At 38.6% G+C, this 134,806-nt stretch overlaps 6 protein-coding genes across 6 annotated transcripts; 2 read left to right on the forward strand and 4 right to left on the reverse strand.

Annotated features, from left to right (window-relative positions):
- Nucleotides 1-7,611: 7,611 nt before the first annotated feature.
- On the reverse strand, nucleotides 7,612-31,291 carry plcb4a (phospholipase C, beta 4a). The gene is made up of 38 exons (XM_030765740.1): nucleotides 31,238-31,291; nucleotides 29,769-29,857; nucleotides 28,652-28,732; nucleotides 28,387-28,446; nucleotides 27,169-27,312; nucleotides 26,152-26,231; nucleotides 25,859-25,912; nucleotides 25,545-25,626; nucleotides 25,079-25,179; nucleotides 24,614-24,671; nucleotides 23,756-23,864; nucleotides 23,160-23,370; nucleotides 22,412-22,505; nucleotides 22,029-22,108; nucleotides 21,549-21,633; nucleotides 21,356-21,446; nucleotides 19,999-20,085; nucleotides 19,483-19,574; nucleotides 19,244-19,330; nucleotides 18,865-19,009; nucleotides 18,387-18,471; nucleotides 17,915-18,039; nucleotides 16,702-16,753; nucleotides 15,682-15,784; nucleotides 15,423-15,587; nucleotides 14,672-14,876; nucleotides 14,309-14,397; nucleotides 13,484-13,608; nucleotides 12,913-12,976; nucleotides 12,361-12,426; nucleotides 12,085-12,200; nucleotides 11,843-11,918; nucleotides 11,509-11,684; nucleotides 10,485-10,586; nucleotides 10,198-10,255; nucleotides 9,964-10,050; nucleotides 9,783-9,819; nucleotides 7,612-8,375 (listed from the first exon to the last, which is right to left on the reverse strand). The coding sequence occupies exons 2-38, from the start codon at nucleotides 29,850-29,852 to the stop codon at nucleotides 8,293-8,295; spliced, it is 3,639 nt and encodes a 1,212-aa protein (XP_030621600.1). The 5' UTR covers nucleotides 29,853-29,857; nucleotides 31,238-31,291; the 3' UTR covers nucleotides 7,612-8,292.
- Nucleotides 31,292-34,611: 3,320 nt separating this feature from the next.
- Nucleotides 34,612-71,540, reverse strand: plcb1 (phospholipase C beta 1). Its single transcript, XM_030766912.1, has 32 exons — nucleotides 71,442-71,540; nucleotides 68,805-68,882; nucleotides 60,187-60,255; nucleotides 53,968-54,108; nucleotides 53,673-53,752; nucleotides 53,234-53,287; nucleotides 53,015-53,090; nucleotides 51,836-51,936; nucleotides 51,331-51,497; nucleotides 49,629-49,775; nucleotides 48,063-48,220; nucleotides 47,240-47,322; nucleotides 46,711-46,795; nucleotides 46,397-46,583; nucleotides 44,631-44,704; nucleotides 44,339-44,435; nucleotides 44,162-44,246; nucleotides 43,376-43,500; nucleotides 43,051-43,205; nucleotides 42,745-42,909; nucleotides 42,541-42,640; nucleotides 42,344-42,448; nucleotides 41,687-41,799; nucleotides 41,170-41,305; nucleotides 40,875-40,928; nucleotides 40,548-40,767; nucleotides 39,760-39,940; nucleotides 39,445-39,521; nucleotides 39,253-39,342; nucleotides 38,497-38,554; nucleotides 37,241-37,327; nucleotides 34,612-34,815 (listed from the first exon to the last, which is right to left on the reverse strand). The coding sequence occupies exons 1-32, from the start codon at nucleotides 71,538-71,540 to the stop codon at nucleotides 34,612-34,614; spliced, it is 3,651 nt and encodes a 1,216-aa protein (XP_030622772.1).
- Nucleotides 71,541-73,888: 2,348 nt separating this feature from the next.
- On the forward strand, nucleotides 73,889-81,194 carry tmx4 (thioredoxin-related transmembrane protein 4). Its single transcript, XM_030775997.1, has 8 exons — nucleotides 73,889-74,085; nucleotides 74,546-74,661; nucleotides 76,138-76,183; nucleotides 76,449-76,577; nucleotides 76,820-76,865; nucleotides 77,236-77,337; nucleotides 77,788-77,851; nucleotides 79,680-81,194. The coding sequence occupies exons 1-8, from the start codon at nucleotides 73,889-73,891 to the stop codon at nucleotides 79,916-79,918; spliced, it is 939 nt and encodes a 312-aa protein (XP_030631857.1). The 3' UTR covers nucleotides 79,919-81,194.
- Nucleotides 81,195-82,574: 1,380 nt separating this feature from the next.
- On the forward strand, nucleotides 82,575-91,405 carry hao1 (hydroxyacid oxidase (glycolate oxidase) 1). The gene is made up of 8 exons (XM_030768295.1): nucleotides 82,575-82,754; nucleotides 84,428-84,579; nucleotides 85,706-85,961; nucleotides 87,143-87,318; nucleotides 88,178-88,269; nucleotides 88,737-88,895; nucleotides 89,216-89,285; nucleotides 89,704-91,405. The coding sequence occupies exons 1-8, from the start codon at nucleotides 82,618-82,620 to the stop codon at nucleotides 89,769-89,771; spliced, it is 1,110 nt and encodes a 369-aa protein (XP_030624155.1). The 5' UTR covers nucleotides 82,575-82,617; the 3' UTR covers nucleotides 89,772-91,405.
- A 33,987-nt stretch (nucleotides 91,406-125,392) lies between these two features.
- On the reverse strand, nucleotides 125,393-128,333 carry bmp2a (bone morphogenetic protein 2a). Its single transcript, XM_030773375.1, has 2 exons — nucleotides 127,745-128,333; nucleotides 125,393-126,271 (listed from the first exon to the last, which is right to left on the reverse strand). The coding sequence occupies exons 1-2, from the start codon at nucleotides 128,100-128,102 to the stop codon at nucleotides 125,418-125,420; spliced, it is 1,212 nt and encodes a 403-aa protein (XP_030629235.1). The 5' UTR covers nucleotides 128,103-128,333; the 3' UTR covers nucleotides 125,393-125,417.
- Nucleotides 128,334-129,870: 1,537 nt separating this feature from the next.
- On the reverse strand, nucleotides 129,871-131,769 carry gdf3 (growth differentiation factor 3). The gene is given in 4 exon segments (XM_030771553.1): nucleotides 129,871-130,718; nucleotides 130,829-130,927; nucleotides 130,930-131,040; nucleotides 131,634-131,769. Coding segments are annotated over 4 exon segments (1,194 nt in total).
- Between the last annotated feature and the right edge of the window lie 3,037 nt (nucleotides 131,770-134,806).

Raw genomic sequence — 134,806 nt, forward strand, 5'->3', positions numbered from 1 at the left:
TCTGGCTGTCAGCGAAGCTAAAAGAATTCAGCAAGGCACAATGAGTCACCACCTGTTTGGACATCCCGTCCCCTCACACGTTTGCTGCAAAGGCTTTTGTGATAAAGGCTGGCACAGTTGTTTTGCCTTTGAGGCTGCATTTCAATATAAAGCAATATGCTGCTTCACAGCCCCGTAGATTTTCACCTGTTTACACTCCAAACCTAAAAATATTACATACACAAGAGGTCTGCCCACTGATACACACGGATCCATTACAGAAATGTAGCAATGCCAAAACAATTAACGGTACTATTCAGACACCTGTTATTTCAAGCTGCTTATTACCCCAGCCATGAATACCAAAATAATTCTCAAGATACTCATCAGCGGATTTAATTGCCACTGAGAGCCAGACTGAAAGGACTGCCAAGAACTTATAAAGCGTCTTTGAAAATAAGACATACTTGTTTCCAACTTAATCTTTTGGCAGATTAAAGAGACCTTTGTGATTTCAGTCAGGTCCATATTTGGAGACAGAGGGATGTTTGCACTTGGTTGGTCTTTTGACCTCAAGGGCAGTACCATACTCCAGACCTATCTGTAGTGTTTATTTAATCTACCACTGCAACCGCTCTATGTAATAGGCTGCTAGTGGACTGCCTTGGACCAAGATAATGTCCTTGGGAAAAGATTGAAGAAGGAAATGGATGTCACAGTAACGCCTGGGACCCGAGGCATACATATATATCTCAAGGCACCAGGCTCAGGGCTGACAAAATGGCTCTTTTCTTCTATGAGATTGCCTTGACATTCTCCTGAGGAATACAGCAGATTGGTTCTTTTAATAAAACACCTTGTAAAAGAAAAAAAAAAAAAAAGGATATGGTGTTATGGAGCTCCCTAGAGGATGCTTGTCTACCAAAATCTTAAGTATGATCTTCAAGTATGTATCATTGGGCTAATCTCAAAAATGCTCAACTTCGAAAAACATCTGCTGATTTCAAAGCTGAAAGTTAATTCATACTTCATATAGGGACATATTCATAGAAACGCCGTGATAAGTATTTATTGTACACATATTCCCATAAAACAGACTTAGGCTCCTTAATGATAACTTCTATGTATAAAGTTTATGAATGTAGGTCTACAGTTCTCTACTACGTTTTCCAGAACATTCCAAGGTATTTTGCTTGTGTGTTCCACGTGGAGATAGAGGCGGCATGTCCCTACTGACATGCTCCAGTCTTGACATCCTCTAAATGATGATTTATGTCATACAGTCATGTTTGCCCTCAGAATACAAACACAAACTAGCTAAAACAAGCACAATACCACTGACTGATCTTTAAAGAAGAGACACACCGGTGGCTTTCTCAGTGACCTATTTGGAAATTACTGATGTTATTTACAATTGTTCTTTGCAAAATCATTCTTGGGGTACTGACTCACGGGAGAACCGGGACACCACGCATTTATGGCAGCCTGATATTTTGTCAACTGCTTATGCATAGGATGCTATGATTTCTAATCATCAAAAATGTATACATTATGAAACTAAAATGATTTCTACTTCTTTGCAGAACACAAACAACCCCAGACACTCCATTATTATGGTTCACTAGACAGGGTAAATAGTATCAGAGGTTTGGAAGAACTATCTGTGTAAAATTGTGGATGTGTCCTCTGCTTATGATTGAACATATCATAGGTGAGTGACTTTGACAGTGCATAAATGTAGGCATGAGGCAGTTTATAAGAGTGTCCAAAGATGTCAACATCAAGAGAAGCCAGACATGCATCTGCGCTTCCTCATTGAAGATGGATCTGAGAAAGCCAGAAAAAAAGCTTCCACGTGAAATTTTAATTATTAAGTAGACACTGTCTTGTGGAATAATGTGCTTTAAAGTGTGAATACATTAAAATAACTGTCAAAAAAGCATTTTGTAGCACAACTAGGTGACATAGAGTTCACTACTTTCCACTTCAAATACTTTGCAAACATGGGGCATGAAAGTTGTTTTTTTTTTTTTTTTTGTAATGACCATCTTTTGTTCCTCAACGTAACTCAAAAGCAGTGATCTACATCTCATTCAGAAAATAAGTGGGTATGCTTTTATGCACAGATTTGATGCAGGTGCAGGGACATGTTCAGCAGAGCGTTTCACCCAAAGGAAATAACGCAAGTGGTGGGCAAAATGATCTGACAAAGCATGGCTTTTTTGAAATTCAAATATGACGTACACAGTAATGAAGGAACATGGCTGGACAAAATCTGGCTTCATATTTGAATATATTTTCTTAAAACTCTAAGTCTACCTGAAGAGGCTGAAATCTCTGATTGTATCTGTATTTTGATTAAGTAAATGACGTGCAAGGACAATCGATTTGGAAAGTAAGGCAGTCACTCTTATCTTCCCAATGAAGTGGAATTTAATGCTTTGTGAAATCTAAAGTGAGGCCTGATCCTTTAACCCTCTACCCATGTGTACATAGGATCTTTAATTCTCAGACTAATCTTCAGTGCCTCCTTCATGGCTGGGGAACACACTACATGTATTAACAGGCTCACAAGGGTTTAGCTTTGATGAGCATATATTTGTTGTTTAAATGATTTTTAGTACATTTTCAATTATCTCTACTGACAAAAAAACATGTGCTTGAGCACATACAGTATGCTTACATGCAGCGTCTTTAATGCAATAACATAAAAGACTTTTTCTCTTTTTCGCTCACAAGGCTGACAATAAAAATCACCTGACTCACTACTCCGACAAGCAAAAGATTTGTCATCATTTGTCATTGTCATTGTTAAGAATGAATATCTATTAGGATGAAATCAGATTAGTCACTGGTGCAAAGTCATAAATGCCTAAAAGAATTAAATACAAAAATATATTTGACACACCACAGGTAATGCACAGCTCCTATCAGATCCTGTGATCCATCATAGAATTAATTAACAGCGGTTTGACTTTTAAAACCTGAAACTGTGAGAAAAATTAAACATTAAAACAGAGCATTATTAGGTTTGTGGAAATCAATGGCCTATCTACAGTGTACTGCATACACAGAAACATAAACCATAAAGCATATGAAGCATATGAATTATTATGTGCACTCCTCTATGACAAGATGCAAACATTTCACTATGGGCACAAGGTCCTGCCATAGTCTTTAATGACTGTTTCATCCTCCATGTAGGTTAACGATGTGTAGAGTGCAGGGTAAATAGGGAAACATTGTGTATTGCTGCTTTGGATAAATGTACATGAATAACCAAGGCAGATTGCATCAAAAAGGAGCAACCCCCTTCTTATTGTCTCTGTTGTCCTGCCAAACTAAATTTCATGCAGATATTTCCCGACCAACACACAGGACAAGGACAGATCTCCATTCAGTTAAAGTCTGAAATGTATTCAAATAAAATATCTAACTCATATTACATATTACATTACATACACATGATACATGAACTTCTTAACTGAAAATAGCATGTAGGGTAATTTGTATTAAATGTTTTGTTCTATTCAGCAATGCCATGGACTGCATATTTTATGCTTTGAAAGGTCCGACTATGATCTTATATTCTTTCTGAGTTGTTTGCTATAGAGAATCTGAGGCATGAGAGGAATTCTGCCATCTAGTTTCAGCTCATTAATTCCTTTTCATTCCTATCAGAAAATAAGGAATAGCAGAGAAACTACTGTTCTCAATGCTGTCTTGAACTTATCATGTGTCTTTGAATTTGCTTAGTAACAGTATTATTCACTGAATTAACGCCAGCTGAGGAGATAAATACCCACTGCAAATTATACAGTTAAGTCAATTTTTTTGCTGTTGCTATCTATGTGCTTTGTGATTCCCCTTTCACAGAATAAACTGACTCTCCACTACCCTTTGACATCTTGACTCTGTGTTTCACCAAATACATAATGTGCATTTTTGCCTGCATACCACTTTCATCCAACCAACAATATGTTAATTTCATCTCTCATTATGCAAAGAATGTTATGGCAACATTACCTTTTTATGAAGTGCATTTTAAATGCTGAATGCTGACCTAGTGTGGGGTATGGAAAGACACTTTCTTTTCCCAGCGACTGTGCAGTGTAAACTGGAATACATATGGCCCTAAGAAGCGGTACTCTAATTTTCCCGTGAGAATGGTGATGAAGAACAAAATGTCAGATTACCATAAAATGTAATTGTTGCATACAGGAACAAACATTCATCTGTTCTCCTGAAGCATCTGGATCATAACATACCTGTCCACATCACGCAATCAGATTATGGGGCACAGTCACAGAATATGAATTTGAGTAGGAATTTCTACATTGCTGGATGTTAGCAGATTAGCCTAAGCTTTCTGTGCCATAGATTCAGCGTTATAGCAAGTCATGCCATTTAGTAGTTCATGTTATCATGCAATATCCCAATCTACACCCTCACTCCACATCCCATCATCAACCTATCAATTTAATAGCATAGTAGCGGCTTGTCCAAAACAAGAGCATGAATTAAGCTGTCCTTAAAATGGCCATTAAATCAGCCACCTTTTATTCTTTCAAAATTCACTTGAGTACCTTTGGAGACCTTTTTTTATCAGCCAGTAAGTCATTTACATTCTTCTTTTGTCAGATTTATTTTTCCTCCTCCCACCCCCCCATTCACAAACTGTTGTTTCATTTTCCAGTAGATTATTCCTGAAGCCGCTTATTACTGCTATGTCAAATATTTGTCATTCTCAAAAAGGAGACATTAATTTTTTACACATGCCATGGCTGAAATGATAATTGTATGCTTGTCTTCCTTCTCTTGCGTCAAAAGCCAGAATATACATATCAACTTGTTTGCATATGTTAAAATGTCAAATCATGATCATCAGTCAACCAGAATAATGACAAAAGTGCTTGTGTTTCTAATTGAAATTTCACCTCATGAGTGGCATGCATCCGTCGCATTTTCGGTTACACTTTGCTTGGTCTCTGCCCTCCCCCTCTTCCCACCACACACACACACACACACACACACACACACTGCCCTGACAAATGAACGCCACACATTCCTCTCCAGAAGGCACATTTTCAAGTCTTCTTCATGCAGTACCATGCTCAGAGAGAAGGGAGGGAGGGGGAGGGGGGTTGAGCAGAGAGGAATGGAGGGGGCATATAACAGGGTTCCACTCTTTAGCCACTGGAGTAATTCCCTAATCCCAGTTCATCCCCAGTGAGAAACTGCAAACTCAAACTTTTTCTACCCTTAGTTGACACAAAACGTCTCTGATATTTTGCACTGCTCCATGCAGACACCCATCTCTGCTATTCTTTTATTATCCACTTCGCTTTTATTACTTGCATGTGTATGTATAAAAATCACTCCAGAGCATGCTCACCAGAGGGTTACTTTACCCCAGGCGTTGCCTATAGTTGTGGATCCTTTGCCTTTTTTATTCTGACCTCATTAGTGCATATTCCATCAGATTTTGTTCTAAAAATCATATTTTATTAGCCATTTTATGTCAGAATCATGAATGCTGATGTTGCTCTGATTATGGTTATCTAAACCAGTGCTGTGGTTCATGCAACATTTGCTGCCATTTCAATTATTAATCATGCTCGCATAGCCTGACCTGGAGTGAAAGCTTGTGACTCAGTAACGAAACATCCCAATAGGCAGAAACTAGACAAGAGCACTAGCTATGCCCACAGAATAGAAAGGACAAATATGCTTCTTTGTTCAGACCTCAGCAAACAATCTAAGAGACTTAAGGATCTCAAATCATGGCAAGTATGACATAGTTTATAATCCATAACAAAGACTGTTTGATAGAGTAAACAGGATTTCCTGTGAACCACGGTCAACACTTTCAAGTGGGCTTTCTGCCAAATGAGCTGGTGACCAATAGCCATACAAGACAGTCTATTCTGATGGCAAAAAAAGCTCTTCTGAGAAATTTCTAGATGCACTTCTAATTGTTCTACCAATTCAAACAACTAGATGAGCACTTTTCCATTAATTTAAAAAAAAGAAATATTGTATGTTGGGAGTAGCATTATCTTTTCTTTTTTTGCATTACTAATGCACATGAAGCCAATTTGTCTTGTCTTTCAGAGTGAAACATTCCTATCTGAAGCCTTGAATACAAACCAGGAAACAAAAAGAATGAATTTGCTTGATGCTCTCAGAGCCAGGTACTCCATATTAAAGAGCTCACATTTAAGATACATATGTAGAGTTCCTTCATTCTCCTAGACATTCTTTCTTACATAATCTTTACTTCATTAGTGGGAAAAAAATATAATATGTCATTTTTCTTTGTGCGTTGATGGCTTTTATTGTTCATGTATATAGATATAGACTCGTTATACTCCTCACAGCTGATAATACCAAATCAGTGTGTATCTGAGCAACTGGAAAGTGACAATATGAGTGAGAAAATGCACAGCCTACTGGGAACTATTCACAAAGGATGTAGTCAACAAAAGTCAGTACAATGTGTTATAGCCTCTGTAGGCACTGCTTAATCTCCCTGTCAGCATACACAATTAAGAGTTGTCAGACGCCTACCTGAGACATCAAATGTCATACATCGGAACAGTGAGACAACACAGGATATTGTATAAGCTCCAATAATCTCTAGAAGAAAACATCATTGACCTTTTCTACTCTTGTTCATTGTGCTAAGTGCTGTGTCCTGTCAGATATTCACATATTCAGTTGTGATCTCCAGTTCCATTTATAGTTATATGAACATAGTCTCATTAACTCATAAAAAAAAAACAACAACAACTCTGTAACTAAAAAGGTGTAAAAAAAAAAAAAGAAAGCTGTTTCAGAATATAATAACTAAGTGTTAAACTGTGCTTTCCAATGGCAAGCAAATTAAATATTTTAAAAGTAATATTGATTGGAAAAAGTAATTGGCAGAAATCAACATGGTTCCCTCCTGAATACCAGTAAAAATTAATGGACTATTTGCATGTGTTTCTCCTTTTCGTAATGAGATTGGAAGGGGAATAAATCCATTACAGGAAAGACATTTAAAGTGAATTTCCATTTCATTGGCTTATGTTATTTTCTAAATTTGGTATTCCACTAACAGATTCTCAGGTTTGTTAAATCTGAGTATCATCAAGGTGTATGCCTTGAATAATATATATATATATATATATATATATATATATATATATATCAGTGAAACCACAGACCTCTTCAAGCAAATTTACATGAAAAAAGTAAATACATACGTATATTTTAAAAATCCGTGCTATCTAGTAACAGCCTCTCACAGCGATGATGTTTACAGCTAATGAGAGTAATTTAGCCAAATAAACACTGAATTGACCTCATGTGGCCCATATTAAATATCAAGCAGAGCTTAAGCAGAGAGTGTCCAAAAAAAAACCCTCAATAACGCTGAGAAAGTAACTTACTGCCTTTGAACTGAAGTAGGAGATGAAGCAGATGTGCAGGGATCAAAATTTCCTCTTTTTAATAACTGCAGCATATGGTGTCAATAGTCTCCATTTATCAAGTGTGGCAAAGCTCTCTTGTATATTGTGTAAGATCAGCTTTGAAAAGCATCTTGTTGTGGCTGGGGTGCATTATTCAGACATGGGCAAATGTGACAAATAAGTGTTCTGATACATGGGACACAGACAATCAAACAAGACTGACAAGGGGCTTCCTCCTCAAAGGTTAGACTCTATTAGGCTAGACTTTATGAGAATGAAACAGTCCTAGCCGGAAACAATGGGAAATAACTGTGCTTACCATTTCTATTAACAATGAGTGTTTTCAAAAGGTAAGCTGTAATATTTTCATAGTTAGGTGATACAGTGTTTACCCATTAATGCTATGTTACTGCTTCCTTTTGAACCATTGCGAATATCACAGATTTAATGCAGCTGCTCAAGTTATAGAGGTGCTTCTTAATTTGGCTTCTTAAACCCAGCCCTTAGCATCACATCGAAAACCAGTCACCTGTGAGTACTTGACTTAATGTATAATTCACAATATATACCCTGAGTTGACCTGATAGATTCTGCCCTCTAACAAAACAAAAACAAATAAAACAGTACTATCTTACATGTAACGTAAAAATAGTGCATTGTGATATTGTAGCAATGCCACCTGTCAAGTGAAGAAATACAGTATGTGTAAAAAGAGTTCAACTGTGCTCGAGAAAAGTTTCTATAAATTGGCATACCCTCAGGTTTTCCTACCATGTGCCATTAGAGTTTTAAATAAGCTTTTTAACCCCATATCTAGCTGGAAAAATACATTTATATGTATAGCAGTGCTTCTGGTTCACTTTGTAAAAAGGTTTGCCGCTTCACTGTGACTGGCCGTTAGTCCATCTTCCTCTGCAACACTTCCACACGCTGCATCACCTATAAAATGTTATATTTAATTAATTGATCTTATGACTCTCATAAATAAATGTATTTTTTATCCAGATTTTAGTAAAATAACTTTTTACATTATATTTGTACTGACAAACATACATTTTACATGTCTAAGGGTCTACATGTCTAAAATTGTTTTAGAAAAACTGAATTTTGATGAACAAAGAAGACTGAAGTCAATAACATGGGACAACTTTTGGCTTTAAAGTCAGCCTCAGTCAAACGTGTTTTATTCAGATCAGGCTGACAGAATTTGACTGAACCATTCGTTAGTGGGGAGTCAGCAACATATTGGTAGGCCCGTGTGCACACAGAAGAACTGACAATACATACAGGCATGTGCCAGTTCCTCAGGCTATATCTCCATTCTCGTTTTGATTAGTGAGGAGGAGCTGATGGTAAGCTTAATGAAGTAGAGGGCAATAAACTCATTTTCTCTGTCCTTTATTCATGAGACAGTGTCTCTGGATCCAGCCTTACTTGTTTTACATACACAGCTTTGCATATATGCCTATGCAGATTTTGATTAAAAAGAAAAAGAAAACTTTTGAAATGTCTAACTTTCTTGCCTTTTCCTTTGCTGCATCTCCTATCTATCTATCTATCTATCTATCTATCTATCTATCTATCTATCTATCTATCTATCTATCTATCTATCTATCTATCTATCTATCTATCTGTCTATCTATCTATCTATCTATCTATCTATCTATCTATCTATCTATCCATGCATCTATCCATCTATCTGTGTGTGTGTGTGTGTGTGTGTGTGTGTGTGTGTGTGTGTGTGTGTGTGTGTGTGTGTGCGTGTGTGCGTGTGGGTGTGTAAAACTCAGGATAAAAAGACTGAGAGAATGGTTAACTGGGTGAAAACATATGTTAATCCAATAGCATAACAGCAATAGTATACTATAAACATTTTTTACAGGCATTAGGTAGAGCATATGGATCTCATTTCTTAGTCACTTCACCAGGCCTACCACAGAATGCTTTCTGCTTGGCTGAGGTTGGCTATTTTAACTTTTCCAATAAAAAAAAGACTATGTTCACAGGTGCCAATAGCCTCAAAATATCCTCAGTCAGTACGATTACATTACAGGTGGAGGTACGAATTTTGGCCCACTCTTTCTGTTCTCATTTTAACAAGTCTGTATATTCATGTCTCTTGACAACAGCCCTTACATTCCTAACAGGTAAGTAAACAGTGCCTCCTTTGGGAATCGGTGCATGCTCTCTGATATCTCTGAGCTGTTCATTGGTTGAGGAGAGTGTACAATGTATAGAAGCATGACATTACATGTATGATGCACTGTATTTTCCAAGAACATTCTTGATTCTTTCATTTAGCTATGAGATAGATTGTGCTATTGATTGGTGGTTACAAAGCCTTACCTTGGAATTGAGATTTTAAATGGTATGATTTCAAAAGCTGTACACAAAAGAAAAAAAAAAGTCAGAACACATTGAGATCGCCTGAAAGGTGCTGACATTAAAGCTATGAGTCATACATTAATCTAGCAGTTGAAAGAAAAAAAAAAACAAAAAATGAGGAAAAAAAAAAACACATTAGTACCTCTTCATTATATTTCTCCAGTTTTTCCAGCTGCTCATGCTGAGCTTTTTGCAGCTGTTCAATCTCCTCTGTCCGTTTCATGACAAGCTGTCAATCAATGCCAGTGTAAGTCATAATTTACATAATTAAAGCATTCATCTGAGAAACAGAGCTGTGTGTGTGTGTGTGTGTGTGTGTGTGTGTGTGTATGTTTCGCCTCTTAAAAGACATTCAGAAAGACGAAGCCAAGCTTACCCTTTTTCTCTCAAGAAGAAACTTTCTTATGTTGCTGCTATTTAACTCCCGGACTCTCCTGTGCGCAAACCAAATAACAGGAAGACGGTGAATAGAATCACAATAAGCTCTGTCTGAGAAGCACTGGATAGAGCCTGAGTAGTACTGTGTGGCATTTTACAACACCTAGAGCTCATGAAACTGTTGCCAAAAATAGCTGACATATACACAATATAACATAACTACGTGACACCCTGATAAGGCTGTGGGTGACCTTTTTGGCATATTCTCAGATAAGGAGTGAATACCTCTCTCTTTCAGCCTTGTTTTTGATGCTCTTGTCTTGACTGATAGCTTTACTGTTTTCCATGGACAGCTTAGCCTGCCTAGTCCGCATCTCCTCATTCTCTCTGAATAAAGAAAGAACATAAAGTGATAATATTGTTCTGACAATTCAGTGATAAAGGAACCTGGAATTATGTGCTTACATTTTATGCTGAAATGAGACAACAGGTTTATGTGTTGGGTGAGCTTCTGTTTTAGGTGTAAATTTGTTTACAAGACACAGATGAGATGTGATTACACTGCATGTATTTTCTGTCAGATAAATGGATCAGTTGACAAATAGTATAAAACAGGAGTTTTTCAAGCTTTCACAAAAAGTGAGAAGAATACAGAATGTGAGCATGACTCAAACACAACGTTGCCTCAGGAAATTCAGCTACTAATTTATTATATATTCCAGTCATTAATATTCCACACTCAATTTACATAAAACAATTTTAGTTTGTCATGTTTGTGGCAAATTTCTATGCATAAAGTACATTGCACAAAAAGACTGATACAACACAAAAAGTATTTCAGACATTTCATTTATGTGAAAAGAGCTACCACACTATAAAATAATTATTCCTTCACTGACTATTTCATGCTTTCATGTATTCTTTTGTTTATTCATTTTATTCCTTCATTTATTCTTCTACTTATTCCTTCTTGTACTCTTTTCTTTAATGTGCCAGACCAGACTGATCAGTCAGTCAAACAGTAACCATCACTGGAAACAGATCTCCAAACAAGAAGTTAGTGCCTATGCCTGGTGTCTAATGTTTTGATCAATTACTCATTTCATAAACAAAGCAATATGTTCATTTTATAAGTTAAAGAGTGCGCGCAACTCTAGTCCAAGCAGCAGGCAACAAAAAGCTAGTTCTGGCAAACACTGAGTCAGTTAGCACAGTGGTATTTTAACAAGGAAAAGTATATACATGACTACGGGAGAAATGGAAGTTTAAAGGCTCGTTCTAGTATGGGACCCTGAAGTCAAACACTCACCGGTCATGGATGAGCGTGAGCTGTCGTGTCTGTTGTTCTTGTATCATGAGGAGTAGCTTTTTGAGGTGATCACACAGTTGAATCACATGTTTCTCCTTCAGTTCTTCAGTCTCAGTCGTCTGGCCCTTCATCATGTCAGACCACTCCACCGCATGAGCAGCAATCATATTCCTCACCTTCTCGTAAACACGGAAGAAATGTACCCCGTTACTTGGCTGTGACCCTAGATGCACTGCCCTTGTGTTAAACAAAAGTTATAGCCACTGCAAATAAAATAAAATAAAATAGAATAAAGTAAAATAAAAAAAATAAATAAAATAAAATAAAGCAATACCTTTGTTTTATTGTCTGCAGTCATAGTCTTGATTTTCATTTCAGCCTCCCTCTGCATTTCACAGCAGTTAGCTTCACTGTGATTGAAGACAGAAGCCTTACTGCACTTTAAACTCATGAAAATATGATCAGTTAGTCAGGATCGTTAACTGATAACTGATGACAAGGAGTAATTATTATCAAGTGGCACAATCCACTTGCAATTGGTACATAATATAATTTAGTTAAACATTTTCACCATACCCTCTTTTCTTGATTGCTTTCTTCAGCTGTTTCTCTAAAGTACGTTTTTCTTTCTCATACTCTTTAACAATCTTGTCCACTTGGCTGCAGTGAGTCTTCTGCATTGCTGTGAGTTCCTATGGTGCAAAACAACATTTTATTCCCAGCAGCCGACTGGGTACTCATTATTATTGCCCTTAAGACACGCTTTTCCAGACTGCATCAGTCAGACCTTCAGAATTAATGTCACTGTTTAGATTAAAATCAAATGGCTCAGTGAACAGAGGTCTTACCTACCTTAGCATGGTTTTTCCTCAATGCATTTAGCTCTTTATGTTGCTTCTTCACAAGTTTCAAATAGGTCTAGAGGGCATTATTAAAAAAGATTTAGACTTTCATACATTAGTACTATCACATTTAAAAAGAACTTCAAATTGAATTCAATTATTTTTAATTAATATTTCATCTAACTTATCATTTAACATAAAATGCCAGCCCTTCTCTCTCTTCAATATGAACTAATTCTTTAAATGGTTAAATACATTTTTTTTTATTATTCTGCTGTTATTTTCACATTATTTGCAACTGGCATAATACAGACTTCATAATTTATTGAATTAAATTCATCTTGTGTTTTACCTGCCTTATGCAAGAGTTTTGGAAATGCATGCGCATACAATGCAGTGCTACACGGTTCAGCCTTGATAATGTTATGGGGCTTTTTTACTACTAGCTCGTTCATATACTCATTCATATACTCACTGATTCATGTGTTCATTCACAAATTGACTATTTCATATCAATCAGGGCAAATCAACCCATAGTCGACTCTTCTGTGTGAAGTATTACCTTCATTTCCATTAAGTCTTCAACACTGACTTGAGGCACAAGGGCAGACACATCTACAGCTTCAGAGAACAGAAAAGTTCTTAACATAGTAGAAATGTGAAAAATAAACAGCATTTATTAATTATGATAATATTTGACATAAATGAACAAAACTAGATAAAACAAATCTCTGAAAAATAAACAGCAGTATTATATAATGTCATGCAATGCTTGCTTGAAAGGTCATTAACTGTTATTTGCCTTACTGGATTAAACATGAAAGCATAATATTCTGTGTAAGGTGTTCTTTCTGGGGCGACAGATAGGAATCTGTGCACACAGTACAAACACTGGTGGCTGATAGAAGAGCAGCTAACAGCCTTAATGAAAATAATGTAATAGTTACGGAAACAATTCTCAGCATCCTTTCTTTGTGCACTGTTGTAGTGGTAGTAGCATGTACACCCTAACACCAGTACAGTGAAAAAGTTGCTTTTCCTCAACACTCCACTTCCACTCAACCAGTCTTGCATCATGACGCCTGCTTTCTATGTTTTCTATTGTCAAAACTGTCCAAAGTCCTTATAAATAAATACCTGCATGTGAAGAGCCGCTGGTACTGTGCCTTGATGTTGAGTTCTCTGCAGTTCTCACGTGATTCAATTTTCCTTTCTTGCTCCTTTTTGGACTGTCAGTTGGCACATCAGCAATCTCCCACTGAACAAACACACACAAAAAAAAATACAAAAAAAAAAGATTCTAGCCTTTCAAAAGCGTTTCTTCTCCTGGGCAGGGGCTTACACTACTACACCCTGTTGCGAATGGTTTAGGATTAAGATAAGTTGAATCTATTTAGTGACAGAGAAATATGTTACACTCTCCTCCTACCCTTCAACTAAAACAGATGTCTTTGAGAGCGGGGCAGGCAGAGTAAAATGTATCTGTCTGATTTTTTTTATACTTAATGCACATGTACTGAAAGTTTCTACACTAAATAAGATCTAAGATAAGTAAATAAGATAAGAGCATGCAAGACAAGGTGGACAAGGTAACATTTTTTTTTTTTAAGCCTCATTACATCTTTGTCCAATTACAGAACAGCATCTGAAGGGAAAACAGTAATGGTCAATGAACACAACTGTTTGTGACTGGAACCAAATGTCAGCCTAGATACTGTGCACCCATCCAGGTATCCTAGGTCACTACTTTTGAACATTGGATTAACTTAAAAACAGTTTGTAGTCAATTCACACAATGTTCAGTGTTCGATGTTTTTTTGTGCATGGCTCTTTTGTGTATGATTTGTTCTGTAAGACGACATCACGTAATGTCACATGTTTGCAGAGAGGTAATAACGATGGAAACAAGCATTAAAAGGTTGTGGCAAGGCCAGAGTGAGCAGTCACACACCGCTTACCGTCTCGATGCCCAGGGCGCGCATTTGGTCAGCTCTCTTGTCAGAGATGGATAAAAACTTTTTGGGATCAGACAGTGCATCCACAATAGCTGAAAGACATGTTGTAACATCCACAGAGTGAGAGCTTTGACCTTCAGAAAGAAATCGTTGTTAATACAGCTACCTTCACCAAAAATTTAAAAGCTACAAGCACATGGCTTAAGAAAGTGGCACTGCATTCTAAAATGAGCTCAGGTTAGGAACAGGATTAATACACTGTTCTTTTTTTTTGTTTGTTTGTTTTCCTACAAACAAAAACCTTCCTGATGGCTTAAATCAAAATAGACATGACTGTTGTGTGCATGAAGACAACAACTGTCTTACCTCCAAATCCATCAGGCACATATGTTTTGAGGATGATGTTGCAAAAGACAGTGGCCAGGGAGAGGGGTTTGTTGCCCTCATTTCGCAGGGAGATGTGTCTGTACCCAGTCTGCAGACCGTCCAGTGGGAGAATTCTCTGACCAATCAGCTTATTGCTGTCATCATACACCGCAATTCTCAGTACCGCCAGGTCCGGCAGGATTACCTAGAAATGGACAGGATGTGTGTGTGTGTGTGTGTGTGCATAAGTGTTTGAGAGACAGAGGGAAAGAAAGAGAACGAAAGAGAGAGAGATAGAGAGAGTCAGAGGGTATGCAAGGACATCAGTAGTAAGCAGGATGTAGAAATGTTGGGGGGGGGGTGGGGGGGGGGCTGGGGTAACAAACCTGGTAATACTATATAAGGGCAAAACTTAGAATATCATTATAGATTATCTGAACCTCTTCCACTCAGCTGGAACTTCTTGATCGTATCTAGTCACTTTTGAACATTTTTAAATAATTGCGCACAGCAGACATTTTTGTTCTCTTGCACTTTTTGGAAATGTATTCATTTCATTGACTATGAAAACCCATTGCTTTACCAGTTAAAACTCAAAACTTATAGGTTGTCTTCTCACTTTTCACTCCACCAAACAGTTTTGTTCTATACATTTAAAGTAAACATTTTTCAAATGCAGTAAAAGCTATTTTACACAATGTCATATAGAAAATGTTTGGTTGCTAAGTTTGCATTCTAGGAGGATATTTACCTTTCTAAACACAAAGGGCTCGGGATTATACACAGGGTTGAGTCCATTGTTCATCACCATTTTTGTTCGGAACTCTTTGCGAATTGTGTCTGTGGGTAGTCCATACATATCCACTTCCACGTACGTGCCAATCTTCTTATCTGACAAAAACTGACCTGAGAACACCTTTGACACAAAGTTCATGGAGCTGAATAGCTGTGAAGACTTTTTTACAGTTCATGCTATCTCTCAAATATCTGTAATTTTGAAAAAGTCTTACCTGAACGCTACAAGTAGCTGCAATTACCCCATCCACGGGAGTTTCAGAGAAAGGATCAAACGTGCGATCAGGCCTACGCATGAAATCTGGCTTTAGCAGATACCTGAAAAGCAGCAAAATAAACCAGATGTCAGAACGGATCCGCCGAGGTTTGACTGTGCTATAAATCATTAAAGCCATAATCTCCATTCACCTCAAAGCAATGACCCATTTAATTAAGTTCCCACTTGTCCCATATTCAATTTACACTAAGCAACATAACGCTAATGGCTGTTGCACTGTGCTGCCTTGATTAATGTGTTGATTAATATGTTTTGAGTTTTCACACTATCGTGGCTCCTTGCTGTGTGAATCTCACATCATTATTTGATGAGTGTAAATTGTCATTGCCAACTGTTGCAGTACTTATGCAAAGAATATTGTACAACTCACAATGCAGAGAGTAATAGCATATAGATTTGAATTGAATAAAAGATATGAAAAGAAAAAATGTGTGCTTCTACACATACGATTCTTTAGTCAGCTGTATTTTCACTTGGCAGTTTTGATAATATACAAGCAGGATCAGTGTGAATTATCTTATAGTGGGTATAGAATCAAGTCCAGAAAGAATACTGTCAGTACAATAAATTTAATGCATTTTATTTTCTCTTTCCATGGAGGTGATTATTTCATTCTGACAGAACAGACAAGGATGATACACAACTGATGTAAGCCTGACCTTCAGTAAATCAACCTATCGCTGAAAGCAAGATTTTCCCCATGGAAAATCAATTATTAGCTCGACTGTGTAAGTGTTACATAAGTGACAAAAAATTTCTTAACTCAAGCTGAACTTGCTATTAACTGACACAATTAAACAAACAAATAAATAAATAAATAAAACTGAGCCGCTGACTGAAATGTCTGCTACGTCTATCAACTGTGTGTCAATCTTGATGTGATTTGACAAGACAAGCTATGAATGAATGAATATGTGTTAGACAGTTGGATTAATTATAAAACCTGGGATTTACTTACCCACAAGCTCCATTGTATTCAAACTTCCCCTGGTTGAGCTGCATAGCCAGATCTTTGCAATGGGAAAGTGCAGATGGTAAACATTCTTATTTAATTGAGCACTCACAGCTAAACAATACGAAACAATATTCTGCAAAAATGACAGACAGACCATGGTCCAAACTTCCATTAGCAAAATAAAAGTTTAGGCTTAGCTACAAATGACAACACCGACAGCAGAGATGCTAAACACTAAACAATAGGCATCTTTTCAAAAGCTTCATTCAAGCCATTGAGCTGCTATTACAAATATGACATTATTGGGACAAAACATTCGACCGAAACACAATGAGGCCTGTGTTTATCTACCAATCACTGCTTAGCCAATGTCATTATGGTTGTCAAAAGTCACTTGCACTCCAATGCTTTCACAGTTGGTATTGAGTTGCAATGTTAGCCAACTGAATAACTTTCATCCGTTAGTACAGACTGTATATGTACTGAAATGGAAATTTCTTCCATGGTATCCATAATTTGTGACTTTTTTGATTTTTCAGAACCATCTGGATCAATGTGTGACTCATCCTGATATCTGAGATTTCCCCCCGTACACGACCAAGAGGCGAATACTGCTCTACAGACACGCTCAGCCATTCTCAGACATGCATAAACATCAGAAAATGTTCCAAAAAAGAAAAGAAAAACTCAAAATGCAATGGGATATTGCAGTTTTTCAAACTTGGATCAGGAATCAGTATTCAAATAATGTGCAAAAATATTCAGAATCAAAGCCTCCGTTGTATAATGAAGGCCGTTCAGTTCAGAGGGAACACTTCCCTTCTCTCCCTCTGCTACCATTTAGCTACCAGCAGAACAACACGAGCTCCATTATGTTTCAATTGAATGTTTTTTCTCATTAGCTTCATATTTTCAATTGTAATTCATTGTTGGAGGTCATTCTTGGTCATACATTTAGCCATAATGCTCTTATTATGTTAGTGTAAAAATTATAATCCACGATTTCTTTGGCAGTTCAACTTCCCTCGCTTTGCACACCCAGACACACAGACACACAAAGACACACACATGCACAATATGTTCTCTGAGCAGACTGAAGTCACAGGTGGTGCAACTGGCCCGTGTGTGTGGAGGTATGTGTGATTATATGTGTGCGTGAGTGCATGTGTGCAGAGGGGGTTGTAATAGCAGGAGGAAGCAGTGGCGTTTGCATTACCTGGGGTCTGAAAGTTCAGAGCTACCATCTGGCAGCCAGCGTTCCAGAAGATCTGAGGCATATAATTACTGGAGTCCACACGGCCTCCTCTGGGGTAGATCCGACTCATCTGCCGCTTGTTGTAGCTTTGCATCTCGTTGAAGGAATAAAAACAAAACAAAACCTGGACCTTTGTGAAATTTCGGTGTTGTTTTAAGATCGAGTTACAAATTTAGATCTTGGAAAGACACACAACAGGGACTTCCTGTTGATTTCTTAGAATTTGTTCCAAAACGCATGACAAAATCTCTTGGAAAATAAAAATGAACTTCCTTTTGACACAACCAAGATGCCATTATAAAGGGACAGTCTAGGAATCTATTGCACCAGACACTGTCTCTTCCACTCGCAAAATACACACATCCACTTTTTTTTTGTTAAATATTCATCAATGCAAATACAGTCAACAGCCACTGAAAAAGTAAAAGGATACTTTACGAATTCAATAGCATTGGTCCTTAAGTAACCCAGCCCCAGTGATTCATTGAATGATGACATGTTGTGGTGAATGTTCTTCTCTAAGAAAATAAACAAAGAAACAAAAAAAAAAGGGGGACACTTTCACGATTTTATTTGGCCTTGTAAAGAAATTGGCATGTTAACTTTTGAACTTTTCTCTCTTGAAAAGTGTTCTGTATGGAGCATGTTTTCACTTGATTCTGTGAATATAATCCCTAAGAATACTGAGTCATCGTTAGCTTTCTCATAAGCAACTATGACACCATAAAATATCTTACCAACGCATGATGCATTTTGAATAATTTTCATCAGTTTTGCATTAGAGTACTTTATATGAATACTTTATATAAAAACATCATCATATTATGTGCTGTTGTTAAAGCATAAGAATAAGTAATAGTGGACTATAACTATAGTGTTTCACTGACAAAATGTAACACACATATTCTTGCCTTCAGCTTCTTCAAATCCCATGAACTTGACAGCCTGAGCATAGTTGACCATGTTAGAGAGGTATGGGTGGATGTTTGTTGTGGCAGCGACATATTGGTAAGACTTAATCAAAGCTTCCTCAGTAGTCAAACTTGCCTCGGCTGCCTATAGAAAAACATATGGTTTAAATTACTGTGTGCAGCCTCTGACAGAACTCTTCAAGTCCTGCATACAACAGTTCTTTTTTTTTTTTTATTATTAAACTCAATGCAAAATTCCAAATATTAAATCTTAATTCACCTTATACTAATAAAGAGAATACAGTGACGATAATAACTTTTAAAAAAAGTTTTCCATAGTGATACAAGAAAAAAAGGATGAAGAAAAGAAAAGAGGCACCTTTTTTCCATTATCCTGATAAGGGGCCTCAGACACCTGTCTTAGGTCTGTTGTGCCTGCCACCTCAGCGATGTCATCTTCAGTTCCCTATGAAAGAGGAGGGGGGAAGAAGCTAATAGCTGCTAATGTCAGTCCTATCAAGGTTTCTGGTTCTTAAATCATACGTAATCTCATGGAGAATGAGGGAGGAATTTTATCGCAGAAGAATGTATAATGTCTCGACCGTCTGTCAAAACTACCTTTCTGGCTTTGATCGGATCTCTGTCACCGCTGTACAGTTGATCAATAACACATCCATGGATTCGTTCTGGGTGAGCCTCATCCACAACATCTGCGTTTCAACAACACACAAAGACATTATGTAGCTAAACTACCCTTAATAAAGTCATGATTTGATATATTCCATACATATTCTGTGTTAAACTACAGCTTTTGATCTTAATTTCTTAAAGCTAAAGGAACCACCACGACTTGCAAACCTTTTAATTTGGTTCAGCATCAGTGAACTAAAATTCACATTGCAGTATACATCGACAAGGGCATTACTAAGCGGGATGACAAAGCCAATTTAACAATCTCAATTTATTTTACCATCTGCTAAATGTATTTGCACAGTAAATATATCACCTCAATGCTTCCAAACCAGAAACAATGACTAAAACTATTGTCTTGAGTGTAATGTCTGTTAGAGCTTTTGGCTACTGACTTGCTGCATGTTATTAAAACTCTCCTAGAGACCATTAAAATTGACTCACCAGCTCCCATTTCCTCGTCAATTTCATCCTCTAATATAGCTGTGGTAGTGCCAGCCTCCATGTGCTTTTTAAAGTGCTCAAGCTGTTCTGAAATAAGAAAAACAAGAAACAATAATAATAATGAGTTAAACTTCGTCACTTTAAACTCCTTTTCAAAATGAACATTTTTACTAACAGAAATACTGTTTACCACTCCCATGGGTACTTTGTGAGGATAAAAGCAAAAAGACATTCTAAATGGTCAGTGGTTTTCACTTTACAAAGAGACATGACACCTTCATCTATTTTTTATTTATTTTTATTTTTTGGCATGGATTTTCAGAACATTTCTAGGTAGATTAGAATCCTATTTATCAACACTCTTGGAAATTTCATTGCAATGATTTGAACTACTGCCAAGTGTAATGTCACATTAGGATACATAGTCCACAAAGGTATGTGTTATTCCACGTCTTAGAAAATATCAGGTGCGTTATGCTTTTGTTTTATGTGCTATTTATTTGCGATGTTGCACTGTGGTCCATGTGTAACACAATCTCGTTCCCCTGTATGTATGAGTCATGCATATGTGGAAATGACAACAAAAGCAGTCTAAGTCTAAGTCTACATATTTTCCATGAAATCGGGCTGTGCAATATCTCTACCTATTCGGGTATACAATGGGTTATGTCACATGTGACATAATAACACATTAAACGTTTCATAAAGTGTTTTTGTCAGACTTACAAAGGTGTTACTAAGTGATAAAATAATATGTGAATGTTCGAGCAACCTAAGAAGCTAAGAGGTCCAGATCACAAAATTTTATTTGAACTTCTCTTCTTTTTCTTGGCTTTTGCCTCCTTTAGATTCTCAGTTGAAGCAACACAGTCCTATAGCTACAGTATGTAATGAGAACCCTTAGTGTAAAGTGAGACAAACTAGGGAGCAACACGTTAAAACATTTCTTTTCCCACCATTTTGTCCCATTATGGAATATTCAATTATCCACAAGATCGTAATCTCCCCCACACAAAAGAGCCTCTTAACTACATGAGTGAGCTTAACACATGCTTCCCCTGCCTTCTAGGTAGCCGGCCACTGCATCTTTCTGTGCTGTACCATGAAATGGTGTCACATTTGGAAGGGAATGCTAATCAGTTAATTCTGCCCTCAACTCCACAGGCGCCAGACTAACAATGCCTGTTGCCTAATGGTAAAAGGGAGAGTAACCCCAGCCGACATATGCCCAGTGGAATGCAGCCAACCATGTTCCCACAGCTCACACCTCACAGCGACACTTCTAATAAGACTACACTAAATGTCCTCGGTGAGATGTTGTTTAAATTAACCTTTTCAAAATGATCAGTCCACTTACTCTTTTCAACTTCGGGCTTTAATCTTCTGTTTTTGATAAGAATTTTTCCCTTAAGGACCTTGGGGGAAGGCAATGGCCGTCCAGGCTCCATCTACAATGAAAAACAACATCTGGCTTCACTTGTATGAGAAGTTCAGCGTAGTCAGAAAGGTCATGAGAGTTAATTTTGACTCTCAAATAAATGAAGACCTACCGGATAGTCCTCTAATGGCTGTTTAAGGAGCATATCTCCAAAAATGTCCTCACAGTATCGAGCGAGTTTATATTGCTGGTGCCTCCTGGAAAGGACAAGCAGGAACAGGACAATAACAGACCATTCCATTTACTTAAACACCAAAATTATTCAATTATTTCATTATTACCATTTAAATAATGGAATATAATGTGCTGTGTATGCAATTTCATCAAACTCCCATGTAAGCTGTTACTGTCATTCACTTTTTACTAACTAAAAGTTACAATGAAGAATACAGCTTATTAAAGAGGCCTCCCTATAAAGTTGCTAGTTTCAGCCTGAACAGCAATAGTTTAGACATGGAATATGACAGTTCATATAGCGAAAATGTGTGATCCATATCTAGACATCTCAGGCTACCATACACTCTCAAAGCAAAGGCCTCCTCTGCGAAATATTTCAGTCATACTAGTGGGGGAAAAAAGGAAAGTAACATACGTGCAATGGTTCTCAAATGACAGAATTACAGGATATTCCGATGACACAAATGCTGTTTCTTTGATGGCCTGAATGACATCCTAAAAAAAAAAAATGATTATTTTCTACAATGATTTTCAATGACAGTCGTAATTTGTTTACTCAGCACTGTCAACAGATTCTGATGAATTACAATAACATGAAACCATGAGAAATGGTCTGATAAGTATTGAAGAACAAGGACTAAAATAAAAAATGCAAAAAAAGAGTAGCACTGATTCTGTTAACCTACTTCAGCTTAGCATCCCTGTTGAATACAGTGCCACTGGTGTTGAATTGTGCATGTCAGCGCATATGTGAGTGTTTGTCTGTGTGTGAGTGTGTTCATATATGTGTCTTTTCACCTTGAACAGAATGTCTGTGCACATGGCTTTACCATGTGTTACAATCGGTTCTTGGTCCTCTCCTTTCCCATCCCAGCAGTCTAATTCCACACACCTACAGCAAAGAAAAAGCAAAAGAAAAACCCAAAAAAACAAAACAGAGCTGTCAAAACGACAGCATGAGAAAATCACACTGATGTACAAATTTATGTTCTACTCCTTTCCGGCAACATACATGTTTATGTCTTGCATTTGTGGGGAAAGAAACCTTATGTCAGAAATCAAAGTGTATAAGCTACCATGAAGCCCTCCTACGGTGATCCAGGATTAAGTGTCTAACTCGAAGGCAGATCAGCACTAAGCTGTGACCCATGTCTTTATTAAAATAATCTTAACCTATACCACTACAACAACAATAACAAGAAAAAAGGCTGTTCACATAAATATCTCTGAGTATTTCTATTAAATGAACTTTTCCTGTATGCGTAAAACGGAGATCCAACACATGATTTCTTAGATGATATTTGACTACTGAACCTGTCTTTTTCCTTCATAGAAAAAAATGGGCTCCATACGCCATATACCTCAGAGCAAGACTTAAAATTTGGCCAAGAAATCTAGCTAACTATTCTTTCTAAGTGCATTTTTATGATGCTGACAGGCTAAAGAGACAGCACTTTCTCAGGTTAAAAATCAGGGAGAACCAGGCAAAAAGCAGCAGGATTTGTAGATCTGTCTGGCTGTGTTGCTCAAGCTCTGTTCAAAGTACCTGCAGCCTGACAAGAGCACCTGGCGATACATCTCCACAGATGACTTCCCTCCAAACTGCCTCCCAGTCAAATACGTGTTGTGAGAGGAGCTGATGAAATAGTGGGCCAGAGGTTGATCCATGTCCTGGTACACCTCTAGGCGGTCCAGAAACACGGGGGCATTCTCATCAGACATCAGATACCGACAAAAACCATCACAGGACATCAGGCCTGTGGGATGAGAGTAGGCAAGTCAGAGACCATTCATTATGCAGGAGTTGCAGTAGATGAAGATAATGAAATAGCAGGTCGGCTTGCTGAGGCAAGATTCTCTATGCTTCAGTGCCCAAGGCCCCCTAACAGAATAAACACGACTACACTTCAACTGTCCATTTGTTTACTTCGTTTCACCACTAGATGGAACTCAACTATCAGAATAATATTGCTCCTCATCAATGTTCAGCCCCCGAACATTATCCCGATTGAAGCTGTTAAAAGATCACATGAGTTCAAGCACATGTGAATGGACGTCTGGCATGCAGATAGAACCATAAAGAGATAAATCTGTGATGAGAAAGCAAGAAGACATCTCAGCGGCGTTTATGATATGATTTACCTTTCTTCCTCAGCCTCTCATCAGGTTCATACGTCTCTATAATCTGCATGGCCCGCTTGGCGTCATAGAACGGAAACAAGATCTCATTCAGACGGGAGTCCCGCTGATTCTAGTGCAACACAATAAGAGAATTTTACCATAGTTACATATACCAGATCATATTCACAACAAAGACAGCTCATCGTAATAACTGTTTAATCACAGACACTGCATTTGATAAGATTTCTGACAGAACACAGACTGCACCGTTCAAAATTTCAGACAGAGAAAGCAAAGATCGGGCAAAAATTTAGAATGCCTTTCACTGTTTATGTGTGTTATTTAAGCTAAATCAATGGCCAGAACAATATATATATGAATTCATGGTCGTGCAGAAATAACGTCTCTGTGACCTTATCCGAACTTTAAAATTCAGATAATGTCAGAGACATTGATTCGTTGCACGAAGAGTACAAAGCATTTATAAATGATTCATAAGCACAGAGGAAAAATACGCAGAGGAAAATTCAGAAATCAAGCAGTCTGCACCAAACATCATGCCTTCTCATAAAGGTTCTTTCAGCATCATTAAAGTACTTCACACAAAAGTTTTCCACAGACAAAACAGAGTACTGCTGCATGCTTTATAAGTATCTAATAAGGCTGGACTTAATTATCAGTTAGATCAGTTAGTGGAAAAGTGTGAAAATCAGCAAGAGAGAGGCTGTTGACATGAGACAGACACTGTGGATATAATGATAAAGCAGTTTTTTTCAGAGAGGAAAGACTGATATTTGTGGATTGAGTCAGGGCTCAAACAGCATGAATGAGCAGCAGGAGGTCAAGCTGGAGCAAGTTAATAGATGAAAAACAGCTTACTTCATTCAAAAAGCTGATAAACTGGTCTACATTTAAATTATCATTTTTCTCTCCAACGCTGAAAAGAGAAGTATTACATCAACATTATGTCCAACAGTGTGCAACGCGAAACCCCCCCCCCCCCCCACATTTAAATATTCATGAAAGTAAATCTCATAAGGTGTTACAACAACCACACATGATTATCACTTAGTTAGTTAGTGATGTTAATATTTAAACTTTCAAAGCATGTCAATTTAGAAAAAGTAAGTGTAGTAAATGAAGATTTTTAGCAACAAGATATACTCCACAGTTGCATAAAAATTCTTTTAAACTGTCAAGATCCTAATCCTAATCTATGAAACTGCTTTAGTAACAGAGAATATAGGGAAAGTACAAAGAATTGAAGTTTCTTTTTCATTAAATAGTTCAAACTTGTCTCACAGTTGCAGGTCTGTATTGACTATGGCAGCACAAACTACTCACAGTTTTTTGAAGAGCTCCTCAATGTCAGTTCTAGGGCAAATCTTCTGGGTAAGTGCGTAGAACTTATCAAAGGTAAATACCGCATGCTCGATATCATCATTCTGCAACACGCGCACACACACACACACACACACACACACACACACACACACACACACACACACACACACATACACAAAAACAATGTACATGTCTGACAACAAAATGAGTGGATATTGAAGATGGGCAAAAATGTCTAAGGTAAAAACTTACAACAACACAAAGCAAGAAAGTAAAACTTTTGCAATGAATGACAGCTGACATCAGGTGGCACCGAGGAGCGGTCTGGTTTCTGACCAAATCAGTATTACAGTATTTGGAGAAGATGGGATGTAACATTTACATCATGATTAAACCCACATTCCTGTGGTTTCAGAAAGGATATGGTGTCTCAGAGAGTCAGACTCAATATGAATCTTTAAATTACCTTCCCGCTGGGCAAACCGAGATCCTTCAAAGCCTGGAATATACCCTTTTCTGTCTTGCCTGAGGCAAAAGTTCTTGTAATGCTACAGATATATAAAAAGTGGCATTAGGACATATGATAGCAAAGCCAAGGACTACACAGCACTAATTATTGCTTCTGGGCACTGCACTTCAGGCCATAAATGAAGGAACACATTAACTTTGGCAGGGGTCCTGGAGAGGCATTAAGAGGGGAAACCCACTGGCCATAAACCAATTAAACAGGAGCTTAAAAAAAACCCTGAAGTCTTCCTTGAGGGAAATCTTTCATAGTACCTTCTCACAGGTATTTTTCCATTCACATTGGTCAGAAATGACAGTCTCATCCAGCTAGCAGTGAAAAATGGGAAAACAACAAAGACAAAAAAGAAAACATTTGGAATGAGCAACACAAGTAACTTTGAATAAACAGCCGACTGACTGCAACAAGTAGCAACAGTATTCTGACCCATGATCTGGAATACCTAAAGAGCATTACAAATTAGTCCACCTGCAGTACATTACTTTCCCAAAATGACTCTGGTGACTTATTGCTTTGTTATGTTTTCTAGCAGCACTCTGGCACTCACTGTTTCCTTAAACAGGTCATTGGGCACACGCTGTTTGCTCTGGAGTTGTGAATCAGTGACCGCAAGGCTTCAGTCCACCGCTGCAAGTGAAAAATAGAGAAACAAGTCTTTGGGTCATGCATGAAATCAGAGATTTGCATATTTTTGTGCAGCGGACAAAAGTTTGAACTTTGAGAATGGAGATAAAGGTTTTCTTTTCTTCTTTCTTTTTTTTAATTCAGGTAAATTCAGCATATAAACTTGAACCGGTGAAATATGATCTACAGTTACCAAGTCCACCATTTTTAATCGGCAATTTAAGGAAAGCAAAGCACAATCTTAAATAAAATAATTATGATTGCTTTTTAATGCATTTTCCTGGTATAATGTAATCTAAGTAATAACAAGCTTATCTTATACAGAACCATCAATTCTAATCTTTGATTCTAATGCAGTCCACATCAGGGCTTTATGAGTAAACCAAAAAGGAAAAAAAAAAAAAAAAGTTTTGCTTCAATTGGATGAATGATTGGCTGATCTGAGATTAATCAATGACAGATGATGCAATGAACAGAAATCCTTTGACAGAAATGTTTTACTCTACTATTGTGGGTTTTTTTTTGTTTGTTTTTTTCCCAGCTTCAGCTGCAGTGGCTACATTTTATGAGGAACTATTTTTATTTTTTCTCAAAATTCCAGGAGATGGAAGATCATAACTTAAGTGCATGGCCTCTTGATGCACTTGAGGCAAACGCTCTTTCTTCATTGGAAATATAATCATAACCAGAGCACATGTTCCAGATAAAACAAGGGGACAGAAGAGCAGCTAAATTTGTCCAAGTATAAGCAGCTGTTTAGTGGTTCAGCTGAGGTATAGACTTTGAAGAGGAAACTCAAATACAGTAGCCATTACAAAAAAATTGAAAGATATCACTTGACAATCAGTAAGAACAACTGATAAGGACTACATAGTAAAGGAGAGAACTAACAGAGTGACAAGAGTGCTTTGATCAGGCTCCTTGGGAGAGGTCAGGTTACCTTGGCAGCGGTAATGTTTTGCGCGACCATATACATGAAGCTGAGGTTGACCAGGTCGGTGCCGCTGCATATGCAGACGATTCTGCCCTCCAAGTCACTTTCACTTTTTCCTGTGGCCTCGAGCAAGGACAGAACCTTTGGATCCTGAGAAGGCAGAAAACCACCAGGGTCACACATGGCATTGATTAATGTAATTTCCTAAGCACTGCATAACACAGAATGACATGTTCCGTTCTCAGTTGATTTCTATAGTAACAAGTATTTCACTAACTGTCATTCCCTTAAAATAGCACCAACACTTCAACAACAATGCTACATTGATGAGGAAATACAACATGTTTGAATTCATTTTTTAGCAGACGCTGTGTTAATATGGCTGCAGAAATCAACTGCAGAGTATAAACATACAATTAGTCTGTAGAAAATTGAAACTCACTGTAAAATTACATATTCCTTATTTACAGTTTTGGTACTGCATTATAAAATTACAGTACTTTAATGCAGCTATGTCTAAAAATTGCTAATTACCATATTTTTAAAGTTGTTTTACTAGGACAAGGCTGTATTTTCACCGTATGATTGCAGTATTCTAGTCCCTCAAAGTAAGTACATGCACCCCACCCCTTAACTATGCTTTCTCCCCCCTAAAAACTCCAAATTAGACATGGCCCTTCTATTACTATTTCCCATCATTTGCAAAACCTGCATAATGATCAGGGAGGTTACAGACTACCACATGTCTCCTCCAGTATGAAGGTGTGACCAACCGCTTCTTTTCACCTATCCTCACTGGACTTTCCCGGGGAGTTGTAACAAGTTCAGGGCTTCACACTATGCTCCCCAGGAGTGTCCACCACTAATTTAGCAGACGCACCCCCCGCTGGAATACAAATCCAGGGCTCTACACTGATGGGCTAGCATTTTTTCCCATAGCACCACTGTATTTCTCGTGTGTGTGTGTGTGTGTGTGTGTGTGTGGTTAGTATATTACTCTTAGAGTTTCCAATACACTCTGAAAACAGCTAATTACTGTAAGAACAGACATCTGAACTGACAGCAAACTTGATCTTGATCTCCCAGAGTACACCGTTTTTTCCAGCCATCTACTGATTTTAAGGAAGATTAGAGTGAGAATTTTGTTGTAAATTTACTGTAGTTTTTACAGCTAAACGGAATATAGAACCAGCCCCTAATACAATTTAAGGATACTTTTATTACCTTAGGCACGGGTGTATTACGAATACTGTTGATCAAGGAACATTCCAAAACCTGGCCCTCCTACAAATAGGGACAGTGATTATATAAAAAGTACCAAATCAAATACCAAGTACCAAGTTCACCACTGATCAAAAACACAAACAGCATAGAAACTGAGAAGAAGTACTGCAAAACAATGCCAAACCTTATGGAGTTAACTGCAGTGCCATGAATAAACATAAATCCATTTATACATTACAATCTCAGTCTAGGGCTTGTCCCATACTTTTCCTTCACTCTTCCATGTGAGGAAGAATCCAAAGGCATCAACTTTGAAGAAGCAGTTGGGTTCAAATACAAATGGATCCTGAGAAACAAACAACACAAACAAAAGGCATACAATCATTACATTTGTTTATACATAAAAACTGGACTTTCAGGCATATGTCAGTGTCAGATTTGAATAATGGTTTAATCTAGATGTAACAATCTTAAGAAATAAACATATAACTCATTGTCTTCTATCCTTTCCCAAACGAGCCTCCAAGACATTCTGTACTTAGAGAAACTGTGCCAACCAGTCACCCAAATCTGACTAAAGAGCATGAAAGCACAACTCAGTTAATGTTTAATGTGAGGTATTTAGACAGACTCCAGCAATAGGCAACTCCAGACAGGGATTTACAAGGTACATCCATTCACACAGAAGCACTGTGGGAAATTCCCTCTTTTTTCTGTATCTGCAGGGTAGGATGAATGGAGTCTCTATTTATCTACCAGAGGAGCCGATGCTTGGATCAGCCTGTCATGTCTCCGGAAAAAATAAACATAAGGAAATAAACCATATCCTTAACAATAACAAATTTAAATGTCATCTCCATTAGCGTCTTTTGAGTGGTTTTTTTATGGGGTTTTTTGTGATTAGGAAAAACATTGCTCATTTTCACAGCATTCCCACTGACCAAACAAATAATGTCTAATTATATTTTCTATCGATAGAAAATGAAGGCCCCCATTGCCAAGATTTACATCTGTCTCAGGGGAAATCTGGACGTCAGTTCAACAGCTAGCATTCCGTCCATGACACATCGTCCGTGAGAACGCAGCCTTTCAAAAAATATGTCCTTTCCAAGATAAACTTTGTGGACTTGCCTGAGAATTCTCCAGGGACATTTGAGAGCACAGCTGTTCATAACATCTCCATCGATTGAAGATGCATCTTTGATATACTCTGTATCATATACTTCACAAGTTATTAATGTTTAAGATTTAATATTTTGATATAATATCTTAACTAGGTTTTGATGAAGCAAGAATTTTGCTGTGGGCACAGGTCAGCAGTGAAACTAGACAAACAAGTTTTACTGACATCAAAAGAAGAGAAGAAAATATGATGATCTTACCTCATCAAATCTGTCAAAATATGCTCCATCTTGCATAAAGTCTGGAATAGGCTTTTGCCAGTTGAAATCGTAGAGTTTTGACATGCTACCTAAAAGTGCAGAAAAGTAAGTATAAGCATATCATACATTGATGTGAAATATTATGTGATATCCTAGAATTTAAAATGTTGTACATTGACAACTCAATATCACATGTGCATGGAGGGATAATACAAAGCTCTAGCTGATCTTGCACAGGTCATTTGTAACCTCTAAGCCTGGGAGCATGAGTGTAAGCATATTGAGAAATTTAAGTTTAAATCTCCATGATCATACACACACTGTGAGCGGTGAATTTGACCCCTGCATTTAACCCATCCACATACACCAGTAGTCAGCACACACAACCACTAGGTGCAGGAGCAGTGGGCAGCACACCTGTGTCCAGGGGGCAATTGGGAGTTAAATGCCCAAGGGCATGTTAGCTGTGGATGTTTTCCTGCTGGTCCTGGGAATTGAACTGGCAACCCTTCAGTCACAAGCCCACTTCTCTAACCATTATGCAACAGACTACAGTATAGCATGGTATTACCAGGCACTTTAACTACACACATGCACACGCAAACGTGCGCGTACACGCGCAGACTCACACACACGCGCACACACACACACACACACACACACACACACACACACACACACACACACACACACAACTCGCTGACATGCTCTGTCTCCACTGATAATACTGCAGGAAACATTTGCATATCTCATATTGGTCTATTTGGTAACAGCAGTTACTGTACTTCAAAACCACTGATCTGACATAGAAATGTTTTGTATGGTATAGCACAGTACATCTATATCCGGGCTGTATTGTTTAGATAATTAGAAAACACTTGGTGTTTCAAAAGTCAGTGTTCATTCTGGTGTATCTAACGGTATTCTCATATTCTCACACCCTGTGCCGTACCCCTCAGCACAAACGCCCCAAAATCATAAAAACGCATAGCAGAGCACATACATGTATATGTTACATTAAATGTTATTAAACAACATCACATCTTTTTACACATACGACTTAGATGTTCCTGAAGACCATTATCTAACTTCAGACACTTTCCTACGTGTTAATGTAACAGGAAACATTTGGTCTGTGCAAAATTCTTTGCAGATTTTGAATCAGTTTTTGACATCTGGATACAGCACAAAACTAGCCAGCAGTTCTCTCAACTAGCTCGACAACACAGCAGAAAAGTGCAACCCGCTAATAATTAGCTCACAACTAAATGTACTACAAATACTGAAACACGGCTGTTTTCTTGGTTTCAAAAGTGGGTAAAATGTTTCAAGTAAAAGCGAGACCTCATGCTTTGTTGACTGACTGCATATTATTATACTGGACACGAAAGCGCGACACGACTTTGCCAGCTGTATCATCAAGCCAATCACAAACGAAGTACCAGAGAATCACTTTCTACACGTCCTACCTGTGTCTGATGTTTTCTGAGTGACAGTGGGACATACAACACTCCGTTACCATCTGGAAAGCCTTCCACTTCTCGCAGTGTCGAACACTAATGGTATTGCCGTGTAGTCTTTCAGACGGTTTGAATATATTCCGTCATGGTCATTTGGCTGGTACTCTTTCAAAGGGACAGCCCATGAGTGTGTGAGCTGCCTCTTGGGAAGTAACCCCTGTGCTCACCGGGTGTGGTCACGTTATGGATGTGCACAGTGCCGCTGACAGGCTGGTGAAAATGCGACAGCCTATAGTTGGCAAGTGGTGTTTATACAATAATTCTCCGAGGTAACATTCGATTTTAGATCTATTAATTAGGTTCATAGAAGCAATTCACTGTTTAAATTAATGTTATAGTGCATAATGACAGGTAATAATTTTTTAAAGTTCTGGCAGTGGTACCGACAGTTACAAGGGTAATTAAAGGGTCATTTTAACTCACATTGTATAAGGTAACCCTCCCACTTTCATAAAGTGAAACTGATACTTAAACATGTCAGTCAAATTCAAAGAGCCCTCATCCTTAAGAGAAGAAACACACAGCAGTATTCTCAAGCTATTTCCCTTTTGAACATGACCAACATTTTTAGATTTGGAGAAAACTGGGATACATTTTCAGACAGACAGCAATACTAGAAAGAAGTGCAGGTACAGGTGGTGTGACCACAGAATAACAGGCAAACAAACTAGGCAGATAGAAAAAAACTAGAAACTAAATAGAAAGATAAATAAAAGACAAAACTCAAATTTCAAAAAACAACTTCCACAAGAACATTTTATTTCAAACAATTACACAGCACAATTGATCACTTTACGGTCAACAATATTCATCTTAGAAAAAAAGTATATGACACCAGTAATACAGTTTCTTAAGTCAACTGTTTAGATAATGGAATCAGGAACAAATTTAAAAAAAAAAAAAAAACCCAGGGCATTCAAGGGCATATATAAGTTTTACATTAAAGTAGTTTCCACCTAACCTGGTAGTATAAAGATCGTAAAAGTGGACATACAGTATTCAAAAGGAGAACTCTGTTGATTAACACTTTTCATTTTTACATTCCACATCTAACATAGCTAACATTAAAAGGCACAGAACCTCACTTCAAAACAATCGAAAAATAATTCCAGTCTTAAAAGTAATTCAAGTAAATCTTACATTGCAGAAAAAAGCTTAGACAAGAAAGGAAATTATGATGGCACAGAATGCTTTGTTTGTAATAAGTGATTTCAGAAAACAATGCAAAGTTAAGCCTAATGTTTCTCTCTTAAAATGCTTAAGAAAAAATACTTTATATATGAAATTAAATTAAACTTCCTTGCCACTGCTATGCACTAGTACCGCCATTTTGCCCAGGTTTATCCTGTATTGCATCCGTTTCTGGCCTAACTATGACACAATAACTCTGTCAGCTTCTTTGAATGAGAATATAATGATCATCATTTCACAAGTTAACATAATAGCCTCCTTAAAGATAGCAGAAATGACCGAACTAGATATTTTAAGAACACTTGATTCCATCATGAAGGGGAAATGATTTCCACCCAGTCCTGGTACCTCTTAAAATTGCTCATATGAACAAAATTATGTCAGTAATTCAAAATACGGAGATAAAGCATGAAGAGAAAAAATAAAACATACTTACAAATTATAATGATTTGTAATTAAAATATATATATCAGTTGGCATGTTCAATGCATGGAAAATGTGAGACAAATGTGAGATGGGAAAGTGCCTTTTGTGTGTGCTCTTACCATTAATGAGTTACTATGCAAGAAATCAAATACAACTGACATGTCTACACAGCACTTCACTTAGCACTCCTAAGCTCTGAAATAAACTTCCTAAAGGGTAAAATTTAACAGAGGGGGTTCATGTCTCAAGTAGAAATAGTTTGCATAATCATCATGATACCACATAACATCCAAAGTGCATATCCACATTTTTGACAATATTTCTATACCTCAAACCTCCTTTAGGTGAAAATACTAGAGCAATGAAGTTAATTTATGATCATACGACTGCTAGTTAGCTTTTTTTTTTTTTTTTTTGGCTGTCGAGTTTGCAAGGTTTTTTTTTTTTAAGATCTTCCTTATTTAACTGCAACTAATGTCACAGAATCAAACTGCTTAACAAAAATGAAGAACTTCATCCAATTGGCCCCTTAACAAAGATATTTAAGAGAATTCTAAATGCATGACTGTTAAAGATAACTAAAAATTATCTGAATAAAAAAAGATAAGCAGGATAAGCGCAATCAAGTCGACCAGTTTGCATTTGTCAAGAAATCCAGTAGGGGAAAGAACACCTTCACAAATATATCACAGTCATCACCACTTTACAACACAAGCTATATTGCTGACATTTACAAATGTAGGAGAATCACAGACTCTTCAATATAACTTTCTTATGTTTGCTCAATATACTGTTCTCATGCATCCCTGAAAACTGTAAACAGCTATTACAGTTCAGTGTCAAACAACTCACTGGTACTTCTATACCAATATTTCTATACAATATACATTGGTGCACTGCTGAGTGAGGGTGTGTGTCTGTGTGCACGCGTGTGTGCGCGTGTGTCTGTGTGCACGCATGTGTGCGCGCACATGTGTGTATGCGTGTGTGTGTGTGTTAAAAATTTGAAAACATGCGTTAAGTAAGCACTCAGACCCAATGAGACTAATGAGACTAATACTATAAGCAGCAACAAATTGGCAAGATAATGGAGCTTCCCCAGCAAGCCACCTGTGCTCGCAGATTAAAACAAATAGTTTTCAACTCAGTGCAAATATACAACATGTATCTTCATAAGTGCTGATACCTAAACTTACATAAAGTAAATAGTAGCTACAGTATCTCTCTATAGTGCCTGCCCTCAGTGAGAGACATGGGAAATTCACTGTTTGACAAATACAGGTGCTCCTGTGGTATACCTTCATTTAACAGTAAAACATAGCAATCAGCCCTCGTCAAAGATTAAAACCACTATTGATTAGTGAAGAAGACATCTCAAATATGCGGGCATAATAAATAATATTTAAAACAGAGACAAAATAAACAGAATTAATACTTACTTTAAATTATTGTTTAAAAAATGGTATGGTCATTATACAGGCATAACTCACTGATTTATAATACTGATAAAAAAAAAAATACTTTGACTCATGAACATGTCGCTCCATTACATGGCTGAAGTGCTGAAACCCGCATCAGCTCTGCTCGTCATCCAAAAAAAAACAAAAAACAATCAGTTTATTAAGATCGCCAACACAGAATAAATATAACCAAGACAAAACTGAATAAGTCATAGTCTGAAGCTCCAAGTGAAGAGAATCAGACAATTAATCTTTCTTCTCTTCTTCCATGTCATCCTCTGATTGCGCTCCTTTCTGGTTTAGCTTCTCCAAAGTGCTGGATGAGGGGAGAGTATCCTGGTCACTGTCCTCAGTCAGCTTTCGTTTGGTGGTCTCTTGCACAAACTCCTGAATCTCCACTGGCAACCGGCGAAATTTGTCCTGGTACTCCTGGTCCAGCTCATTCTGAAGCTGAAACAAGATTCCAACACAGCCATTAATAATGAATTTTTAGGTTGTGTCAACTAATTTCGAAGAGAAGATATCTTATGACTTTGATTGTTTGATTTGGAAACCCACATTTCCATTTTTCTTGCGCTTAATAGTCTTTTAAAGACATCCTTCTTACAAGTAATTATGAAGCTAAACCGTCTGAATGCAGCAATCAGAAGCTATTCTTTTCAGCTTAGATTTTTGTGAGGGATAAGTTCCATCACAATAAGCTTATTTATGTGCTCAAAATGATCTTCAATGATTACATGGAGTACTATCACTCTGACATTTACATCAAATGCTAATTCTTTTACCAAGTGATAAATCTGTGTACATTACTGGCATAATGACATAATACTGACAGAACAATGTACATTTCTATGCTGTCCTGGCCTGTCTGAATCAAAACACAGCTGTTGAGGCCCCAGGAAGTTCAATGAACCACAAGTGATGGCATTGGAAAGCCAGCGCTGTGTGTCCTGCATAGTGATGTTCCAGGCCAGAATATCGATGTTCTCCCAATCAATATCCACTAGCACCGTTGTAGAATTGTTCTCTCTAGCTATAGTGAACTCAAGAGTAGTCTTTCCCAATGTTGCTCATCATTAATTCAATCTGCTTCAAAGATCCAATCCAGTGCTTTTGACAGTGTTATTATTTTAGAGAAGAAAGGACATTGCACTCATATCTGATGTGACAATCATTTCTGAGAAGTCACCGAAACATTGCAGAATGTTAGTGGCCCATTAGAGATACTATTGGCCTTTTCTTCTCTTATTGATTATGGTGAGAAACTACGAATAGTGTTTGCCACCCGGAACAGAAATGAGATAAAGTATTGAGAAAGAGTTGAGGAGTGCAGTGCCTTCTGTGAGAATGTAGCTCCACACACACACACACACACACACACACACACACACACACAGATTCATGCATATATATATATATATATATATATATATATATATATATATATATATATATAACTATATGAGAGAGCTGAATTAATGCTTTATGTACTTTATGTACCAATTTTTGTGTGTTGTGTCTAATGCTCAGCTTATATTCTGTTGGCCACAGCTCCGAACTAGGGGTGTGAGATATGTAGCATCAACGATAATATCTTAATTGTTGTTTTATCACATCATACACTATGTCACTCATTTTGCAAAAACCAATCAAAAACACGCCTTGAGAGTTCACGCATTCACTGTGTCATGCAGCCTTGTAGGATAGACTAATGTGTGTGCCCACTGAGAGTGCATGCCTTGTGCTAGTATAGGCTGCCTAAAAGTGCATGACCAAAGTTAAGATTGAATGAACAAACAGCGCCAGGAGACAATATACAGAAACCACTTGCCTCACAATCCACGTTGTTAGATTTAATTGCCAGATGTGGGTCAGTGGTTTACTCATACTTGCAGTGTTTGATCTCAATAATACTTGTGCTGGTGATTTCAATGTTTTTGTATTGTTTTTACTTGAATGCTTCAGTTTTAAAATAAACAGGACCCGTTTTCCTTAAATATGTTGTTTCCATTATCCTATACCAATATCATTAGTAAGCAACAATTTATATCCTTTTAACAAGAGCAAGCTAGTACAATATAAGACTTTTACAAACACATTTTGAAGGACGCATAATATCGTCTACTTATCGTTATGGACAAAATCCCAGATAATATTGAGATATGCTTTTTTTTAGTCAATATCACACACCCCTACTCCGAAAAATATTTTTTTTTTTATATCTGATATGAGTCATTCTGTTCAGTAATTTGAGCACAGAGCCCATGTGCGTGATAAAGTTGAGATTCACCAGAGTAAGAGGTGTTTCAATGTCAAACACAGGGGAACAAGAAAAAATGGCATTTCATGTTATTGATCAGTTATATGTTGGCCAACCAATGACACAAGTTATAACGCAAAAACTCAAAACACTCAGTTCATTTCAAACCTAATTTTCAAGGAAAAACCCATAGCCTTTAAGTACTGGAGCAGTAGTAGAACCACAGTTTGATTCTGGCACAGGCTGCAGGCTGTAGGTGATCTAACTGACAACAACTAGCTCAGTTCAGAGTTTGAATGCATAGCATGGCAGGCACACATGCTCCAAAACCTCTAAAAAGGTCCATTTTTTTCTAAAAGAAAAAAACTAAATGAATTAGCTCATTTGTGTCCATCACTGTAATTTTATCTTATTTTATCTTTTAATCTAGACCAAAACTGCAGTATGACTGAAGGCTTGGAAGTCCAATAGGACACTCTTCATGCTAGTAATTTTGAATGGAGTTTGAATAATTAAATATACCATGCAATAGCTCTGAGTCGTGGTCAGTTTACGTGCATGACATGTGAAACGTTATTCCATTCATGTACAGTACTCCATATTTAATGCACTCACTTTGGGTTTCTCATCCATGATCTGCTGCAGAATGTTCTTGTGGGTTTCAACAAGTCTTTCATGTCTTTTGGCTTGAGCATCTTCTAACTAAATTAGAAAAGACAGAAAAATAATTAAATAGGGGACAGATTAGCAGATTTCATACATTTAACTCTGTATAGCCCGACGCATGAAGAAAAAAAACAATAGAAAGCCTTTTACTGGATCTTTGACATGGAACAGCATATTGGCATTGCAGGACATTGAGCCATAAAAATTTACAGTTATCTTTTTATAGAAAATTATTTTGTTTTTGTGATTTAACCAAAGATTTCATTTTTAGAATATATTTCTACAACATAATAAAAGATTAAGATTCTCTGATTTAGCGTATCAATATGTTTTATGACATGATGCTGGTGTGAGTAGGACAAAAACACAAGTCATTTGTCACACTGTCATTTCCTGTAGTTCCACAGAAGATGTAGATGTATTCATGTATTCACGTTCACATATCTAAAGACACATCCTCTAAACCCCTGTAAACAGATGTCCAGTTTAAAAAAAAAAAACATTTCTTGACTTTTAAATAAATATACTTGAAAACCTCCAGAACAAATGTCTTTACTGACAGTGTTTAAACTACTGTTTCAGTTACTGCGTCATGTTTTTATGTCAAAGAACTCATTTCACTCATATCACTTTATTCAATTTTCTTATGACTATCAGATAGCTTGCTTGTTAAATATCACAATGGCTCTAAGCAGACATAACTTGCGTTTCTGGGGTGATGGAGGTATTTGTTGACTTCAGAGCATGAGAAATAGGAAGCAAACGACAACTTGACTGGTGTGGTCTAGGCCCTTTATGATTGCTGGGAGATCATGTGACACCTGTCATATCCATTTGCGCTTGAAATGAATTCACACATGTCTGAGAATATCCATTTGATTCCTTCATATGTATGATCTCAGCATTCGGAGAAGCATTTGTAGTTAATTAAATCGATTATCTGTGACACTGTCAGAGCCGATCCGGCATACAAGGTGGTACCATTGCAACAATACAAAAGCTAGAGAAAAAAAGCAACATACTACATCATAAAAACAAAACATTTCATGCTGTCAAAATGATATACTATGTTGAAATAACAGGATAATTTATTACTACATAATATTTTGTTTTTACAATGTATCATATTGTGGGTTTTTTTAGCTTTCACACTCATCAGATATTTTTTTGTCTCTAGGATTTGCCAGTTTTGCTAAAACACGTACCCTTTTGATGTGCTGTACAACTTCATTGACATATGACCTATTGATCTCTAGTTTTTCCCTGCAAAAACAAACATATTTATATTTAGGCATACAAGACCATTTGACTTCCAGGCATATTATGAGAGAAGGGAGAAAAAAAGTGCAATTTTTGTAACTACCTGAATCACAGACTACAGAATACACCACAGTAAAATGATGTCTATTCAAAAAAAAAAAAAAAACAGTGCTAGACTGTTAAATTGCTAGATATGATCTCCCATTTTTTCACATTTCACAAACAGTTAAAGTGTTACAATTACAGGACCTTCTCAGGGTGTGGTGGAGTCCTGTTTTCCAGTGGTTTCAAAACAGCATATGGATATTAAGATGTTAATCTAACTTTGGCTTGACTAATTTGTTTTTGAAACTTAACACTGGAAAATCTGTTTTGATACAAAGCAACAATCAAACATTCTGTAGTCTGACTAAAATGCCAGGGCTCTATTTGTATTACAAATGCTTACATTGCCATCTAGAGGTTCTTTTTTATACCATTTTTTGTTGCTTCTCTGATGCTCATGGGGCAAACAGTGGTTACATTTTGGGGAAAATGTCTGCATTTTCTAAAATGACAGAAAGAGCTAAGTACAATGTAAAGAAGACCAAGATTCATTTAAAACTCCTGGATATCCTGTAACTAGATAATAACAAAATTAGGGAGTAGTCTCATATAAATTCCTCTTAAACCACATTTCCCCAGTCCAGGTATCTACTTACTCTTCCGTTAAGTGCTTCTCCTTCGATTTGGCTTCATTGATTTTCTCTTGTCGTTTCTTGTCCATTTTCTTCTTCAGCTCTTTCTTCTCTCTGTGTAAAAGAGACAGACTTTAACCGTGGAAATTGGACCATGAGTGCCTGGTTTGGTAAAGCGAGGTCAGTGAGGACCTCTTACCGCAAATGTTTACTCACTTTTCACACAGTTCTTTGAGTTTCTTTATCTGGTTGCTTTGACTTTCCTCAGCCACCAAGGTGAGTTTCTCCATTAGCTGTAACAAACAGGATAAAAGCTAAAATCATTTTCTATATACATTCACTTTAAACATTTCTCAAACTTTGTGTTGGAATATTTCTAAGAGCTCACTGCCAAAGGCTGACCACAACAGCAGAGATTTGTATTAATTATTTAGAGAAACTTTTAACATCTTTTTCAAAACTGCCTTTAAGTCAGCGTTGGACATACAAGGTGTCTGGTTTGACAAATGTGTTACAGAGAATACCCGGTACCTGTTTGATATGTTCTTTCTTTAGATATTTCTCACTGTAATACTGCTCTTGTCGAAGGTTCAGCAGCTGCTGCTGCTGCTGTTCTTTCAGCTCAGCCAGTTTCTGCCCGCTCTCCTGGTCTAAATGAGCTAATTCCTGCTCAAAAAATGAAGGCCCATGCTCTGGACTGGAGGACAGACATCTGCAAAAAAAAGGAAATTCAGCTCAGTTAAGCCTTCCTGTTACTAAACTGGAAACCAACCACAAGGAGAGGCCATCTGTACCTGTCAGTGCAGACTCAATTTTGTTTGAACTTGAATTTTATCCAGATGTATCCAAATTTTTTCAAGGTACAACCCACCAGAACTGGCATTTATTTTACAAAATCTACCAAATATTCTGTGTGTCAACAGCATCAAACTCAAACGCAAGCATGATTATACAGTGTTTCTCACTAAATGATGCTCTGTGTCAATATCACATGCTGACGACTTTCAATACATTTTGGATAAAAAGCTCAAAAGCATCTTGAAGTGAACATAGCCCATGCAAGCTCAAGCTCTTTGTAGTTTTTCTAAGCAGAGCAAGAATTCTGACAACTGATCCGCACAGAACTAAGCTAAAATTTGTCCAGAGATTCTCTGCTCAGCACTGAATCATCATTTCAACACCAGAATCTTAATATGTGCTTTTTACTGATCAGGCCATGTCAAGCTGACACATTAAACAGATGAACTTAATAGCTGAACAGGTGAGGAATATTCTTTTTTAATTTTATTCAGATGGGACAACAAAGCCAAGGGACCTACCTCTTCTTACCCTCTCTTTTAGCAGACTTTTGTAGGACAGCCCTTCTGCGGAGGTAGTCGTTCTGAAATTCATTGTATTTGGCCGTATGCTCCTTGATCATGTCTGTGGTTTTCTTGTGGTGCTTCTTCACAAGATCCTTCATCTCTTTATAGTGCCTCCTTTGCTCTCTGACAAATGCCTTTTGCTGCTTCAACTCCTCTAAAGTCTGGGCCTCCATCTCTGAGATGATACATAGAATAGAATTTAAAGGCTCAATATGTTGTGCCCTCACATCCTAGCCAAGCCCCCCGCCCCAAACTACTGGTGAAATAAGATTTGCCACTCACCGATAAGGACACTCTGAATGATGTCTTCGGTCTTGGCCACTGGTTTTGTTGATCCTGCAAAAAAAAACATCTTTAGAATATACCTACCTCATAACAAATTCTTTCAGAATAGACCCATATTTACTCCAAGAGATTCATTTTGCTTTTATGTAGTTTCCACATTAGTTGCCCCAAGCAACTCAATTTCCAATGCAGAGTAGACTGTGGAGCGTAGAGTTGGAGCGTGTGTTTGTGGAGCGTACGTGTTTTAGCTGGGTTTGGGGACAGTAGTGTATGTTTGGGGGGGTTTGCTTACCTGCTGGCTGAGGCTGGGGGGTGACCTGAGATGCTGGTTTGGGAGTGGAGCTGGGAGCATGGGTCAGGCCATTCTCAACAGGAGCAGGTTTCGGTTCGTTTTTCGGCTCTGACGGCTGTTCCACCCCTGACTCTGCCTGGAAAGCCCCCCGAAAAAATACTTTCAGTGCGATCATGGTCCATGCAAAGACTGCTCTTTTGAAACACGTGTAATACTTTATGAACAGGACACAATGTAAATCTATATACTCAAAATACAGACATACAAATGACTGATACTGATGGAGATAATAATAATTTATGGGGATATTCTGATGCCATTATTATTCTTAATGTTCCTTTATGATAGCTACATAACACATTATTCATGCCTGTTTACAGCTGTTTTAAGCAAAGAAATAAAATTGCTGAATTTCTGAACCATATCCATAACCACAGCCTTGAATCATATCAAACCATCAGACAACAACGGCTGAATGTTCCACAGAGAGAACAGTCAACCCCAGAGGAAACCCCACCTCTTTAGAGGCATCCTCCTCCCCCTCCTCTAGTGTGAGTGCAGCCAGCTGTTTGGATCTCTGCTCCATTAAGTTCACATATCTAATTGGGTTTGACAGTGCCTCAATGACATCTGTCCACATGAGAAACACACAGCGGGTCAACACAGACATGTTAGCATACAGTTAGATGGATTGAAGCTCAAACCGTCAAGTGTCAGATATAATATCAAAAGGCAAGAGGCACAAGCAAACAATTTGTTTTCTAAAAGAACCTGGGTCATAAGGGCCATTCCATTTCTTGTTTTCTTTGTTTAAAGAACATCTAATCTTTTGTGTAAGGTGAATCAGCATGTAGGTTCAGGTGGGAATTTAGTGTGAGTCAAACTAAATGTGTGAAATGTTGATGAGAGGGTCAGAGTTGTTTACTCCTGTAAGAGTCCCTGAGGTCTGACACACTTTAACTACAGCCTAGCCTGCTGAGCTGTGCTTTGGGCCCTGGAGACACCTGGTTGTCCCACAGGCCTCTGTCTCACAACTTTAGGATGCAAATGAGCCCCTCACAGCAGTACTTACTGCCTGACTGATTAATATGGAAATACAAATTTACACTGTGAATAGAGTGTGGAGGGACAGGCTAGTTACCACAATACTGTTATACAGAGGCAATTTTCTCACCTGCAAAGGTATCTGGGACATAGTCTTTTACTTCGATATATACAAAGAGTGCAGGAAGAATGAGCGACTGGTTCTTCTCATTTCTGAGGCCAATGTAGCGATAACCTTAAGAAATAAAAGAGTATTATGTAGAATCATAAAGCTAGTGGCTGATTAGTTTGAATACACATGGGAGTTTGTGAAAGAAAGGAGCATACCTGGCCTAATAGCTGACACAGGAATTATTCGATGGCCAATAAACTTGCCACCTTCCTCAAACACGGCTATTCTCATAGAGGCAAGAGTGGGCAGGACAACCTGTCAAGTTAACATCAACAGAATGTTGAACATTTAAAATGCAATGCAGGTCTTCCTCTCTTTTGTGAATTATATCTGTTGGTGAGACAGGCTAGTGAGTTTACCTTTTTGAAAACAATTGGTTCTTCATCCCAGACAGGGTTGATAGCATTACTCTGAGATGTCTTTGTTTTGAAAGCTTTTCTCCTCGTGTCGACTGGAAGTCCAAACATATCGATTTCGACGTACACGCCAACTTTCTTATCTGTCAAAAACTGACCTGATATGATCTGAGAAATAAAAAAAAACAATGTTATTAGTTAAAAGACCAGAGAAAATCTTCTGAAACAAAACAACTATTCTCATGAGTTGTGGGTGAATGTCTCCTGTTTTTGGCAAACATCTTTCCAGCTCACATAATAAGTTCTGACCTTTACTGATAGGGTATTGGCTACAATCCCATCCACGGTGCTCTCTGTGAAGGGGTCAAAATGCTTGTCTGGCCGCCTCATGAATTCTGGTTTGAGTCTATAACCACTCTTCCCATTGTACTCATACATGCCCAGGTTCAGCTGCATGGACAAGTCTAAATAATAAAGACAGAATACACATTGAAGAATTCAGAAGTTTAACTATGTCTCCACATATACAGCTACTATTATAGTCATTACGCAATTATGTTCAAATCATTTTAATGAGGTTTAAAAATGTAGTTTGAAATGAAATGCAGTGATGCTCTTAACTATATTTCCTTACCTATAGTTTGAAAGTTTAGAGCCACTAACTGGCATCCTGCGTTCCAGAAGACCTGAGGCATGTAGTTGGAAGAGTCAACTCGAGTTCCTTTGGGGTAGATTCTGCTCAGCTGAAGCTTATTGTATCTGAGTGTATTTGGTTAAGGCCAGAAATGTTGCGCAATTCAGTTCAGTTAAGTTAAATAAAGAAATGTGGATTTGGACAGACAGAGTATAAGAAGTTCAGTGCACCATAATGTTCATAACTGATTAAAAGCTGATTTAATAGCATATGGACAACGCAGCAGCATTGGTTTTTAAGTGGAGCACTTGGTTACGACAATTCATCTGAGTGTATACTTTGAAAACTTGCTGACCATGGCTCAGGGTTCAGAGGCTCTGGTTGCAGGTGTCACCACATAAATCACCCTTTCTTTGCGTTGCTAAACTGTATTTTGTGGCAACGCACGTGCCTGCCACACTCTATCTGACTGAAGCTGCTCCTGTGTGCAGCAGACTTCTACAGGGTCTAAATCCATAACTTGTTAACATTGGTTCTGTGTCTTGGGACTGTCAAATATTTCTAAAATATTTCATATATAGAAGCAGCATAAAATATATAGGTTGTATTATACAGACAAAACATTTTGTGGTGCATTAAAATGTAATGATTAGACTTCTGCTTTTTTAATTGTTTATTTACTCTTACGTGATTTATTGCAGGTTTTGCCTTATGGCAATAACAAGCAGCAGAGCACTTTTTGGCACTCAAATCCATCAGCTCATAAATCTGAAATGGAAAGGATACTCAACAAACTCCACAGGGGTCTTAGTGAGATGCTCGAGAGCCTTGGTCTCCACAAATGAGGACATTTGGTAACTACGATTGCTTCCTGGACAAACACATAAAAATATATATATGTAAAAAAAATATATTACATGAATGCTTTTGAACAGACAAAAGTAGCTTTGCAAATGTGTTTACTTTTGGAAGCTTCAAAGGAGTTGAATTTTGTTGGCTGTATGTAATTGACAAGAGTGGACATTTCCTCTGTGGCAAAGGCTTCAGAACCCGCTGTCCCCTGGAGATAACGAAAGAGACAGAATTAAGTTAATAATGCCAAAAGCACTGCTGTCACACAGTAAAAAAAAAACGATGACCATGACAACATGACAGAACACAGGAATAAATGAATACTGCTAAAGGAAAAATGTTTCTAACGGCTGACTAACATTGCCCAAACAGAAAGACAATTAAATAAAATATGACTTTTTACCTCATCTGTGGACTTCTTACAGTCGTCATCATCGTCATCTTCCTCCTCACTCTCTGCTTCTACTTCTGCTGGGACTGGGCGGTATAAAGACAGTTAACTATTTATTTAAAGTCTGTACAGAGAATACACCAGGCTCAGAAAAACTATCAGAGATTTATTTAGCTCGTGTGTAAGCTACAAACTAAACAGACATTGTTTTATCACTGAAGCTTTTGCTTGTTTGAGAGACCAATAAATAAAGAATTAAGCGCATTTGTCATTTACATCTCCATGTTGCATCCACCATCCAGATAGAGCAGTCAATAAAATGGGTGACTGTGTGAAGATAAGCATAGAGCACACAGATTGTGTGGTTCGATACCACCCTAGCCCAAACCAGAGATGCAGAACGTAAACCTTAGCCCAAAACAGTCAGAACAGATGTCTGTCGCTCAAGATGATAAGCCAAAATCCAATGACACATGCTGCCTAGAGGGCAAATTTAAAAAACAATCCTTTTATAGAACTTAAAAATTGAAACAAAACAAAAACAGGGACTGCAGATGGAGATAAAATAAACGGACGACAACTAGAATGGAATAAATAATGCAAACGTTAGCCAGTCAATGTCATTCTGTTGATCGGACATGTTCTTAATTCCAGGATTTGAATATTAATATAGTAAAAGCTGAAGCATTAGTGCTTATTCTTGTAAAACGTCACTCTCAATCATGTATTAGTGTTGGAATTCAAAAAGAGATATCTGTGTTCAAACATCAGAGGAGTGTTTCTCTACGATTGTTTAATTTAAACTCTGACCATTACATAACTCAACTTAAGCTGCAACCTTAGACTTAATCATTGTATGTAAATTAAAAATGGCTAGAACATTCCAGATCTGGAGAGAGACATATACTAAATAAGTACAGTCCTTTGTGACATTTGAACCATGTGAACCATGCCGATTTACATAGACATGTTAACATTTACCTTTGTCAAACTTTTTGCTGTTGTTTGTTTGTTAAAAGAATGGTCCTGTTCTCAAATTATCTTGAGTCTATGAAGTCACTGACTTGAGATCACCGTGCGTAAGACTTGAGGCAGTTTTCTCACACTGAGATCTCTGCTGTGTAGCATCTGGTCTCTGGCTGTCAAACTCCGTGTGAACTCCCTGTGTGTCAGTCAACCTTTGGAAATTTCTTTCTCTCTCATCAGCAATTCACAATAGACATGTAGCACACTCAAGATATTCTAACAAACAATATTATTAGAGAACTCAGTAATCTGCTGAGAAGGGCAAAGCTTTGTTTTAATGCTAGTATCAGACTAAAGAAATAGATTGTGTTGTACTATATGTTAGCCACTAGAGGACACTGAGAAATAAAGAACTGGTGTGCATGCTTCACAACACCAAGGCAATAGCTTTTGTGTCTTATCGTGTCTTTCAATCTTTAAGATGTGCAAGGGTTAAAAAAAAAGCAAAATCCCATCTACAAAAAATGGCAATACAATTCTCCATTGAAATAGGAGCTTCAATTACAACACAATTGTAATCACATATATTAGTCTTCTCCTACCCAGTAACTGCCGAGTGCGATGTATGATGTCTTACAAGGTTGATGTAAAACACTTTAAACGTGTAATTTGATGATTCACGGGTTGGTAGTGAGTAGGTGATGAGAGCACCGTGTGTGAACACAATAAGTCAATGTTAAGTGTTACTTAATGGAATATCTGCATATTCAAAGTGACACCACATGGCTTCTAGTAAATGGTGACCGCTATACCTGCTGGTCCAGCACTAGGAGATGAGGGCTCAAACACACTTGAGGAGTCACTGTTAGTGTTAGAGGCCTGCTCAGACAGTTTCTTCTTTGTGCTTCCATCTGAGGGTTTGTGGTGGGACTTCTTATTTTTAATAAGGATCTTTCCAATCAGTTCCTGTGGACTGGGGAGGGGAACCCCTTGCTCCAGCTATGACGTCAAAGGAGCAAAATCAAGGTATTAAGCACATAAAATGCTCACGTATTACTTTCCTGCTAGACATTTTATGTGACTTTGACAAAAGAAGTAAAATGTAAATGGTATTCTTTGTACTTACAGGGTACTTCTCAAGTGGTTCAGTTAACAGGGCGTCTCCAAATATTGATCGACAGTATTCTGCCATCTTGGCTTGTTGCTTTGGACTGTGATTTCACATAAACAGAACTGTATTTCTTAGTACAATAACAGGTCATTAGTAGACAAAATAAGCATAACAATGTCTTTAAAACCATTGTGTAGGGAAGATTATATTGAGTATAAGCATAATGACTTGCACTTCTGGTCATATCTACGAATCAAGTCCATACCCAACAGTCTAATACATGTCTAAATAAGATATGCTTTTGTGTATTGCTTCAAATTCCCACACAGACAGAGAGATACTTCTCCAGTGACAATTGCGCATGTCCACCTCACAAGAGAGCAATGACGACTGAAAACAAATTTCACTTCACATGATGTGCTAGAAATCGCTCTTCAGCTTGTTGCCATAGTTGCAATCGGGTCTCAGTCTGGAGAACAGTGGCGCCACAAGGTAAGAGTCAAAAGTGAATGTAGGAGACAAATAGTGCCAAGTTTTCACTCACGAGTCCACATGATTCTCAAAGGACAGGATGACAGGAAATGGGGAGGTTTTGAATGCACAGTCTGCAATGGCCTCAATTACTTCCTGAAAAAGCAGTTATTGAATAAACATGCATTTTTATGACAGAATCAACTATTGTGCTATTCACACATGTATGTTCAATTATAGCTTTGACAAACTCAAATATCCTCATTCCAGAACTGGGGATCCATAATTGTACCATGCGTTTGTATCCTTGTCCAGAAGTAATATAAAAACACAATCCGGTTCATCAGAAGCTATCTGATGTAGAACTAGATCATCTGATCCAGATCTAGATATACAGTGTGAAAGCAATGTAATTGTCAGCCACCAGAACTAGAGTTAGTGAGCTAGTGTCAGTGGTTATGTGTGTGTGTGTGTGTGTGTGTGTGATGTGTGTACTTGTTTTTTCTGACTTCCATGGATATTTTACTGAAAGCACACTCTTCTATTGAAGACACCTTGTCAAACAAGGGTCAAAAGTCAAAATCATAGGCCCCACTGGTAAAAATAAATGACATAGGTGCTTTTTAATAAAAGTCGTTCTTAAGTTTTACTGATGTTGTTATCTGTAAAACTAGAGTGTGGAGGTGTTTTTGGTTGGGGCTAGTGTTAGATTTTAGCTCTTTGCTTTGGCTAAAATGGACGCGGAGGGTCCCCAGAGTCTAGCATACATGGTATGTATGTGTATGTGTATGTGTATGTGTATGTGTGTGTGCGTGTGTGTGCGTGTGTGTGTGTGTCTATGTGTGTGTGTGTGTGAGTGTGTTAGGAGGTGGGGTTGGGATCAGAGGTATGGGTACCTTAAAAGAAATTTCGGACGTCATTGTGAAGCCATGCGTGATGACGGGCTCCTCCTCAGCTGTCCGGCCCTTCCAGCAGTCCAGCTCCACACAGCGACAGCCCGACAGCAGCACCTGTCTGTACATCTCCACTGAGGAGTTCCCTGCCAGCTGGCCAGCTGAAACACACACACAGACAAAGACAGAGAGAAAGAGAAAGACAGAGAGAGAGAGAGAGAGAGAGAGAGAGAGAGAGAGAGAGAGAGAGAGACAGAGAGACAGAGAGACAGACAGAGAGACAGAGAGACAGAGAGACAGATTCAAAGTTGTTCTATTGCTATTTAACTGCCTGAAAAAAAATCATCCCAGGAATGATTTATGAGTATATGAAATATGCATTGCCTGTAACGGGTATTAGCTTTATACTAAAAATTACATTTTAAAGTCACTAGAAGTTGAAGTTGGGTCAAAGCTGTTTAGTCTCTGTATTTTTTTAAAATGTGTTGTTTGAATTAAGACCTAGGGCTTAATGGGCGGTTTGATGGAATTCCAAGATTGGTGTGTGAACTACTAACAAAATGAGACATGATGAATGACATGTGTCTGATTTAGATAGAAGAGAGATGGAAGTTTGACAAGACAAACACTGAAGTGACGGGTTGGATTCTGTGGGAGGGTTTCAAATATTGACATTACTGCTCTAGGCTCCAAAACACGCTTGACAAGAGTCAGAGTTTGTGAAAAGTTTGTGTGAAGAAATCTAATGGTTACCGTTATCTATATGCAAATTTTCACTTGTTTACCGGGGAGTCTTGTCTCCCATTAATGGAATTTGGTCACAGTCACTATCCTGTCGTGGCAGAACTCTGACTATACCTCTGGCTAAAGGAAATGCTCAACGACACAATCTGGGAAGTCCTTCTTTCCGCTGCTGCAGTTGGAGCAGATTATGCTATTATAATGTTAAAGTGGCTTTTTAAAAAAGACACTTTAAATATTGTATTCTATCTCTGCTGTTATTCTATTGCCCTCTCCACCATGGCTGTTACTGACCAAATATTTATATTTCTGCTCCATTTACTTCAGGGAAAACCACAGTGTTACATAGTGATGTTTTGCATTTTAATAAAAAGAAAAACAAAATGTCAATTGTTTTTTTGTAAAGAATAACACTTCCAAGTTTTTCCCCCTTTTTGTGTAATCCACATCTTTTTTCAGTGCTGAACAACCTCTTCCCTAAATATTCAGCCATTTCAGTACCATCATTGTCTCCACATATTGCAAGGTTTTATACATTTTTCAAACTGACATCTCTACCTGCTTTGATTGATCTCAAATGTCGGTTTTTGCCCCTTGGAGACTGATAGCCATTGGAACATTTGTGTCACTAATGTGTTACACATTAAATGCTGAATTACAGTGAATTCACAATTATGCTGAATTAAAGTAAAAAGTTCAGCTGCAGAAGTCTCAGTAAGAGATCCACTTAAAGCCTGTGTCATTTGACTGCTCAGAGGGGCAGCAGTAAAAGACGGTGTTTGATGATTGGCAGGTGCTATTTCCATTTATAACAGCAAGGTGACCTACCTGTGAGGTAAGTGTTGTGCGAGGAGTTAATGAAGTAGTGGGAGAGAGGGAAAGTCATGTCTTCACTTTGATCCAGTTTCTCTGGTGGAATTACTCCATTCTCCTCACTGATGAGATACCTTGCAAACCCCTCCACGGAAATTTGTCCTGTAATAAAATGTTGTTTACGTCAACCATACAATTAAACTACATCATAATTAAACCCATCTTTTAATACCTAAAAAAAAAAAAAAAAAACGAAACAAAAAAAAACAAAAAACAAAAACAAAAGGAACATGCTTTGTGTAGCTAAGCCATGCACATTTCTTGATAAATGGGGAAAATACTCAGTTCTTATCAGCGCTGCCATGTTTTAGCACCCAGAGCAGCAACCTGTCTCATCTAGAAAATTAGCACTGTAGTTGCAAACAACTATCAAATTAAACTCAAGCTGTAAAATCAGTGTGCTCTAAACAGTGACTGTTCTCACCAGGAATACACACTCCAAAGATGGATGTCCCTAGTGACAAATTCTCACCAGCAGTTTACATTAATTAAAGCTGTTCTATACGGTGCTCCAGAGGTAATTAACCATGGCCCTTTTTTGATAACAGGGAAGCAACGCGTGGCAAGATGACATGAAATGTTTCAGAGTAATCTCTGTGGAACTGAGGCTGCCGCCGTCTTTATGAAACAAATGGGCTTTGGTTTAGACGTTACAAAAACAAACCACCTTTTCTCTCACTGGCAAATGGGAGTCAAACGGATTTCAAAGACTGCAATTACAGTACCCTGGTGAAAGTTAGCAATTGTCTTGTCGGAATTGTGGATAAAAGGAAAGACAGAAAAAGAAAGGCAAAGTAAAAGAAAGAAAGAGAGTCAGATTCCAATCCGTTGTTGCAACCGATATCAAAAGAAACAATTTTGGAATGAACTGAATTGCAGTTTGTCACCGTTTGAAATGAAGCTAGATACAAAATAACTGATTGAAAAGTTAGCCCTAAACACATGTCACTGTGCAAACAGAAAGACTATGCCTAAGATATATGTTACTGTGAAAATCATTCTTCATAGTCCATGCCTATGTAAGATATCTGTTATGAGAACAACCCACATGCTTTGTCACTCATTTTCCTCCTCTACCTTTCAAGTGCCATTTAGGAACATAGATGGTTTTCAAGATGTCAGACGAAAGGTTGAGAGCAATAGAGCTCCATTATCATCCTCATTTATTCACATCTCTTTCCCTTGCACACTAAACAGATATAATCCATCAACTGTCAAAAACTAAACTAATTTCCTAACACTTTCCTAATATCATCATCTACTGTCCAGCTCTCACACTCTATCCCAGCATACCTCTGCACACGCAGTGATATAAATAAATTGCCTGAACTGTTGCCTTGGAAGGCTTCTCGGGAGTAGTGGTTGCTATGGTAATGAAACAAAAGAGAAAAGGTAAAAAACCGGATTAAAATGTCCCCTTGTGCCGTTCTCCACAAAGTTTTATCATGTAATAAAATGTGATAAAAAAAAAAAAATAGAAATCGTTGGATGGACAAGCCTGATGTGATATGTAGCAATCAAATCAATGGCCAGCTGAAATGAGTGAGTGTATTGACTGAGGTGGGTGTGTGTGTGTGTGTGTGTGTGTGTGTGTGTCTGTGTGTGGTTATGTGTGTGTGTGTGTGTATGTTTGTGTACATGCATGTGAAGTGTTGACCTTTTTGAATGAGCTCCTTGTTGATCTCATGTTTCTCCATGAGTAGTTGCACTTGGTCAGTCTTCAGTGGAGGGTAAAGGATCTCGTTGAGTCGAGGATCTCGCTGTTTGTTGTTGATAAAGTCAGTCATCTGTTCCATACTGAGATAACTTCTATTTTTTGCCCCACTAAAGAGAGAGAGAGAGAGAGAGAGAGAGAGGAAGACAAAGGGCAGACAGCATGACAGAGTGACACAAAGAAAGAGAGAGAGAGAAGGGGTGCAGAAAGACTTTACATTACCTCACACCACTTCCTACATTTCTGCCAACCCCGAGTATTTGATAATGTGTGTCAAAGCATTTGTTACACACATAAACAGATTAATGGACTGCGGTTGAATAATACAAAAAAAAATAAAAAATTAAATGTTCTCAGAACCACAGCTATTCTCTACTCCAGTTAATAAACCATAATTGGCTGATTACAAAAATATATCCCCAAAACTCATTATGGACCAACAGCTTACATATCAGCAAAGATTTGGTTGATCTCAGGTCGTGGGCAGATGTTGTTGAGGAACGATTTGTAAACATCAGGAGTAAAGTCCTCCAGAGGAATGGAATCATTCTGCCAAGAATAAAAGGAACAGAAAAAAAAACAATTAACTACTGTAATCAATATCTATGCTTTTATAATAGAACATGATGTAAGAGCACTTCAGACGTATCATATGCCTAGAGCAGCTAGTCAAAGCCTGAGCTAACACATCCATCAAACCGTCTAATCAATTAATCATACACATGAATCAAAATATCTTTGAGGTTGGGCTAAAAATAGAACACAAGGTCGGTGCTTTTAACGACATGCGGTCAGACATTAATAACACCTAAAAGCTTTGAGCAGGTTTCCAAATTAATTAGTAGTTTCTCTGCCAGTCCTGGAAGCACCAAGGTAATTTGACATTGAATCAATTGGATCATTTGGACAAATCCAATAATGACTAAAGTTGTCACCACACAATCATTTGTCAATGTCATCTTGCAACACTGTCTTACATCTGTCTCAATACCGTCTTCCCAAGTAAACATTCATAACATTCTAGTGAAACAGTCATTCTGAAAGACTGCACCAAGGCTCAGGGTGATTAATGTTTTTGTTGATCAAAAGATAAAAAAGAAGGACCCAACAAAAGCCAAAGAATATCAGACAGTGTATGTTACTACCGAGGCGCAGAGAGTAACTCTACTAATAATACAGTTCTTTCTTCTGAATTCCTTCAAGGCCTTTTAAAATGGCATTATTATCTTTCCTCATCCAACCATTTCAGGTTATGATTCTTCAATATTACAAGCCAGTTAGGCAAACTTTTAAAATCTTTCGTGCAGGTACAAATATAGAAACATTAAATGCCATTCATTAAACCTTAAAAGGTGAGTTGTTGTCTGCAAATGATTCAGGAACGTGGAAGTGTGACAAGTAGGAGAAGAGGTGAATAAAATAGCGATAGCAATTGTGAACGCTGGCGAACGTTCAATGCACTATGGAAAGCTGAAACTATAATTACTCCCAGTTTAAGTTAGAGTGTGGTGATCCAATGAGAATGTCCCCCTTTGGTATCTAGTCTATGCAGACACTTCCTGTCAGAACAAAAGCTTCTGCCATCTCTCAGTAAGAACCTGGAACCATTAAGCAAACATATGCTCACCCTGCCTGATGGAAGACTGCAGCTCTCCAGAGCCGTCTCCACACGTTTACGGTCGGCAGAAAACAGTCTGAATATACTAAACATAAATGAGAGAGACATTTGGAGGGTTAATCACTCACTCAGTCATTGCTCATTCACTAGCACTGATTGAGGTTAGGACCTGATTTTCAGCACTGCCATTTTAATGGGGAGGTAAGACCACGTAAATCGGTCACTTACTTTTTCACGGGGATTCGTCCCTCTTGGTTGGGCTGCAGTTTGAGCCTTGTGAAACTAGTTACATGGGCAATAGATTTATAAAAAAAAAAAAGAGAGAGAGAAATAAGGTGTCATACAATATGCATATAATACGTTGTATAGGGCAAATAAATCTGCATTTACAATGTAGATGAACTAAAAAAAATCTGATATCTAAAAGTGATCCTGAGACGAGTGATGATTAATGGCTGAAAGTGGTCTTTGTGGAGAGCCAAAAAATTGATTTCTGACAAAAGATGTGAATCGCCTGCTGTGCTGACAGTGGGGATATGCACATCTGCCTGTCTGTTACGCCACCCGGCAGCAAAAAGTCAGGTGTGAAAAGCTCACTGCTGTCTGTCATATTTCATTCCTAACGGAACAGGTGAATGTCTGTGACAGTTCAGCCACAGGTGCTTACGCTTTCTCCAAACTGGATTCTCTGTTCATGTTCTGAGCCAGCAGGTTGGATGCCAGACTAAACAGCTCCTCTGCCCACTCCTTTGTGGATGACACAAAACACACACACACACACAAAAAGCTAATTTTTATCCAATTAGTTCAAGTACCCAGCAGTATAAAAACATTTCAGTGAAAGTGCATGCGACTAGTAAAATATTTTTCCCATTGATAATGGTATTGAAAGGTTGGTCTATTCAAGGTCTTTTTAATTGCGGTTCTCTGACAAAAGCAAAAGGGAACTTCGCTGGAAATACCTTTGCAACGTCCTCCTGGAAGGCCATGAAGTTAAGGTATGTGATGTTGACCATGTCTGGCCCGGTCACTACAGTCAACATTTTATTTTCTATTCTCCCCACCAGATTCCCAACATCCAATAACTCTCGCAGTTTGGCTTCCTAAAAAAATAGAGAGAGAGAGTGTTTGAAGACTGTGCCTCCCACCGGCAAAATTAATAATTTTTATAGCAAGAATCAGAACAAAACTAGGAAACCATGCAGCCCACAGAATTGGTCTCAACATGGATCACCTAAAGGAGTGTCTCACTGAACTTAAGAACATCTCTCTGGTGATGATCTGAGTTTAAAAAAAAAAAAAAAGTTTGATGAAAAATCAATGGTTCGAACAAAAACAAAATCCATCATTCAAAGAGCAGTTATTGTACTACATCCTTATACCTAGATGCAAAGGTCTTCCTAGGGCACACAATGCATAACTTTTACATTAATATGATAATTATGAGTGTAAATGAATAAAAATACCAATGCAAGAACAGTACAAAACCTATCAGACATACAAATACAGTTCATGTCCTTACCTTTGAGCACTGAAGTGAAAATGCTCAGAAAAAAACCCTGTTACAGTCACTATAAAACCAAAGAGAACACAGCACCACAGCCATGAATCTTTCAAGGCCTTTGATATATGGATGAGTGAAGAGCTTCAGGATCTCTCTGGTGAAGCAGTTCCTCTTGAACTCAAACCAGGTGAGACACCAGAGGTAAGACTTCATTAAGGACACAGCTGCCTTTATTAGGGGGTATCATTAGATAAGATAGAAGGTCTCATTGCTAGTGGTCATACTGGTGGAGAGCAAGAGCAGATGGGAACTGTAATTTTCTTTTTTATTGGTGAGAAATGAGCAGAAGAGTTGGCTGAGTGATTGCCGTTAATCTCAGAGCTGGTCTTGTTCTCACATACACACACACCCAGACACACACACACCCACACACACACCTTTGCCCTCCACATGTGAAGGTGTGTAACAGGTGCGGTAAAGCCTGCTGTTTCCCCAGCAGCTCCCAGAAGATAATTAAGAAATGAAATCTAACTAAAACAGAGTGACTTTCCAATCATCGAGGTGAGCGATCCCCCGCACACTGTGTACACTGTGAACAAGTGAATATTAATTCATGTCATTCAGTTATAAGTGATATCTGACTAGTATCATGGAGCAAATGCAAGACCCTGCATGACTAAGGAATGTACACATGGCAAACCAATATACTAACATCACCATTCAAAATTTTTCTCCACGTGTTGCAAAACCTCATCTAGTCAAACAGACTATTCTGAAACCAAACCCATTTAGATTTAATATGAGCTCAAATCTACGAATGAACTTAAAACATTAAAAGCTGCAATTTGTGTGATACATGCACTCTCCAGTCTACGCGCAGCCGAGCAGTATACACCCTGAGGAAAGCAGCTTTATGTAGAGAAGAACCTCTGAAACCTTTGTCACTTTTGTTACCAATTTAGCAGAGACAACCGCCACTGAGTTTGAGCGATTAGCAGCAGAAGCAGCTCCTGTTCAGGGGTGGCTCATGCCCGTACACCAGCCCATGTAGCAATCTAATAAATGTGGTAAGATTCCCTGACCAACATTACGTTACACTTTAATTCAAAGCAGTTACTTTTTTGACATCATGACAAACGACACAGGTTCATTAAGACGCCACGCATTCAGCAGCGTGTCAAAATTTTAATACAATGTGAATAATTCATTATGGCATGAATATTTCAACAGCTCTTCAGCAGGATAGGCCCCTTCATATTTAGAGGAAGCAGGGTGGGTTACATTGAGGTTATAGGCACACGGTGGAAATGCCACCGTGGTGTGCATGTGCGCATGTAGAGCACTGACATGTTCACATGCATGTATTAAACATATAGAGGCAGAATCCCTAAGAAATCTGAGGGAATGTCTAGTTGGCATTTCAGGGAGAGGATGGTGAATCATAATCCACCACTCTGTGGGTGGAGTGTGAAAATAGCCAGTTATGTTCCTAAGCGGTTTTTTTTTTTTTTTTACAAACTCCTCACCGTACTGATTGGCTCTCACTGCATGTTCTGTTTCTTTCTTTTTTTTTTTTTTTTTCCCTTTTCACAGCAGAGTCTCTGTACTGTAGAATACTGCTTTTTCTCAAAAATGTTACTTAAATGTTATTCATTTTGTCCTCTGATGTATTCTTATACATTTATGCCAGAGGGCATACACAGAGTGAACTAAATACTGCTCCCACATATCTTGCGTTTTGTAACGTATCTCTTCTTGTTTTTTGGTTTTTTTTGGGGGGGGGGGGGTTTCTCTCTAGGTTTCTCCATCATTATCAAATGGAGGGTATGGGTGAGGGGAAAATGGAGTGGATTTGGAATTATTATTGCACATGCAGGTATTACAGTATCACTCATGAGCTGTCAGCTATGCTGTGAGCCGTACTCATTATGCAAATATATAACAGATGTAGACTAAAACAGAGAGATTCCTCTGGCTTCCTGCATTTACTAAATGACATCCTATCTGGAGTCGGTACCTTCTAAGGTACTGCACACGCTGCCCAGAGCAGTAGATGGTATAGTCACCACTCTTCACCAAAAGAAGAACGTTCACAAAAAGGAGCCAAAACTGTTATTATCAATCTTGGATAAGAGCTGTCAGTATATTTTTAGGGCCTGTGAGTGCCTAAAAAAAAAGAAGATAGACAAAGACACATAATGACATGCCCTCCAAAGACAGACAGGAACTGACCGGTTTGTCCATCCATTTACCTACCCATCCCCCACCGCCCCACACTTACACCACAAGCATTGATCCTGTCCCCTATTATTTTATTGTGAAAACTGACTATACATGAATATAATTATGATAACAGGGTGGGAATGGAAATGGCATCCAAAGCGGATGAGTCAATTGTGAGCAAACGGCATGAAGGTTGTCCTGTGTGCTATTTCCGCTCTCCTGTCGAATGCTGGCGTTTCTGTTGTCACCTCGTCCTTGCTAAGACTCTTCTCCACGTTGGATGCCCTTTTCTTCCCACCTCATTAGCTCCAATGCCTATGGCTTTGGTCACAGACGCGCACACACACGCACACACAACCACACACACTCACAAACACACACACACACGCACACACACACACACACACACACACACACACACAGACACACACACAACCACACACACTCACAAACACACACGCACACACACACACACACACACACACACACAGACTGCATTTTCTTGAGAGTTTCTATGGCAACAATCCATCAAGGCTCCACAGCCGTTGGAGGCAGGGACTCACCAAACGTTTTCCCTGTGTACTATCAAAGTGCAGGCAACACACCACTCCTGCTCAAACCTTGATCATAGGGGCTTTGTACTCAATGGCTAGGTCTTTCTTTACATCACCAAAGCAAACTGACTGCCCTGAAACCTCACCTCCACCCCTCCTGACGGCATGACACACCACACCAGAATACAATTAAAAATCTCACCAGTTAAATCATTTTACGCTAGTCAGCTAATATTACCACGTAAGAAATACTAGCTGGACAAATATGTCAAATACGACAACAGGACAAGCGATGCTATTTTTTAAATCATTAATATATTTTGGAAACAAACAATAAATGAGATTCAGTCAAAAAAAAAAAGGGCACAGAGGACATCTTAAACAGGGAAAAAAAATAGCGGTAAGGTGTGTGGAGGACCAGGCCTTAAAAACCTCTGTTCAGCTCTGTCCTCCCGAACAGATGCATTGGCTCTCCACTGCTCCAGAACCGTGTTAACAGATGGGGCGGCCGGATTTCACGGCAGTGATGTCGAGCAGCTAATCCTCCTAGAGGCGCTTTTTGGTTTCAGAAGAAGTGGGCTTTCGAATCAAGGAAGCTTGTCATCTTATACATCGCTCTGGCAGAGGTGCAAACAGACATTCAGTACATCTCTCACATGGAAAGAAAGCCGTGGTTGTGGAAAGCCTGGAGCGACACCGCAGCATACTGAAGTTAAACTCGTGAATTCAAAAAGATGTAAACAGTATGTTAATAAGCAAGCGAGGAGGGAGTGTACTTTTCTCGCACTCAAGCCACTGCAAACAGTCTGCAGAAAACCATATGCTCATTACTGATAGCACCATTAGCAAAGCACCAGTAGCTTTACAACAGATGGGTATGCATAAACAACCCACTGCTTAATCCCAAGATGATTTTTTTTTGTTTTGTTTTAAACAGCTTTCATTTGACTCATATACGTTTGTCGCTCAAAACGTCTCGTTATCTGATCTCAAATTTCCTTTTTTTCATTTAAAATCATTATTTAGGCCACCAATGGTGTTTCTCTTCAAAGCTCTGTTGAAGTTATTAACTTCATACTGGGTGACTCCGCTGAATGACTGATTGTTGAGAGCAGCAGAGATGGAAGCAACAGAATCAGCAGAAAAGCAGAACTTGGAGAGAAAAAAAAATCTGATTACTTTTGTTCTTTAATGCTTTCAATTCCTGCTGAATTAACTGGCGGTTCGCTAACTAACTGTATCTCAGCTCTCAAAAAATAGGCCCTTTTATCTCTAACATCTAATCTATTGAGGAGCTGCATTGTGTCTTTTACTTTTGGTCTGCTCCACTGTTCATGTTTTGCTTTGTTTTTTTTTTTTGGATTGACTAATAGTGTTATTGTCTGATTAAATGCTTCCGAATGTTGCAAAAAGGTCATTTTCATTCCTTACCAATAATAATAAAAATCTCAAAGGTATGATAGGATCTCTAACTCGGAACTTTAAATTAACAACTTTAACAGCAGTGGCTGACAGTCACAAAATTACGGCGGCTTTGGGACCAATAATCAAAACAGATGCTTTCAAAGTGCTATGCATTCCAAGACTAGGCGTGATACTTGTCTGATGAACCAGGGCTGAGTGAATCTGCTTTTTAATTGTCTCCATTTGCAGAGATCTAAAACTCTGCAGTGACACATCATTGATTGTTCTTATCTCAACCAGTCTTTTTTTCTTCTCCAAATTCACTTGGACACACATCATAGTTAAATCCATAGGCATCTGGTGCTTATGAGCAACAGAGCGTTTGGTCAGCAAACGAACAAAACAACTTTATTAGGTGAGAATCAGAGCCATCTCACTAAAGTTAATCTTTTTTTAGTATTAGAACAACTCTGTTCCACAGTATGAGCACAATTTGTCTCTTTGCTGTAACTTTCTAAAAGACGTCAGATGTTCAGTATGTTACAATATGAAACTTTTCTCTCTTCCCAGATTTTGAAAAATAACTGTGACCACCCTGTCTAATAATAGATGCACTCCTTGTTGTGAATTGCAGGTGTCTGGACACGGATGTTAGGCACAGCGGTTTATTTGTGGAGCTCTGACATGAGCAGATTGAGTTTCTTCACATCACTTTTAACCACGGTCTCTCTACCGTCTAACAGAACACAGAAGTCTCCCCAGTAAGCCGTCCGTGTCCAATCAAAACAAAAAGGAAAAAAGGACAAAAACAGCAGTAGTAAAACATGGCAAGTTCCTCCTGCCGTGCTTACAGATAGGTCAGTGAAACTGAGTCATTAATGGAATTTCCTGGAAACGTACTGAAATGTCAGTTCAAAGACAACTGATGAAGTTGAGCATAGTCAAAGTCATACATTCGAAGTTTGCTCCCACTCTCTAAATTATTTAAAAATGTCATGGATTTAAAAGAAGAATCTACACTTTGTGCTTTTGAAAATGGTGCCAACATAACTAACCTGGATGCCAGCCTTCAATTTTCCCTCGCTCACTAAAGTAAGATGAACGGAGAATGGGGCAGGGAAAATGAGTGACCTGGATAACACACAGACTTCTGTATTTTCAGTGGTTCTGTTCCAGAGATATCCTGGGTACAGATGCCCTGCCTGTGGCGATGTCCACTCCAGACTGCACAGTCCATTACCTCCATAGAGAGATGGCTATCATCACCCATAACAGCTATTAACCTATATCTGGCATGGTAAGTAGGCCATGCAATAGGTCTAATACACAGGTCTCCTGTATAACCCCAAGGTACTGGAGAATTTAGTACAAGTTGACATTCACTAAGTGCTCGAAAATAGGCTCAGACGATACGACTGCCATGTCATTTAAAACAAACAAAACATTATCAGAATGACAGAGAGTCCTAAGGGTTCTATGTACAAAGGGGGACCTACCTTTGGTGTTTTGGTGCACTTGCCAGTTCTTGCATCTTTGATATGAGTGATGTCCAACAGGTCAGTATCCTGTGTGAAGAAAGGAGTGTTAGAGTCCATACCCAGTGGGGTGGTACACTGACACAGAATCAAACAGACTTTTTTTTTTTTAATCACAGGTTTTTCACTGGAGGAGAAATTCACAAATTGAAGTTCACCCCAATTACAACCTTTGCCTAGGCATTTGTCATTACCTCAGAATACGTCATTAATGTTCATGGTGGCAGTGTGTTCTAAATAACATTTTCAAACAAATTTTGACCATCAAAGGTATACAGAAATCAAATACATATTCTGATAGACCCCTGTCTGTTACTTGTGAGCGCGTGATTCTCTGCATCATCTGGAATGGTATTGATACTGTCCAAATGCATCATAAGAGGAGATGGAACAAGGCAGTGCATTCAACTGTTGGTTTTAAGATAGGATGTGAGTTATACAGTATTTCCCCATGGTCAGTCATGCATTGATGTACTTACTGACAAATCAAAATGCACACAACAAAATACAGAGGTAAAGTATGGTCTAGAACAGGTGTGTCAAATCCAGTTGTGGAGAGCCAAGGCCCTGTTCCTTTCCTTATCAATCAACTACCTGTGGGCTGAGACTGGCTGAAGAGTGTACACATCTGTTTCCCAGGTAAAAAAAATCAGCATGTAATTAAGAGGACAAAACAAAAAGCAGCAGGACCTTCGCCCTCCAGAGCTGGATTTGACACCCTTGGTGTAATGAAAGAACATCCCGGAAAAATCATGCTAACAGTTTAATTACATGTAGGCGCCCGAGTCAATATGTCAATAAGGATGAACTCTCTTAACAGGACCTGTGCGATGGAACTTTCTGTGTGACCTGGGAAAGTAAGACATGGAGTCACACTGAGCATGCTCCATGCACTCTGTATGGTGCTTAAAAATTTGAACTGTGGTTTAATTGTATGCTAAGTACTTAGAGTGATTTCAAGTGCTGACAGTAGCTGTCATCTACACAGGATTATAATATTTAAATGTTTCATGTCATTTCCATAAACTATTCACATTACTGCAATGTACGTTTTGATCCACCATAAATGTGAGCATCCATCTCTACCTCAGAATATCCTGATTAAGTAGAACCATATTAGAACAACGAAAGAACAGGAAATTTCATTAAATATGAATTTCTTCTCTTCTTTGAAAATACTCAGAACTCCCTCTGACTGAATGTATTAGAGTGAAAGACATTCAGTGAATGACATAAAACCCTTCTGACAAAAAGGCCTCAAGGTTCATTCATGTGTGCAATACAAAAAAAAAAATCAATTTGACAGAAAAATCTAGGAGAAGAAAAAATGTTAGAAGAAAAGCTGATTCACTCAACGGCCACATCCAGTTCAAAGACATGCTGACAACTTCCAAAAAAAGAGAGGAAAATATGCAAGCAATGAGCACAGCAAAATTTCCCGCTGAACTGGACACAGTGATAGTCATGCTCTCTGACAACTGCAGCAGAGGTGTAAAATCAACAGCTCTGATGACACATTGCCATCTTAATGGTGTGACCCTGACATAATGAAGGGAAAAGTGACAATGGTATTCTGATGTCTGTAGTCCTTTAGGTAAAATTAGACTAGGTTATGAATTGAACATGCTAGTTTCAAACCATTATTTGTTGTTTGCGCAGTGTCTGCAGCTTGGCGTCTGCATGAGGGGAATGCAGAGTACACCAGGGGACATAAGAAAAAGGCTTAAGGTTGTTTAAACCTTAATGTTTCCGACAATCTCTTGACTTGTTCTGTCAGTATAACACTTGATGCTATAAAACCATTTTAAATAAAACATAAGGCAAAGATATCAGGTATTTGGATTCATCTACCTCTGACCATATTTAAGCAACACAAATCTATTGACAAATTTTCTTTTTTTTTTTTAAATTTTCTTGTTTGTGATGGGAGAAACATGACCTATATATCTGACATACTTAAGCAAAATCTGGAAATGGGGTAGTAGGAGGGAGAGACTCCAGCCTCAAATGTATGACATAAATATTTATTTCTCTTAAAGGAGTATTTCACTCTTACTAAATTACCCTAAATTCTGTTAATGCAGAGTTTTACTCTGTTTGATCCAACAAACAGATCAGAAGGAATAATTCATTAAAAAAACTATGGTATATGATTTTATAATTACATTGAGTATGGTTGACAGGTACAGAAACATCATTTTAATGTTATAATCACTGTAATATGGCATTATCAGACAAATGACAAACACATTAATCCACATGATTCATCACATAATCTGTAATGATGATCCTGTGTCCTATGGGGGCCTTAAAGTAAGAACAAGCTTCAGTAACATTAGCAACATAATCTGTAAGCAACACAGTGACCAACAGAACAAAGCAAACAAGTTACATAAAATGTATATTATATATGTAAAAACTAGTATTAGAGCTCATCTAATATTAGAAATTCTTGTCACAACTAAATATAACAACTAAAAAAAAATGGTACTTTTGTCTTCTGTCTCAAAAATGTGACCATGTGGTGCATCCTGTTTTCAGTCTCTCTCTCTCTCTCTCTCTCTCTCTCTCTCTCTCTCTCTCTCACACACACACACAGACACGCGCACACACACACACACACACACACACAGCCCTCTTCTTAGCTCAGTCACCTTGCTTAACAGGACAACGATTAAAATTCAGACACTGCTGTTGGAAGTGCTTCACCAGCTCCATGGCAACCGGGGAGGGGGGGGGGTGGCGTCAGTGAAGGGGAGTTGGGTTAAAGCAATTTCAAGGCAGCCATCAGACACACTTGAAATCAACGCTTGAGGAAGGCACAGTCACTGACAACTGATCTCACTGAACTCAATGTATAGACTCCTCAAGCTCCCCCTGCTTGCAGAAAATGCATTGAGACTGCGTGACCAAAGAGGGTTTAAACAGTGTTCACAGCACTCGACCGTAAACGTAAGGGCAAAATGTAGAACTGTCTTATTGTGCAATATGAAAACATAAGGAAGTACACATGTAGATCTACCTTAATGAGGTAGACACTACACAAGATCAGTATTTTCAGCTCCATTCACTGGTGACATACTGGCCTGCCATGTTCCAAAAATAGAAACGCACGTATTGATCTGAAGACCCTCAGTTTGCATAATGGCACTGATGCTTTCTGTTCGTGTTTTCCTCCACATATAATGTCACTACAAATATTCTGCTTATGGCTTTTTCACAAATTAGGAAGCTTCAGTTTGTGGGTGACTGAATTGAACTTTTTGGAGCATTTTATGAGAAAACAGAGCCTTTTGAGCCTTTGGGACATATTAAAAGATATTGCAGTCTGAAACTACAGATGCTGGGAACCGTTTATATCTAATTAGTGTGTACAGAGAATTCCCCCAGGGGCACATCAGGCTGTCCTTCAATCAGCTGTAATTTGCCTTTTGCCTTAATGACATGCGAGGACCCAAAAAAAGGAAGAAATTACTAAGGAGATATTAAACTCCAAATGAATAAATAAATAAACAAATAAATAAATAAATAAATAAGTAACAATCATGAGAGATACGTTTTAATCTCAACAAGCCTCCAATCAAAAGCTTGTAGACACAATATGTTGCTATCAGTCTGCATGAGTCATAATTGATTTCTCTTTCATAACATTCACTCTAGAGAGCGAGAAGAGAGGGAATGTGAGTAACATGCCCTCAGCTTCCTGCTCTACCTCATATGACCTCACTTCCTGTTGAGTGTGTTCTTTATGCAGCATGCTCAGTCACAGTTGCTATGCCAATGGGGGGGGGGGGGGGGCAAAACAAAAAACAACAACCAACAAAAAATGAAAAAACATTCAAGGTCAACCTGCAACCACTACTAGCATAGACAGCTTTGTGTCTGACATAGAAAAACACAAATGCTGCCAGTTTAAACCACAGTGGCCGCTGTACCATCAGTTATATAGACAAGGTGCTTTATCCTTTGGCTGGTGAAAACTCTCTCATCGTTACTATGAAGTAAAATACAGATTAAATTGTTCCTCTTTGTTACCTCTTTGGCATTATCTGTTAGCAGGAAGTGTTTAAGTTTGTACATGTGTAACTGTGTTATAGATAAGGTCAAATTCAACTGACAATAGTTTTGTTTTGCATTTTTGTGTGTGAGAACATTTTTGAGTAAAATGACAAAAATGGATGAAAAAATGCTACTATAGCTCTGGAAAAAAATGTAGATGGACAGATTTAGATAAGTTCTGGTATGCACATACTGAAATCCACTGGGATCTGGAAATGGAAGCTTAAATTAATCTAATTTTCACAGCAGGGAAACTCGCTTGGGTAGAGTTGTTTTGTGTGCGACAAGAATTCCAGTTTTTAAAAAATGGTGTGGGAATCTATACCAAATTTAATCTCATGTTGGACATAGAGACTGTCACCTCTTCAATAACCTTCCATTAACCTTTTCTTTAAAAAAGGATTTTTTTATAGTAGATTACAAGTCATATCAGCACTGGCAGCCTAATAATCTGTTCATAATCCAACTAATAGCTTGATCAGGATTAAAAATAACCCTCAATATTAACAAATAAATCAGAATAGAGCAATCCAGCTGAGCTCGATCTGAATGAAATTTCTATTTGAACAAAAAAGGTGGTGTACATTTCTGTTAATCCATTACATATGATGATGTAAACCACTAACAGGCATATTAACAATTGAATCTGACTACTTTCACAATTGGCCACTTAACATACTTTCTGAGCATGTTCTTTTGCATCATGCAGGACACTGAGCAAAAATGGCGGTCACAAAGAACTGGTCTTTAGCGCGACAAATTTTCTGTTTTAATTTTTTCCTCAAAAAAGTTCAAAGGACTTGAAAATAGTTGAATGGTTGGATGGGACAAATGTTGGTGGTTGGGGTACAAATTCTTGTTATCTTCTAATATTCAACTGCACATCAAGTATATTTTGCTGTGTCCCGTGTATTTTAAGAAATATTATAAACCCATGAAATATAACTGTGAATACAGAAAATATAATAACCTCACACCACTTCTCATCAACACTGGCCTTTTGTTTTTATTGTAACATGGAGCTTTTTTTGGATTATACATATTGTATATGTACAGTTTAAATAGATTACCATCTTTCGGGTACATAGAAACAAGTCACTCAGAAACTTCTATCAAAAACAAATTCATTCTGATTGATGAAAATCTCTGCATGTACTCATAGCCACTACGAGTCGAAGTCACTATGAGTTTTCCTGTCTTTGATTGATGATCAAAGGTGACAAATTTGACTGACATTTTGAAATGGACAAATTTGACAAAGAAGTCAAAAGCCATAATAATTCAGTTCACTGGACTAGACATGGTGTGTCCCCCATTAATCAACCTACTTGCAGTATCCACAACTGTCAACACCCTTCTGTCCCACAAGTGGAGCAGGAACCTGATCAAACACTGACAATCATCCGTAGCATGTTGGCAGGAATGGCATGTCAGTTTCAATACACTGTGCAAAAGGCAGGCACTGAGACTTGGCTCAAAGCCTGTGTTGGTTACATGCACAATTCCATGGCTGGATGAGCACACCTGGACATGGAGCAAGCACGCGAGAAAGCAGAGGGGGAGACTGAGTGTGTGCGTGTGTTTGTGTGTGAGAGAGAGAAAGAGAGAGAAAGAGAGAGAAAGAGAGAGCGAGAGAGAGAGAGAGAGAGAGAGAGAGAAAGAGATGACACACTGCAGAGCTGACCCTGTCACAGTAATCTGTGCAAGAGCACAGCGGCTAAATATCAGCATGGGGAAAGTAGCACTTGCACTCTGCCAGGGCAGCAACCTACCTTCATCATTCATAATTACAACCAAACTCAGTTCATTTACACTAGGCCATGGTAGGCCAGACTCAAACTTCAGACAGAGAAACTGAATAAACTAAGGTCACATTAGGATGACTCATGTGATATGGGTCAGGAGAGACATTGTCAAGCTGAGTGAGGATGAGTTTACAGTTCATTTCTAATGCGTTTCCATTCAAATGGAACATAGCGATAAAATGGGCTGAAATTCCTCCTATATGGAGTAGTCAGTACTGAGTACTGAGAGTCACATACACTGAATTAATAAACATTTTATAGTGAATAAGTAGATATGTTCAGTGGTAAAGTCTGGTTAGCTGCTAAGCTGTTGCCAGCTGCTCTATGTAAGCCTGTTTCTTTATGACAGTGAATCTGATATTGCTTCCCATGAAATATGATTTATCTCAATAGAGCCTTCTCTTTTACAGAGAGAATGCCCTGTCATATGAAATCAGATTTACTGCACATATAAATCCATTTGTAAATTCTGAAAGCAAAATATACTCAGAGAATATGGAGACTGAATCACAGGGTAATTTCTTTCTGATTTTTAAGAGATACGTTAAAAATGTAAGATTAATTTAACAGAGTCTCAAATGTACAAACACAAACAAAACAAACAAAACACTGTTACATCTGTTTTAGGTAAGATGTCTGATTCCACTTCATTTAAATGGAGGATGTTCATTTAAATGAGTGGCATTAAACTTAAGTTCCCTGGAAACTAGTAGCATCCTCTGATATAGCCTTAAAGAAGGGCATTTAAATCACTGCTGTAAAGTTATATTTATGATGAGGTTGAACTAAAATGGTTCATAGTACATTATGCAGTATGCACGACTGAAACACAAATGTACTTCCTCTTGTTAATCTAAAACATGTGGGCTTCCTTCATTTGTGAAATACAATGACTTTCATTTCTGGTTCAAGGAACCCTAACAAAGAAAAGTGATGCACTATCCAGTCAGAGCCTCCGTGTTTTACAAGAAATACAAAACCTCTTCTTGGACACAATTCTATTTCACAAAGCAATCTTAGAAATCCTTGGAGAACAAGTAACTGCAACATAGAAAAGGCAATCTCTGTACTACTCTGCCACTCCTGCACTGTAAGCTGTTGGATGAAAGTGGAGCATCCCTCTTAGCCACAGTACCAGACCCTCTGGGCAGTTGGTCCATCTGGACAACAGACGCGTTTTCAACACAAATGTCCCTCAGGCTTAAATTCAGCTTAAACTGTGGAAGTCACACCACAATACAACTCTGATTAGATTATCATGTCCTTCCTATGAATGCAGTACCTACAGCAAGGTTTGTCTGAACCTTGATTTCTGAAAAGAAAAAAAATCACTCAACAGATGATGTAAAACAGTTGCATTCCCTCATAGTATCAGGGAGCAGTTATCAAAATGGCAATGAGACTCTCATTCTGAGGTAATGGCTTTGTCCTTTTTGGACCTCATAGCAATAATTCAAGTGTGATTGCAACAAATATCTGAAATTATTGTAATGTGTAGGTCTATACATTCAAATACACTATAACAGGTCTAGTCAGTTGGCAGCATGCTAGCCAAGTCTGGCCCAAGAATGACCGACAGTGGCCCAGAGGCTATCGCAGTCAAACCCAAATAGTACAACAATTAGTTCAGTTCGAGTAATTTGATTGGACAAGTGGTGCTCCATGAGTGCGGATATATACAGTATAACAGCACTAGGACACACTACCATACATATCACTCCTCTTTACAGCATCACAAACATCGTGCTTTCCACACAAATTAACCACCTGCCCATCCGCAGGGCACGATTTGTAGTTAAGGTATGAAAATACATATTTGTGAATACTGAAAGAAAAAACTAATGATGAAAAACAAAAAAAAAAATTCTGGCCTGGTTCTGAAATCTGGCCCATCTGAATTTGTAATTGAATAGCCCTGTGCTACAGTATCATCGTGTATCTGTTTGTAGAATATTAGCTAAATGGTAGCGCCACCAGAACATGTCCCCTTTAAAACAACAACTGTTTCTTTCCGAGGAGTCTTACATAAGCTTCAGGGCAGATGTAGGTCCATCAAATAAAATGCAAGAAATAACTCTTCTGACAGAGACCACTATAGTGAATTCTGCTATATTAGGAGGACACTGCAGGTTTTAGTGACACAAGTAAATTCTTAACAAGGAATCTGTTCAAATATTGGCGTGTTCAAAATTCCAAAAGACTTAACACTACCTAATAGAATGCAAAGAGAAAACAGGTAAGATCATATCATAGTGTCCGTCAGATCTTTTTCTCAGTTGAGCACAAAGGATTATTCCCTCGATATGTCTTTTTATTTTCGTTTTCCCACTCTTTCTCCCCAGTTTGATATGACTAATTACCAGTAATCTAGTCTAATCATGAGACTCCTTCTTGCATGGCAGTCACATTATGTAAGGTGAATAAGGCTAACACAGACTTCATCAGACACACTTGAAATCAGCCACCGTATTTTCTGACAATGTAAGTTGTTTCATATCATCAAACGCAGTTTGCATGGAGGAGAGTGCTATTTGCTTAACTGCATCCACAGCAACGTAAGTGCTTGAGTGTGGGTGATTACCACTTAGAGGCAAGTGACCCTGGTCAAATCATCCACCCAAGGAACAAATCCAGTTGGACTCCCTTGGACTCCCAGCCATGGTCAGCACATGTGACACAGCTGGGATCCTTGAAACGCTTTTACGCACATCCTACCTTATTCTGATCCGTCCAGTAGAGAAAATATCCTTGTGGATCCACTCGTAAGGTTACTGGTGTCACTGTTGATGAATCCTTGAAACAACAAACAGAAAGTGCTCTTGTTAGCCAAAGAAAAACAAATAAATGACCTCACTGAGCTATTATTGCGGTGTACCAAAATCAAAATCTTCTAAATCCCAAATGTAAGTAACAAACAGCCCTCCTCTAACTCAGACATGCTCATTTTTGTACCATGTGACAGCTGTTCTAAATGTTGCAATTTGTACCTTTTTAAGAGACATAATTTGGAGTCAGTTCAAACACAAGTAAATGAGAAATGCAGCCTTTACTGTAGTTCATTTCTTTTTATGAAAGGTTTAATCTTGCATACAGTAGAAAACCACACATGGGATAGCAGCAATCCTCTTTCAAATTTGCTCTTTTCAGTTTTGTTCGGCCTCTTGGGTTGAATGAAAATTTGGAATTTGACTCAGACATTGCATAAGTGTTCTACATAAGCATGATTCATGTTGCTATTTAATAATTTCCCCCAGTGACAATCACAGAAATTTAACAGCACGGATTGAGCACACACCCTCTCTCTGCGTGGATCTGAGATCCGCAATCTTATTTTAACCTTAACAAGGACCTGCCCACTTAAGCAGGACATTTTAATGGTGTGGCAACAGAGCAAACGTCTTATCTGGAGATAGAAAGGGACGATTTTCCCCTCAAGCAGATCCAGAGTCTTCTGTCAGCCAGTGCACGACGTACCCTTTTGAAAGGGATCTGTAATTGATTGTGTTATTTTAGATCTTGCACTGCTCTGCCCACATACACACAGCATATTTAAGTTGGGTGGGGGAAAACATCTCAGCTAATGTCAGGGAAAGAAGGAAGAAGAAGAAAAAGAAGAAGGAGGAGGAGGAGGAGGAGGAGGAAGAAGAAGAAGAAGAAGAAGAAGAAGAAGAAGAAGAAGAAGAAGATTTTAAAGCGTGGATGTCACCATAGCAACAAGCGAATAATTTTCATGTTTATTTCTGGGCCTAAGAATTTAATTGTAAACATTTTAAGGCGCTCCACCCCCCCACCCCCACCCCTCCACTCAGTAAACATCATTTCTGTGTGAAACTGAAACTGAATTTCTCTGAACAGCTAAGGGTATCTGCAAACTATCTACTGCTTTCAGACAGGATCACAGAAAAGTTGCCCTGGAAATTGAAAGACATGCACCACCATTCCATAAGACTTCATTGGTAAAATCATTGTGTGGAGAATGTGACGGTCATTTTGAATGAAACTCATAAGCAGCAGATACATTTCAATAGATGAAAGATCAGTCCAAGCTTTTTATCTTAATATGCTCAATGGAAAATTATCATCGACACAATTAACAAAATTAACATGCTTGCTACATGATTTCTGTATTTCTGTTTGGATTGAAATGCAGTGCTTGAAGTAGTTGACTCTGAAAATATTTAATACACCTTATTATGTCTATGTTTGGTAAAGAATGAATTGGTTTGTACTTGTGGAAAAAAACAGATGTCTCACATAAGTATCGTAAGCCAAGACCACTTTGACAGGGCTGCCTGAATGCAAGCTTCTATTATATAAAATGCTATCTTAAATCAGGAGAAAACACACTAATAGCAAAAAAGCACAGAATCCACAGTGGTTTAAAAAAAAGAAAGAGAAAGAAAGAAAAAAACCCCTCAAAGATGAGGAATAAACAAAACCAGATATTTTATGTATATTATAACTATTTTTTTCTTTACAAATAAAAGGGTGGCCTGTATCAAAACAGCATTGCCTCGTGGAAATGACAATTCGGACTATTTATCGTTGTCATTTTCATAGAACTAGTGTGTATTTCAGCTCCTAGTCTTGTTCAACAACTGAAAAACCAACAGGTGATAGTGGCTTACAAGAAACGCAGAGCTGTAGTTCACCAAGGAAACTCTAGCGACAGTACATTATCCTAGACTTTACGAAAGCGAATATACATACATAAGGAGAGATAGAGAAAAAAACTGTACAATAACTGTTCAGAACTACTACATACCAGTCGTTATAGATGCTGTCCCCGACAGCTCCCTATAGCTAAGCAAAGCTTATTGTTATTCAGAGGATTCCTCTATGTCATGGGTCAACAGTTTCTCTCACAGACATTATTCTGGTGGAAAGACAAGCTTGCAATAATGGACCGTAAAAGTAAGCGGCAAAGACGTTCTGTCTTAATGTGCGTTTTGAAGCGGTCGCATCATGTTACTATGGAGGCAATGCTTTGAGTCTTGCGAAAGAGGTTTAAGATGAATGAATCAACAAAACGTGTGAACACTCAGATGTCAATAAAACAAGTCTTAAACGATCCGTGTTGCGATGCACCACAGATAACCTGTAGTTTGAATCAATTTATGGGTCGTGCTGCGACAATCCTTCATAAAGCGACGGCATCCTGTTTCCACATAAATAGTGGTAATTTGATAGGCACCTGCTACTATAACGGTCCACCACGTTTTACGTGAAGAACTAAACAATGGTGAAATATTGTTTACCACACATTCCTCAGTTTATCTAAGCTATCACTCTGCAAAATGACAAAGACCCGCAGTGACTGACAGATACATCGGTGAGGGATACTATACTTACCTCATCCCATTTCATAAATCTGCTGCCTTTCTTCAGACTCTCCGGAACGGAAACCGGCTTGAGCTGCAGCGCATGAACCCCGGGCTGTGCTCCTGCCATTTACACATTTACCTTCAAGTAGTCCAAAAAACTCCACGATGCTTTTTATCCACTCCTACTGCCCAAACGGTGGAGGTCTGAGTGGGAGGCAAATGATTTTGTTCTAGGGGGGTAATCTATCTGCATGCATATATTCATTAGCTCGTGTAAAATGGATTTAACATGCTGCCTAATTTGAGATTTTACTCAGGGTCGGCAGTGGTCCCTCAAATTCCGTGAGAGAAAACGGAGATGCATGCGGGGGGGTTAAGAGCAGCAAGGAAAATACGATAGTGTGGCTGGAAAGCAAGGAAGGCTGCTGCCAGTGCGAGTGGCCTCCGCACATTGACTCATTTGCAGCACTCAACGCATGAACGACTTGCTCGCTGGGATTCAGCGCCTCCTAGTGCGTTTGCAAAATCCGCCGCAAGGGAGCCCCAGTGCCTTTAACTGGGAGTAAATTAATAAGTAAACCTTATTCATTTCCCTATATCACCACTGTAATATCTGATATAAGACATGTATGTCAAAGAAAAAACCTTTCTTTCACATGACAGCTGTCCATTTTGACAATACATTGCATCAAATTATATTTTTCCCCGATTCTGACAGTTACCTCGCATCACTGATGTAATTACGCCAGCAATGACTAATGAAAGTTAATGAAATCACAGTATCCATTTTTCAGCTTCAGTGTACTTATATCTTACACGACGGCAATTTGAACCTCAGCCAAATAATCATTGCCAAAAGCTGCTCCTAAAGAATTGCTAATACGTTTTAAAAATGTTTTCTTATCCACAAGACCAAGAGATTAATACATTTGAAAACTGTGACAGAAACGTTTTAAATAAACTAGGCTACCGTGTAAGTGCACAAATATGGATATATGAATAAAATTATAGAAACACTGGTACAAATGCAGACAGACTGAAGTCTGAAAAGCAAAAAAGAAAATTGATGATAGTCTTTACCATCGTATCTTTATCTGTATTTTTCCATCATTATTTATATCTTTTTATATGGATGTAAAACCAGTGGTTATACAGAGCCTGGACTCTCTGAGTAGTAACACTGTAGACATACACTGGAGTGTAGATACACAATGGAGGAAGATGTATTACTGGCATTACATTTTTACCACTGCCAAGCCACAGCATTTCAAAACATTTTCTAAGCTCTCCTAAACCTGAATCCCAAATGGTACCTACCTCTGTCAGAACTGCCAGTGTCAATTCTTCATCTTTTGTGTAGTGAAAGGATTTCACTGTGGCAACCTGCACACTTCATTAAAGAACTCACCCAAGGCAAAGACTGCTTTCCTTTACACAACCTGACAAACTGATTATTATGCTTTGAATTCAGATGCAGATCAGCAGAAAATCTTGTTGGGTGAGGACACTTATCGGCCTTAGATAATCCTGTTTCTTAGCCAAGCTACTGAAGCCTAGAAGAACTGAAGGTGCATGTTGGCCTGTTTTAGACAGCAAACGTGATCTGAGGACCTGACAGATTAGAGTTGTAAAAGGAAGGTCCTTAAAGACCATGGGTTTCCCTTGATCAATAAAACTCTCTCTCTCTCTCTCTCTCTCCCTCCCGCCTCTAACTGTCTGACTCACGTACGCACACACACACACACATACACACACAGTCTAATACACGGTGGTATATTGTGGTAGAAACCTACCAATTTGTCTATTAAATGTAGCTCAACTAAAAGGTAAATACATGTGATGGCTGAAATATTGCCATCAAAAATAGTTTAGAAGAAGAAGAAGCACTTTGTGTCACACACACATACTGAGCTGTGAGCAGTGACATGCAGCCTCTGCATTTAACCCATCCTACCACCAGTGAGCACACACACTATGAGCTAGGAGCAGTGGGCAGCCACCAGCACCGGCGCCCAACTCCAGGTCTTTTTGCAAGTGGCCTGGTCAAGGTCACTGAGAGGCACTGATCCTAGCATGCATGTCTTTGTGGCAGAAGGAAACCGGAGCACCCAGAGGAAACCCACACAAACCCGGGGAAAACATGCAAACTCCACACAGCAAGGACCTGGGATGGCCGGGATTCGAAACCAGAGCCCTCTTGCTGTGAGGCAACAGTGCTAGCCACTGAGTCACCATGAATATCTCTCTCTCTCTCTCTCTCTCTCTCTCACTCACACACACACACACACACACACACACACACACACACACACACACACACACACACACACACACATACACACGACCGTTTTTAGGGGTTGCTACAGTGGTGCAGCTGTTAATGAGGGCAGTTTCAAATATGCTCTTGCAGACACATATCGGTCTACCTTAAAAAATAAGGAAGCAAAAGCATTTCCTGGTTGTTGGCAGGCAATCATGTGCACAGGCAATATGGCGGGACAGCAGTGCTATAGGAAGCTGGAAATTCAGGGAATAAACATTTTGCTTTATTTGGTTCATCTCCTCTTAATAATAAACTCGATCAGTCCCTACGCGAAAGCCGAAAGCGATGTAATAACGATCGCTGACTCAAACTGGACTCTAATTCTGGAGGGGGAGTGGATGTTAAAATTGTGAGTAGGCTGCACTGTTTCGAATGATGTGGATTTAAAGATGTATGTGTAATTTAAAATCATAAGTCTTTACTTTTGAAACAATAGTTTAATAGTTAATAGTTTAAGATGAAAAGCCACATTCTTATGAAAACGTTGCATTCCGAACGTCTCATTAAGAAAGATGTAATCCATAGCAAGTTGTCTTGTTGGTTAGGCGTCAAATGAAATACCATTTTGCCAAGTCCGCGATTATGCAAACAGCTGCAGTATGTATCACCTGGACATGAACAGTCTACATTTGCAGCAAATGCGATACATTCGAGTGTGTCAGCACAAACTCATTTTCATACTTTGCCTGATGATTATACAAATAAACTATAAGGGATGTGGGTGGCCTTTGTAGTAACTGTTGCGCGGCAAATGTATTTTAAGAAAGGGGTAGCAGTGAATTCTCTCACTGTTCTTTTTACACGCATAGCTATGCTCCATGGTGTCCTGCATGCCAGCAAATCCAGGCAGACTGGGAGATATTTGGTAAAAGGAGTGAAAGCCTTGGCATCTCCGTGGGCAAGGTGGATGTTACACAACAACCAGGTAGCCTACATATACCTACTGGGGTGTCATTCTTCTTAAATTTAAAGCACAGTGAATGATTTCTGTAAATTATGAAAAGGGGCTATAAGAATAGACTCTTTCTGCCACATTTCTGTGCTTAACATGGAAGATAAAAACAATTACGTTAAGTGTGTTCATTAAATGTGCGTAAAAATCTGAGTGTTCTGGCTCTTCTTTTTGGTGCCTAATCAAGTCTCTTGAATAAGGATTTGTGTGTGTGCGTGCGTGCGTGTATATTTGAGTGCATGTTTGCGTGTGAGCGTGTGTGTGTGCGTGCTTGCTTTTAAGTTGTCTATGGACTAATCAACACGTGAGTCAGCTCGGCAAACTTTTGCAAAGCATGTGTTATGTGCATCATGTTTTTTTCTCTTTTCTCTCTTTGAGTCACTTAATTCACAAAAGACCTTTTATCCTGGAAGGGGTCTGCCCTTTATGCTTGTCATGAGGTACTGGCTCAGCCTGTTGCTGAGGGTAAACAGACTAACAGAATTTCTGAAATTAAGTCTAAAAATAAAGGCAACATAGGACAAATTTTTGGTAGTGAGTTTGAAGCAGAGTTCACCACTGGCTCCACTCAAGGTACTCTGCAGGATGTGGTAGGGTAGACTGAAGTTGCTTTGTCTTTGTGACTTAAAAATGGCACAGTCATGCAAATTAAGTTCACTTAAAAATTTTAGCTAAAGCCAGGCTGTATTTTCTGCTTACTTCCTTTCAGTTGCAGGATAATATTTGGCTCCTTTGAGCTGCCTCATAGCTGTAGATTAACCCAGACAGTGTAATCTCATGGTATTTTCTCAAATTTTCCTCTGAGCCTATGGACAGCATTCCTATCATTCCTTCTCCATAAAAATGCCTTTTGCATTGAAATGCGCCTGACAACCTTTTGGATGCACCTCTGTTGCATCTGGGCTTCAGTGTATGTTTTCACATATTGCTCCTTTGTTACTGTTGAGTCAGTGACAGAGACCATATGCACCCTTAACTAACGGTCCAGACAGAAGCGTTCTGTGGATGTGTTTGACTAAAATGAATTAATTGTTGTATTTCTGGGCCCTGGCAAATCTGAGTAAGCATCCTGTCAGCATTTGGCATGGCTGAGACTGTGAAAGCACACACCATGTAAATCAAGTGAAGCTGTTCACAATTAAATTCACAATTTGGACGGGACACACCACTGTGTGTCCTAAAATAGCTTTCCATACCAGCAGCAGCACCGCTTAATAGCTGCCTTAGTGAGGAGAAGGAGACCCTCTGTGGAGATAGGAGTCCTCCACTGTGCTATAATGCCACACCGAAGCAAAGGCTCTCAACTCACTCTACAGTTCAGCCATCGAGAGGCTAGAACAACTCCTACGCCCACCTAGGTTCTCTTTTTAGATCTAGAAACCTCGGAGGCACTGCATCCTGCATCCATTTCCAGTTTTCACTGTTCTGTCTCTCTCATCTGTTTTTCAGGTCTGAGTGGGCGGTTCATGGTAACCACACTGCCAACCATTTTTCAGTAAGTCCTCAGATGACTGATGATTACCTCTCAGTAAGACAGAGGTGTCATACACTTGCATTACATTTTCCCTCAGGTGAACTAAACATGTTCTGCCGGTCATGTTGTCTAGGAGTTGTGTACAATTTTTCAGGATATTAAGAGTCATATTAAGTAAAACATACTGTGTGGCTTTGTATTTATTTTAAAATCGGTCGGCCTGTATGAATGTAAATTATTCCCGAGTGTCAAGTTCCACAGCTGATTAGTCATTTCCATTCCACAGTGCTAAAGATGGAAGTTTCCGGAGATACTTGTCATCGCGGGCAATTGAGGATATCCAAGCATATGTTACAGACAGGAAATGGGAGGCTGTGGAACCAGTGCCAGGATGGAAATCACCCTCGTCTTTTCTGTAAAGAACAAAAAAATTCTGTCTGCTCACGCATCCTTATGAGTCTTTTGTATCACACGTTACCACCCTCCTAAAAGAATGCTTGCAGTTTACAGAAACACTGCAATTTTCACTCTGTTATTTGCCTTTGACTAAGACGAGACAATGGGTAAAACATAGTAAAGTGAGAGATTTCTATCACAGATATTCACCTCTATGTGAGGATAATCAGATTAATCATTTATTATCTCTTTTTCCTCAAGGATGTCTGGGATGGCTGGTCTCTTCCAGCTCTCAGTGTGGATCAGAGTATGTTTCTCTCTCTTTCAGAACAAATGACTCAGCAGATATGAATTTCAGACATTTGACTAGGGTGTATAAAAAAAATGATCAGTTAAAGATATTTTTTTTTCTAGCGGCTAATGTTCATAGATTTTATTAGGTTTACATCATTTGATGTATTCAAGAGAAAGCTGTTATGAAATACCATAGCCTTTTCATCCTTCAGTGTTGATTCATGTTGTGCCTTAAAAGGCTTTAAAGGTAGAACACGCACTTCGTCTGTTTTTAGAATACGGTAGATTTATTGGTGGTTTTGCAAGACTGTACAGTGTATGTTTATTGAGAAGGAAACTGGTCATAATTCCTCAACCATTTGGTTTATTTATGTTTGATTCAGCAAATCCACAGTTACCTGACCGACTCCCTTGGCATTCCTGTTTGGGGTTCCTATGTCATATTTGCCTTGGCAACATTATTCACAGGACTTCTTCTTGGCCTGGTGAGCCACAGAACACTTCTCTCCTTTTTGGAAATGACATTCTGTTTAGTTTTCAAACAGGAAATATAATATTTGTCTTTTGCAAGAGAATGAAACGTAAAGAGAGAAAAAGACAAAAAAAAAAAAAAAGCTTAATTTCTCCCTGTGCTTAGATCGTGGACTGCCGAAAGAGTTCTTGACATTTCCTGCTAGAGCCTTCAGCTCGCTGTAGTTATCAGATGGAGTAGTCAGATGTATGATGACTTACTGCAGTAGATATTGCATAATAAGTGTTAAAATAAAGATGTGTTTGGTTGCTCTATTATACAACTCTTGGTTGTGTAATCATAGTGAATTCTGCAGCTCTTGAGGAGGTGGTGGGTGTTATGGGCACATTGTAAAATCTGAAACATTTTTGGAATTGTATATTATGTTATACATATGTGTTGTATGTTTTTTTCTGTCCTTCAGATACTGGTTTTGATTGCTGACTGCATCTGTCCATCGAGACCAAAGCAAAGAAGGGATAAAACAGGTAAGAATGGTTAGTTGAGATATGATGAGGCAACGAACTAGTTGAACTGTATTACCCATTAAAATACATTGTTACATTACACTACATCGTATTACATCTGTGCTTCCAGGCTGTAATCGTGTTAAAACAAAAAGCTCTGTTGACACAAATGAGAAAGAAAAAATTAGATTCGAAAACCAGTGTTCATTGTTATTTACATTTGCAAAAAAGTGTGTAAATTGCCACCGATAAAGCTTCAAGGTTGTCTTTATTGTCCCACTAGGGGAAATTTGTTATACAGCAAGGGTTCACAGAATGACAGAATACAAAGGGACAGCAACAACAACAACAACAACATCAACAATAAATCCCAAAATTAGTGCAGGGAAATGGAAACTCATACCACGTACAAATATGCAAGTGTGCAAATGTGCCAGGGTAGTGCAAGGAATGCACTCAGAGTGCTAATTGCCATTAAGCATATCGATAGCTCTTGGGATGAAAGAGATACTGTCCTCAGTTCAGACCATGACCTGCTTTTAATCGTCTTTTCCCTCCAAAGCGCAGATCTATACACAGGAAGAAGGTGCACAGAGTTATGATCAGATGAATCCAGTGCAGGTCCCGCCTTAGACTTGTACGTCCCCTCAGTGGAGCCATAACATAGATCTGGAGTTTTGTTGTGATGTGTTGGGCAGGCGACATATTGATAAAAAGAGTTCAAAGATATTTTGAGACTGCAATGATTAAAATGACCTAAAATAACATTTGGATTTTTGTGTCACTTTAAACATGGTGTCAGCAGCAGATTTGGCATCTGCCTTGGTGTGAATGTAGACAACGGTAACAAATATTTGAGGGAACTCCCTCAGGAGCTAAAACGCCCCTTACCAACACAGACAATAGGTCTGTGTCAGGGAGGCACAGCCGCTCACGCACAGTGACATTACTGCACCATCTGCGGTTGATGTGCAAACCCCCCCCCCCCCCCCCCCCCCCCTCAGTGATTTCTGAGTACCCAGCAGAGTTAGAAAAATAGATTCATGTAGAGATACAACAGAAATACAGCTGCAATATTTGGTTTACTCAACATCTGACAGTAACCTTACACGACCAACATGCAGGTATCAGGTTTCAGCAGGGGAAAAATGATGTTACAGTTAATCATGCTATAAATTCAGTGGACATTGTAATTTGTTGCAGGTAATTCGTCTGTAACTACTGCAAAACAGTTGATATATAACTGGACATTTGCATTTCTTTCATTCTTAACAGAAGACAAATTATGTCAAAATATGTTTTTCAGCCATTTTAAGTGTTCAACAGTTGTTAGGGCATCAGAAGACTGTAGTTCAGCTCAGTAGAGTAGAGCCAACTGAGGCAGTGATTGACAGGGAGTTGTCTACACAGATCTCCCTTTTTCTGAAATCACCAAGTGATTGTGAAGATGGTTGTCTTTAAGATTTGATGCAATTCTGAAGTATAAAATGTGTGTAATAACCAATGTACAGCCCCCTCCTTCTAAAACAGGCACCCCCACTTGTTCTTCCAAAGTTAACATTTCCAATCAGCTCATCTGATACAGAAGTGGGAACTGAAAAGTTATTTGTTACCCTTTTCATTTTTTCATGCTTCCAGCATCATCAGAACTGTCTACTTATATGGATACCATTATTGCGTTCCTAGACTAAACTTTTTCCCAGTTTTACCAGTCAGATCACTTCTGCTACTCTTTTAAAGTATATTACCGTAATGTATCTTGACTAATACGTTGTCTTGATAGTGTGACTCATCTTTAATGTCATTTTGGTTCATATTCATAAAAATAAAGTGCACTTTTTCCCCCCAGTGGTGTATGTGAAAGAGGATGGCTCTGAGGATGAGATTGAGGACACGCTCACAGAGGAGAAACGAACATCTGACCCAGACGAGAGTGAGAAGGTTTCTGGTGAAGAATCAACGGAAGAAGACAGCCCTATGACTGAGGTAGCTGGCAATGGTAGTGACCATGCTCTGCCAGAGGGGGCGGCAGAGGGCATGGTGAGAAAGAGGAAGACCCAAGGGCCCAACACACCAGAAGGAACTTAACATCCCACAATGCAATGTTCACCAAGAATCTGGTTCACCACAAAGAGAAAAGGCCTCATCCACGCATTGTGGCTTAAGGCACACGAAGCAAGCTGTCTAAAAGACTGCTACTGCACTTTTAAAAGTGCTGAATGCCCTTTGATCTTTCCTTGCCCAATTTCTAGTGTTTTTAGTTGCAACCTCCTTTTCTTTTGCTCAGCCTATCATCTTTTTAGCAGCATCTTTAATACAAAATTCTTCGACGCTGACATGAATGATGGAGTCAGTGAGCTTAGGCAACAGTAAAATCAGTTGACCCCCAAGAGCTTTATACCAAACGTTGAATGACGTCCACTCAAACTCTGCTTTTTCTTGCTTGAAATGTGTGTTAAAATAGCAACAATGCTGGCCATCCACTATGCTGTAATTTAAAATATCAGAAGATCAAGCCAAGGGAACAAGGGGAACTGACAGAGCATTAGCTCTGTCCTTTGTGTAGCATAAGTCTTCCTCCTTTGTTCGACACCTGTCATAACCATGGCTGGTTTGCAGAGGGTAGCTCATGTCATGTTTCATAACATTCCTACATGAAGAAAAATGAAGTTCAGCCATAACTGAAGGGTCTTGTGTGATCTCAGTATAATCAAAAGTTCACCTAAGAGAAAGCAGAACTTAATGGTTGGACTAAGAGCAATGACATGAAAGCCATTTTCTTTACAGTGAGGACTCTGAACTTGTGAAGGCAATCATCAACATAAGCTAATGGCAGTCAGACACAGGTATGAGTCAGTGTAGTGTCCATTAAAGGAAATCAGATGTTTTAGTTGTGGGAGCATTAGTCTTTCTCCAGCTGTAACTTGTTTACACTGTAACGACCAGCCTGGTCAGATAACGATACCATTCAGTTATTCAAAAAACATGGCTTTATTTATCTAAATTAATTTTAAAGCAATAATCAATGTCATTTGCACAAATTTGTGAGAGAGGCCAAGTGATTTTTTTTAATTTAGTTCATTTTAAATGATATTTTTGAACTTTTGATTGTCAGTTGATTGTCAGTTGTCTTTGAATTGTATTATGCTGTTATTGATTTTTGCATGCAGTAAGGATTTTGACAGGAATACAGTATTGGAAGAAAGTCATAGGATTTGTATGTAAAAATTAATCAGAAATAAGATGCACCAGCATGTCTTTCTCTCTTTTTGCTGAAGTGTCTGATCCTTTGGATCAACAAGCACATGTTACTACACGTGTATGTCCTTGTATTTTGAAGAAATACAATTCTAGTGTCCATGTCTTTTGGTCCGGTGCCTATATAACGAATTCATTAAACATTTCATATGAAATCATTTCAGTTTATTGAGTTTGTTAGGTGAATTCTAATGGGATTGTGTTGTATGTTTTAAAGGAAAATACTTCGTGCAGAGCTAAATGACTTACAATCACACTCTGAAAGTCATGACTACCCGATCAGGAGAAAATATTCATAATCATCATCTGCCTTCCACAGAGGATAAATTTCATCTGAAGGAGGGAAATACATATCTGCTTTATGTAGTGTCCTCTTATGAATCCAGAAAGTGTGGGGGCTATTGGGATGAAATAAGCCTAGTTCCACGGTTATGTAAAAGTGCAGGGGAGGGTGATAATGTAGAGAGCTCAGTTCAAATTGGGCCACCAGCAATCTGCCCAGGAGTGTCAAAGCGCTCTTGTGCATGTTTACAGCTTATGGGCAAAACATGTTGAATCATGAATATTAATGCTGCGTACTTGCTATATTAATATTCATAATTAGAGTAAACAAAGTTTCAGATACAGTGCCTGCAGAAAGCATACAGACCTTTCCACTTTTTTCATACTTTTTTGTGCTATCAACTTCATTCCAAATGGATTCAATAAATTTTATTTATTTGTTCATCTGACCTTCAATTAACACACAATACCCCATAGTAAGAACGCAGGAACACGTTTTTAGAATTTTTTGCAGACCGGTTAAAAATGAAAAACAGTCTCTCACTTGCATCACTGCTCAGGCCATTTATTGAGTACTCTGTAGAACCACTTTTGCCAGTGAGTCTTCACAGATGTACTGTACCTCCAGCAGCTTTTCCAAACCTGGATTTAAGCAGTTTCTCCCGTTCTTCTCCCATCCTCTCAAGTTCTGTCAGGCAGAAAGAGGAACGTCGCTTAACTGCAGTCCTCACAATGGATTAAAATGAATTTGATCCATTTTGAACCGAGTCAGAAACACAAAACGTATAGAAAAAGTGAACTGATCTGAATATTTTCCGAGGGCACTGTATACGAGATCCAGCGACAGGATTAAACTGGAGGCATACTGTATTTTTCTGCTTTTCCAAGCTCTAAACTTTTTTTTTTTTTTTTTTTTTTTTTACATTTTTTATATAATGCCAGTACAATAGGTTGTAGGGTCACCGCAATCTATATAAAAGACAACAGACTGTATTGATTTCCAGCCTGTTGTGTGTGGGTTGCCCAACAGAGACTACATCTGAGCCTTTTTTTTGTTTTTTTTTGAGGGGCGATGCAAAAGCCCCTGTGGCTATTAAAGGGCCAAAGGAGTCTTTGGTTAGATAAACCTTTGATCCTAAAACTCCTGTAAGTTTAACTTTAAAAGTTAATCATTCATCTGTGTAGCAGTGATCTTTGTGAAATATTGGTGAGAGAAGGAGTCTGTGGATCACCTGCCAGGAGAAGACATGTCTGATAAACCTGTGTGTGTTAGTGACTACGAGTTGCATGCTAAGAGGATCTTACCCAAAGCAGTGTTTGATTATTATTTTTCTGGTGCAGATGAGCAGGAAACTCTGGCTGATAATATAGCAGCCTTCTCCAGGTATGACATTGGAGGTAACATACTCCTGTGCTAATGCAAATAGAGATTTTTGTTTTGTTTTGTTTGTGGTTGCTTTTCTAAAAATGTGTAGATTATTTGATGTAATCTTTGCATACATGTCTTTGCAGAATATAATTCGAATGATAGCATTACACAAATGGTCTTAGCGGGAAATGGCTTATGCAAATGGTCTCAATACATGTCATGGCAGTCATCTTTGCAAAGTCTAAAAGCAAAACATTTGAAGAACATGCGCTGAAATTAGGTCAGTGTGACACAAGCATGTTGAATACTTCTAACTATAAGCACCATATGTAGTATGAACACACACCATGCTTTATTTTCTAACATCTAGAAGAACTGAATGAGAGCCATCAGTTTGTTATGTAAAACACAAAAAAAGATATTTGAAATGTATTAAACAGAATATTTTTGCATTAAAATATACACAAAGCAAGACTTTGTGATAACTTCTCTACATAAAAGCAGGCGCACACATAATCAATTAAGTGTAAATATTCATCAGGTCAACAAAAAAGGTAATGATCTCTGTTTTGAGTCATGTATATAGGGTCCAGAAAAAACACTTTAAACTGACCCTGCCACTGGAAGAAAAATGAAAAAATATAAGTGGAAAAGTTGACGTTCATGTGAGCGTTGACTTATTAAGATATGTCTTTTTTAAAAAGTGATAATCACCAGCAAAATGACTTTTCAGCAAGCAAGTTCATTGCATGAGTCAACACAACATCAGTTTAAAAACAAGCCCAAAGTCCATCTCAACTCTAATCCATGTTTCCATGTTATGTCTCTGGCCTATTTTTAGAGCTCTGTTCTCTGTTTAAAAGTCTGATGCAGAGAGAGAGAGAGAGAGAGAGAGAGAGAGAGAGAGAGAGAGAGACATTATTTGGATTTCTCAGCCTTAAGTGTCTCTTTGTGCTTTGTGTGGGTGGTCAGACAGACTGTACCTTAGAGACCTGAAGCAGTGTTGGTGTCAGCCCAAAGCAAAGGCTATCATTAGTCACATAAACAATGTCATGATGGAAATGCAAAAAGAAAAAGAAAAGAAAAAAGAAAGAGAATGTACAAAAAGAAAGAGAATGTACAAAAAAAGAAAAAAAGATTGTCAGCTTTCCTGTCTGAAGTGATTCCAGGTAGGAGACAGCCAATGTAAGAATGTAAAACAGCTGCAGTCAGCAAGTTTCCAAGTCCAACATGAGTCTGATTGCATCAGTAATTATCAGCAGCATCTGATAGTAATTAAGTACCCAAGAGCAATGTCCTATTAATCACATTAGAGTGTCTCTGTGGAGGATGGAAAAGAACAACTAAAGAAGAATTCTGCCTCACTCTACATTTTATAGGCTCATTTCATACAGCCCTTAATTTCATATACTGTCTTTTATCTGCACTTACAAATATAGATGAATAATGATCATTAAATACTGACTCGAAGCATATCAAAATGGGTTTGTCTCTACCCCCACCCTCCCACCCCTGTTGGCCTACATTTTAACAGTCTCATGTATCATTTAAATCAAGACAAACCCTTAAGAGATCTGACTTATAAAGTATAAATCAAATAAAGTGCTTGTCTACAAACTTTCACATTCTATTTCCGTGCTTTGGCCATTTTTTTTTCATTTCTCTACTTCCCTCTCCGCTTGGTGAAGATGGCGTTTCTGTCCTCGTGTGCTTCGAGATGTGTCTAGAGTGGACATGTCTGCGACAGTCCTGGGTGAGTTGCTGAGCATGCCCGTGTGTGTGGCAGCCACCGCCATGCAGAGGATGGCGCACCCAGAGGGAGAGACGGCCACGGCCAGGGGTGAGTGCCGTGATGGCGCTGTTTCTCTACCCTCTCCTGAAGCACCTACACTATTTCCATATAATAAAAAATCTATAACAAAAAAATGATGTATGCACAGTGTTCTCTTATTTTTGCTCTTTTATAGAAATACTCATAGATTTCCGACAGGATTATGATGCATGGTTTCATATCATGTCTTCCTGTCTTTGACCGTTTCACAGTTTTTTGTTGCTAAAAAACAAACAAACAAACAAACAACAACAATAATAATAATTAGAAAAAAACCTCTTCGTTAGTTATTTCAGTCATGTCATTCCAGAATCCCAGCTAAAAATGTTAAATGGTTGGAGGTCAGACAAAAGAGTGTAGGCATGAGCAGATACACTCAGACTGGTCTCAGGGCCAGTCTCCCATAGACACCAGACTAATTCTCAGATTAATGCGACAGAGCTGGCCTTGTAAATTTGTGTAAATGCCAAAAAAAAAATCAAAAATAAAATTAAGATCATATATACACTTTATTATCATGTTTATTATAGTGTTAAGTGTTTTTGCTATTGAACACTTCACAACATTATTATGTTGAAACAGAGTGAAATTAAGCTGGTTGAATCAGGTGGCCACATGAGGGCGCCACATGACTGTATTACATAGAGCGAGGGTTCCGGGTTGTGGAGTTCAAGGAAACTGAAGATTTCCTCACTCCTCTACGTGCGCACGCGCACACACACACACACACACACACACACACACACACACACATATATAAATCTGCATATCATCTGCATATTTGCAGCTTTACGATGATCAGTTTACGTAAGATTAAATTGCTCTAATTTCCAGGGCTCTTTTAAAAGTGACTATAATTTTGCTTGTGGGTCAACACACATTTCCTTTTTAATCCTAACCATTGCCCTTCCCCTTACCCGCACTCTAATTGGAAAAACACCACAGCATCAGCAGTGTGCAAATATTTTGCTTGTTAGAACACCAAAACTCACTGAAATAAAATGCAATCCAATGGGATAACAGTGTGAGATATTTTGATAATATTTACATAATTAGTGGCAAATGTCACACACACACACACACACACACACACACTCACACACACACTTTCCTGTCTGTCTTTTTTTTCTGTTAGCTTGCACATCTACTGGCACAGGCATGATGCTGAGTTCATGGGCTACCTCCACCATTGAGGAAGTGGCAGAGGCTTCGGGAAGCGGAGTACGCTGGATGCAGCTCTATATCTATAAGGACAGAGCGCTGACTCAGTCTTTGGTCAGGAGGGCCGAGAAGGCTGGATATAAGGGTATCTTTGTCACCGTGGACACACCTTATCTTGGCAGGCGGCGCAATGACGTGCGTAACCGATTTAAGCTGCCCTCTCATTTGAGGTAAGAGCTGAGGCAAGCAGGCGTAACACCAGCGTGTGCCAAAAGTATGATTTTTTTTTACAGTCATGCACAAGTGTCAGTGTGGAGAACCAAATTCATTCATCTGCACCAGCAGCTTTCACAAGCAACTAAGCCTTAAATTATACCGCGCTCCCCCTACTTCCATTGCTATGATGATTTGAATTGATCTAATATGCTTTAAAACAACTTTAGTTTGATGAGCTATTGTGAAACGCTCTGTAAGACAGTTCATGCTACAGTGCAGGAGTAGGTCGGGTTACTCCCACTTCTATCTTTCAAGGATTTAAACCTCAGGTAAGCCATGACTTTTCCCTTAGAGAAGGTTATGGAACTAGGAACTAGGAAGTGTAACTCACCATCACACAAGAACATCAGCGTTTATAATGAAGTATGTTTCATGAAGTATATTTAGTGAGGGGAGAAAGGTACAGAAACTAGTTATAAATAATCGCATGTCAAAGAAAAATATTTCTTTTTGTTTGATTAATACTCATGAGAGATGTTCAAAAAAACAAAGCCTGTCTCGAATTTTGTCAAACATAGACAGCTTATTTTACAGCTCTGTTTGTCTTGAAAGCCAGACTAAGTTTCACTGAAGAGTTTTATGTATTTATGGAAGCAGAAATCTCCCTCCTAAATCAAGGAAACCTTTCACTCACGTCATCCTGTAGATTAGCAAGTCGCTCTCTGGGATTAATAGGAACTGGTTTAACCTTAGTCAACCCCTTCACACAATATTCTATTCATATGGGGAAACGTCGAGATATGAGCAGTTATCCAGATGCACTGATGGAGTGGCCTTTGAAAAAAAAAAAAAGCTGCTTGATGTTACCATTTCCTTCCTATCCAATACCACCAGATAAATCATTACTTCTAAAGGTTGTAAAACAGTGCACGAATTTATGATATATTTCATTTAAGTGGCCGCCTTTTCATCAGCCATGACACAACATAAACTTCTCAAGCTTCCCTGAGATCCTTCGCTTAACCCCACAAATCGAAAAGCGGTGCCAGCAACAAGGTACCATTGATGGCCTTAGTCATGTTTGGACAAGGAGTCCCCAGCTCACCTTTCACACACTGACCAAAACCAATGCACTAATTCCATTCCCAGTTTTTTTTTAACCCTCATACCTTGTTATTCCTTTCTTTTTTTTCAGGATGACCAATTTTGAGAGTCCTGATTTAGCATTTTCCTCCAAGGAGGGCTATGGTGAGGACAGTGGATTGGCTGTGTATGTTGCTCAAGCCATAGATCCTACACTGAAATGGGAGGACATTGCTTGGCTGAAGAGCATCACAGACTTGCCTGTCGTGGTCAAAGGGGTTTTAAGAGGTGGGTAATTTAGTTAAGATCTGGAAGGGCTTGTTTTTAGCAGCTCCGTGGGATACTTTCACTGAGGCTCTGCGGCATCTGCTTGCCCTTTTGGCAAGCTGTTGTGCCTCTGATAGATTATGTAGGTGTGAGTCATTTGCATAATCCAATCAAGACCATGGGTACATGAAAAAGAGGATCACAACAGTTTATCTCCATCTGAGGAGTAAGCAGTTAAGTAGAGAGCTTCTCCACATGATTATCAGCATTGTACATAGATACTCTCAATTTAAATTATCAGGTGATGCTGAGCATCCCTGGGGAGAGAACTTCATTCAAAATTCTCTCCTTGTTGCTGGAGTTGGCAGCAAATACTTTTTAAAAAAAAACCCATCAGAAAGAATTTTACCTGAGTTTAGAAAACGTTTTCACTTAAGTATTTGTAGACTGAAAAAGAACTCTCGAGAGCATGTTCGAAAAATGTTTAGCTCGTACTGAGGAAGATATCATTATAAACTGTGGCATGTCATCTAAATAAGGATATAGTATGTAAGTAATAGCATATAAGTCCTCATTACATGTGATGCCAAAGGACAACTGAGGAACTGGTTTTTATTCATTTAAGTGCTGATGCAACTTACAGGTTAATATTGAAAAAAGGAAAAATTTGACTTTGTACACACTGCCCCAGAAACATCCAATGTATGATACATATAAGGGATAAGAAGCCAAATTGCTACGTTTAGCTGCACTATGAAAGTAGCCTCCGCATAGGCTACTGTAAAAATGTGAATTAAACCATTGAACAACTTAGCTTAAGAAAAGCTGAGCTGAGTTTCTATTGCAACTGTTAGACTATAACAGAATGTCTATGTTGTAGCTGAAGATGCCAAAGAGGCCCTGAAATACGGTGTTGATGGGATTCTTGTGTCAAACCATGGAGCAAGACAGCTTGATGGCGTGCCAGCAACCGTAAGTGTCGGTTTAGGGTGGAGAGTAGTATTTTTCTATGGAGTTCTCCAACCCAAATGTGCTCTTTTCAAGCTAATTTGCTGTGGACTGAAAAATCACATACTTGGTATGGTGCTTGTATTTGAAACGCTGTGATACAGTTTCTAAAAGTGTTACTCAGTGAGCCCACTTATATGACCAGATGCTTTTTAACATTTAATATACTTGGCTTTGCTGGAGGGTTAACAGTAAGCAGTTTTATTGTTTCCTATGAAAAGCAGTGCACAATCACTTTTTCTTGAGTTTGCAGCTCTAATTCAAATCCAGAGACTCCTCAAGATCACTTTGAGTTAAAAAGAGAATGTTACCCCTTTTTAACTCAGGGGAACTCAGGATCCAGTTTAATGAGACTATTTTGGAGTAGGGAAGTGCTGTGGATTTGCACAGTTTTGGTTAGGTAATGGAAATCCCTGTCTGTGTTAGTACAGATTGATGTTCTGCCTGAAATTGTGGAAGCAGTGGAAGGCAGAGTGGAGGTCTACCTGGATGGAGGGATACGCAGAGGGACGGACGTGTTGAAGGCCCTGGCACTGGGGGCCAAGGCTGTGTTTGTGGGACGACCTGTTCTCTGGGCTCTAGCTTGTGAGGTAAGGCAAAGAGAAATAGATTTCTCACTTTTACAGATACAGTAAACTTTGCACACTGTTCACCATTGGTGGTTGTTTTTTTTTCTGTTTGTTTGTTTGTTTTTTTCCACGTTGTATTAAAGGATCACGCTTATGTAATGAAATACTGATATTTTCGGAAACATAATTGTGCTTGAAATTGCTCCAATATCATCGTGAGTTATATTTCACGGCCCAGCCTCATATGATCTATTTCAAATTCCAAAACGTTGTATCAGGTTTTCACAAACTTTATTAAAAGACATATGTTTAACTGACTGCGCATCTCTTCTGGTTAAAAGGGAGAGAGAGGAGTCAGTGAAATGCTCCAGATATTGCGCGAGGAGCTCCATCTTGCATTAGCACTTGCAGGTACGATACAGACTTTCATTGTCTATTCTTATAGTCTAGTCTAGTGTTAAATTAAATCTGGTGTACCATTAAATTAGTCTGAGTTACAGTCCATGGGAAGACTCGGTCCTATTTACAGATAGCAGTCATGTGCAATTTTTCAAAGGCTCACAGTATCAATTATTCTGGGGAATGGCAAAATAAGTAAAGTGTCACATAATTGCTACTTGATTATAACCGGTCATCGCTGAATACATCAGATATCGTTTTGCTGTACCCCATAATTTAGTTATTCTTAGCACATTATTTTTGCTGCTTCATAATGATCTGTTCATGTCAAACCAGAACAGATGACACATAGAGTAGCGCCTTATCAAAAATGAAAATATATGCATCAAAGACTCAATTTCATTTCAATATTACTCTCGTTTGTCCAAAGGATGCCGTTCTTTGAAAGAAGTTGATAGATCCATTGTGAGAAGATCATTTTTTGCCTCAAGGATCTGAGAATCATGACTGAAGACATTAAGGGATCGAGGCAGAAAATTGTGGAATGTACAAACAGTTGACCTGGATCAAATCAGTTATGCTTGTTGAGTAAAAGGAATCTCTATAAGGGGGAGTATATTTCTGATTCTTCAACAATTTTCACCCATTCTCAAAAAATACCAAATGGTCTAAGGGTTTTCTATTAAAGCAACACAAATCATAAATAGCTTATGATTGCTGTCAAAACGCTTTCTGAGACAAAATATATCGCTCAAAGGCACAACTGCCATTGTAATCTCCGGTGTTTAGATGGAGCCAAATCTTCAATCTGTAATTATCTTGTCAAATTGACTGGAGAACTCGTTTCAGAACTCCTGATGCATGAGATGAGTAGCGTTTACTTTGCAAAGACTGCATGCAAGAGCCATAGCCATTCACAATTATACCATAAAGGAATTGTGTAACTATGAATCCTGTAATCATTTAAGCTAGTCCGTAAAAATATGACTACTATTTCAGTTCTGCAGAGGTCCTCGTTCTTTTTTATACAGGCAAATGTATCCGGTGGAACACTATAGTAGTTTGAGGCAAAAACATTTCTCATAAACAAAAAAAAAAACAAGATAATGCACTAACTGGAGAGATGGTGTAGAGAAAACTCACTGTGCTTAGTCTCCACACTCTTCACATGGTTTTTAGTTAAACTGGTAGCTGATCGAGTCATTTGTAACACGTTAGGACATAAACCCCTAAAGTATCCTTGATCATGTTACTGGTTTTACATGTTCAATTTACATTAAATATACAAATAATTTTAGTAATTCTGGCCCAAGGTCTGTAACTGAATTAAACCCCAATATATTTTCCATAATGCATCACATTCCATAATGGTTTGTTTATGTTTTCTTCTCTTTCATACAGTAAGGGAAAGTCATTTGGCTTGGTCCTGCACTCAGTCATCTTATGAATATGTATGTTATCCCGTCAGGGCCCTAAAGGCAAATGGGTTTTTGAGAGGTTCAGAAAGGTCACAGAATAGACATGGGATTTCTGTACCAACTCTTTCCAAAGCTGAACCTCAGCTACTGAAAGAAGTCATTATATATATTGGCCTGGCACAGGAAAACAAACTTTGTCAGGACTGTTCATTCGCACCTAGGACTTTGTTTGAACCTCCTCTGCCTGCTGGAGCCCAGAAGGGACATTTTTTCCCTCCTGCCGAAATCAAATGAAATGTCCAGATTTATGAAGGAGTTACAGGGCTTTTCCCTTGAGAGCTGTTCTGGAGGAGGTACTGTAAATATTAACATTTCACATTCGACACTGTTGTACATTAAAATGAGACAATGGCCAGGGAGATGTTGAAACTACGATGCATGTAAAGCATAACAGCCTAAACTACAATTACAATCTATAATCTAACCATTTATCTTAGGTTTTACTGTGTTGCCGTTTTATTTTTGCAAAATGTTCTCATTCTCTCATGATTGCTTTACTACTATGCTAATATGGCCAAGCTAGCTAATATTGTTTCCCATTCTGACTGCTTGTGCTTTTTTTTTTTTAAACAAAATGTTGACATACCATTCCTCCATAACAACTCTATGGTTTTTGAATAAAGTTAGTCTACTGGAAAAGAGCTGGTAATGAAATGAATCTCAAATTTTTGACTGAAACTAAGAAAAAGTTATGTTGAAAAAGTTAGCAAAGGTTATGAAACTGGACATGCAAGCAAATGTCTCAAAAGAAAAAAAAAAGTCTCTCTGCTACTTATTTCGTGGATTTTATGTTGGCTGGCCATGCCAGGTATTTTTTTTTAATTGCATTTCAATACATTTAAACACTTTATACTTTAGTGATTCAGCTGAAAGTAACTTAAAAAAAAAAAAAAAAGAAAGAAAGAAAATCTTTGACTGCACTGGCACTCTTAATGAGAGAGCGAAAACACTAGCGTGACTTTATCAAAGCTGCTCTATCACTGGTGCTGACAGAGCTAAACTGCAGTCATCTCAATATAACCCAGGCCCTGCACCACAGAAATAGAAACCCAACAAGGGATATCATTTTGGGAATCGCTTGAAGCCGTGTACAGCCTTACTGCAAAGATTCAACGTCACATAACTGTTGTTCTAATTTCTTTGAGCTTAAGCGAATAGCATTGCAACCACACTGGCCATGAAAGTTAGCAGAGGTTTTGCTGAACAAGGCACTTTTGTCTGACCGGAGTGAGGCCACCAGTTCCAAGACACAAACCAAAGGAAAAAAAAAAGATGAAAGTTAGCCATCACATCGCCTGAAAGAAGAGAAAAAGATATAGACATCCGTGTCATTTCTAGCCGTGAGGCCAGGCAGAAACACTGGAATTGAATGACTCGCTCCTGTGAATTAAATTTAACATTTAACTGAAATAGACAAATACAAATTTCAATGTTAGAATTTGACATGACTTTACTGTCACTGTGTTTTGTAAAGTGAACTGATTGTATTTCAAGGGGGAAAAACAGAACAATGTCCAAGTCAATTTGACTGATACTTTCAAGGCCAACGTTACTAATTCACAAATAGGCTTACATTTCTGAATGAATATATAATGTTGCATAAACCTGTCACTAGTGGCTGTCAAAACCTCACCCATAGTTCGCTGTGTCTAAGTGAAAAAAAGAACCAAGGCCACTAGGGAAAGCCACAACGATGCCTTGCTTGCCTGTGTGTCTGAAATGCAGCCAGTGGCATGTGTCCAGGGTGAATGGCTGTAGCTCTGCATTTTCCACAGAGGGTAGCTGGTGGAGCCAATATGGGACAGGGCGTGCCTTTGCTGAGGCCTGTGGTCATAGTGACAAGACACTGTCTCAAGCCCAAAATGACCTTTCATAATTAACTTTGCTGGTTAGCAAAGGATAAGACCTCCTGTTCGGGGAGAGATGTTTCAAATAAAATAAAACAAAATAAAAAATGAAAAAATAATTGAAGCTGGTCATAAAGAATCAGTGAAGGTTAATACAGTTATTACTACAACCGCCTCGTTAACAAATGACAGAAATTGATTGGCCTCTCTGACACAGTACTGGATTGGTTCAGGCCCTACTTGTCTGACAGAGATTTTTTCACTCCTTTGGTAACCATTCCTGGACAAAAACTGACATGATGTATTGATATGTCTTGATATTATGTATCAGATCTTTTAAGGGTCCATGCTAGCAACTGTATTATTCAGTCTTGATATGTTCTAAATGTTTCTACACAAGTATGGCATTAAATTTGATTGCTATGTTGATTGCTTCCTGCACACGCGACCGTATCAGATCCACCGACAAACACTGTCACTGTGTCAATTTCATTAACTCATGGTTCTCACCAAATTTCCTGCAGTAAAACAAAGACAAACTTGAGAGACTAGTCACATTTGTGGCAAAGGCATAGACAGAGAAACTGAAACTGTGCACTAGTTTGAAATCTCTGGCACTTCAACTCCTAGGTAAACATCATGTCCCAAGTTTAAAAAAAAAAAATCTCCGTGTTTTTGGACGACAATTTTAATTTTGAAGTCCATATTTGGAATGTTCTCAAATAATCTTAGAGATTCTGAAAAAGTGCAGCTGTTTCTCTTCTAGGCACACACTTAAACTAATGCAGACTTCTATGATCAATGAGTTGGACTACCCATCTGCTATCTGATCATTCCGACAACTGCCAATTCAAAATATACCACCATATATACTGGCCATGACCAGAAAGAAGAACACACATTATGCCTGTCTTAAAGCCCCATCATTGGTAACCTGCCATTTTTAATTGATTTCAAGATTCTTTCACTGGTGTTTAAATCATTCAGAGGACTTGACCCTGTCTGTAAGTCTGATATGCTTTTGTGGTATGTTTCTAATACAGCCTTTTGGTTCTCAGACTGTCTTCTAGTTGTTCCACAGAGTAGGACGAAGAGTTATGAGGTGACTTTTAGTGTTGACCATCCTGGCCTCTGTCGTAGACGGCCACAAGGTTTGAGTGTTTCACAGTCTGTCGACATATTTATGAGAACTCATATATTGTTTACATATGCATTTTTAGCTTGGCATTTACAAAGGGATACTTTTGTTATACCTTTGGTTAATTCCACCTTATTTCCTGTGTTACCTGACCTTTTTTTACTACCTTACCTTGTTTTATTTGTATTGCCGTTGTTTTTTTTCTTTTTAACTTTTTTATGTTATCTCTTGTAAAGTACTTTTTACTGCACAAATTTACATGGCATATTTTTGAACAATTATTGTATATTGCACCAAATGTGATATATAGATCAATTTTGATTTGATTTGTTTTGATTTCATTTGATTATTTCAGTAAAGTTGTCAGCTTGTGTACTTCGCTTCTGACTAAGAACACAAGACACAAAATGCAGTGTGTGTATTGCCCACAAGAGGGCAATGTTTAACCTTTTAGTCTCTTTACCAGTGCAGCGTTGGCTCCTGCAGAGGATGCCTATCCAAAGAACGTGGGGTTTTCTTACAGCAGAAGTGACCCACTGTGCCCTGTTCTAAGTAATCACGCTTAGAAATCCTCAGACAAATATTATTTCTCTCAGCTTGTCTCTTCGATTTTATTTGAGGCATATTTATTATTTAATGCCACTCATCTTCTTAAACAGACATAATAATGACAAAACATAGCACAGTCCCACACAAATACCTCCTGTCTTGTGCGATCTCACTTACACTTGATCCCTGGTTCCTTCTTTGTCATCCCTTTGTAGGTTTTGATCAATCAGTGTTGGTAAGGAGCGTGATGGTTTGTGAGGGTTCTGTGATGATCTGGCATAAGAGTGATACAGCAAACTGGAGGCAGTTCCTTCCTGTGGCACACAATGTAATGACCTGGAAAGCCATATCAATCTGCAAGTAATTACTCCATCATACTTCCCACAGTAGTCATCTGCCAAGGCCACTGAGATGACTGTTAACCCACTAGTGCATCTCTTCACTTTACACAAAAGGTCAATGAGACAGCCCTGGGACCTCACTAAAACAACCACCAACCTGGAGCCAAATGCTCAATCTTCATGCAAAAATAATAGAAAAGTGTTATGTAGACCGATTTCAGTATCATTCTCGCAAATTCTTCCGTGTCTTCTGTTTATTTATTTATTGTAATTTTGCTGAACTTCCCACTGTAGCCAATGTTTCTCCTTTTTTCCATTTTCTACAATAGTAACAGAGTGGCTTCAATTCTTTGTTTTCCTTTGCTACGTGTAAGAATGTGCAAGTTCTCAAAATGACTATTTAAGTTGTACCAGGTGAAGAAATATGATTATAGTGAAACCAATTTTGATCCAGAAAAAAGAAAAACATTCAATGTCTTTCTAACACTCGGTGACAATTGCCTTAAATTATCCATTTATTTTTGTACAAGGATAGTGACAGTACGTTTTCAAATATGGACCTCACAGCTGAAGCTAATTAATAACAGCTCTGAGTGTGTGTGTATGTGTGTGTGTGTGTGTGTGTGTGTGTGTCAGAGGGAGCACATCTGTTGACATCAAAAATTGGGGAACCTTGATAGTTTTTTTCTTTTCTTATGGTATTTTACTACCACATGTCCGAGTCCAACATCTGGACCTGTTGTTTTATGAAACATTTCCCACAGATTGCTCTGTTTTGTTTGTCAATTTATGGACATTTAGAGCAAGACAAAAAAATGAATCAGTATGACATGAAAGCAGGCGTATTGTATGTGGTCTGCCTCTCTGACATGACTTGGTCTGCCCAATATCCATCTAAAATCAATATCTGTAGATGATTATGGTGAACACTATTTATTCATCTTGGGTCGGGATGTGGCCTGTGGTTGGCAGATGTTCCGCTACGATTTGCATTCCTGTTTGCTTCCCATTTACCAGCACATGTGCAGATGGCCCAGGGTTCAGAAGTATAAAAAAGACTGTGTGTGTGTGTGTGTGTGTGTGTGTGTGTGTGTGTGTGTGTGTGTGTGTGTGTGTGTGTGTAAGCAAGCTGAAATCTGCCTGTCATTAAGCAAGCATCTGTCCATAATACAGGTGGAATGCTTTTATGAAGCTCAGAGTCCGCAGAAGAATGACTGGTCATATAACAAACACACTGCTGATGCACTGCTGTAATTAACTGAAAAGTTCAAATACCTCAAAAGAACATTTCAAATTGCACCGCTTTCTACTGTTTGATATTTCTTCTGTGCTTACTCCAGATCTAAACTTCAAATCACCCAAAATTGGAGTGACATATTGCAATCAATTCCTTTAGAAGGAGAGTATGATGGCTCACATAAACGTATTGCACTGTATGTCTATTTAGGACACAGTCAATATACAAATATTTTCATAGTGATATAATTATAAAATATAATACATAATCCCTAAAGTAATAGCCCTCCAACAATCTTTTGATGTGAAGAGTATGTTCTATATTCATAATCCGCTAAAATTAAACATGGCGAAATTAGCTTCACAGGGTGTCACTCTTACAAAAGCACCATGGACTTCATGTTTTCACAGCACATATGATTACCATGGGAGACAAATATGTACACACACACACACACACACACACACACTCACACACACACACACACAACATGTATCCACAACAACAAACACTGTCGGGTGTGGACAGCCTGAGATCTTGGCTCAGAGGCAACATTGGCCAATAAATAAGACCAAAGGAAGAGGCAACAAAAACCCAAACTACGTAAGTAGACCCACTGTATGTATCTTGCCAAAGTTTTAGCCAGTCCATGAGCTCAGATAGACCTGCCTCAGTGTAAAACTATAAAAAATGTGTACACAAGTACCAGCCCTAAATTTAAAGTATATATGAATATTTTTTTCCACATTGTTCTGGGAAATGTTGTCACAGACCTGTTGAGTGGTGATGTATGATATTTAACTGGTTTTCTTCTCTTAAGGAAATGAATTCATTTGTTACATTGGAAGTATCCAAGTGGATGAAACACTTAGGGCTAGTACAAACACAGAGTCTGAGGTCTTTTTCGGTTTTTGATTGACAGAGTACACGACTTTCCAGAGGGCATGTTGATTGATGTACAGAATATCACAGCTAGACCTGCGGGTCTGACATTTGACTAAAGCTTCAATTTATCTTCTTGCCTTTGAAATGGAATAATATGCAAATAAATTTTCGAGTTCATGCGAATAGACCCTAAATGGTAATATAAGCACAGTGCAAGGAGAACGGCTAAGGGAGAAAATCATGTAGTTTTAAGTCTTTTATAGAGCTGTGATGAGCAACATGTCTCTTATAGAGCTGTGATGAGCAACATGTCTTTTATAGAGCTGTGATGCCAATTCACTGCCCTCAGTCTTTTGGAGCTTTCAATTCAACTCATGTGTTAGAAGATCATATCTTCACCTTTATTCTATTCATCCTAAAAATAGGCGTTACAGTAATAAATGATTTGTCTTCATTAAACATCACTTGTTACCTCTTGCAAAAGTTCTTTGTGATAAAATATGTTGATAAACAAACCTTGACTGTTTTGAACAGAGACTGTTTCCATCTCTTTTCTCTCCTTTTACAACAACACTGAGTCACAGTTCGTTTGGCTCCAAGAGAAGCTCTTTATGTAAAAGCCATTAAACTATGTCAGAAATTACACTAGCCGTGCACCTGCACATGGCCCTTCAAAGTGGGCCTCTGCCACATCCTTCAGTCAACAAAATCAGCTCTTAATTACGCAGCGCTCTGCATTTACAATGCAGGTGTAGACTACTGACACATTACTCAGCCAAGCGTGTCATGCCAAACAAACAAAATCCAATGCCAGCTTTCCCCCAAGTCACTGCTGAACCTACTTTTGCAGAGTGTATAACACGATAGCATGCGCTTCTATGTATTTGAATGAAAGTTACAGTGCCTCTGAAACCACATGAAATCAAGTTAAACCAGCATAAAGCTTAAACTGTGTCAGCCTAACCCTGAAAATACGAGTCGCCTAATTTCAAATGGTCCATAAGTGCACAAAAGTCTGTGCATGCCGTGGACAAATGAAACGTTTTGACTTTTTTTTTTTTTTTTTTTTCAAGTCTGCCTGTGACCCAATGTCGTTCTAACCACCAGAATTTCAGATTAAAGGCGTGTTCCATTTGATCCTGAAAATGAAAAAACATTGTAAAATCATAGTTCATGCTAGGCCTTCAAAGAGCAAAGAGAGTGCTTGAGTTTGTTTCCCCCAAAATTCCCCTTCAGAAGTGAAGAGAAATGGATTTAGCACCACTGGCTCTGTTCCAGTGACAAAAAGCATCATTCAAAATGAGAAGCAAGGGGCATACCACAAATGTTCGCTTCAGACAAAGCAGATGAAACAGGCAAAGGCCTTGGAGAGCGCATTCCCAAAACAAGGAGTCAATGATGTAAACTGGTGGGGCCATAGTGCACCTCTTTTGGATCTGCCTATTCAACTGCTACTGGTTCTAATTTCAAATTCACAAATTCCATTGTAATGAGTCCCATCTGCCCTAATAAATGGGTGGGAGAATTGTGTTTTTGTGTCTTGGCAGCTGACTCCAATGGAAAGCTCGGTGTGGTTTATTGAAAGCAAGCGCTCCTTAAAGGTAAGGAACATTTGACATCCATTTCTGTGAAGTTTGTTTCTATTTTATTGCATTTTTGTTTACATGGCAGCAAACCATATCAAATGGTATGCTGCAGATGCAGTCAAGCTACACACCAGGGCAACTTGATGGTCAATTAGGTAAAGCGTCTGCATTCTGTCACAGCCATGTTAATGCCTCAACAGGAGACATACATCAGTTATTATCAGAAAACACACACACACACACACCTTGTGACTGCACCACTGAACTGTAACAGTAATGTAAATATTTAAAGACTTTGCTTGAGTAATTCTGACCAGCTTTTTCTATGCATTAAAAGCTGACGGCCTATAAAAACCATTTGTACACTGTAAAAACTTAACATAAAACTACCAGGGTCAACAGTCTGATGTACTACTTACAAAGTCATGCACTACCAAAAACCTGCTTTATATGGCAACACTTAACTTAGATCTTTTTTTAAGATGATGTTGACCCTTTCCTTTCATTTGATCTAAATGAAAAATAGATGAACTATTTCTATATCATTTGTCTTGTTATTGTTATTGTATTGTATGTGGTAAAAGCACTTCAAACCAACAGCTTTGTTGTGTTGTTTACAGCACAAATCAGTCACTGAGATTGTTTAAAACATATGCAAACACTGAAAACTGAATTCACTAATGCAAATTAGAGTCATAAGAATATTTGTACAAATCTCATCTCTTTGTGACATCTGGCCGACATACTTTTTATCGAATCTGGTCTGTGCAATTTATTGTGTGTTTAGCGTCCACAATAGCATTCCAGTAACACCTGTGTGCTCACGACATGTGACTCCTCACCTGTGTTTAACAAGTAACTTGAGTGACAATTACAACACAGAGGGGTGTGAAATCTCGAGTATTATATGGTGCGCATATCAGTCTTTTTTTTGTCCTTACATGAGGCACTTGGGTCATGTGAGAATGGAGGAGCTGATCCAAAACAAACACTGATAATATATAAGGAGTTCAGCTAAAAAAAAAAAAAAAAATCAGAGGGTTATATTGACACAGTGACGGCTTGAGGAATATGTTTACGTGTGATTTAAAGGTGGCCATTGCTCTCGTGCATTCGAAAAACACTTCTGTCGACCAGCATTTCCAGATGATTGGCCTGGTTGGGCTGATACACAAATAACGACTGAGTTCCTTTTACAAGACTATAACTTCTTAGCAAGCGAGCTTCTGCTACACTTTTTCTGTCCTGTTTTGAAAAAAAAAACAACAACAACTCTATCTTTTCAAATGGGGATGGTTTACATGTCTTGAAATCATCAAGAAAGACCACAGGATTAAATCCCCAAATGCCATAACCAGATGGTAAACACATTGATACATGTCTGACCCCTAACATCAGCAGTTCAAAACAAAGACACTGAAATTCCTGAATTTTGGTGAAATTGTGTATGTCTTGAAGCGGCAATGTAAGTGAGGACTTCTGCTTTTGCTCACAAACAAATAATTAAAAAATAATTTTCCAATCACAAAGAAATAAAAAAGCCAAGGGGAGGCAGTTTGTAGGAGGAGGGATAAGGAGAGGCTGTTCAGACTCTCTGAGACATGTTGCGGATTGGTTTATTTTATGTGTAGGCACCAGTAAGAATTGTCTATTGATATCATTTACAGAACAACATCATTTTTAACTGATGAATGGCTCAAATAAAAGCAAATAAAGAAATTCTGCATGTAGTCACATGATCCTTAAAATATTGTTGCCTGCTCTTTTTCCCACCATAGAAAGAATGCCACAATGAATCCACATTTATAATTGGCTGAGGCAGTCCGATCAGAGACTGTGGGCATGACTATTTGAATGCCTTAGCCTCCATATGAAATATATTACATTAGATTGAGTGAGACGTGGCTATAAAATTGCTTCAGACAAGTCAAAGGTAATTGTAATTGGCCCTGTTTACAGCTTTACATGACCTTCGTTATTACATATGCTGACTTGAAGAGGTCTAGAATTGCTGTTTAAACTTTAATTTAAGTTTTTATTTTATTCTGAGCACCATACTATTTTTTTCCTAAGTAGTTACCCTGAAGTATCTGTGGAATGTCTCAGTCACCTCAGTGTCACATAAGTGAGTCATAAAAGTCATAAAAATGTTGCAGTATCCAGGTTACAGCGCAATATTGTGGGTCACTTTCGAAGAGGACATTTTGCGGTGATAATCTATGTGTAAACTGAGATGGCTTTTGCACTTCTTAAACACTAGTGTCTTTTTAAGAACAAGATGCACAACTAACTAACTTCAACACTTACATCAAATACTTATACTAGACAAATACAAATACAATTACTAGACGATAGTTTGTAATGCAACGCTACACTACTCAGGTTCCAATAATCTGCCACTCACAGTGTTGCCACTCTTCCTTGAAAATGTCTTCACTATCTTCAAGCAAGCTTGGTTTGCTCACAGCTGAGGGTTCAGATGAAAAGAGAGATTATCAGGGTAGGTCTAGCTTTGCCATTTTTCCCACAAAGAAAGTTCTGTTGTCTAACAGTGGTTGTCCTGTTTCATGGAGGTTTACACTGTTCCAAAGGCACATTTCATGGAACACTTAACAAGGTCAAAGCATCCCGTCAGTGAATGCGATACTAAACACAACAAGGCCCGTCACTGACTCTCCATCTTCATTCACAGAGCACTTTCAACAGCACCAATACTACCCCATGCTATGCAATGGACCCAGTACACACACGATTTCTTAACGGTCACTTGTATTCATCTACGTTAGGGCACCTCTGGGTACCTTGACCAGCCTCACATCAGCAGAGAGCCTGAGAACCAAATACTCAATCCTCTGGTTATGAGACCATTTACCTTACCACTAAGCTACTACACATGTGTGCCTGCACGCACGCATAACGCACGTGCATGCGCAAAGACTTTGCTAGCCACAGAAAGAAACACAGAGCTTGAGAGAGAACTTTCACCTTGTAAGGCCTCACATGCACTCTTGTTAAACTCATTTGTGATAGCAGTGCTGACAAACTGCTTCCATGTGTTCAAATACAAACAGAACATTCTTATGATGACAACATGTAAGTGAATCTTTGTTCTCTTTATTTTTGTACACACAAAGTGGAGCCATTAGGAAGAGCAGCGGTAAGGGAGACACTCTCAAGTCTCCTAAGATTTGTTTGGTTAAGTTTTTTAATGCTCCGGACAGTTCTAGTCTTTCAGAATAAATAAACAGCCTCTCATTTGAGAGAAAATTTGAATGAAGAAAGGAGAACATGCGCTGAAAGGTTAAAAAAAAAAAATCACATTCATAACGTAGACACTACGTGTATTACCTCAATTTAGCTGTGTTGTTTGTTTTAGTTCATGAGTGGAGAAGTCGTAAACTGGGAGACATATTTTTGACATGCAGTTTAAGAAAAACATGTGAAAACATGCATTCCTGCATTTCCAATACTTAAATGCATTCAAATATTCTAACCTCATTTTTCTAACCAATAAACTTTGCTTTCTGCTACATTTGCAACTGCTGACAATACAAACAACAGTAGCAGTTTTTTTTCTCTCTCTTTCTCTCTCTCTCTCCCTACAGTTAAATTTCTGTTAAACTGGCCAACCGCAGAGTCTGGAAAACACAAAAGAAAGAACTGAAAGGAATAAAGCGGTGAGATCCCAGTGTGTGAAAGCCCTCTGCACCTGGGCCGGGCCCATAAAGACCCACATTCATGCCTGAGTCGGAGAGACTGGCCTCAGTGTGCCTTAGAGAGGGCCATCTCTTCACAACACCAATTTACTCCACATTTCATACTGTTCTATTATCCCAGTACACTTTGGGTCTTTCCTAACTTTTTGCAGGCACTCTGATGATATTGAAATGACAGAGGGCTCATCTGTAAACAGAAATCCCAGCAGTGGGAATGAGAGAAATCAGCTTCAATCTTGCCAACACAGGTCCTCAAAGATGTTTAATTGAGTGGAATCAAGCACTGCCAAAACCCGAAAGGTGTCTAATTGAGGGAGCATTTCCAGGGCCAGGAATTGCCCGCCAATGGACTGGGATTCCCAAACAGGGAGCGTGAAATGCATGTAGTATGTACCCTCAAAGAATGAACATAACAGTCTCCTTTTCCCCTAAAGGCAAGACGCGTTCTAAGAATGGCTCTGTTGGAAAGAACTGTTCAGAGCATGTCGTTCTTTAAGAATTAAGTATTATGATCACCTTATAGGGCCCTAAGAAAATATTGGCTCACAATTTGTGTTTAAGAACATTTTACACTGATTTTCCTTTCCCACGAGCAATGCCTTTTCTACTCCATGTGGTTTTAGATAGAGTTTTAAGAGTCATACATCCAAAAGAAATTGCATCCGACCACAAGTTGATTAAATGCATATGGACGTTAGGCACTCATAAATGCTTTTGATTGTGCTTCAAGTTTGGGTATAATGCTTTTAGGGAAACACTTAATTGTTCACTATAAAATCTTCATTCAAAGATAAATGTTTTGGTTTAAATGATCAGTTATGCTAACCGAATTTTAAAACAATCAGTTCCTGCACTCAAGTACCCATAACATAACTGAAAGCATCTGTTGTGAACGTTACATTTCTAATAAAATTAAGTTTATAAGCTTTAGTGAATAAAACCATGGGAAATGAGAGGGAATGCACTTATGAATAGAAAAAAGTGAAATTCTAAAACTGCAATCAAATTAATATGTGATTGGGAAACAATTTTGTAGAATACTAAAAATGAAATTAAAAGTTTCAAATACCAGCAATTTTCATTATCAAAACACAACACAATCCTTAATTGCATCAAAAGTTCTATATACCACCAGATTTTATCATCAAAACATGACATTACCTTTCATAAAAAAAAAAAAAAACGTTCACTAGGTGACATAATAAAACATGCATTTCATACTTGACTGACATGTCATAGTTTGCTTAGAAAGGTTATGTTTGCAAGAGTCCTCATAAACTACAGCGACATGTCATGTCAAGCGTTAGGTTTGCTTTTGACAGAGTTCTGCAGGCTTTGTGACTGAGCACTGAAGGCAAATGTTACAAACATGTCTTGATCTGAGCTTGAACTAGCGGCTACTTGTAAATCAAAGAGCTGTCTCCCTTTGATGCTAAGAGCTCACTAATTAGTGTGTGTCTCAGAACTTCAGGATTAAGCACTTCCGGAGTCATGGAGATTTACTACTCATTGGGTCCGTCTAAAGTTTGAGTGGTCTTGTTAAATCCATTTCCTCTGACCTGTGGCTTTTGACATTGCGTCACATCGGATTGTATGTGGTTTTATTGTAAATGTGTGAAATTTGATCGAAAAGGCTCAAGGAATGTTATCTGTTGATCCACTGTCTCATCTTCTGAACCAGTAATGTTTTCTGAGTCTTAATGTATTTGTCCAATGTTACAGCAATTGCATTTTTGATAATGACACCTGTACTTTTTATGAATGATGTTCTGTGAATGAAGCATGTTTGGGTCTGTGTGTGTGTGTCTGTATGGACAGGTCTGTATTGGAGTTTGTGTGTGTGTGTGTGTGTGTGTGTGTGTGTGGGTGTGTGTGGGTGCGCGCGCGAGTGTGCGTGCGTGTGTGATCTACAAACAGGTAGCAGGCAAACACTGAATGGTCATTCAAGGCTGCCGGACAAACAGGCCTTGTCACCTTCAATCTTTTCTCTCAGCATCCCAGTCAGTGTTTAACACTCACTGCCAAAGCCCAAATGAGCCCCATCGCGCACCTGCAACCCTGAACATCAAGCAATTATACTAACATCTTGCTTAAAACGCACACACACATACACACACCATGGCCTTTCAAAGCCTTTGACCTTTACCAGTGAACATAAACTAATTACATTCCTGATGTAGCGGAAGCTTTGGGATGGCCATGAATGGGAATCACCCATTGACGACTTAATTAGCGTTTGCCGATCTGGAGCATGTAATTCCACTGGAGCTGTTCTGCTGAATGCCTTCTCATTATCTCAGTTCTATGATGAAGTGCCCTGCTGAAAATGGCACTTATTGCTTGGATGGAGGTGGTGGGGGCCCTGAAGAAAGGTTGTGTGTGGGGTGGGTGGAGGGGTGTTGGGGTGGGTGGGTGAGTACTGACATTCATATTCCCGAAAATGTCAGCTGGGAGTCCCCCCACTACCACTGCTACCCTCTGACTCCGTTTGCACAATGGGAACCATTGTTCCATGTCACTTAGTGATAATTTCAGCCCGTCAAAATAGCTTCTGTGTTAGCAGCGATGTGTTAATGGCCCGGCGGCTGGGTGTGAGAGTGTTCCAAGCCACACACATCAGATGAGGGGTCAGAGGTTAATGTGGACTCTCTGATTCTGCGGCTGGGATTTTCGCAACCTTTCCACCGAGACGGAAACCGGGGAGGCGAAAAGGACGGGCTTGATAATGTGATATAATTAGTCAGACAGTTTCTGGGTCAGAACAGCGGTGGCTAACTGTGAGACATGTAGCAAGTGAATGGGAGCAGATGGCCCACCTGGACCACAGCGGGGGCCAGAAATAGGCCCGCTCATCTTAACCCAGCAGGTGGGGATTGGAGGGTGGTGATTGTGGTTGGGGGGATTCACATAAGAAGCAATGTGAGTGGCCTTGCCAACAGCTTAATTTGAATTCATGACTGGCCTGGGTGGTCATTCAAAGCATTCTGGGCTGATATACTAAAAAGAATAAATAAATAAACAAACAAACAAATGATTAAACAAAAGTACAAACAATTGTTGTCTATCTAAATGTTTAACTCGAAGTCTAAGTCTCTCACTTGGATTAAAGAGACCAGTCGTTTTTTTGTTTTTTTGCTATACATACACAGACATTTCTTAATGTAAATCTTGGAATGCTTGATCAGAGTCATCTGAAGGGGAAACTATTTCTTTTCTGCTACATTAATCAGCATCAATTGGTATGTGCTTCAGTGGGGCAACACATGCCACATAAATACCAATTATCCGCTAACACTTAGGTATAATTACAGAGCCATCTAACCAAAACTCTGTCTGGGCTTGCTCTAGACTTTGAGGTTTGAGTTTGTATAATGATCAGAACTTCTGGCATCTTGACTTTGATGTCAGAAATACTATATAGCTGTGTAAGGGTTGTGGCCAATTTATTGGGACGGTACATAAAACAAACAATTAGTTTTAAGTTTAAATGAGAAGGCAGAAGAACTTTTGATTTGTAAGTCTGTTTACTACTGAATTTCACCGGACTTAGGGATCACAGTAAGTGTGCGTGTTCCAACATACCTTGTTTAAATAAAACAAGGGGAAGAAATCTTTCTTTCTGTTGCAAGCCTCAGACACATTTGACACCGTTGCTTAACGCTCATAGAAGCCTGAATTCCTCTGTAAACAGCACTACTGTGGTTTGAATGTTTTGACATGGAGGCTTAGCAGCTGCCTCATTACATCTTCTGTTTTGAGACAATGACATTAATCAAAGGAAAAAAAAACACATCATATTTAACTGTTCATAGTCCATTGTATGAACCTGAATCTGGTACATCCATAAAAGCAGCAATAAAAAAACATTTTCAGCCTACAGGGATTAAATTGTTTGATGATGGAAATGTTTTGTTTGAGAATGTTCAGACCAGCTTTTCTAAAAAAAAAAAGAAAGAATTTATAGATTTTCAAATGTATACTTCCTGTTTATCTCAGAAATCCGCGATACTGTTGACTTGTGCTATGCCATTTGTATACATATGCTTGCTCATATGTTCAGTTGCTCTATTTTAGAAACTAAAGTCAATGAACTGAGGGTCCTAATTTGGCCATAGTTAATCTGAGCCATTTCAGAACATCTTGTGTAAACAAAGCAAGAGCTTGTTGTTGTCTGTCTAAAATGGAAAATATGTTCATCTTCTTGATTAATTTTCTGAAACATTTACATACTATTGGTAATGATGTTGTAATAAAATCTGGACATGGAAGACGAAGCAGGCCCAGTTATGTCACGTGTTATAGTTTCCATTTCCATGAAGTAAAAAGATCTTAGGATTTTTTTTTTTAATCAGAATTTGTTTTTCAGAAATTCTCAAGAAGGAAGCACTAGATTATAAATCCAATACCTCTTGTTGTTTTTACATTTCCTCTAAAATGCATTTCTGAAATATACGGCAAATGTGAGACTCACCTCTTCTCAGAAATGGTGCAGTGAACTCATATATGCACAATGCACTGTAACAAACAATACATGAATATTTAAATACCACTCCACAACACAAGATACAATGCTGGATTGGAAAAACCACAGCCTAGGATAGAAATATCCATAATCCAGGCTAATGCCAAGCCCCTTTGTTCTTCACAGCACTAAATTACCTTAGAATATTATAGAACAATAGTGTCATATCCACAGTCAGAGGCAACAGGGGTCAGTAAGGTCGGATTTCAACATGTTCTTTGGACCAGGAAATGAGATACGTCATACACCTGACGGCACACAAAAACCACACTGCACTGAAGAAAAAAAAAAAAAAATACAGCCGAGGACAGTGCTCATCTGCGAAGAACAAACTATCCTGCTTGGACTCAGTAAAAATAGATAAATAAATAAATAAATAAATAAATAGCCCATGCTATCTTCATTCAGCGACTCTAAAATGAGACATTCGTAATCATAAATGATGTCTGATAATGATGTTACACATACATATATGCATCTCTGTATTTAGAATCAAATAGTGTTCAGTCCTCATAAACATAGCAAAACAGTTTGTTGCTTGAGGAGAACACCCCCCCCCCCCCCCCCCACCAAAAATAAAGGAGCTGCAGAGTATATTTTCTATATGTTTTTCCATCCACTCCAGTGGGCTACTTGCACGAATCAGAAAAAACTTGTGAGAATATATTCCCTCCAAAAAGAAAAAAAAAGGAAGTAATCTAAAGTGTTCAGATGGGACAGATAAAATATATTCTCATAAGCATAGACTACACAGCATGTTAAGCAGGCCTTTGAGACAAGATCTAAAGAGTGGATTCCACCATGTCATTGGAAACGGAAGTCTTGATAGCATCAGGCTGAATGTTTGCCTTAAACTATTACAGATGCAAATGATGAATGGTATCCCTTGACATTTGGGTCCCAGTTTGCTGATGTCATGATCGTTCAGAAGGGTGTCTAAAATTAAAGCAATACGTAACACTGAATGAAATTTTGTAGTGAAGGCATTTGCATATTATGAACACTGTAGAAAAGTTTCCACTTCTTCCAGAGGCATAATACAACAGAACTACTGAAACTGAAAACCAGAGGAACTGTTATTTTAATATGATTTCTTTTTTTTTTTTTTTTTAATATTTCTCGTGTGTGGTAAGTACCAATTAGTTAAACAGACACGCTCCAAAACACATGAGCACAGCGCTCAGACCATCCTCTAAGACGGAAAAAAAAAATCTGTAAAATTCTTTTTTTTTTTCCTCCAAGCATAGATGTCTTACATAAACAGTTTACATCAAGGAAGTGATTCTTTCGGGTCATTTTGTGCACTGGTTCATCAAACAGGAAGGGCTGAGGCCCGGCCAATAATTACCAGCCAAAAGTACTTCCTCGGAAAAGACATCAGCGGCGTTTGATATTTCCTTTTACAGGCAGCCGGAGGAGAGGCCTGTGGCTCTATTCTTTAGACACAAGCGCAATCTCCCTCACCCGAGTGGAGGGAGGCCTACAAAAACAGATCTTATCGCACATGGCGCATAGGCTTTGATCAGGATGTTGTTGGCACAGTGGAGCACATTTATACTAACCAGCGACTTTGAGTCTCTTTATGGAAGGCGTTTTAGTACCCTCTCCATGCAACCATATAACTTCAATGATCTACACTGTCTTTTCTCTGTGGGGGTAGTAAGAGAGTGCTAGGAAGTATGTGGCTTTTTGGCTCAGCACTTGTTGCTAAGAGCAGTTAAGGTTTTTTTGGGGTTTTTTTGGTCAAAGAAAGGAAAACAGGACCTGTATTTGTGTGATGTGTTTTATACATCTAAAGTATGAGATAAGAGTTATTGTTGGCCTGATTTGCTGATGATGTATGTTCTGGGTTTTCCAGTCACCAAGGGCGGCATGTTCCTGGTTTGCTGACACGTCCATCCAGTTCTCACCTGTCACACGACCTGTAGTTTATAATCTACATTTCAATGGTCTTCCTCCATGTGTCACTTTAGGCTCTTAGTTAGCAGTGATTTTAATACCACAAACCCCGACTAAATTTTGTAATTACTGGCTACATATGGTGTTCCTAGACCTAATCCTAACACTAACACCAACTCTAATGTTTTCAATGTATTTCAATGTATTCGGTAAAAACATGCACAGTCCCAAAATATTTCTCGTGTCCACATTGTGTGTTTTTTTTTTAGTCGTCAAACTGAATTGAACATGTAAGTGTTGCTTGTGCTTTATTTCTATTTATAAATTAATCAGTTTCAGTCACCGTGAAGGAGAGATGAATTGTTCTAGAAGTTGTTTTAAAAAAACAAAAAAAAAAGCTATGACAACTTCTGGATGTCAAAGGACTCATGTCCCTACATTTAAAATAGTTGTGAAAAACTGGACATTGGGTAAATGATGTATCCTGTAATATTTGCTCGTGTAAACACTCAGCGTGTCCTTGTCTTCTCTGACTGGCAAAGCTAAGTCATTAAACCCCTGGGCAGTTGAGACTGCAGCCATTTCAAATAAGTTGAGCTCAGGGCAACATTATTGGCTGCAGTAACTCTTCTTGAGCCTGTTGGTTAAAAATTGGCTATTAGTGCATTAGTGATAAGTTGTACAGGTTTAGAGTCCAGCTCTCCACCACATGTGACACATGTACTCTGACTGCCTCTGTTTGCCCTTGAAAGACTGCCACTCGGCATTTCAGAGGACTGACAGCTGAAATTGTGTTGGATAAAACCGTGGGTTGGAGAGAAGCCACAGCTACAGGTCTGAGATCATGACAGCATTCACCTGCCTCGTCCCCTGCGGATTTTGAGTAAACAGCATTTACCGGCAGGCATCTGGAAAGACAGCTTTCTGTACACATACAGTTTCAGGAATATTTCAGAATATTCAAGAATTTAAGAATATGTCATGTCATCATGAATGATTAATTCAGAATTAAGCTGTGTGTCAAAAGCAAGACATCTTCCAATTAACTGTTAAATAAACATCCAAAAAAAAAAAAAAAAAAAGGAAGAAGGAGCTCAGATTTTTGTTTTGTTTTGGATTTGTTTTTGGTTTTGTTTTGTTTTGTTTTGTTGACACTGCAGCATACACCACATTTTCAAATATCATATTCCCCCGAAAGTTCACATTTTGTTTTTCCATATTTGTTCCTTTGACTTGGTATAGTACAGAACATAGAACATGACACCAAAAGCTTCACAGCATAGCTCACTCCCCCACCCCCACCCCATTTGTCTTTAATGTTAGATTTCTCTTTATTAGACATTTAGATGGGTCTTTAAGAGTACCACATAAAACTACGGTATGGACAACAGGCCATCAATCTAATCCAAACCTCAGTCATAAATTTTATATTCCCACCAAAGTGTGAAAGTCAAAAAATTCTACAACATAAATCAAACCAGTAGAGTCAATGGGAATGCGACCCTTTTTGACAAACTTCAAGTAATTGTTCAAAACAGCTATCAGCTATCAGCTAAAAGAAGTCTTGGGAATCATCAAGAAAGAGAGAGGCCATTGCTAAAGACCAGTTCCCTTCCTGTCCAACTAAGCAACACATTCTCCCATAATCCTTTCCCGTCATGGAGAGCAGTAAATTAAAGTGAAGGATCAGAATCAAGAGATAGCCCTTTCATTCAACATAGCCCTCTCTCTCTCTCTCTCTCTCTCTCTCTCTCTCTCCATCCATCTGGAGTCTGTCTTTCGTCTCTGCTCCTTAATGAGTGGTGGTGGTGGTGTGATAAGTCAGTATACTTTGGGTATGTGAGAGTACGGCAGGGTGACCATTAAAGCTCCAGCTGACAGCTCCACAATAGAGACCAGCTCCAGAGGATGTAGAGGCCGTGCTGGGCTCAGACAATAGGCACCAAAACCTCTCCCGTCAACCGGTGACAAGATACCGTAATGAGAAGGTAATCATCGAAGAAAGGCTCCATCAAATATTGAAAAGCTGCCACGGCATGGGGTTGATTAAATATCCCTTCCTCTGTTCAGCTGTCATGCTCCGTTCTGACTCCTCACACAATCTCCTTGCCCTCGGCCTGTTGTCAGGCTTAAAGGCATGCAAAGCTTTCCCACCTTCCCAACTGCTCCCCCAAAATTGTACTCACCAATGCCTTTTTAAAGGGGAAGTTCATCCTTTTTTGACATATCAGCTCATTATAACCCTTGTAACTTTTACTTCAGTGTTTGTTTATGTGTATGTAGTGTATTAGCCTGTATAATCTCATTGATGCTTTGATACTGTTTTTTCTCTATTCGCAATTTTACCATTCATTTTTACTATTGGTCTTTAACACAGGACTTACAACTGTTTTCACTCGGGCAGCACAGAAAAGTTTGTTATTCATTGTTATTCATATTGAGTTTCAAAATTCAAAGTAAAAAACATCCATAAATATTACTATATTGTGATGACATTTTCATTAAAAAGCATTATTAAAAGGTCCAAAACTGGAGTTTGGTTCAAGCAGACCCCTTTATGCACATCTGAATGCCAGTCAAGTAGCATCTACAAGACCCTGGGTTGTTTCAATTACTCTTCTAGAACTAGGTATTCTAGAACTTTCTGTAGTCACCCTTTCTGTTTCAAAATATCAAAAATGTGGCAAAACAAGTAAGCTGTGTGATGTTTTGATGAGATCCCGCCATGCTGAAAAGCTCAGTAATTCAAAAAGACTCGGCAGCTGTGGCTCATGGATTTTCAAAAAGAAAAAAAGAAAAGAAAAAGAGAGAGATTAAAACAATAATAATAAAAAAAAAAAAAAAAAAAAAAAAAAACAGAGCAAAAACCAGCTCTTTCCCTTTTGGAGACAATGTTAACCTTATGACAGTACAACACTGAACTTGTGCTTTTCAATACAAGTCTTTGGTTACTATGTATACACATGCTAGCTCCTTGAATAAACTAAATATTATTCAACTCTGCAAAAATGGAGTCAAAACCAGGAACCATACATAGGGGGGTTCACGAGGCAATGTATAGAACTCCTTTAGTGCCACACATCCTTGATTAAATTGAACATTTTTTCCCCGCAAGGAAAAACCACAATGCAGGTGCCTGCCACGCTTTATTAAGCTCAAATAGTTTCCAGACCCGCAGACAATTTGTATCCCAAAATACCAACTTTTACCTCAATATCTCAAATGCGTTACAGGTTGTAAAAACAAGTTTTCATTTACGTTTCATTTTAGATGGCCTATTTATGATTGACTCTGATAAGTTTCCACATGTGCACTGAACTATTCTTTTGCTTAAACATTAGCACCTATAACAGCACACAAGGACATAAAGGGATCCACTCCTCAAGTAACCTTTACCAGAAAACCTCCTCCAGAAATTTCCTCTGCTGACAATAAATCTTTCTCATTCAAGGGCAGCATGTTGGCATGACATTTTTGCCGATTTATTGATTTCAGGGTTTTTCTCATCAACAGTTCACATCATAGTTTCTCTATATAACCTACAAAATCTTCTGTCATAGGAAAAATAGAGTGTAAGGATATAGTCAGATGTTAAAATTTGAGTTCTGGAATGTAGCACTGTTTTCGCCCCTGTGTTTTTGTCTTGTAATTTCTTTGAATTTCATTTGCTGTTTTAGTTAAATTTAGTAAAACAGTCATTGCACAATACTATCACTGTGATCAGAAATAGCATTTAAAAATGTTCCTACATGGACATTTGAATTTCTTTGTTCATCAGTACAAAGTTAAGTGTCCATAAGGAGTTACAAAATGGTTCTGAGCAGAGCAGAAGAAACACACTCTCTCCCCAGATGGGAAACTATGTTTGTAAACAGTTTGAACAGTCTAAAAAGCCCATTTACATTATACATCTGAATATTCTGTTGAAATCGAATCACTTCAAGAGGGTCAGATAGTACTCTCTCTCCTTCCCTCTCTCTCTCCTTCCCTCTCTCTCTCCTTCCCTCTCTCCCTCTCCTTCCCTCTCTCTCTCTCTCTCTCTCTCTGACAATTGCACAAACAGTCCTCTGAAAGACGTCTGTGTGTTTGCTGTTCCTGCCATGCTATCTCCACAATCAGTTTGTTAACAGGATGTTTACATATTGTACATTTGTGAAGTGAAATCCTAGCCCACTCAGGGACTGACCCAAAAACTAATTGAGAGTTCAGCATGGTTGTTCTCACAGTTTAAAATGTGTTAGGAAGTTGGGGTCACAAGGCCAAGCTGACACGTTGTCCACCCCCCAGTGTGAACATAAACATTTTGGAAAGGCTTTTGAACCAAATTAACTGCTCTTATGAAAGCACTGAGTGCACACAAAGATGGCTCTGTCTGCCAGCAAGATCTTAGATGAAGTATTACTGCTCAGACCAAAAGCTCCAGTGTGTAACCTCACTTTTTATTGACTCTTTCTCTAATCGTCTACATCTATATTTTAAAGCATGATAAAGATTATTGATCTACATTTTTCATTTTCAGTTGTAATTTACGAATGCTATGCTTGCTAAATATTTTCAAACGTACAGAGGTACAGAGACACATTTCCACAAGCCAAGAGCAATCAGAATGCTTTTCGTTATCATAAACTTGAATATATTAACACTTTGCAAACAATTTGGAGATACTCTCCATGTCCAGTGTGAATGTAATAGTTATGAAAAAGAAATTGTAGTTTAGGTACAATTTGTTGTACCTACTGAAATACTTCAAATAAGAAACCAAAGCAGCTTTTACTGCTTACCATTTCTCCAAATATCAGATTTTCCACTGTTCATTTAAGAAAGAGTCAAGTGACTATATGATGTAAGCCGCACTGTTTAAAGAAGAGAGTGATGCTCTAGTTTCAGGTCACGGAGGAACAGAATTAGTAAATAGTCAAGTGACCAAATTTACTAATTCTATTCCTCCGTGACCTGAAACTGGAGCATCTGTCTCCGCTTTAAACAGTGTGGCTTACATCATATAGTCACTTGACTCATTCACTGTCTGAAATATCTGACTCATCCTTGGTCAAATGGCTGCTGATGTGGGGGCTAAGAATTCACCACCTGTATTATTTACATGTTCTTTTTCTAACTTTTAGACCACACTAAATAACCACGGTCAACCCCGTTCTGCAACAGAGAGAGTTTTTTGTCAATATGTGACATCATACGCTGTTGTCTTCTGAAAGAAGAGAAGTGGCGAGGGATGAAAAGCTAGACTCACTTGAAAAAAAAAAAAAATGAAGCATTGGAAAAAATGACACCATATCTGAGCTGACTGGGAAAAGACACACTCTTAAAATGAAGTATGAGAAACGAAACATGACATCATAAGTCACTCACAATTAAGTTGTTTTAGAAAACAAATTTAACGTACCACTTCAGGGCTGGAGAAACTCTCATTTAGCATGCTGTGTGAAATGACTGTGTGTGTCTTTATTTCGTTCTGCTCTGTTTAAAACATTCCATTTAGCTAGCAAAAGTCTACCACATATCCGATATAAGATTAAAGTCTTTAACACCACCACTTCCTTTCTGTTCGGCTTCCAACTAATCTGTCATATTACATATGAACTCTCACACATGAATAAGGGCACCATAATTCTTAAGAGCATAGCGTAAATGAATTTTTCCCTCATTAATCATATGGAAAATGTAGCCTGACCTGCAGTTTTTCAATGCTTTCTCAGGAACGAAACATTACTGCACTATCATTAGTGTATCATTTCAACATGATTTAGTCTAATATTTCACTGAATGTCAAGGAAACTTTCCAGGAACAGAGTTTTGTCTTTCTTAGCCCTTGGGTGTCATCACAAGGTCTCTGTGTGATTGCGAAAAAAATATGACTCTTGTCACGTTTAATTATTTCTAGAAACACTGGGTAATTTTCAAGCTACTGCAGCCACACCGATGTTTTTATCAAAGAGATATATGTTTGTTTCATCCCTTTCTGATCGGATTTGCCTGAATCCTAAAGGCTCTTACTTTCATAAATCCTTTATACTCCACATACCTGATATATGAAATATTGACTGAACTCAAAACAGTTCATTTAAGGGCTTGTACTGAACAATGCAAAGTCATATTTTTGTCCATCTAGAGAGGTCAAAATAAATAGATGTCTGTTATTTTGGACAAAGAGCACCGTGACCAGGGCCAAAGTCTAAAATGGTACTATTGTAGCAAATACGGGCTGCATGAGTATCTAAAACTGTTGGGAGATAGATCGTGTGTGCCACTGTCAACAAACACAGGACTACCAGTAGAGTGTTTGAATGTGTAAAACGGCAAAAAAAAAAAAGAAAAGAAAAAGAGGCAGCTTGCGATACTTTTTCTGGAAATGAGGGCAACATGCGTCTCTGAGATCATGAAAGGCAAACCAGTACTGCACAATATTACAAATAGTTTTCATGTCTGTCTTCATGAAAACAGTCCAATTTTAATTTGGCCACAACGAAATAGCCGCTGTGTGGGTGTACCGACCCACGTCTCCTCTCCACATCAATACGGAAGGCCACTCTCCATGAAACTGTAGTGTGTGTTCAACCTCTGCAAGCCAAATGTGAGAGTGCAACTCTAAGGGGACATGTGGAGACAGAGACTGCCTCATTGCGCGCACATACACACACACACACACACACACACATTTGCCCTATTAAAGGCCCTTCACCACTGTTCACTGCAGCTCCATTATAGTGAAGTAGAAGCCCACATTGGCTGTGCTTTCATGTGGCTGAGTATGTTTAGCACATGACCGTACAGACCCAAGCTCTGTGCCCACTTGGATGTATGACTGATCAGTCCATGGCCTATTTTTGAAATGCAGATTAAAGGTTTCTATTTGTCTTTGGTTACTTCCAAGTTATTATAGACCGTCTATGACCTTGGTATATTCTAAATTAAAAAGGTTATGTCATGTGTTGACTGTGGAGGCATATAATCTTTTCTCTCTCTCTACTTCCCTGCCTCTCTCCAGGAGAAATTAACCACATCCTCACAACAACTTTAAAGACAAATTAAAGTGTTATGCTACCGATATGAGTATGATTATTATTAAATTGATTTGCTAACAAGTCATAGTATTGTTGGTTATTTGATAATATGGCAATACGTTATGCATTGAGGCATAAAAAAAACAGTAAATATGAACAAATAAGTGGCAGTTTTATATATGAATGATGATAAGCGCCATTTCCTGTTGGTAAAAAAAAAATAAAGAAACAATCCTCAACTCCTGTTGTCCTTCATTGGACTCTCACTGAAACATCATCTCTTTCCCTTATCATCCCTCACTCATCTACATATGATGAAGACTCAAGTATATATCAAATCACATGAAAATTTTCAGGGGTAACATTTGTACTCTCAGTTAAAATGCTTCACTGAGGTCACTGATGTGTATATTCATGTGAGATCCCAGATCTCATTTAGCCCATCCTAATGATCAAGCCCTTATCTGAATCTGAATTGCTCTGCCTATTCAGACAAGCGTGACGAAAGCATTGTGCATGGCAACTTCAGCAATATTCTGTCCATGACAATGTAGTCAACAGTCTCTGGACCTGGGGAATGAAATGAGCCTGATGCTCTCTGATTGGATTTGTTCAGCTGTGATAAAACTCCTTTCAGTTGAATAAATCTGCTTATTCCCAAATCCCAAAACTATGCCTTTACTCTCAGGCTATTTTGAAAAAGCGCCATAACAATGCTTAAATTTTGCTGTTTCTCAGGCATTTTACAGTTTATTTTCGCTTTTTTTTCACAAAAGGGAATAACAAGTCAACAGTGTCCTCAGAACAAAAAAAAAAAAAAAAGCTTTACGTATTTTGGAAAAAAAAAAATCACCATTTCCTTCAGTGTAGGTCCATGTGTGCTCCACACTGATACACTGATTTAACTAAAGTTGAACAAATGAAGCACTTGAAAGAAGAATTCAAATGTAATAGGATCAACAGACTTTTGTTGTGACCATAGAAAAGACTGGATCAGAGGATGTCTTTGTATGGGACTTGGATAGCATCTGAGCCACATAAGCTCTACTGGCATTAAGACAAGAAGTAAAGCTTTTATTGGACCAAAATCAGGGCATGAGATGCTTCTCATGTGTGATATTATTGGTCAGTTGCTGCTCAGACTTGGGGTAAACATTTGTAAACAGAGTTTATCAATTTCATGGGAAGGATATGACTGTAATATCCAGCTGTGTATGTTAGGTGTCCAACTGTGCAATTATATGTGCTCTCGCCTAGAGTTCCTGATGTCATATTAAATGCATGATCATTCATTTCAGGGAGTGGTCAAAAGTTTCCAGATCTTTTTGGATCTTTGCCTTAGTGGGCTGTCAAAGAGCTCAGAAAGTTACAAGTAGCATGGACAAGCTCTCTGCTCAAATCTGCCACCCATTATCCAATATGAACTGTAACAAACACTAAATACTTAACAGGCCTCTCTAATTGCTCCAGCTAAGGTTCTTTGCTGGGGTAGATGTAATTAAGTGAGCCAAGAAAAGGCTAATAAAACAGTAGGCCCAGATGGAAGCTCTATAACTCACTGAAGTGTACCATTAAAATGTCAAAGGAACAAGAAACCTAAAGCATTTAGGATTATTACAACTTCCTTAGTGAAGGAAATGACGCTTCACAGACACTTGCTGTGAGTGATTCCTAACTCTTAGCAACAAGAACACCAACATTAGGAAAAAAAAACAAAAAAAACAACATGAGCTCACAGATTAGGGAAAACAAATTAGAGACGGGTAAAATGAAACCAACTGACATTCTAGCAAAAAAATATGTGATAAACAGTTTTGTTTTAAAGGACTTCAAAAACATCAAAATATAATTTGCACATTTCCCAAATGTTGACTTGAGTGTTTTGTATTCAAACTATGTCAAAATCTCTGTAACATGGGCAATGATTTAAAACCAGGGTTTTTACCGATTGTGTCCTCAGCCATAGAGTAAAACTGGGCTGTACCCAAAAATATCTCAGCAATCTTTGCGGCGTTCACCCTTCAGTAGACCATCATGTGTTCATGGCATTTTAGTGTTACAAGCTCGACTCTGGATATGCTGACTGTGGCTTTAATTATAATTCTACTATGTGCTTTTTCAGCAGAAGTCACTTTGGCACTGATGTCATAGCTCAGTAATTATATCCAAATATCATCTCCAAATTGCATCATGCTAAAGCACTGATACTGACATATTACTCTTGGTAGACCAAAGAAGACTAAGTTGCATGTGTAGAAAATTTGATTTGAATGTCACTGTTTTTTTGCTTCAGTGTTTCATGTTCCCAAAGATCTCTCAGATGCTGCAACATCTCACGTGTCAGGGGAGAGGTATGTGAGACAGGAGAAGCCTCGTGAGAGAACAGTTTGGGACTTGAGAGGGGTTGTGGAGAGGATGAGAATTTTTGCTTTTTTTCTCTGAAATGTTCAGAGTAAGCTGTCAGTCCTCTAGACAGATACCAGGTGTGTCATTCACATCTACAGGTCACCTCTGTCTTTATCCGAGGTCGTCGTTCTTGGATGTTCAAGCAGGCCTGAGGACATCTACCTCCTCAAATGACATTACTGGCAAGGTATCCCCATCGAGTCTTCAAAAAGGCAAGAGATAGTAATTACTGCTTATTTTACTGGCTGGTTTTATTCTGTTTGATGTCTCAGATTGCTAAACTCCTTGAAGAACCACTGCCGAAACAAAATAATACCACCTGGTAAACTTGAGCTCTGCATTTGTCACGTTTATGCTAATAGTGTACACTATTGTTTAAACAATAATTAAATGTGTGCAATCACTACACAAATTTACATTTTCTTAAGTGACACGATATTATTTTTGGCTTGCAAATAATCATCTGTGGTGTCCCTGTCATTCCACATTCTGTCCCTTACTGGACGAACCTATATCACCGTTTCACTTAACTAACAGTGAAAAGTCACAGAGCAATACAAAATTGTATTGTACGGCACCTGTCCTCGAACAGACATTGGGGGATGGTGTTTTTTTTTTTTGACTAGTTGGACCGAGAGGAAAGGGTGTGTGATTGCTGACATGTCTACATCACCACCCAGAGAAACTGATCCTGCCCACTCCCTGCAGCCTCAGCCCGTTCTAATGAGGCACAGAAAGAGGGGATAGGATGGTGGCATTCTTCCCAGGGGCACCTCCAGCCGTGAGTCCGACACTAATGCAGGCCCCACAGCTGAGACATTGACATCTCTGACACTACTGGTTCATATTAAAGTTTTTGTTTTTTTTTTTTTCTTTTTTGAAACCATGCCCTGTTTTAATGGCGTGGATGATAGGGAGTGATGGATAGGAGTCGTGGAGCAGAAAAGATGTGGAGTGCAGCACCCTCGCGATAATGAGTCATTAGTCAAGGAGCTACTGAATGTTTGACAAAAACTCTACCAGTTTAATGTAAATAAGGTTGAGTAATGCTTTTTTTTTTCTCAAGAAGGGCATGGACCTCTCTTAATGATGTTGTTGAGCAAGTCCATGTAATAGCCGCATTAGAAAGATGAATACAATTATCCTCCAAACACAACAAGCACAAAAATATTTTTAGTACGGGGCACGTACTAAAGTTTTTTGTTGTTGTTGTTTTTTTCTTTTGTTTTTTCTTTTGTTTTTTTTGTTTTTTTTAAACAAGATCCTATATGCAATTGTACAAACTCATTGATCTGTGTCATATGATAAGAATTTAATGCAAGAAAAATGTCCTGTGCTTGTCAAAGCTCAACGGATGGTTAGGTCCATATTAGCCCCACCTGTTACTAGACTGGTCATGAGCCATTACGTTGAGGCATGTGAAGGATTATGTCATGTCATTAGCTCCAATAATAACTGAAACCTTGACCCACTGCTTCTGTCAAAAACACTTAAGCCAGGACTCAGTCTTTCTCCTACAAGTGCTCTGCCCCTCACTTTCACTCAAGGCATTTTCACTATTTCTCATTCCATCTTATCTTATTTGTTTCCTTTTCACTGTGTCTTAAAAAAAAAAAAAAAAAAAAAAAGGCTTTGGCTCTTTCATGAACGTTTTGGTTGAGGACATGTTTTGAAGACCTCAGTTTTAAAATGTTAGAGCAGTTATGCGATTGGTCACTGTAGGAGAAGGACGTAGAGCATGAAATGGAATGCACAGTCAGCACTGGAGCCCTAGATAGTGAGTGGCTGTACAAATTTAAACATACAATCCAAATCGAAAAGAAAAGTGATAACACACACTCTCACACACTCATAATTCAAGGAAAGTCCAAACAGTGCACCACAATTTTGATGCACTGAGCCTATTGGCAAGTTCAATAAGCTTTCGCCAGTGACCCCACTTGAATGCACGGCACTTTTTTCTTATTCATATGGAGAAACTGTCTGAAGTCAAGGGTCCGATCACACACGATGAAGTGGTCAGTGAAGTATTTATATCTGCCTGTATTTTGTTCAAAGTGAGATGGACTAATGGTTGCCATCTGCTGGTGGGATCCCGTGGAAGTAAAGCATGTATTTACACAAAATAAATCTTCACAGAGACGGCCAGCGGCACATGAAATTACAGGTCTTTGGTATCTAAAGCAGAGACAGCTGACTATCAGGGCTGGAGGGAGTCTGGGTGTGTTTGTTTTGGTGGAGGGCTGCTGTTGTTAGCTGATGCTGGGGAAGCCAAACAGGGTGCTACAAGTTTCTTTTGGGGCACTGGAAAGGAGACACATTTCATAAGCATCATTTGAACCCAGACAAACTTTGTTTCTCATGCTTTTTTACAGAGAATTCTGTCCGTCCACGCTGTAATAGTGACAAAAAGTGCTCTAGGGTATAATTTGTGTACGTTCCCAAGGCCGTGTGATGACATCAGATGTTTGTGTTGGAAAGTGGAACAGGGAATGTGACAATTTAAAAGGAGAAGCACTTTTCAAAGTGCATGAGGCATTTCACTCTGTGTTCATGTATGGCTGATGAGCCTAGTTGCGTGTAACGTTTTAGCATTTTTGCAATTTTATCTGGCAAAACACCCATTCGTTTCAGTTGTACAAACTATTGTCTTCCCATTACAAACGAACATCACACATTTGTTTTCAGCACACAAGAGGCTATATCATGTGCACTCTACTTGAGCCATTTGATTTGATCCACTTTGCATAGAGCTATATTTGATGGCAACTAAATCAAAGTCAGTCACAGCAAGACAGGAAGGACTGTTTGTATGTAATTAACCTATGTGTGTGTGCATGTGTATACTGTATACTGTATACATAATTTGATTTTGTCCAGTGTCCTAGTGACTCAGAGGGGTTTGCTCAACCTACCAGCAAAACTAAGACTCTACACATACTCCACCTTCACGATTCACTGTTGAGTCAGTCCTGTCAGACCACGAGTAATGCTAAACGTCAGGTCATTTCACCAGGATTTGACTCCCAGTGTTTGAACACAACATAGACGATATATCATATAGTGCTATGAGAGATATTGATTGCGCTATCAGTTCAACCCTTGTCTAGTGACCTCTGAATTATTGTAGTTTGACTTATATAAAGATAATAGACATATGTTCCATTTCTTCAGAGAGCATTTCCCACAGCTGAGCTAATCACAGAGTCTAGTCTGCATTACTTTCGATGTGTGTGTGTGTGTGCGTGTGCGTGTGCATGTGTGTGTGTCTGTCTGTGTGTCTGTGTGTGTGTTTGTTTACTTGTTTTGTGGCTATTATTTATGTTTCAATGGCATGATATCATATGCCAAATGTTCCCTTGAGTGTTTAATTAATTGTGTTTATTGTTTGTTTGGAATAAGCATTCGTTTAAATTGTTAGTGGAACAGACCATTAAGATGCCAACATAGGAAACTGTGAGAGGCTTGGAAAGACTTAAGGGTGCTTTTTAAATGTCTTAATCCTACAACAGGGAAAGAATAATTGACAAATGAACAAAGTCTGGTGGTTAATTGAGTGCAGATAGCTAACACATCACGCACACTGTTTCTCTATAGAGAATGTTTTATGCAAACATATTTTACATTGACTTAACACAGACAAGCCTTGCAATCATTCGTAAGTTCAGGCTACTCTTCAAGGAATGTTCTGCCATGTTTGTTCATTGATCTAAGGATGGTATCTCAAGCATAGTGCTTTAGAATAGGTAAATGACATAGTAGGAGATTATCATAGAGGTTGTGTCCCAGTGGTTTTGGGAATTTCCTCTGTAATTACCTGAACAATCAGTCCGCACCTGGAGACTACACTTAACAAACGAGCTACCGTACCGAAACCTCTGGAATGTAAACAAGCACTAACTGCAGACTTCTATTGAGAAATTGCTCAAAAGGCACAAAATTGTCATCAGAATGGAAACAAAAACTCTGTGGATTACAAACAATATCCACATTCTCAAGCCTTGAAAGTCACTGTTTTCTAATGTGGACTATTTAATTCCCAAAAATTTTATCGTAATACTTGAGATGCAATATTTGCCGCTCCCCTTCTTCAGATTAGGCTTAAAACTTTTAACTGTCTGAAATATTACTTTATAGCACTGCCTTTCCCACCTCAGGGCTTAAGTACATTAAAAACATACAATGCACCAGAGCTATGATGCTTCTGTTTCTGTACCTTTGGTCTGTTGCCATGGAGACAATACCACCCTAAAGCAAAATATAAAATTAGCCATATGGTACTAGCGCTTGCACCTGTTAGCAAAGGTGTCTTTGTACTCATACAGGACAATTATAGGCCGCAAGGTATTAAGGGTGACACATTTTGTCCAGTGTCATCATAGACAGAAACAGAAATAAGCATCTACAAAAGTTCACAGCGGTGTAGGAGTCTTGCGTCTATGTATACATCGGAAATGAATGCGAAAAAAAAAAAGTTCTGTAATGTTGAATGAGAGTGAAGTTTCCACACTCGCTGGCTCATTCGAAGTTTATACACTTAAGCAATGAAAACAAACCATTAAACTAGAGAGCATTTCACTCTAATACGCTCGGAGCCCCATGCCTATTTTCTGCCACTCGCTTTGTGAGTTCTATTCAGAGTTTAACATTTTGCATGCATATGAATTAACTTGTTGCCTACTGAAGTAAATAAAAATACCAGCCATTGGGCCACTGCCTCAGCGGCTCAGCCATTCTGGGCCTATGATTTGCTTTGCACTGCGGTCAGGCCCCGGCAGCGCAAATGCAGTCCAGATGAGATCCTGGTTCACGTTTATGAGCTAAATGAGAGGCTTGGGGACAAATTCCCTCCATCAAAACTGCTCTGCCCAAAATCAAGGCCTGCTGGAGTTCTTGCGAGGCCAGCGTTCTGTACACATGTGCAGCCTCAGGTCACATGACTGATGGGAGAGAGGGAGAGGCGAGGCCAGAGAAAGGAAGGAGGCACAGTTATAGCTGGGTGAAGATTATAGAATCCAAATGAGCTTAGCATACTGTGAGTCATCTGAGAAATTTTACAAGAGGTGTGTTGGCTGAACTGCACACACGCAAGACAGGCAAAGGTAGCAAAACACTGAAAGATTGCTTTTCTTCCTTTTTCATGACCTTGCTCAGTGGACAGGTTTGGACATGAGCCAATTATGCTAATGGTATTGGGATGAACCACTGTTTATTTACCTGTCATAATTCAAGAATGGATAAAGACCAGATGAATCATTAGGCACTTGTTTCTTGATTCTGATTGTGGTCATGACATGGCATGGTAAACATTCTCACCAATGTTCTCACAAGACTTGGACAAGAACCAATCCAAAGCAGATCACTATCTTTTGATTCATTCCAGTTTGAAGCAGTGCTCTTTGAGCTGCTATTGGAACCTTCCGGCATTGTTATCTCAGTCATTAACACAGTCTCAACACAGTTACGAACCATGAAGATGGATGTCTTCACCACCTTATCTCAGGAATGCTAGTAGAACGCAGGCCACTATAACAACCACACATTAGTCAGAGGAAGAATACTTTATAGCACGCTGATTGTACAGTTAAATCATAATTACCACTTAACATAAACACACTGATAGTTTTATGCTGTTCTGGCAGTTGTGACATCTCTCTTGTGGATAAGGACTGTGAGTCCTTCAACAACCATCTTGATAAGTGGAGTGTGTCTCCACTTGCCATGGGAAACACTTGCAAAGCAAACAGTTTGATTCAGAGCAATGTCGATATGTTCCTCATCGTCACCGTCCAAGCCCAATTTATGAGTGACATGAGGAACATCAATTTTAAAACAGTTACACCTCAGGACATCATCAAAGCAATACATAACATGCCACGGGCTTCTGAAAGCTGTAAAATGGAGGGGGGCTTAACTTAGTTTTGTGATTCAAATTGGAAGGACTGAACCTGTATTTTTTAGTAATAATTCTCTTTTATTTGTCTACAAGTAAATTTGACCTCTATCTATGATCTCACTGGAATGAAATTGAGACATGAGAGTATTCTATGAATCATATGGAAGGTGTGTGATGTGTTTCAGAGCATGAATAATAGTGTTGTACACAATTAGCTATATCCAAACGTTTTTATGTGATGGCAAATACTACATATATTGACATCATAAACGTCACCACCTGTGACATTAAAAACCTAACAGTAATACTTTTTTTTCTTTCATTATTCTTTGACATTTGATTTCAAGTAAAAGAGCAAGCTAGAGGATGCTAGACCGGTCTCTCATATCCACATTCAAATTTAAAAACCAACAGCATCCACACACAACTTCTATATGAGAAAGAAACAGAAGTGATTTAATAAAGGCTGAATGTAATATTAATCTAGCAGCATATGTATTGCATTCTGTACTGTGATTGTAGACATGTCATTAAATTGGAGCAGAGATCTTGATTCCATAGCTTCTTTTTTAGAAAATTTGTTCTTGACAAAGAATGTTAGGTCATAGCATCGAAACATAAGTAATGCCCTGGTCTACACTTTAACTGAAAGTTATGGATTGGATTAAGTACATTGTTAGACAAAGGGTGGGAAAACTGTTTTGCACTGTTTTTTGTATGATTTTTTAAGTAAGGCAACCACATGGAAAGGACATACAATAGTCATGTTTTCAAAGGCTTTAGGTAGATACCATGGGCTCATGTGTGGAACGCACTCATACCACAAATTTCCTGAGCATTCAGTGTCAACTACCTGTCACATTGATTCTAGATAAGTGCATTCACATTCACAACTGATCACAAGGGCTGGTTTTCATTGCACAGCAAGGGCCCGATGCTGCACATGGTTTGGCCTCTACAAACAGTTTCGATAGCTCCACTCAGTTAGTAGGGCTTCAGTGACAGTTTCCTGCTGAATTGCAAAACCCATCATTTACACTAAAGTGAACTGGAAATGTATGTTTTGTTTTGTTTTTTTTAAATTGCTCCAAATTCCACTAAAATTAGTGCTGATGATACCATGCAAAGCACTGATGTACTTCGTCATTTAAATAAAACGTGCCCAAGTCACACTGGCTTTGGGGCTTTGTGAACTCTACACTGAAATTTAACAACAAACAACTTTTGAACTCTAATATAATATTGAAAAGAGACAGAATATGCCCTTCTGTGGTATTTTCAACAGTATACACATCTAAATACTTATTTTTTTTCTTTGATTATACATAAATAGATATAATCTAAACACTAAAAAGTGGTTATGGTAGTAATAAATACAAAATAAGAATCTGAGCATTATACTTCATGTGCGGAACGGAATGTTCTAACTGAAATGTACATCAGAAATACATTAACTGAACTCTGATTAAAATATTTATTTTCCCAATAGTAGACATAAATATATTCTTATATATAATTTTTTTAATTTTTCCAAAATATGTGTTTTACTTTATCATAAATAAAGTTTTTTTTTTTTTATCAGGAAATAAAGTGTCTTCGCCAAAAAAGTCTGTGTTTATCTCTGGTCAGCGGCACCCGCAGCCTTCCACAACCATATCCTGATAGTTTTTCAAGATAACCCTCTCGTACTCATCCAGATAGAGCAGAGAGATAGGACTAAGGTCTGTAGGTACACAGCAAGCCCTGGGAATGTTTGTATTCACAGAGTTCACCAGAGTCTGCACTATGGCATGGTTGGTGGAGTTGAGGTGATCTGCCAAAGGGAAAGGACATTCCCCCTGGCAGTAAAAGGCATGGTAACCTGGTGGAGCCACAATCCAGTCATTCCAGCCCACGTCGCTAAAGTCCACATAGAGCGAGTGCCTCCGACAGTTGGCTTTATGCTTCTTTCTCTGTTTGTTGTTTCGTGTTTGCCGTTTTTCCCGTGAGTGAAGCACGTTTCCCTTGCCATCGTGGCTGAAAGTCACTAAGAGTGGCCTCATCTGAGGCCAGGACTCTTCATTCTCATGCAGGGACCTGCTAACCCTGACGTGTCTTTTTGACTCCCCCTCATTACCATCCAGATGGATCACCTCTACCACAAAGCCATGGTTTTCTTGTCCCTCTGTGGTCCATCGTGACACAGCAGGACTCACATCAAAACTCTCCCATTTACTCAGGCCATGATGAACCAGCCGAGTGTCTAGGAGCCTCGTTATGGGTTCTTTAAAGGGAACAGCCGGCTTGATCACCTCATGGACATTGATACGATGGTAGCCAGTGCTGTTGTTGCTGCTGTTGGATGCAGTGTTCATTACCTGCTCCCTGAAAATCCGAAGCTCTGCGGATGTGAGAAATTCCTCTCCAGGGATGGAAGATATGTTGAAAAAGAACCGTTGCGTTGTCTTTCTGTCTTGACTAGACAGCTCTTCTACAGATTCTGTTGGAGAGAAGAAAATGTTATTTGCTTATACTGCAGTTTACAACTATGTCTCTTTAAATAAAATAAACTTGTTATTCCTATATACACTAGTCTAACTCCTTGGCAACCTTAGAATGAAACAAAACACAAGCTATAAAATGGAGGACTGTAGTCAGGCTAAACACCAAAAAAACTGCATGCTGTGTGGCCCCCTAGGACTGGGCTTACCCAAATGTCTTCAGGGTGGAGTGTGTAAGGGTTCACTCTAAAGTGGGTAGCAATTATCTAGAATTCTTTGGTTTCTTGTAACTCCTTTTTGCGTCCTTGCGTTTAAAGTCATTAACAATATGGTGACCAATATTTGCCGGTAGCAAAGGTCGATCATATATGTAAATAATGGCTCCTACAATATGTGTAAGAAATGGGAAGTCTTAGAGGAGCTTATCTATTTCTTGACAATGAATCATTATTCTAACTATGCTTCGTATATTTATGTATTTTCTTAATAAATCCAATGTCTACAAGTAACGTCTAAAGAGGGACCTCACTTGAAGAACTGTGTTGTGTTTAAGTTTTTAAACTCCTCTTATGAACAGAGTGCACACATGGGACACTTTTGAAAGACATGTTTTACAAAGTAATTGTTCTCAGAGCATGCTCATGCTTGTTTGGTTTTTCTGGAGCACATATTTAAAGAGTATCAGGCCTCTTAAGAATCAGGTTGATCTGAAATTATGATAAAGCTGTTCTTTTACAACTTTTTTTTTCCCACAAATTAATCCATAATAGTAGGGGAGTGGAGAAATGTTTTTAGGGATTATTCTAATTGAGGCATAATTTCCTGGTGTCAAAACAAGAACATGGAGTGTTTTGTTACTTGATAAAATGCCATTGTTAATTTAAATGACCAGTGCTGTGGAGTTGAAGTCTAGCAGATCCCTGAGAGTTTCACAGGGATCTGTTGAACGTACAAAAATGACGGTTTGAAATGACAGTTTGTGTCTTAACCATAATTTAAAAATAATTAAATAAATACACATATAATGAAAATGAAATACTCTCACAATCTCCCTAATATCCATTTGTACTATTTGTACCTCTGTTGCTTAAGTTTTTTTTTTCCTCATGAAATCTGCTTTTATTTCATTATAGACATCTCATAGCCCAAAGCTTTACTGTTAACATGTGATTTTGAAATTCTGACACAGGTAGATGAACCTTTATGCCACTGACTGAGGATTCATAAAATGTCAGTCCTTCAGCTCATTCCATTAAGCCAATCATACCCGTAGGGCACACAACTGACAAGTAAAGACAATTTACTTGTCTGTAACAGCTTAAGACAAAACTATTATTAGCAATGTTTGGAAAGAAAGAAAGAAAGAAAGAAAGAAAGAAAGAAAGAAAGAAAGAAAGAAAGAAAGAAAAAGAAGCCTTATTTCAATTTCTCAGCGCCCTTTTCCTCTAACTTTGATTCAATTTATTGCTTACCATCGTGGTGAAAACTTCTTATTGTATTAGCACGGCTGGCAGATTTCTCAGCATTCCTCCCAAGCAAAACCCTCGGTCTGCTAAAGTTGTGCTCTGAAGTCTCTGAGTGCATCGTATATAAGTCTATCATGTATTGTGGAACAACCGCAGTCTTGCTTGGGTTCGGTCTGTGTTTTAGCCCAAACATGTCCAACAGGCGAAGTTCGAACGTGTTCAAGACGTCTTCGGAGAGTGAAGGGCTGTGCCTGCCCAATTCGCTGAATCTTCGCCGGCCAACCTCGGGTATAAGTCCGCTACAGCCTCCGAGTAACACCTGACCGAACAGTAATACCATGAGAGCGCGGACAACGGAGATCATGGTCACTTCGGGCCCGACTGATGTGTACTGCTTGTCAGTATTGAATGGTGGTATCACAAGGGCTGTATTGACAAATGAATATTGTGTTTTGTGACTGTTTTAGCCATAATGTCTGAACATTCAAAGAAAATATTCTTCAGACGCCACACGTCAAAAGACAACACTAGATTTGGTTTTAGTTAAGGTAAGGAAGAAGCAACTTCCCTTCAACTAATGACACTCATAGAATAGTGTAGCCTACTGCAGTAACTGGAGTCCTGTCATAATAAATGATAATTTGATATATATGTATATATATATATATAAACAACAACAGCAGCTCCGCAATCGAATGTTATACACAAAAGCTATCCGAATTTGTTTATAGTTTGACGAAATAACAACACGATAGCGACGAAGCTTCAGGAGGGTGCTGTGCCACTGAAGAATACAAAATCAACAGATCCCCAAATTACATGGAAGTCCACAAGGACACAAAAAATTCAGTATGAGGATGGCCAAGTAATATAAAGGTCGATCAACTGAGCAGCACTTTCCGTTGGATCCACTGAAACAGTCCGAACGTGAAAGAAACGACTTTCATATCCACAACAGAAATTCTTTAAAATCACTTAAATGGATGAAATGACAGATAGTCTTCCTCGATGGCCCCTTCAACCTTGTTTCTAGGTGTTGTCCTCTCAAGTGCAAACTCACAGGATAAAGTCCGGGCAAAAACCAGTACCCAGCCCACTACTGATGGTATTGTGCCTCATTTCTTTCCATGACAGTATAAATTATTCTCGCTGGAAATTTGAACATCTCGTCAGATGATAATTCCCGGTTTAATCTATATTCCATCTGAAGGAGCATCCCTTCCTACTGCTATTCTGCAGAAAACAGAGAGCTTCCAAAGTACCGCCCGCCTCTTCTTACACATATTCTCGGGAGTTACTGTCGCTCTTTAAAAACCTTAAAATAGAGAGGCTTTTAACTACATTTAAATAACGTTGACGCATATTTGTTGTTTGGGATATCAGTAGCGGTCCAAATAATAAACTTAAAGCCGGCGCAGAGTAATGGGCTACTCGTTGTACTTCACCGTGCGTATCCGTTGCGCTGAGTGTTTGGTGTACTCTATTTGACTGAAGCTCCCTCCTTACCTGGTGTGTCTTTTTGTTACTCGGTGATGTCACATGCGAATAGGTCACTCGGCGCGTTTGCTCACGTTTACCATCATGTTAAGTAGATCATTCATTTGCCTCCGTATAAGGGACCCACATTTAAACTACAACGCCTAAAACAAAATGAAGTTTCAGATATTTTTGACACGATTAGCGACAAGCCACTCATGCAAAGCTGCATATATGATTTGCTGAGCACCCAATGATAAAATCATGGACAAATGTTCAAAAATGGTGCTCCTCGATACTTTTTCAATTAAAGTAATAAAAATAAAGAAATAATAACGACGAGGAACGTGTACAAAATAATTTGACACTGGTATGCACGGCTGTGAAGGCTTATAGTCGGACATAGAGCGCCAACATGTGGAGAAAATACGCAGCCTCCAAAATGAGGGTGCAAGATCAGTATTAAAAGGACGAATAAAAAGCCATTTATGAGCCAGCAGTAAAACACGTTTTATTTAACAATGCAGTTTGTGAGAAGTACAGAAATCAAGTAAAACAGTTTCCACACACAAAGACCACTGGACATATCATTTACGGAAACAGACTACAAAACTAAAATTTGATTAACACATATCTGAACTGCGCTGTAGGATCATTCATCTGCATCCACATTCATCCACAACCATATCCTCGTAATGCCTTAAAACAACATTATCATTGTTATCATAATACAACATGGAAATAGGAGATAATTTAATAGGAACGCAACAGGGCTGAGGGGTTCCCTTTGGATCAAAAGAATGAACCAAAGTCTGCAAGATGGCATGGTTGGTGCCATTTAAGCTCTCACTAAGGGGGAAAGGACATTCTCCGTGGCAGTAATTCGCTACATAACCTTGAGGCGCAATGATCCAATCCTGCCATCCAACGTCCTTGAAGTCGATGTACAGCCGCCTCGGTTTGCAAACATTGCTGGGCGTGACAGGTAAATAATAGGCACTTCTCTTCCTCCTCGATCGACATTGGAACGGGTTCAAGGACACCACCACCAGCGACGTGTAGAACTCTGGGATCGCTCCGATTTGACTGCTAGAGCTGACTCTTTTAATGTTGTAACTGAGTGGGTTTAAATCGTTGTTCTGCTGGGTTGGGTGTAACAAGAGTATCATCCCGTAATTCTTGCCAGGCTTTCTCCACGAGTGTGCAATGTCAGTCAAGTTAAAACGGAGAGAATCGGGAGTAAATTGAACAGACTGAGAGAATAGCAGTTTACGACTCGATTCCTGATTCATTCCCTTCAACGTGGTTCTTAGGACTTTGTAAAGCGACATACTTAAGGCATGTTTACCGAGTTGATGCGACATAAGAAAGAAATCATGCTTGAACTTAATTTCCAGCTGTGCAAATGAGAGTTGCTCAACACTCTCGAGCACGGACATGTTGAAAAACAGATGCTTCTCCACACATTTGGGGCAGTAGTCGCTCGATTCAGAAATCACTCTACCTGTTGAACACAGTGTTAGTTAACATCAAAACCCACTGAAGAATATAAATTCACTATCCAGCTTTCAAAATAACTCAAAAATGCGAGAGGCACATGGTCAAAATGCTCACCCTGGTCTTGGACAAATCTAACGATGTTTCCTCGTACTCCAAATTCTGACACCACGCATGAGTCTTTTTCTGAGGTGGCGATTTGTCTCTTGTCAGTCCTTTAAAGATTTTCCATAAAAGAGGGGGCACTGGCCCGTGGTTTGGTGATGGCCGTGGACGACTTGAGAGGCCCATCGAATTTAAAAAGTGTCGCTCTTGAACATCCAGGTTCTCTGTGCGTGCAAGTGTAGGTGTACCAAAAAGAAAACATAATACTATGCTACAAATACTAAAAAGCATGTCGATCTTTCTAACCTACGCAGGACTGATACTACTTCCACACCGGAAGATCAGACGTCACAAATTTGTGTTCTCAAAAATCTAACGATTATCCTGGCCTCCCAATGACCAGCTATGCGTGTTAATTGTCTCACTCCCCTTGATTGGCCAACAGCGGTTTCCAAGGGAGGACAAAGATAACTTTCCTCTGCTATGCAAATAAGGAGCGAGCTAAATTATCTTCGAATACGAGGCAGTGTATTATGTTGTTGTCAGGTGTTCTCCACATGTGATTTAACATGTGAGATATGATTGTCTACAAGCCTATTTATTAGTAGGCCCAACAGAGGTTTACGACCAAACGTTTCATACGCGTCGCTAAGTGACTTGTCTGGTTCTAAAAATCCTTGGATGTGAAAACAATCCTTTTGCTGAATTAAATGCACTTGTATCGTATCGATCTAGTCTATAAACTATATCAAGGACTGAGTTGGAGTACGATCGTGAGAGGAGGTGCATAAAAGAAGGTTTACGAAAAGTCTCTAACCTGCATCCTCTATAGACGAAGTTTTTTCAGCAAACACATTCCAAGAGTCGATGGTAAAAGCACTGACAAGACACAACGGATTGATCCAGTCGTGTGTGGCTGATAACAGTTTTTTGGCTGAGTCCAAGGCCCACATTCCATGAGCTGAACTTTACTGAGTGAAAAAATAGACATCACTGTGTTGGGAACAGATTCTGTGCAGCAGATAAAACCCAAGGGTAAATTTAGTTGTAGACTTATCATTGAATCATTGATTTATTTTTGGGATTTATATGAAGTCATCAGTGATATCACACAAATGCATTGAGGAAAATTCACAAAGTTTCTTTTCTCTCTCTCTCTCTCTCTCTCTCTCTCTCTCCTTTTAGTGTCTTGTGAGACAGCAATGTTGTTTTCACACCTCAGGACCTTTGCCACGTCTGTGTGGTGTGAATGCTAAAACTCAGATAAGAGTTATTTGGTAATGAGTTTCGCCTCCGCTCTATCCCCCATTTTTCTCTCTCTTTTTTTTAAATAATAATAATTAGAAATTGGAGATTTTCAGGAGGGTTTAACGTTTGAATTTGCCTTCTACATGTCTGCATTATCAGTTGTGTCTGAATATGCTCTTCATGAGTAATAGTCATAAAACATACTCAATTGAGTTTTATTGATTTTGTGTATCAATCACATATCCCAGTGAAAATACATCTGGTGTGTGCCGTATGCGCTCCAAAATCTCCAAATTGCAGTAATTACATTCAGATGATATTATTTGGCAAGACAGATGTCCCACATGCTTGGACTTTTATTTTGGTTTGCAAAAAACTGACCTTTTGTTAAAACCGATGCAGATGACTTAGTCATGGGCTCAATGTAAATGTAACATAAAAAAAAAAAATTACTGGTGTTATTTGCTTGGTGTTGGGTTGCTGTGATAATAACTGGGAATATAATATGTTTTACCAATGAGTAAGGGGTTTTGTAAGAAGGCTGCTTAAATCAGAGACATTGTACTTGCCTCTTCATTTGTCACAATCCCATGTTGTATTCAATGGTTACTCATGATGTTCTTAAAGGATAGCATTTCAAAAGCAGAGGCCACATGGCAGTTGTGGCCCAAAAATCACAGGTGCAGTGAATGATGCCCGCAACAAATTTTAGTCACGGAAGATCCACAGAATGATGTTTTGATGTCTTGGGTTTCACTTGATATTGTAATTTATTCAGTGCTGTGATAGATGCAACTATATCATGTGTCAGAAAGTCCCATTATTTTTCTGCGTTTACGTTTCTTAATCACTGTGTCCCAAGAGCACCCTACAATTACACGTTCTTCTACTCTGATGTGTGGCACAGTTTGGGGGTGGGGGGGGGGGGGGGGGGGGGGATCTCCAGCAGAGGATGAATCATGAAACCTTCAGTTCAAGCAGCCGTGAAAACAATAGTGCTTAATATTATGTCAAAAAATAATTTTGTACAGTTATTGCATAAAAAGTGATTACAAATTCCATTTCCTGTCACACAATATTATTTAAAGAGGAAATAAACAATTTTTCATTAAGATGATGGATATTTCTTTGGCCGTGATGGTGTTAGGTCTAGCTATGGTTTTTACATGAAAACTAGGAGGCTATTACAGGTAACTGCTTAGCAATAGTCTTGACATGAAACTTTGCTTCTCCAGTGCTTGTCAGGGATTACCTCTATCCAAGGACATAAAACCAAAGAACTCACAAAACAAAAGCACAAATACTTTTTCAGTAACATCTGGTAATCCAAACAGTTGAATCTTTACAATTTGACACATCAACTATATTTGACTGATTTAAAAACACCAAAAGGCTTTCTGAAAGCCAGATACATTTGAAACTGTGAGCACAGCTGGTGCTAAGCAAGTCATTGCAGGATCCTGACACACATCTCATGCTGAGAGTCTTTGTCCTTAGTAGAATCTTACTCAATTACAGAGTGGAGGTGGATGCTAGACATGACATCAATGCCACAAACAGTTATCTACTGTCTGACCTTCTGCCCAGTGTCATCCACATGCCAGATTAGAGAAATAGCAGTGTCTAGCTGACCATGGCCGCACTCTTAAGGCACGCAATGTTTTGTGAAATGTATTGTAAAAAAACAGACCAAACTACAGTAATGTGTTAAAGATTTGTGTGGCACCTATGAACATGCTGGTGCTTTTCTGAATTAACAATACATTTAAACACATTTTCTGGATGATCATTTTCCAGTCATGATTACTGTTTCACTGTTTTTAAAATGTGTTTCTCAACTTCAACCTGTAACCCATATAAACACTGGATATGGATGCCTGAATCAGAGAAGTTCATTTGATAAGGTATGGTTTGTTTTAAAGGATGTCACTGAAGACAAATAATGTCACAAAACATCTTCAATATCATTAATACTTTTATATGATTTAATTTTATTCAGCGAGCATATTTCAGACAAGCAGTTATACTGAAGACACAAAGAAGAGATGGCATTGGAAAGTGTTTTTCCCTTGTTCAAATTCTCATGGTTAAATTACCTAAGAAGGGAAAAGTCCAGTGTCGACAGTTTGGGTAATTTATCTTTTCTACTTGGAGAGTCCCTCAGAGGTGTCACGTCAACAGAGATGAACCAGGCATGCACTCTACCTCAAAATAACCATCAGTGGTCATTATCAAACCTAGTTTATCTCAAGACCTGAGGACGGCACGGTCATGTCAGCTCTGCTGTGATGAGAAAATAATGGAAAATGGATTTTTTTTCCACCCTCTTGCATGTATGTATCCCAAAAGAGATACCTAAAACTGCATTTTTATTTGTGATATGATGCACATGTATAGTGTACTCTTACTCAGTCCAAAGTTCTGAATGACACTGCTACTCAGTTTCGATCTTTTTGTCCACACAGCGCCAACAAGTTTGGAGCTGCTGACCGTTTTCAATGTGACATGTTTTTCCAATGAATGAATTAAACTGAAAAACAAAATTAAACATATTTTTTATACATAGCATTTTTTCATTCATGTGGGATTCTGAATACCACAACAGGTTCCAGTTCATGTCAGCCTCAGTGATTAATAGTAGCATTTTCCTGTTATTGTGGGCGTTTATCACAGAAAATTTTGCCAAAGGATGTTTAAAAGACATTTTTATCATGTTGATCTTCATTCTACAAGACATTCAGC

The sequence above is a fragment of the Chanos chanos genome, chromosome 1, assembly GCF_902362185.1.
Source record: "Chanos chanos chromosome 1, fChaCha1.1, whole genome shotgun sequence".
Lineage (NCBI taxonomy): Eukaryota > Metazoa > Chordata > Actinopteri > Gonorynchiformes > Chanidae > Chanos > Chanos chanos.

Bases quoted from the DNA above. Each gene is read 5' to 3' on its own strand.
- plcb4a (XM_030765740.1), bottom strand. From the start codon at position 29,852: ATGTCAAAACTCTACGATTTCAACTGGCAAAAGCCTATTCCAGACTTT. The intron at 28,733-29,768 runs GTAAGATCATCA...TTTGTTTCTCAG, and splicing joins ATTTTGACAGATTTGATGAG to GATCCATTTGTATTTGAACC. The intron at 20,086-21,355 runs GTAAGTGGACTG...TTCTTATTTCAG, and splicing joins AAAGCCCGAAGTTGAAAAGA to AACAGCTTGAGCACTTTAAA.
- plcb1 (XM_030766912.1), bottom strand. From the start codon at position 71,540: ATGGCAGGAGCACAGCCCGGGGTTCATGCGCTGCAGCTCAAGCCGGTT. The intron at 51,937-53,014 runs GTGAGCATATGT...TATTCTTGGCAG, and splicing joins GCAGTCTTCCATCAGGCAGG to AATGATTCCATTCCTCTGGA. The intron at 47,323-48,062 runs GTACCCATACCT...CTGCTTTTTCAG, and splicing joins CGTCCGAAATTTCTTTTAAG to GAAGTAATTGAGGCCATTGC.
- tmx4 (XM_030775997.1), top strand. From the start codon at position 73,889: ATGTGCACAGGCAATATGGCGGGACAGCAGTGCTATAGGAAGCTGGAA. The intron at 74,086-74,545 runs GTGAGTAGGCTG...TTACACGCATAG, and splicing joins GGGGAGTGGATGTTAAAATT to CTATGCTCCATGGTGTCCTG. The intron at 76,578-76,819 runs GTAAAGAACAAA...TTTTTCCTCAAG, and splicing joins AAATCACCCTCGTCTTTTCT to GATGTCTGGGATGGCTGGTC.
- hao1 (XM_030768295.1), top strand. From the start codon at position 82,618: ATGTCTGATAAACCTGTGTGTGTTAGTGACTACGAGTTGCATGCTAAG. The intron at 82,755-84,427 runs GTATGACATTGG...CGCTTGGTGAAG, and splicing joins AATATAGCAGCCTTCTCCAG to ATGGCGTTTCTGTCCTCGTG. The intron at 88,270-88,736 runs GTAAGTGTCGGT...GTGTTAGTACAG, and splicing joins TTGATGGCGTGCCAGCAACC to ATTGATGTTCTGCCTGAAAT.
- bmp2a (XM_030773375.1), bottom strand. From the start codon at position 128,102: ATGATCTCCGTTGTCCGCGCTCTCATGGTATTACTGTTCGGTCAGGTG. The intron at 126,272-127,744 runs GTAAGCAATAAA...TCTCTCCAACAG, and splicing joins AAGAAGTTTTCACCACGATG to AATCTGTAGAAGAGCTGTCT.